Raw genomic sequence first — 121,076 nt, forward strand, 5'->3', positions numbered from 1 at the left:
AGGATTAGGTGCTTCTACATCAGAGTTATTCACCTCTTCATTTCCCTCTGATTTTAGGGATAAGTTATGGGTAAGGTTAGGGCAACATTTTTGGAAAGTAATGTATTTTTACAGTAAAATATGTTAACCCAGGAACATGTCTTGGCAAAATGTATTCAGTGGATAGTTCTACATATTCTACTATGAGGAAGGGGTGTAATGTTGCATTGCGATTCAAGGTGTCTGGTACAGTAGTTCACCTCTCTGGCGGTCACATGTTTTGTCCCTTTGACGTGGAGCAGACGCTGAATGTTATACATATTGGTCTCCACATGAGTGAATCCTGATCCCACGCCACCTTTTTTGTATCTGCAGGAAACAGGACATAATCAGACCATTATGGAATTGGCATGAGCGAGCCAAAATATTTTACTTTCACTTTCACTCACATGAGGCCACTCTTGAAGTAGCTTTTGAATTTGGCTGATTCAGATCCCTGGACCTCCCGGTACTGGACGGGACTGCCGTCGAGATACTCATCCAGTTGAGTTACATATATAGCTGCGGCTCCCTGCTCATCCTGAGAGGAAGTGTTGCCTATCCAGTAGTGGATATCAGTGGATTGTGTGGTGCTGTTGCTCACCTGGAGGAGACAGGGCAAAATGCTTGAGGACAGATACACCTATGTTTAAAAAGGTTTCATGCACCTATTTTTAGTACATCAGTAATAATAAATAAATGAATCAATTAACTCTTTCATGCATGAATTATGATAACCTCAGTCAGGTTTTTTTTTCCTATGTGTTTTTATTGCTCTTAGGGCATGAAAAACAAGAATTGATTTTTATTTAATTTTTTTTACAAATTTTTCAAAGAGATCTTCAGATGTCCACTTGAGTGGACAGCATGCGGTTATGGTTTAAACTTAAGATATACTATATTAAATATAAGACAATAATCAAACAGATAAAGTATGTGAATTTAACAAACTAATCAATACAATTATATAAAATCATGTGAAAACTATAAAATATATACAATGTCATGATTCTGCCATCTAGTCCTTGTCATTCTTTAATTCTTGAGGCAGGATCATGACAGACCCATGTTTTGTGTGCAAGCACATGGCCTTTTGTTTGGGCCATGTGCTTGTGTTGTCTCATTCCTCGCCCCGCCCCCTTGTTATCCTCGTTTAGTCATCATTGCTTTACCCTTGTCACCTGTTTCCCTCATTAGTTTCTCCCTATTTTATCCCCTTGTGTTTGCTGTCCTGTGCCGGTTCATTGTCATTCATTGTGTGAAACAATCCGTGAGTAACCTGTTGAAAGTCTTGTCTAGAAAGAAGAGTTTGATCCTGTCTTAGCTGTTTGTTTTTTGTCTGAGTCTTAGTCTAGTCTGGTCAGTCCAAATTAGTTTATCCTGTCTTGTTTTGCCCCCTCGTGGGTTTTGTTTTCCTGTTTATTCTGTCTAGTTGTATCAATAAACCGTGTATATTGCATACTGTCTGCATTTGGGTTCATCTCCTCCGCATCACCATAACATACAAAAAATATAAGTGCAAAATATCGCAAAGGCTTCATACAACGTCATACAAGTTGCACTTCGCGTATCTTTGATATCAGGACGTGATTCCATCAGAATTTTCTACAGCCTGTCAAGGTACAACTGTGGAAACCACTCAGATGCTCCCTCCAGTGCACCAGAGTATGGAGATTTACCCTTATTAGCTGATAATTCTGATTATGTTCAAGATGGACATGCACATTTCTATCATAGCCTTCCTCTGAGAAAACCTAGCGATACGTTTTTTTTCAATCTCATCTGAAATGATCAGTGTTGGGGGTAATGCATTACAAGTAACATGCATAACGCATTCAGATTACTTTTTTGATGTTACAAGTAAAGTAATGTGTTACAAGTAACATGCATTACCTAATCAGATTACTTTTTGATCTAACAAGTAATTAACTACAAGTAATGTGCATTACCTAATCAGATTACTTTTTGATGTAACGAGTAAAGAAACGCATTACAAGTAACATGCATTACGTAATCAGATTACTTTTTGATGTTATGAGTACGGTAAAGAAACGCATTACAATAACACACATTACATAATCAGATTACTTTTTGATGTTATGAGTACGGTAAAGAAACGCATTACAATAACACACATTACATAATCAGATTACTTTTTGATGTTATGAGTAAGGAAACGCATTACAATAACGCACATTACATAATCAGATTACTTTTTGATGTTATGAGTAAGGAAACGCATTACAAGTAACATGCATTACATAATCAGATTACTTTTTGATGTTATGAGTAAAAAAACGCATTACAATAACATGCATTACGAAATCAGATTACTTTTTGATCTAACAAAGTAATGCATTACAAGTGTCATACATTATGTAATCACATGACTTTTTTCGATGTCAATGAAAATTACATTCTAATCATACAAGTACATTTATTTACAGTAAAAAAAGTCACTGCAGATTAAGTTTTTAAGTTTTAAATTTCAAAAACAATATTCACATTATAATTATGAATTGTAGCTGAAATATAGCAATTGATGCATGACGTCCACTACAGTGGACATGTGATTAATCAGAGTTTTCTCTCAATCTAAAATCAAAACTTGGAAAATTTTACTGTGATATGACTCATTAGATATTGCTTGATGCTGCAATATTTTTTTTTACCTACAAGAGTCTCCTAGGATAGAAGGAATGGGTGGATATTCTGGAGCAACTTGGCATGTCTGACTGACCCTTGGCCATCTTGGTTTGGAGAGGGAAAAAAAATCGAAACACAACGGCTTGCCACTTGGTTGCAATTTATAGGATGATGCACCAGGGTCCAATGAAGAGGCTGATGTGCAACTTTGCCATAAAAACCCGTGCAAATTCAAGAAAATGCTTTTTTAATAGCTGTCCACTGTAGTGACCACTATACGTGAAAGGGTTAATTAATTCAAATTGTTACTTATAATTTTATTAGTGCTGTCAAATTGATTGATTGCGATTAATTAGGCTACGTCTAACATAAAAGTTTGTAAATACATAATATATGTGTGTACATACTGTATACACACACACACACACAACATACATACATACATACATACATAGACACACACACACACATATACACAAACTTATGTTAGATGCGATTAATCGTTTTGACAGCACTAAATGTTATATTTATATAATATTATATAACATAACTTACATAAAACTTTTTTAAATTAATTTATGAATTTTTTTAATTAACCAAGAAAAATCACCATGCATTATCATTGGAAAAAGAGTATCTTTAAAAATTCAACTGGACAAAGTTCTATGAGATTATTGTCAACTGATTTTCAAAAGTGTTCATGTGTAGTAAGCCTTTCCAAAAGCACTATTGAAATGACCTGAAGAATTAGATTGAAATGACTTACATAAAGAATTATATAGCAGTCACCCTCAAAAAAATTTCCAAACGCTTGCTCTGGGACAGGGACCATTTTCATTTTCTAAAGAAACAGAAAACAGAATAATACATAATACAGTGAATAATAAAAAATGCAATGTCAGTTTGACTTGTTTTCATGTTTAAAAAAAAAAAAAAAATTAAATCATAGAGCTCACAAAAAGGGGAGCAAACAACAGTGGTCTCTTACATTGATGGTCCAGATCTGCAGGCCAGGCTTTCGCTGGATGTTTTTAAACACATCCTGGGCTTCAGTCATTCTGCTGGATTCTGAGAAGAAATCTCAACGCTTAAACTATCTGAATTAAAACAGATATCCACCGTATATAACCACATATAACACTTATAAACACATCTTCTACATTACATAATAAGATCAAATTAGCATATTTTAACATTAGAAAGGCAGACAGACAGATGGACAGACAGATGAATCGTCAGACAGACAGACAGACAGATAAACAGATTGATCATCAGTCAGACAGACAGATAGATCCACCAAAAGATAGACAAATTGATCGACAGAGATTGATCGACTGATAGACAGACAAATAGAGATATAGATAGATAGATAGATAGATAGATAGATAGATAGATAGATAGATAGATAGATAGATAGATAGATAGATAGATAGATAGATAGATAGATAGATAGATAGATAGATAGATAGATAGATAGATAGATTTCATGTTCAAACATCAAATGTTATGACAGATCTTTGCAAATGTGAAATATCAGGGAGCAATATTTTGAACAAAAATCTGGTCCTTCATCACTCATAACACTGGGTGACTTGAGAACAGATGGTTTTTGAAAGGATGAAGATGATATGGAGATTTCGCTTCCTCCAGAGATTCTGTTCCACTAATAAACAGTGCCGCCCAGTACCATGGCAACAAATGGATTTCACATTGAAGATTCTGCTCAGTAAAAACAAAAACTATACTTGGCAATAGAAATTTGTATCAAAAGCTAATTTAGAACAGGTCGCTATTCACATTACACATTATTGAGAAATATTTTGCCACTGGAGTCATATGATGGCCAAAATCTGTTTCAGATGTTTTATCATATACTATGTGTCCTGCTAAGGGCTTTGCTTGAGAATCCATTCAAAAAGCATATTCAGACAAGCTGTGAGGGTTGCCTGCAAATAAATAATGCACCGCAAATAAACAACAACTACACATCAGCAACCAATCCTCTCATAAAACTCAACGCTAACAGTGAAAAGAAACGCTGACCTTTCATAATCATAGCAGCCGTTGCTAAGAAACTGGGGCGCGAGAATATTGACTGAAATATTGTATTGAGGGTGGAGCATGAACACAGAAGGAGCAAGGATAGAAGACACCATCCCAAATTAACATGTTTAGTCATTTACCCAAAACAAACAGAAATATTAGATTTTTCAGTAAATGGCCTTCAATGAGAAAACAGACGAACTGAAGCACAGTCGGTCAGAATCTACTAATAATCAGAAGTAATATAGCTTTTAATCTCTCATATGATCCTGTTACATTCAAATAAGACATCTGATAACTCTCTGACAAACAGCTTATTACTAAAGCTGTACTAGCACTGCGTATTTAATAGTTTTGTGTGCTTTCTGTCCTGAATGACTGGTTTTCCTGTCTATTGACAAAGCTTTTTAAACAATAGTCGACAGGTTTTTTCATTAGTCCTAATCATTTACATGGTTTAGTCTCATATTTCCCAGTGCGAGTTAGGTCATGCATGAACTTTTGATTCTTTATGACAAATTTATAAGTTTCACTTACACATAAAATAATGTGCTAAAAGCCGACTTAAGCAAATCTGCCTGTATTGCAAATAAAAGATCAGTTTTGAATCTCATACAATTGTGTATAGTTTTTCTGGTTATAATAATCATGTAAAACTTTGGCACACGCAATATACTACTTAAAATATCCTTCAAGAACTGTATAACTGTAAATGTACCATTCAATGACTGAGTTCTGATAGTTTTGTTCTTACCTGTACGTGGCACACAGAAGTATTGTTCAGGGTATTGATGTATTAATGAGTTATAATGAATGTCTATGAGCGGCTCCCTGTGTGTATTGTGAATGTGTGCTGATCAGGGAAGGGCTTGTATATGTCCAGCCCTACAGGTGAAAAACACACCTTAATACTCGCACAGGACTTTATATGGACAAGAATAGGCGTCCCTTTGACCTCTTACGTACATAACCCTATAAATAAACCTTTAGAAAGAAAAACTTTGATCAAAAACTACTTTTATGGAGTTAGCCTATTCCATGCTTTTTGAAGGTTGAAAGCATCAGTTCACAATACATTATAATTCCATGAAAGAATGGACCAGGACATTGTTTAATTTTTAGTTTTGAAAATGAAAATGAATGCCAGACGTGTTTGAAACAACGTCAGCGTTAATAACTGAATTTTTGGGTGAACTAACCCTTTACATGAATTAGGAATCCCTGTTTCAATCAGGCATTCTCTCAGTGATCTAAAACAAGCTTGAAGTTGGTGGATGTCAGAGAGACTCAAGCGTGTCTGGATTGCGCTCACATCAGCTCTGTCTCAGCTCTTTCACTCTTAGATCATAAGGAAGGCATCAGACGGGAACGCCACACAGACACTCGGGAGATCCAGAGAGAGGAGACAGTGATGAATGTCTTCCACTCCAGCAGATGGAGAGACTGAGCGAACGAATCCCCTGCGAGAGGCTCTTGGACAGATATCAGAGGCAAACTATGGCAAACGGCCCATCAGTCGCTAACAAATAAAGATAAGCGGCAAAGTGGTGCTTCATTAAGGTTTCGAGGCTCCACCTTAACTGCAGGCCAGAATGCCATTCTGAGGAAGAGTGCGATGTTTCTATGGAAAGAAAAAGCTTCATCTATCTATCTATCTATCTATCTATCTACAGAAAAAACACAATTTCCAGCATACAATTATACCTTCTTTCTTCTCAATGTCAGGATATTCAAATGCTAACAATAAAAGGCATCTGAGTCGATTTAATGTGAAGAAACTCACTGACACACTGTTTAGGGAAAGAGATCAATAGGGTTTGGAAAAAATTGCCCCAATGTAATTATTACATAAAGGTTTACCAGCCGGTTAAGTAATCCATTAAATTGTTTGTGAAGCAACACAAACTTGTCCATGGCAGTATGTTGGTGGTAACCGCTTAGTTTTACTGCATTACTCAAATAAGCATAAGGAGGAACCTTTAGGATTTAATTTTCACTACTGGCATAGAACAGCGTGTCCTTCCCTCTCGGTGCAGAATGCACACATAGACAAACATTCGTGACAATAGTAAAGCAAACAGATATGAGTCATTTCCAGAGGAGCAACCCAACATATGAGAGCTCATATTCAGCTGTTCCTTTCATCCCCCATCCCAGAGACACCTTAGGCAAACATCTCTCTGACAGCACCCAAATTCAAAATGTCATTTTATACTCTCAAACACACACGGCTCAAGTCTGTAATAAATAAAGCTCAAGGTCATGTGATTCACAGAGGTTTCTAAGTTACCATATTTGGATATTTTGAAGCTAATCATTGAGATCAGGAACTACTGACAGTGTAAATATATTGTAAAAATCTTAAATAAATGTTTCAGTCGGTGAATTAACTGGTTTTATTTAAGCCAGAAAAATTATTTAATGACTAAATCAATCTGACTACATAAGGCTACACTAACATAAAGTATTTTTTATCAGGTCAAGTCAAAATATTTTCCTTAAAGTGGTCTTTTCACTTTTAAACTGAGTTAAAAATATGAAATACTTGTGAAAATGTAAAAAAAAACACATCTTACCTCAGACTCCAAGGTCAACAGATACAAAACTCATTAATGTATAAATGCACAGATGACTGCCTCCACATATATTTTCATGGCTAAAAAAAAGAAATGCCTTTTCCAAAGTTTTACCACCAAAAATGACTCTACTGTCACAGATGGCCTTTTAGTTGCTTCTCTGTAAGTGAACTGCTTAAGGTTCATGGCAAATCATGCATCAAACTAGACGAGCGCACAGTTTGTTCATTAACTACAGAGTCCACATTTCTGAGGACACAAACTAAAATCAATCTTGCTGAGGAAAACCAAGCATATTTAAATTCACTGTTAGGCCTACAATGTACTCATTGTGTGTAATCCGCTCATGGCTTCCCAGCATCCCTTTGAAACTTATACAAGTGTAATGCACACAGATAGACACAAACATGTGAGCCATTCTTTATATTGATTGCATCTTTTATTTTGATAATGAAGATTATAAATTTCAAATCCTGACATATTGGATTGTTGATTACCGCTTTTTTCACAATATATGTTGTATTATTAGTTCAAATCACAGTTGGGTAATAGATGCAAACATTTCTTTTGAATACGATGCTGTATTTTCGAAGGCATAAAATAACCCAAGAAAATAACGGCATCATCTTTCGCTCGATAATATCATTCAGTCCAGTGAAATCTCCTGACCGTCACCGTAAAGTCTTCATGAATTTTAAAAGACTCATTGTTTGCCTTGGTCTTACAGTAAGTGTTTGTTTAAAGGTTTCGAATTGTAAATATGCAGCATACAAAAACTCATTTGTGTCCACATAAAAACAACAGTCAGAAGGCACTTTGTTTGGTACAAGAGAACGAGAAAAAATAAAATCACAGTTGCTGGAACTACCGATGATGCCACGGAAAAGACTGCCTGCATAGCCTGAACAGAAAAAACTTTTTTTTTTTCACGCCGGTCCAGAAAAATAGCACGTCTTGTTGTTTCTCTGTTCTTTTTTCCTGTTGAATATACTCAAGGATAGTAAACTCTTGTGTTTCTCTTAAAAAGATGACGCTTTGTTTTCTTCACGAGTGTATAGATTTGCTCGCCAAGGAATATTGTTGGCCGTTGGTCCACTGAGAGAGATAAAGTGGCGTCCGTTGGGTGAGTGGTGTCCCCTAGAGGCCAGAACTGAACATTGGCTCGACCCGAGACGGATGGAGGGGGGCGTTTGTGTTTGCAAGGCAGTGCTGCTGGACCCGTGTGCTACCTGGTCCTCAGGCTCTGTAACACACCGTAAACGTCCGTCTCCCTGCTCAGGCCTTCAAACAGTGGCAGTAAATCCAGCAGCTCTGTGTCTGTCATGTCATCAAACCATGACTGCACCGGCACCTGCAAACACAGAAAGATACTTTAAGCACATGTTGAAAAACGCTTTTGTCAAGCTACCAACTATGCTCAGTAAATTAGTATTCAAGCAAAATAAATGTATTCTTATCAAGAACCATTTGGTCCAAATAAAACCCCCTTAAAGGAATAATTCACCCACAAATTTAAATTCTTATGTTGTTCCAAAGCTGTGTGACTGTCTTTCTTCTGCTGAACAAAAAGAACATATTTTGAAGATGGTCATTCAGATTTGGAATGACATGAAGGTGAATAAATTATGACATATGACATTTTTGGGTCAGCTATTCATTTAAGAAAACACTTTGCCTTTAACAATAAGCAAGATTAAGTGAATTTCATGAACTAAACGATTGACACTTTATCAATCCCGAAGGAAATTCAAGGCATCCAGTAGCTTATACAACAAAATACACACAATTTAAAATATACCAAATATTTAAAATAAAATCATTGCCAACAGTCCAGTATCACATTCAAGTATAAAAATATATAAATGTATATATAAACAAGATACAAAATGTACGGGATAGGTATGTGTAATGAAGGTAGAGAGGTAGAGAGAGAGAGAGAGAGAGAGAGAGAGAGAGAGAGAGAGAGAGAGAGAGAGAGCGCAGTTACATATAGTCATACAAAAGAAAATATGAAGAATAAAAATGAATATATATATATATGCAACCAAATGCAAAATAACAATAGTGGATGAAAGTTCTGGCATGAAACTCTAGATGGCGTAGGCTGATAGGTCCTTAACTCATTTGGTTGCGATCGCATCGTCATCTACATAGCGCAACTGATTGGTTGCTGTTGCATCAGAGGCCAATGAGCTGCAGCTCAACATTCAATACCGGTAGTGTTGCTGTTAGCGGTCTGCAGCGCGCTTTCAGAAACCCTCCACCTTCCTCAGCTCCACCTGTATAGATCTGCTACGGGGGTTATTTCATGCATGTCTTACATGCTCACAGCAATGTCTGTGAATGTATTGGCAGTAGCAAGTCTCTGCACTTGCTCTGCAGCAGCGGCAGCGTAGCAGATCTATTCCACCAAGACCAAATACATTAAAGCCCCTTTCACACAGCGCTTTGAACCCGGGAAATTGCCGGCAAATTGCCAGAGCGCCTTCTGTGTGAACGCAAACTCGACCCGGGATTTATGCCGGGATCGATGCCGGGTTGGGGACCTAGTAACATTGCTGTGTTCAGTCCCAGAACGCGCGCTGTGTGAACAAAAGCCGTAATAATGCCATGTCGTAGTGATGACGCTGAAGCGCGGGATCGTTCGCCAGCGAGTGAAACGCAAAGTAATGCGTAATGCGCAAGTTTATGATCGAATCAGAGAACAAAATGCACAAGCGTGTTTTCTCGAGAGAGAAGTCGCAGCTCATAAGCAAACTTAAGACGCTGCGGAGACATTACAAGTCACATCGATGTCACGTGTCTTTACGGGATTTTTACGGCTTGTGTGTGAACGCACTCTCTGATTCCGGAAAATCACTGGCAGTGGGAATGAACCAAAATCAAACGAACCCGGGTCAAATCCGGGGTCACTTTATCCGTGTATTTTCCGGAATATCTGTGTGAAAGGGACTTGACATTGCCATATCCATTACCATGTCAATCTCTCAGAGTTGTCATGACAGAACTGTGTAAAGTAACTGAAACTTGTTCTGTTCCCTTAAAAATGTCATTAAAATTGTCTCCTAGAATACTGAAATTCTTTCTTGATTCAGTTTACTAAGCCGTATTGAGATTTTGATTTTATTCCTATTTATCGCGCAGGAGGTACTGTTGACAGCAGTGGCAGATAAAGGCATACGTGACTCAGCAAGCCAACTTATTTTGCCAACTGTGTGCAGTGTCTTGAGAAGAAGTCTCCACCATCTTAAAGATAACAGGCTTTAATAAGCACCTTTGGCTCATTAGTCTGAATACAGAATAACACCTTCAAATCTAATAAGAGGACGGATGCGAGCAAGTGTAGGAGGTGACAACACTGAGGTAGGATCCGTCTGACTGCGGTTTCCTCCACGGGTCTCTTGCTACAGTCTATAATTGATGTGAAGTTTTGACAAAAGGAGTGCAGAGAGCCAGCGGCTGGGTTCTACCTCATTAGTTCCACTGAAAAAAATGATTCTAGGATAAAAGACACATTTGCACACTTCACAAGTTCTAGGAGTCAACATGCAGCCTATATTATATTGTAAAAGTGTATTCTGATACTGTAATGTCATGTCAACTGCAGGTGCGGCCCACAGTGGTGCAGTACGTACAGCGTTCTCTGGATGGAAGATGTAGGAGGCAGGTGAGTTGTCCACTATGATGACTTTGTTGAGCTCCCGGCCCAGTCGGCTGAGGTCTTTGACGTAGTTCCCCCGGTGGAACACACAGGATTCCCTGAAGAGCCGTGCCCTGAACACACCCCACTGGTCCAACAGGTCTGCTACAGGGTCAGCATACTACCAGACCAAAAACAGGGACAGCTATGAGCGTAGCACACAAACAATACAGCAACACAATATAAGATTTATTATATTTACAATATAATTACACCATCTTTAAAGGGATAGTTCACCCAAAAATGAAAATTCTGTCATCATTTACTCACCCTCAAGTTGTTCCAAACCTGTATGAGTTTCTTTGTTCTGCTGAACACAAAGGAAGATATTTGGAAGAATGTTTGTGACCAAACAGATCTCGGTCCCCATTGACTACCATAGTATATTTTTTTCCTACTATGGAAGTCAATGGGGACCGAGATCTGTTGATTACAAACATTCTTCCAAATATCTTCCTTTGTGTTCAGCAGAACAAAGAAACTCATACAGGTTTGGAACAACTTGAGGGTGAGTAAACGATGACAGAATTTTCATTTTTGGGTGAACTATCCCTTTAATATTTAAAGGGGACCTATTGATTTTGTTTTGGGGTCTACTAGAATAGGTTTTCATGCTTGATTTTTCAAAAAACATTATTTTTAAGATTTTAATGCTCTGTTTCGTTCCTGTCTGTATGAAGCCCCTCCCTCGCCCGTACACGCGTTCATGAGAGAGTCAAGTTCCGGTGGAAGGGTGACCTCTGACCCGACGTCTGACACAGGCGTAGCGTAAGCTCAGGTGAGAATTGTTTATTCAATTTTAAATATGGATATTTTTCTTACTAAAACCCATCACTTCACTTCAGAAGGCATTTATTAACCCACTGGAGTCGAGTGGATTACTTTAAAGATGGATGGATGCACTTTTTGGAGCTTCAAAAACTCGGCATTATTCAATGCCATTACAAAGCTGGGAAGAGCCAGGATATTTTTTTCTCTATAACTCTGTGTTCGACTGAAAAAAGAAAGTCATATCCACCTAGGATGGCTTGAGGGTGAGTAAATTATGGGATAATTAAAGTTTTTGGGTGAACTATTCCTTTAAGTACTGAGTAATATTATTTAACAACATGTACTTACTATATAATTAGGGCTAAGGTTTGGTTTAGGGTTAGTTAATTTACTGTTATTACAACAGTAAGTACATGTGGCATATGTAACAAGGGCACTGTAAAATAAAGTGTTACCAAAAACAAATTCTAAAACTGAAGCTGAAATGTGTCCTAATACTGTAGATTAATGGAGGCAGAGTGTTAGTAGTACTCAAGAATGCTATATATATATATATATATATATATATATATATATATATATATATATATATATATATATATACACACACACAGACATATATTAATTAATTAATTAATTATATATATATATATATATATATATATATATAAATAATTTATTTAATGATTTATAAAGCTTTTTAAAAACTGGGATAAAGCAACATTAATATAAGATGTAATACTATTTTGACAACGAATTAGTTTTCTTTTTGCTAAAATTGAATGTTCTACAGGAAGAATTTTATATAAATACCAGAGGTGCATTATACATCATATCAATGAGATGAACGATTAACAATGCATGAACCAAACTCTCCACCGACAAACTCTATGACTCATTTTTCCACACATAGCTTTTTATATAAAAAAAAGCTTTGACATCCATTGATGTATATAAATCATATGGAAGGGTGAAATCACTCTCAATAACATTATCGTCCTCTATTCCACCTCGAGTATCTCACAGGAGACTTCACTTCATCACTTATTTGCATAAAGTTAAACTTTTCTTAACTTTGTTGAGTCACAGGGATGCGCACACATTGCAATGGTAATGTTGCTAATGCCACTGAAAAATCACCAACTTTTATTGAAAATGACTTCCGTTGCTATAAATCGAGTCTGTAAAATATTGACTAGAAATGGATCAAATGGTCTATTATGCAGTGTGAAGAAACCTTACCTTAGCCAGGCTGGCTGTAAAAAGAACACATTCAAAGAGTTCGCCCATTTTCTGCAGAAACTCATCCACATGAGGCCTCTTCAGCACGTAGACCTTCAAACAAACCAAATAAACAGCTATTACTGATGGACAAAATCAAATCACTTCTGACTCCTGGAAATAGACAGGCGAGACGCTGACACTGAACTTTCAACAAACCTCTTCGTAGCTTTTCAGTCTTGAACTTGTCGATCAGTTGCTGTAACCAAGTGCAAGTAACCAAGAACAGGCCGACCCTGATCCACAAAGCCTATCCTGGATTACTTGAACCAGGTATCAGCCACTTCGCAGATGTATTCCAGCAGCTGATGTCTTAAAATCCACAGAACAGTGATGTGGCCATCACTAAGATGTATTTTATGTTATGATTTTTACAGTAATATTCCGGGTTCAGTAAAAGTTAAGTTAAAAGGACAGCATTTGTGGCTTAATGTTGATTACCACAAAATTAATTTCTATTTCTATAAAAAAGCAAAACTCTGGGTTAAAGTGAGGCACTTACAATTGAAGGGATTGGGGCCAATCCATAAATGCGAATGACACCAGAAGCCAAACACATTCAAGTTACAAATGTGTAGATAAAAATAAGGTGGATACAGTGAAAAACAGTAACAGATCTAATGGGACTTTTAATGTAATTTTACAGTAAAATACTGTTGTTGTATAAATGTACAGTTTTTGGACATTTTATAATTTACAGTGAAGAAATGACAGCTCACATTTGATGGTTTTTCATTGAAATAATTGTTTCTTCTTAGTTGTTTCTTACCATTTGTGTACATTAGAGTTTTATGTTAGATCTTATGTTGCTGAATTAATGTTTTTTACACCATGCACTTTCTATAGATAGTCATATACACTCACCTAAAGGATTATTAGGAACACCATACTAATACTGTGTTTGACCCCCTTTCGCCTTCAGAACTGCCTTAATTCTACGTGGCATTGATTCAACAAGGTGCTGAAAGCATTCTTTAGAAATGTTGGCCCATATTGATAGGATAGCATCTTGCAGTTGATGGAGATTTGTGGGATGCACATCCAGGGCACGAAGCTCCCGTTCCACCACATCCCAAAGATGCTCTATTGGGTTGAGATCTGGTGACTGTGGGGGCCATTTTAGTACAGTGAACTCATTGTCATGTTCAAGAAACCAATCTGAAATGATTCGAGCTTAGTGACATGGTGCATTATCCTGCTGGAAGTAGCCATCAGAGGATGGGTACATGGTGGTCATAAAGGGATGGACATGGTCAGAAACAATGCTCAGGTAGGCCGTGGCATTTAAACGATGCCCAATTGGCACTAAGGGGCCTAAAGTGTGCCAAGAAAACATCCCCCACACTATTACACCACCACCACCAGCCTGCACAGTGGTAACAAGGCATGATGGATCCATGTTCTCATTCTGTTTACGCCAAATTCTGACTCTACCATCTGAATGTCTCAACAGAAATCGAGACTCATCAGACCAGGCAACATTTTTCCAGTCTTCAACTGTCCAATTTTGGTGAGCTCGTGCAAATTGTAGCCCCTTTTTCCTATTTGTAGTGGAGATGAGTGGTACCCGGTGGGGTCTTCTGCTGCTGTAGCCCATCCGCCTCAAGGTTGTGCGTGTTGTGGCTTCACAAATGCTTTGCTGCATACCTCGGTTGTAACGAGTGGTTATTTCAGTCAAAGTTGCTCTTCTATCAGCTTGAATCAGTCGGCCCATTCTCCTCTGACCTCTAGCATCAACAAGGCATTTTCGCCCACAGGACTGCCGCATACTGGATGTTTTTCCCTTTTCACACCATTCTTTGTAAACCCTAGAAATGGTTGTGCGTGAAAATCCCAGTAACTGAGCAGATTGTGAAATACTCAGACCGGCCCGTCTGGCACCAACAACCATGCCACGCTCAAAATTGCTTAAATCACCTTTCTTTCCCATTCTGACATTCAGTTTGGAGTTCAGGAGATTGTCTTGACCAGGACCACACCCCTAAATGCATTGAAGCAACTGCCATGTGATTGGTTGATTAGATAATTGCATTAATGAGAAATTGAACAGGTGTTCCTAATAATCCTTTAGGTGAGTGTATATTAGTATTTACCTCAGCATGTGTATATTTTTTATGGAACATTTTTGGCAACCACAGCTGCCGTTTACCATAATTTCACTTTTCGTACAGGCACAACATGTAATTACCATGTTACCATGATTTTAATGTAAAAAAAAAAAAAAAACATTTTCAGAGTGAAATTATATAAAATGTAACAGCATTGTTGCGATGAAAACTCAATGTGGTAAGTGGTTGTAAAAAAGATGGTTTAAACTTTACGGCTCAAATAATGCACCAGTTTTAACAGAAGAATTATTGTAAGAGCTTTTATAGAATTCTAAACTTCATATTTGTGAACCTGGACCACAAAACCAGTCACATGGGGCAATTTTATGAAACTGAGATTTATACATCATATGCATACTGAATAAATAAGCTTTCCATTGATGTATGGTTTGTTATGATAGGACAATATTTGGCCGAGATACAACTATTTGAAAATCTGGAAATCTGAGGGTGCAAAAAAATCGAAACATTGAGAAAATCGCCTTTAAAGTTGTCCATTTATGTTCACGATTGTGCTGCATCCACTCACAAAAATAAATGTTTTATATATCTACACTAGGAAATTTACAAAATATCTTCATGGAACATGATCTTAATCGGCATAAAAGAAAAATCGATAATTTTGACCCATACAATGTATTGTTGGCTATTGCCACAAATATACCCGTGCGACTTGTGACTTGTGATCCAGGGTCACATTTATGCTTTAAAATCCTCCAAAAAATTGGTTAAGATCAACTTCCATTGCAAGTGCCTCACCTTAAACCTTGATTAGGACGAGTCAAAATTTGATTTATTTTTTATTATCCCACAAATGCTGACGATTGATCTCATCTTGTATGGAACCCAGAATATTTCTTTAATTTCATTTCATGACACCGATTGTTGAGGTTAAGTGAAACTGAAGCCCAAAAAACAGACCAAATTCCGACAAAGTGTGAACATTTACCCATTTGAACCCACTTGAACTGTACCTGATGAACTGTTCCGTCAATCTCCACAGGGACTATAAAGTCTGCGTTGCTGATAGGCTGCGGGCACAAAACAGGAAAACACACATTAGGAGTCTGCTTGAAACCAGGAGACTGAAAGAATGTTACAGCTGTATCAGGTCAGTGTTCTCTGAGAGAGAGAGAGAGAGAGAGAGAGAGAGCGAGAGAGAGAGAGAGAGAGAGAGACAGAGAGAGAGACAGAGAGGGAGGCATCCATCGCTTCACAGATACCTGCAGTCAAGTCTTTCAGTTAGACTTCTTTGAGCTGTAAGAGTTTATGTGCATGAGCGTGTTTCTGACAGCTGACTGTGTGGAGCTGGGAACGGCAAGCTTCTTTGAAAAGAGACTTGATACGCTTTTAAAGAAAGCGGAGGGAGAGGGAGGAGACGTGCCGTTGAGCGAAGGGAGACGATGAAAGAAACGCAGCGGGAGGCTCTGAGCTCTCGTAATGCGAAGAGAGAAAGGGAAAGGGAGATGAGGAGAAGAGAGAAAACTTTTGCTCGCTTTGCTTTTGCTTGGACTTGTTAAAAATTGATTGGACGGCAGAGAAGGAGGCTCATACCTGTCCCCTCTCTGACCTGGCTTGCATAACATCATGACTAGGATAGATAGTTTCATTTACAACACAATTCCACAGACACAGAAAAAACACAGTTTTCTTAATATGTGTCTTCCAGAACAATGTACACATCCTGAACAACCTCAAAACAAGATACATTTATACATTTGATCATTTTATTTTATATTTAAATAATATAATGTTCTTACCCAATTGACATATTTCTTGCTTTAATAATATATTTATTTTTTGATGATTTTTGATGATTATGCTTAAAAAACAAACAAACTACTCATCAATGGGGTGTTTTACTGTAGAACGAGATCAAATAAATTAAGAAAATTTACGTTCTTAGTGGACACAGTTTCTAAATGTTTATCTAGAAATAGGGTGGACACATTTTTTAACTGTTTTAGTACTTCAATGTCTAAATATTTAATGAAGGAACTGATTTCAGATCAGTTTTCAGTCAACTGATTTACACTGATCAGTTCATTATATGGCCAGCAGGAGGAGTGTGTGATCTATAGTAGGCTACTAATGAGGATTGTGACACTGTATCAGCTAGAAAATGCAATCTTGAATCCTATTACCATATAAATCAGGTATACATTATTTCCAATGCTAATCTATATTCTCATATTTATTATAAGCTTCAACTGCCCTCTAAACAAAAGTATCAACTGTCAGAAAATGCAGGTGAGACAGAGAATGAGATTAGAAAATAGTGTACTGAAATACATATATAAAGACATTACACATAATCACTGTCCCTTGACTACTAACAAATTATTACACTGCACTCTAAAATTAGTAATTGCTGCATGCTGTGGTCAAATAGGTTTGTGCAATGACCTGTACATATTCAACCAAAATATATACCAAATAATTTATAACCAAACTCAATACAAACATGTAGTTGGAAGGAGTCTTGTATAACCTTCAATTATTTAATTTTGTGAAAATGACCATCTGACTGTACATTATCCCACTAAATGCATGGCTACTTACCACATAAGAAAATGCACTGATTTGGAATATTGATTAGAGATTAAATTATCTTATTATGTGGGAACAAACAGATATGAGATATGAAACTAGAATACTGTAGGAGATTGGTTTACAGGTCAATATACAAATATAACAATATACAATATATTCTGACCAATCAGAATCAAGTATTCCAGACATGTACTAAAAATGTTTAAACAATATTTAAACGTTTAATACTTAAATATTTCAAGTTCATTTATTTATTTAAGAAAGGCAATTAAAAGATTAGCGCAAGTACAGACTTGGTCAGTATTGTAAAATAAGCATTATGTCCAAAATTGCACCATTGCATTAGATACAAAATATGTAATATTGTTTAATGTTCAAATACTTTTTGTGGCTGCTGTATGTAAATGCGAAGGGGAAAAAGAAAACCGAAAACCTCTTCTGTCACCGAGAAAAACAAGCCATTGAGGCAAAACTAAGCAATAATCATAAGTAATAGAATACTCTCGTTCAAGTACGGTCATGGTCGAATCTTTTTTTTGTGTAACTGTGAGCATACCTTTTTAATGCGATATGTGTGTATGTGTTTTGGTGTCAGGGTGGGTGTTTTTGTGCGTGTATGTGAGGTTGTGAACGCGCACAAAGGCATGCATCCCTTTCTCTGGGCCTCTTTCTCTCAGTCGCCGCCTTCCTCTCTTCTCTGAGCGAAAACAGGAGCTGCCAGGCAGACATTTTAAAGGAGGACAGGCTTTGCTTTAACAAAACACAGTTATTAGTCTTCGAGCAAACACATTCAGTATCTGTCACTGTCTTTCTCTCTTGGGAGTGGGGATGCATCCAGCTGTGGAAGACATTAAGCTAGATGTGTGTACATATGTAAATGTGGGGTGATTGTGTGTAATCAAATGGCCACAGTCGTTTATTTGATCATATGGGTGTGTGAGAGAGCAGCATAAAACCAAGATGCATAGAAGTGGGTCACTGCACTAAGCAGGTGGCTCCCTGAAGCAGTACTTTTAGGGACCAGACAAACATTTAGTCTCTGAAGAGGATTTAATTCACCCAGGACTTCAAATCCAACCAAACAACCTCAAATACTGCCAATGCCTTCTGTTATTATTATATTATCATATAACAGGGGCTATGTTTTTTTTTATTTAATTTTTACAAATAAAAATCAATCAGTCACAATGCAGACTGCACACAGATATGAAGTAGTTAGATTTGAACACATTTAGAATGCAGAACCAAAATCTAGTACTTTAAAGGTATACAGTATAAAAGTAAAAAAAAATATCCCAAAAAATTGCATTCAAAAATGTAAAAAATATTATCAAAATAAAATTATATAAGCTTTCTGGACGACAAAAAAAAAAAAAAAAAAAAAAAAGAGCATAATTTTTTTTTTCGGGACATTTTGACCCACGAGGTACGGGAGGATAAGGTTAAAAAACAACAAAGACGTTTCAGAAAAAACCTTCCATGAATGATGTATAAATGTTTTTGTGCTAACATTTTGAGAACATTATTATAGTCTAGATAACTCTGAAAGAATGTTCAATGAAAGTTACTGGAAGAAAGTTCGCTCGTAACTTTTCGGCCGGAACATTAGCAAAAGTTCTGTTAACGTTTCCTGCTAGCTGGGATTATGCATTCTGTGATTTCCTTAACCACAAAAGATAGTTACGGCACTAAATTTAGCCAAAACAAGTTATCTTAAGATGCCTCCTTTTATTGAAAATGCCTTAAAAGGCTCCCTATGTAGGCAGCTAACTAGGAACACTGCCATAGTCATCTTAAATTTTTCAAAAGTCAGCCAATATAGAGGGCGGCAATGGTTTCCAAAGTAAAACTGATTAGCTATCAGTCATATAAATATGCCATGTATTCACTGCTATATGAAATATCATAACAACATACATTTGTGTTTATGTATGTGTGTGTGTACGCACTAGTACCTTGAAAGAGCTGTGCACAAGGGTCTCGTCCAGGTCAATGACCACACAGTTCTTGCCGTAATCATTAATGCTGACCTCAGGCAAGAGGTATTTGGCTGGAGGCTGGAGGAAATACGGCACAGATGAATACAAGCAGGAGAGGAGAGCAAACAGAGGATAAAGTTGCATGCTTATCATATCAGCCAGGCATTCGAAGTTATAATCAAAAGCTACGGTCTCTCCTCCAATGGGACACAACATGCACCGGAGATTCCTCTGTTGTGGTTCAGTAACGAATCCCAAATGATGTACTGGGATCTGGTGCTTTTGGATAACCTTGAAACAATGATTACAGCTCTGTGTTAAAGTGACTGGTTTGGCTTCACTGCCAACTCATGTTGCTTAAGCACAAGCTGCCTCTGTAGACGGTCTGCCAGTAACTGGAAAGAGATGTCCTTTACTAAGCCTGACCTGATGGAGGCAGATGGACTTGAGAGGCAAAACACACTCACACACATATCCAAAGATGCAAGCCAAGTCATATACAGCACATGCATGCATAATATATGTACAGTCACATTCAATATATCTAATATTCTTTACATGAGCATTTCAGAGGTCATGGTCCTCCACTGGCGATATTACAACCTCATCATACTTGAAAAACTATCAGCAAATCGAATCATATTAAAGTTGAATTAATTATTCATATCATTTATAATTACTCCAGTAAGTACTTTAAGTATATAATTGTGACGTGTCAATTATGGAATAAACATAGCCTATGCAGTTAATATCATGGTCCCATTGACTTCTACTGTTCTTAAAGGGGAAGCAAGCATTTTTTTCTGTCTCATATTCGACAACTATAAGTAATTCATAGATTGAATTCCCCAATAATTATTTTTATGTTATGACCGATAACCGATAAATGCCTGATATTAAAATTCTATACTATTTTGTCTAAGTTAATTAAAAACAAAACACTAAAAACTAAAATCAAGTTAATCAAACGTTAAACGCTTCATGTGTATTGAGGCATTGCAACATTACAGTTTAAAAAATTGATAATATTTAGCAGTGCTATGAATCATTCTTGTTTAAAGATTAACTTTAAGTGAGCGTTAGATGACGGCAAAGGTAAATTAACATGTAAGGGGGAAATTAAAACAATGAAATATACAAAATCGACCAATACTAATAAATACAATTTACAATATAGGTTTTTCGGGTTTTGCTATCACTGAGGGAACGTTCATATGAATACACAAACAAGACCACACACACGGTGAAATTTATGCATGTCCCATGAGTACATACAATTACATCATTACAGTAACTCTATGGTTAATGCTTTAACCATAATTGTAGCCTCATGCTGTGTCAATCAATCCTAGCATTCATTTAATGGCTTTCAAATGCTTTACAATTCATCACTTGCTTGCATTATGATAATTTGCTTGCTTTGAGTGAAAAATGACAGCCGGTTTGTGGTTCTCTAAATTCCAAACTTAGCCTTTGCCCCAATCCAGACACTTTCAAAATGCATTAATGAGAAGATGTTTGACATCATGCAGTTGAAAATATGAAACTCATTATTGTTAGCCAGTCAGAGCGACAGGATCTGGAAACAGGCAGTGAGACATTCCCAGCTCTGATCTTAGAAAACACCCATGGTTTGATTACAATTACTGTGAGAATTAAACCTCCTGCCAGCATGTTCTCAGCGTGGATGCTGGGTTTTTGCTGAGCAGGCAGAGGTAGGTGAAGTGTGTGTCAGGATTTGGGTCTCCCCTATCTCTGGCCCATCACGAAAGCCTGGCTCAGATCAGCAAACCTCTCTGCACGCTCGTCCTCTAGCAGGTGCATTGTGGGATGGATTTGACTTTCTGAGACTGCTGTTGTCCTCGAGTACAGCTAATTGCTATCAACAATATTATGACAGTATTTAAACGGGTAAAGAACAACATGAAATGGCATTTGAAATGCATTTAAAAGGACAAAAGGAAAACTCTGTCATCATTTACTCGCCCTCATGTCCTTCCCAAAAAGTATGACTCTTCTGTGGAACACAGAGGGAAAAAAAGTCCATATACAGTAATGTAAGCCAATCACATTGTTTAGTATTCGACTGACTTTCATTGTATGGACAAAAAACTGTTGAAAATTTTCAGAAGAAAGAACAGGTTTGGAATGACATAAGTAAATGATGACAGAATTTTCCCTTTTAGGTAAACTATTTATTTATTTGTTTGTTTATTTCAGGGACAATACACATTAATAATACATAAAATATGTGAAATGCACCAGGATTTAGCTAAATTGGCAAATTTTCATCTGTGGTATTCAAATTCTGTATTTTCAGTGAAATACAATTAGAAAATATAAAGGGCAGTTTGGGGGATTTGATGTGATATGTTAGGCTATGATGTTTTGATATTAATGGTTAATATTTTTCCCCACACTTGCTGCTTTGGTTTTGTCAGCAGCAAAGGCACAGTTATGTGCCGACAGATATAAGATATAAGCTGTGCGTGAATGTTTTCTGTACTGAATAAAAGTAGATGCAGGAAAGGTTTGCACTGCGGGAATGTAAAGGTCATTGCAAAATGTATTGCCGTAGACTGCAGGCCAGTGATAGGCTAATGTTAAAAATACATAAACCAAACAAAATATTGACTTGTAAAGCCACTTTTTGTAATATGTAATATCTGTTCAATGCATTAGTCACAATAGTAATGTCTTTGAATAATCTTCATGTAATTAATTAAATTAAAATGTTGAATCAATTGACAGCACAAGTTTGAAATCCCTCTGTCATTTATGCACAATATGTGGCTGTTTTCCAAGATAATGCTTTTTATTTTTTTATGTAATCAAGTAAAGGTGCGAAACGCACTCCAGAAAAACAAAGCCAGGCAGGTTTCTCTCAATAGAGAAAATATATGCATAAGCATGCACCAAAAAAAAGATAATACATACACTGGGAATTGGGATGACCTGAACCTGATCACACTGAAAAATAAAACCAGACAGAGGAAAAAAAAGAAGAAAAAAAATAGAAAGACAGAAGGAAAAAACAAACCGGGAGAAAGAGAATAATCAAAAAAAGCAACAAAAAAAGCACAACAAACACAACACTGTAAAAGCAAACAATGCAACAGAGATTATGAACAGTTGTACATTGTTATTACATGACTAAAACACACACACAGACATGCTAACAAAAATCACATCCTTGTTCACAGTGTAATCTTGACAGGATTCTCTCTGTGAGGGCTGGGAAACACATGGGTTTCATTTAAAGTATCTGTGGGTCTAAAACAGAGCAGCTTAGAGCGCATGCACATCTAAAATGGCAGGACATTTCTCAGCAGATCGCGAGTCATTTACAAGCAAACATTCGCAGTAACGCGATCTGATTCAGATCCATTTATAGCTGCCTGTACCTGCTTTGGCAGCACACACGAGTGTTTGTGGAGAGCCGAGGCTTAAAGTTTCACCATGGACAGTGAGGTCATTTCACACGGTACACTGCCCAGCGTTTGTGTGTGTGTGTGTGTGTTTGGATGTGTGCAAAAGATAGAAAGAAAAAGAACAAGAAAGAGAGTGAGGGGTAAATACACTTAACAATCGGCACTGAAATAACTCTACACCACAAGTATTTGAAAGTGTACTTTGTAGTTTTTTTGGTAATATTGCGCCAGTCTTCTTGGTGAACAAAAAGTCAAAAAGTGTCAGATAAAAGGGCGATAAAGCGAGTAGTAACCAGCTGGTCATGTGATCTCAATATGGCGGCCCCCATGAGGTGGTCTGCTCCATATAAAATAAAATAAAACAGCTTTTATTAGCCTACTGATGGACTGAGTCTTCATTAGGAGTGTGCTAGTGCAAAATAAAATAAAATAAAATGATAAAATAAATAAATTAAAATAGAATGGCCCCTTTATTGTAAAAGAACAGTCACACAGGGATCAAGTGTCAGTACATGATATATTTGCACCATCCCAGTCTTAAGTTTTATTTAAGATTTATTGGAGTTCTTGGTTGGGTTTCCTTCAAGTATCGATTATGTCTCAGATTTTTCTTCTAAAATTAAAATAGAAATTCATTTCACCAATACAAATTTAAAATCAATGTTATAATAAATTTGGCTGGTCTTTATCTTTAGCAAAAGTCAATCTCAATTTGATTCCGTTCCCAATAGGAAACAACTGAGATATTAAAGAGATCTCATTTGTGCTTTTTACTTTCCTTCGTGATGACCTGCTTTGAAAAATTGCTTTATAAAACTGAAAACAGCGCAAACAACATGTGCAAATAAACAACATTTTCTACATGCGCAATGCATTCTTAGTGTATTCCCCCTTAAGAGTACGGCTACATAGCGAATGGCAGAAGAAGAGAAAGAAAAAGAGGGGAAGGAACAAACTGGGCAGCAAGTAGACACACAAACGACACACATTTTATTGGAATTAAATAACCAGTTCAGGAATGTGTGTGTGTGTGTGTGTGTGTGAGAGAGAGAGAGTGTATGTGTGTGTGTGTGTGTGTGGAAACTGAAGAATGTGTGTGCGAGGAAGCAGGCCCATCATTTCTAGAACTGGATGGTAAACATCACAGCGAGTTCACAGAGTTCGGAACAGCTGGAAAACTTTGCGGTATGGACACGGGAACAGCGTGCACAGAGCCTGCATTCGGGCGCAGCTCACAAACAAGAAAAAAAAAAAAAAAGACTCAGCTAAACCGAGAGAAAATGAGCAAAGTTTGCTAACAAACAGACGTTATTCTGAGCTGACACAACATTAGCAATTCAAACGCATAAACTAAACTGTCCAATTTCATGCATCCAGTGCCGAAGATTTTCACGCCGTTAAAAGTGCCGTTAGAGAAATACATGAGGCCTCACCTTTGCAGGACTGCTGTTCTCCTCGGCAGGTGGAGGGAGGGAGCAGGTCTTGTTGTTGGTGGCTGGTGGTTCTGCATTATAGTCCCGGAAACAGCAGAAGAAGGGACTAAAGATACTTCTGTTCCTGTGTTTCTTTAAACTGCTGTTGGACTGGGAGACTGTGACAGAGAAAAACACACACACACACACACACACCACGCGTTGGTCACTCCAATGTACAAACTGTTCAAAACATCTGGGGCTTTACCTTCCCTGCCCTGTAACTTAAAACCCGCCGGCCTCGCATACAGCGCACATTCACGAAGGAGGTCGTAACGAGTGAAAAAACAACGGTCTGTTGGAGTTTGCTTATTGGTTACTGTGTAAAGCACACATGACCGAACAAGTGTGCAAACAGCTCCTTTTGTGTATTACGGTACACAGAACGCGTCTCCATGGACGACTCTGTCACCTTTGCCCCCTGCGCTTGCACGCCTGCTGTTCTGCGATTGCATTCCATGAATACAACTGCACGTCATCCTGAACAGCAATATATCTCAAGTACACTTACACAACCAGCATTAAAAGCTCCCACAAATCAGACATTGTAAATGCTGATTGTGTGAGGAAGACATGGTTAAGCTGATGGCAATGGGTCTAAAATCCTTTTAGAAAAAGAAATCGAGTCTGTTGCGAGTGTTACATCAGGTGAACGCTTTATAGTTGCTATGCAAACATATGATGTTAAGGGTCAAAATAAAATAAAATATCTAAAATACAAACAAAAAGCAAAAAACTAAACAAAAAGCAAAAAAAACAAACAAATAAAATAAAATAATAGAATAATCAAAAATAAATGCAGAACCTTTCAAAATAAAACAAAACAAAAAGCAATAAACAAAAAGCAAAAACAAAAACAAAAGCAAAACACAAAACCAAAAAGCAAAAAACAAAACAAAAAGCAAAAACAAAACCAAAAGCAAAAAGCAATAAACAAAACAAAAAGTAAAAACAAAACCAAAAGCAAAACACAAAACCAAAAAGCAAAACCAAAAGCAAAAAAACAAAATAAAACAAAAGCTTTCATTTTGAAGTAACTCGTTTGCCCATCTCATAATAACAATCTGGGTATGCGCACATATTTGCATGATATTTGCATGATATTTTGCCCAGCAATTGGAACTACAAAAACGGCACTAAGAAACAAAAAATACGTAATATTTCCAAAGTCACACCACTTGGTTGCACTTCAGTTGACTTGCTGGGTAATAAACAGAGAAAAAGACTGGATAACAAAAACTTGCTCTCTATAGGTTATCTAATGAGGCCTGCAGGGCAGACCTGGTATTGTTATTGGAAGAACAGGTCGCTCTTGGCGGCAGCAGAAGTATGGGAAAACAGAAGATGTGTGAAAAATAGCATTTGGAAAATGTGTATTTTATATTTTTCCTTTTAAATTGAGTAACAATAGGCTCAGTCACTGATGATTGAGATGTCGGTCTAGATTGTGACCTGCTGCGTGTTAAACTGGCACGGTACAGATTGGGTTTCACGTTATCCAGGTCAGTCGTGAGGGCCAAGTGCTCTCCAAGCGTCTGTTGTTACCGCACCTTAAAGTGGTAACAATCAACCAATTATACACTTTCATTAAATCAGGAACTAGTACAGAGCAGTACAGTTTTTTTTGCAGGAAGACTTGTAGTTCAGCCTATTATTTGTTCATTTAAGCTGGGGTAAATAGGATAACTTATTCAATTTGCATTTAAAAACTCTCAAACTTTTTGTGCCATTGCTGGTCTTGGCCAGGTACAGTATGTCTTGTCCAAATGCTTTTAAATCTCAGCGTGTCAAACCTCCTTACATAAAGGTTAAATAAAAATAAAACCTGTGAGCCAAGCGGGTCTCAATCTAATAATGGAAGAAGCATTAGGGTAATAGCTAACAGCATCTGTCTGATTACTGCTATTGGAAAACACATAAGGTCACAGAGAGCATCAGACAATGAGGAAATCCGCTTCCTGTGGCCCGATACAGCAAAGAACTCAGTCCAGTCCAAGTACATTAGTCTTTATGATGATCCCCAAACCACAAGCTTTAGCTGGAGCCATTATTAACCACCTGTATGAGAACAGCAGGTCACTTCTGCATACATTTTATATAAGGTGACTGCACAAAATATGAAGTCAGTGTGATTTAAAAGGGAGGGATTATGGAAAATAGGAATTTCCTTGTCTTGTTCCTTTTTTTTAATTTATTTTATTAATCTTTTTTTTTATATATATATATATGGTCACAAAGCAAATGTCCTTTATTGTATGAGAGCCCACGTGTACAATATTCAGCATATTTTTTTCAAAAGTTTGTTTCGGTGGAAGAAGCATTAACTAACATTATAACATACTATTAAAAAAATAAAAAATAAAAATGAAACTAAATGCCACATGAGTGCAATGTCGAAAACATGTGCAAAAGATAATACAAAGTACATAAATAAATAAATAAAAGAAATCCACAATTTCTTATTCAATTTTTATTTTTCCAATTTCCACAACTGCCTCATTTGTGTTCTCACACAGTAAGAGAATATAAACTTAAAATTAGCGTTATGAAAATGTATTCTCTCAGATTTTTCCTTGTAAAAATGTGAGATCAGATCACTGATTATAGACTATTTTGACAAGTCTCAGCAAAATATTAGATATTGTTGAGACTGAACAGGCGACACATTTGAAATTATTGCTGTCCTCTTTATATAAAGGAACAGTCACACAAGGTTTGCACCATCCCAAAAAATAATAATAATAAAAAAAATAAATTAAACAGATTTTATTCGGTATTTTTGAGAAAAATAAAAGAACAGTCGCACAAGGAGTCTCTATAAACAGTTTGTAATGTACTTGAGCAACACTAATTTGAGAGATGGTGTGGGCGTCACCAAAGACAGAGGCAGAGGCACCAGACCCTCTGATTTTCTATCTAACTATAATTACCTGTCAGTTGACGAGCTCTGAGGCATAACGAGACGCAAACGAGCCGAACAACCTTCCACACAGAAATGCTAGGGTGATTTAATACTTTATTTTAAAACATAACCACACACTTGAACAAAGTTCTCAAGCTTATTATAATGAGTAACTAAGTCTACTGAAGATACACAGTCTGTCATAGAACAAATGGTGCAGTCCAACCTCTGTGCTCACATTCCCAAAACACCGTTCTTGTGCGATCCCTCCCTCCCGGGCCTCCATTTTGAGACTATTTTCCCGCCTTGATCGTCTGCCCTGCACGGCAGTCTAATAATATGCAGGTGGGAAGGAGATATGGAGGGAGGTGGGCCAGTGCAGTGAAGCCTGTACCCTTTACCAGCCCTCTGAACAACCATCCGTCCAACACAAACAGGGTTTTCTCCACACGCACTCGTACAAACATACCCATCTAAAAACATATTCTCTGGTTGACCACAGGAATGTGGCTGGAGTCAGTTTGCATGGCGGTGCTGTCCCTGCTACAGCGTATTCTATTCAAATTCAACCTCACTTCACTAAAATGCAATCATTTGTCTAACAAAGTAGAGATTAGGTCTGCACGATTAATCGAAATACCGAAATCGCGACATGGCTTAGCGTGATTAAAATCGCAAATCGCAAAGGCTGCAATTTGATTAAATGTCTCAGAGTGTATGGCTGTGCACAATCAGCTCTTGTTCTCAGCATCTCAGAGTGGCCTGGTTGCATATGAATAAAATCAAAAAATGTTTGTTTTATTATTGAATGCATTTATTTTGTGCAGCCTATTAATTGTCTCTTTCTACCAGTGTTATTATAGATAACTAAAACTATAACCAAAACTGAAAAAAAAAAATAATAATAATAATCACTAATAAAATGAACTAACTGAATATATTTTTTAACTTATTTTACTTCAGCTAGTTGCCAAGGGTACATTTATTATTTTCATTTAGTTTAACTTGATGTTCTAAAATAACTAAAACTGAGATTAAAATGAATAAAAACTACAGACATTTAAAAAAATAACAAACTACATTTTGTATGTCAAAAACATACAACAAAATTACTAAAACTTTAACTAAAAGTAGAACGAAACTGGAAACATAAAATTAATTCAACATATTGATAAAAACTATAGTATCTCTATGATAATAAAAATATAGTGTTTTACACATATGACTATTCTTTTAAAATGAAAGGACATATTCTATTCTCAAGTGGCAATTTTGTTTTTTATTTATTATTTTAGAAGAACATTTTCCATCAACAGGCCATTTCCATGAATGACCTTTAATTATTGATTGTTATGATTTGCAGTTTGAGTTTATAACATGCTTTTGGGAACGCAACATGTGCCAACCATCTTCACAAACGTGTAATGACAAGTTTTTTATAATTCGAATGTTGTCAACAAAAAAAGAAGCATTAAGAGCTTGATGGTTAAACGTATGAATTTGAAAATTAAGAAATTAAAACAATTATTATTATTATTATTGTTAAATACTAGATGTTTATATTTGTATTAATATTATTGTTAAATACTAGATCTTTATATGTGTATTAATATTATTATTATTATTATTAATATTAAATATTAATAATGTATTATTTTGTTTAATATTTTTATTTAGTAATAATAAATCAATCAAAATAAGATAATAATAATAATTATTACTAGTCATTTGGATATTTAATCAAATTTTTTATAAAAACTTTGTTTATGCTAAAATTAAGTTCTTCTTACTCTGTGTACTTTGTTGGTTGAGTTGTCATAACTCAAAAAGATTAATGCAAGCTGTTGTGTTCATTTTGATTGGTTGAGCCAAAGCATTTTTAGAGTGTAGTAGAGCTACCGGTTGGGAATCCAGTTCTGGAATCAAATAATTAAAGGACAATTCCGGTATTTAACACTTTGAGTCTATTTTGTAGTTTGTTTTGGATGAACAAGAGTGGTGGACAAAGAAATTTTGACAATGGTTTAATCATCAACGAACACCACTAACCACTCGGTGAGTTGAACAGTTTTGAAAACGAACTGTTTTAAGGACACGTTTGTGCATGGCCATAGACTCACATTCTAAAGCGGTCATGGGCAATTCTAAAATAGTCAAAAAGTCGAGACAGGAACCATTGTCAAAATTTCTTTGTCCACCACTGTTGTTCATCCAAAACAAACTACAAAATAGACTCAAACTGTTAAATACCGGAATTGTCCTTTAAGGTCAGGAATCAGATACTTGTTATAAAATAAAAATATATCGATTCCAGTGTGTGCATTTTAATGTGGTTTTAAACCATCCAAGCCAAAGAAGACGTGAAATAACTCAATTCGGGTCTTCTTGCGCTTGAACAGAGAGAAACAAAATTATGACAAAATATCTTCGTAAACACTTGACTGAAGTACTTGTAAATTTAATAAGGATTAATCTATATATTGTTTATAAAAAGAAACTATGCAGTGTTATTTTACATTTGATTTCAAAGTTATATTTATTTGTGCTATTACTAATTTGCAGATTTGTTCTTATTGTATTACTGACTGTTTACTTGTCTTTAAAGGTCCCGTTGCATGCGATTCCATGTTTCAAAGTTTAGTTAGTGTGTAATGTTGTTGTTAGAGTATAAATAATATCTGTAAAATTATAACGCTCAAAGTTCAATGCCAAGCGAGATATTTTATTTAACAGAAGTTGACTACAAAAAACGGCTCGATTGGACTACACCCCTCTACTTCCTTCATTAGTGACATTACCAGAACCGTGTTTAGACTAACCTCCGCCCACAGGAACACAGGCGTATTGATGGCGAAATGTCAACAGACGGTTGATGTTTATCTATAATCGGATACCGCAAAAGTTTAATTCGAAGTTGTTAGTTTGCTCTGTCCATTTCACCACGGACTGTTTTTCTAACCTGGGATAATATCAAGCAGGCTTCTCTCAGCGTTTCATACTGACGAAGGGGGCAATTTCAACTATATTCCAGCAAGCGGTAAGTAGTGATTTAATATGGAAGTAGCGATCACTCTTCACATCGTTTCTCTTAGTAGGATGAAAATAATCTTACTTAAACTGTGATTAATATACAGAAAGCGATCAAAGAACAATCCCTTTCCAATCGTCCAAGCTGTCAATCAATCACACAGCGCGAGTTTATCTGGACACTTGCCAAAACTCGTTATGAAATAAATGACGCTGTTACACTGCAAAACGAAGCTCTTACTGTATTTATATGCCTCATGTTTGCATTGGTGAAATCATTAGTGAGTGCAGAAACTGCGTTGCAATGATAAGATCTTTTTTCACGCGATCAACAGGCTGTCATCTGCTCAACGCTCACTGCAATTTTTTATGTGATTGAAATAGATCTAAATACTTAAAAAACTTCTCACGATTCGTTAATCCCGATAGTTGTAATGGTAAAAACGTATAATAGCTGTAATAGTAAAAGTTTTCCAGATAGTTCCACATGTAATGCCAGATATTTCATATGCAAGCATGTCAGCCAATCACAGCAGAGGGCGTTTACACTGAAGTCTCACAGCAGACACGCCCCTTCAAACAGAGTGTTCAAACCAGGGAATGAAATCAGGCTAGGAAAAATGCCTTTTATTTCTAAATTATAACAATTTTTGTTCTAAAAAACATACTAACATTATAAGGGCACCCCTGGAAACATGATAAAATAATAAAAATAATCCATGGAATGGGACCTTTAATGTGTAAAACTTATATTAGTATAGTCTAATGTATTAGTTGGCTGTTCATGCTGCGGATTTTTGTTCATGGTATTCAGCTGCAACAGAATATTTTGCAAAAAGACAGAATAAATATGTCTGATATCTAAATGTCTTCATTTTTCTTTTTTTTTTACCATATTGGAATTAAAACTTTGTTTTAAATTGAATTTAAAAATTGTTCAAATTCAAACAATACCCAAACCTAGCTACCACAGGAGACAGGATGAGTGTAGAGATAAAAACCCTGACGGTCCTAAAATGCTGATGTTTGATTGACAGCTATCTTTCTGGTAAATCACATTGCACAAAAACAGAATTGCACAGGGAATTGCAATATGCAAATCAAGAGTCGCAAAGACAAATTCATACTGCAGTTTCCAGCTTAGCGAATGGAACTCTGGCTGAAGCTTTGTTTTCATCGTGAGCAGACCATTCCCACAGTCTGCGAGTGAGGTAATCCGATGCAGAGCGGTCACATGGGTGGGCACGGCCTCTTTGCTTTCACAGTCGAAAGAGGAAAGCAGAGGAAATTCCTGACATTCCTGACAGGAAGAGATAATAACCCTCTGACCCAAAGCGTGGAAAACTGCCCATCTGCAATGAACACAGACCCCCAGCTTCATTACAGGGTCAGAACTGGCTGTAGTCAGTGTGATTGTGAGGGGAGAGTGGCGTAAAGGAAATGGGGGAAAGGTTAAATAAGAGAGGAATACAGAAACAGAGAGAAGCAAGGGCCGGTTAAAGCATCAAACGTTCGCTCAGCTTTAATAATTAAGAAGCTCAGTCCACTGTGAGCAAACAAAGGTAACAAGGCTAATAAAAAACAAGTTCACAAATCTGTTTGCGGTCTTGTTCTAAAAGCTGATCCGAACGAGGAAAAATGAGAAAGAGATTAACTGTATATACATCCTCTACACTGTATTATCTTACTCAAACCATTCCCTCAGGCTGATTTCTTCCCTAATCAGCCAGATGAGAAGTGAAGATCCATGTCTTACATCATGGGTTTTTAAATGTTTGCATATCCGCTGTGCTGATCACATTGTCAGTCTCGAGTCAGTTAGGATGATGTAAACCAGAGGACATCACAGAGGCGAGACAGCCGACTGACGAAGACCAAAATTCCCCAAAATAAACTATTCCTGTAATGTCTACAAGGATGTTTTTCATGTCTGCATCTCCTAATCCATACTATAATTAAACTGGAACTGGAATGGAATGAAACTGGACTTTGTAAGCCTTTTGACTGAATGATTAAAAGAACTTACTACACTGGTCAGGCTGTTTGTTTTGTGTGCAATCAACAAAGAACATACACACACATTTTTATTTATTTTACCATGGTGCTTTAAGCTTAACTTCAGCATGAATAGCAGTGCATGATACACTACTGTACAGTATCTGTTAGTTGTTTTTGATAAGGAAACAATTGCCGCCTCTTACTGTGATGTCAAGTAAGCACTTGTTTGAAGCCTCTTGTGGGCATTACCAATGATCAGTATCAAAGTACTTGTTTTGCTTTGGAGATAACTAGCACTTATGTTTGATGGCTTTGTGAGGGCAAAGAGGACTGTAGCATGATGAACCGACTCAAAGACATCACCTTGAGGCAGGGAGTTCCTTATCCTGGCTGGACCAGGTGTGCCTTAAAATACAAATATATGAGGTAAGACTTGGTACAGCATAACTATGATTCAATGTTTCGTTCCACTGCCTTACACAAAGTTTTAACAAGCAAAAGGACAAAAAGAAGAATGATCTGTCAGGAAACTATTCATTTTACAGTGCATTGAGCGAGACAAGGAAAAAGAGGAATGCTAGTGTTTGAAGTCTGATAAGGCTAAGGAGTTTTTTATCCAATATGACAGCCTTAAAACATAAAAAAAAAATTGTTTTAATGGGGCCGAGAGCTGTGGGAACGGCATGATGTCTGCCATGATGGAGAGAAGCAGGAAGAGCGAGGGAACGGGGGGCTTGCTGACGGGCAACCGTAGCCGAAGGAGCCGTCGTCGTCCACCAGGGGGCGGAGGAGTAGGAAGCCGTACACATACCCCTTTCCACCAAAAAAGAACTGGTTCGGAACTGGTGCTGGTTCAAAGTTGGTTCAACTTGCGAACCCGTTTGTTTTTCCACTGACTAGAGAGCCCAGCGAACGACGTCGTTACGTCACTGTGTACGTTGCCATAGGTCTTCGCTTTCCCAGAAACGCTTGCACCAATTTCAAGCATAACAATTACAATAGCGGACTACATCGTCTTTCTGCAAATGTTTCTCCTGGCTTTGCGATCCTATACTGGGGTCAGAAGAAGACGTTTAGAACACATTTGTGCTAGTGCTGTTTTTAGCAATGGCGGTCACAACATTTCCCGTCGAGTTGTTGGTCACAATAACCCCGGCCCCAGCCCCCGACGTAAGCATGACGTGGTAAAAGAACGGTTCTAGTCCAGCAAAGAGTTGGTGCCGCTTTGAAACCAATTTTCCTGGCCGAGAACCGGTTCATTGTCTGTCCTTACCCCCAGGTGCTGCAGCCGCCATGACGGGGAGTAGAGTGCAGTCTCGTGGATGCCCCCCGACCTGCGAAGGGCGATGGTGGTATGGGGCAAGCAGTGTGGGGTCAAGAGCAGTGGGAACGGAGTGATGCCAGTGGCACCTGTGCGCCACACCGGTTTCGAGTCACACGGAGGAGTTCCGGAAGGATAAAAGGAGGAGTGACGACAGTGCAAAGGGGAGGACCAGGCCTGGGACATTTATGTTGGTGCTTTTGTCTTCTGTGAGGGACTTTCGTTTTGTTGTTTATGTTTATTTTGTCATTAAAGTTACATTTACTGTTCGCCGGTTCACGCCTCCTCCTTCCCTGAACTTGAACTTTGTTACATCTATGGAGCATCTATGGTGGGAATATGAGAATGTACTGCTTGTACCCACTACAAACAATGAAGTGAATGATCTGATCTTTTCCCCAAACTGCTTGGTAGTGACAGTGTTGGGGTGGTATGAAGAACTCATCTCTCATGTGAGTTTGAGATGTATCGCATTGTTGACGAGACCCTTCCGGACCCTGCGGCCACGATACTGCAGCTGAAGAAATCAAGGATGTGACAGACGCGGTGGAATTAGTCGCTGAAAATAATAAGAGAGATGTGACTATTCAGCCCTGTTACACAACACGTCCCACGTTGTTTTGGAAAAAGCAGAGGCAGAGCAGATGAGGTGGGAGGGAGAAAAAAGACTGAAGATAGCAGATGTAGGACTACTGCACACAATATGTTTCGTGCTCTGTCTCTGTCTTTCTGATTCTGACATTAGCATCTGATCCAGGCATCTCTCGGGACTGATGCGAAAAGGGCACGCTGGTGACAATGACAGTCTTACAAAGAGACGTGTGCTTGTAAGTTGATTTTTATGCAAATAAAAGTGCTTGGATTGACGGTTGAATTCCCCATGACTGGAATACAGAATATAGTATCTAAATTTAGTAGGGCATCCCCGTTATTCAACTCAGAGAATGTCAGTGGTCATTTGCAGGTTACTGTTGCTGAAAGCAGGTAATCATGTCGTTTCCACACACAAACATTTCCCTACAGCACCACTGTTCCACTTTACACATCTCTCAGGAGATAAGCTCACCGTTAAATGTAGTTCACCCTTCACTTTGAAGACTCAACAGAGACTCTCAGATTTCATACAGAATGGCATCGTTTTACAGACCTAGACACACACACGTGCACTAGACTTTAAATATTCTGTTATATTCTGATGTGTCCTTTCACAGAGAAAATGGAAATTTTCCATCAAAAATAAAATTGAGCATGATAATTCAGTCATTTAATTTAGGAAAATTAGTGGGAGACGTGGCCTAGTGGGTAGTGCATATGCTGGCATTTATGAGCAGGCGATCTGAATTTGAATTGGAGATTTTCTGAAGAAAAAGTTAATTGCATGAACCATATAAAACCTGATGCCACGTTGCTAGTGTGTTATGGATGGTTGCTATGCAGCTGCTAAGGCATTCTGAGTGGTTTTAAAACATTGATATGTGGTTGCTAGGATGTTTTAGGTGGTTGCTTACTGGTCCAGATCAAAATAAGAAAATGTAAGTGGGATTGAGTGACCATATAAAATCGTTCCCAAGTTGCTAATTTATTGATGATGGTTGCCAGGGTGTTGCTATGCAGTAGCTAAGATATTCTGACTGTCTTTTAGAATGTTGCTTTGTGGTTGCTAGGATGTTCTGGGTGGTTGCTTACTGGTCCAGGTCAAAATAAGAAAATGTGAGTGGGCTTGACCATACAAAACATTGCGCCACTTTGCTAGTGTGTTTTGGATTGTTGCCAAAGTGTTGCTATGCAGCTGCTAAGATATTCTGACTGCCTTTTAGCATGTTGGCAAGGCAATGCAAGTTTATTTATATAGCACATTTCATACACTATGGGCAATTAAAAGTGCTTTACATAGAAAGGAATTAAAATAACCACACTATGGCAATTCAATGTTGCTTTGTGGTTGCCAGGATTTTTTGGCAGGTTGCTTATTGGCCAAAATCAAAAGTAGTAAATGTGAGTGGGCTTGACCATTCAAAACCTTCCACCACTTTGCTAGTGTGTTTTGGATTGTTGCCACGGTGATGCTATGCAGTTGCTATGGTATTCAGAGAGTTTTAGCCTGTTTCTATGTGGTTTCTATGATGTTCTGGGTGGTTGCTTATTGGCCCAAAATCAATAGAACAAAATGTGAGTGGGCTTGACCATTCAAAACCTGCTGCCACTATTAGGGTGTTGTTGAGTGGTTGCCAGGGTGTTGCTATGCAAAAGGTATTCTGGGTGTTTTTAAGCATGTTGCTATTAGACTTTAAGTCTCTATGATATTCTGGTCTCTAGAAATCCTTCAGGTCTCTTCTAAAATGTAAGGATTTTTTTGTCCATTTCATTGCCCACCAGGAAAATAAGACAGATAGATTATAACAATAATAGCACACCTCTCTTCAACAATCAAAATGATTTGAGGTATCATTCATGTCTGTAGCACAAAGGTGTGGGAAGGCACACACACCAAAGATCAAAGCTCTAACTTTAGAAGTATGAGCTATAATAATATTGACGCTTGCCTTGGCAAGCATCTATAAAAAACAGTAGATTGGAGTGTAGGAGGCTGTGAGTACTTTAACCTTCCACCACAGATCTGCCACTTTAAAGTGATCTGATTCAAAAGGCAGCAGTGCTTGAAATGGTGTCAACATCATCAGAGCATGTTTTGGTCATGTCCCAGCCTGCCTCAATGTTGCCTCAATCTCCTGTAGCCACTATTACCCCTCAGCTAATAGAGTGAACTTGAGCCTTTTATATACGGTGGCCCAGAAGTGCACAACACAACGAAATTTAAAAAGCAAACGTAAGTTCACAACACAACGGAAATGAGCCACAACACAACGGAAAATGTACAACACAATGGAAATAAGCCACAACACAACGGAAATGTACAACACAACGAAATAAAGCCGCAACACAACGGAAATGCTTCCGACCACTAGAGGGCTCTCGGAGCGCGGTAAAGTTAGTTTTCCATGCCACTGTTCTATAGAGTCAGCAGTCTAAAAAATATATCAACACCACAATTAGTTTTAACAGTATGTAGCTAACCATTGTATATCGACATGCGTTAATTCAAAATCACCTACATGCATTATAGCTAATAAATAATACGCTTTAACTACTTGGTGAAATTGCCGGACGTTCCCTGCGCTGTGGTAGCGCGTCAAAGCATTCTCGAGTATAAATACGCAGCTATAATTCAAGTAGGTGATGCAAGTAATATTTTATGTCGATAATACTGTTAAAACGAATCGTGGTATTGATATATTAAGATTGCCGACTCTATATTGTGGTATTGTGTTGTGGATTCATTTCGTTGCTTTTTAAATTTCGTTGTGTTGTAAACTACTGGGCCACCATAATTATACCCAGTTTAAAACACATTCACAGAGAGAACCACTCTGATCCCAGGGGACCGCTGACTGCCCACAGAGCCAAGGTCGGTAGGTCTAAAATTTAGACTCTCTCCACTGGAGGAAACGGCTGTTTCTGCCACTGTGAAAACAGGGTACAATATCTGAATCATGCAGTTATGATGATTAACATTAACATATAATGGAAAGTCATACTGTTAAAATGGACTTGGATAAGTCATTATGTGGACATAAAAGAAAACTGTAAGGCCCTATGAAATCCATTTTAGTTTTCAGAATCAGAATTAGAAAGAGCTTTATTGCTAAGTATGTTTGCACAAACAAGGAATTTGTTTTGGTGACAGAAAAAGCTTCCAGTACAGAGAAAACAACAGTACACAGATAAGGTATAAGTAAGATATATAAGTATTTATATAAGATATAAATAAACAAAAAATAAATACAAAGTAACAGAAACAAATACATTTATTTGTTGTGTTTTGTCACTGTTTATTAATATATATATAATAAATAAAAAGAAAAACGGAAAAAATGAAATATATATATATATATATATATAAATATATATATATTTATATATTTCATTTTTTCCGTTTTTCTTTTTTAGGTTTAATTGTTCTGCATTTTAATGGTTACATGAAATTTTAGTCATCAAAAAGCATGTATAATTCAATGAAATCATGAAACTTCAAACTTCAAACAACTATCAAAAGTTCAAATTCAGTGTTTTTTGTATTGATTTTTCTGTATTCAGTGTTTAAATGATTAATTACATGAATAAGTAAAAAGCATGTCTTATCAGTTGAATTCATAGATCATGAACAATTTAATAACTCGTTCAAATTTTTTAAATAATAATGCTCTATAAAATGTTTTATTCTTTCAGATTTCTTTTCCGGATTTATTTTATTTTTTTCTGGATTTATGATTTAATAAAAATGTATGATCAAAACAGTGGTAATAAAATGAAGGCATAAAAACAAACCATTTAAAATTCTTTCAAAATATAATAATAAAAAAAATTGTCAAACAAAGTGCTGCACAACAGAGGTTTACATTTAATACTAAAACATAGAACAAAAATGGTGATATTCCTTAAAAATGTTAGTTTTATTGAGTTTATATTCTGAATATCTAATAAATATGTATGTATAAATAAGTGATTTGTATTTTTTTTCACTTGTCATGAAAATTACATTCTAAAAAATGTTTAATTTTTTTTGATAAATAAACTGTCAAAAATTAATCAAATAAAACATAACTTAATAAATATTAAATAAAATAAATCATTATTGAATATTTTGTTGAAAATACATATTTATGAAAATACAGTATTTCTGGTACCGAATGCCTTGTACTATTGCAGCTGGAATGATGATTAGCATTCGGTCCAAAACAAACCAGAAGCAAAGCTCAAACAAAGCTCAAGAGATCTGCTGCATAAATAACACACAACAAGCACAAACATATGCTGAAGCACAAATTTATACTGCTACTCTTAGAGTCTAACAGAGGAGCTACAGTGAGGAAAATAAGTATTTGAACACCCTGCTATTTTGCAAGTTCTCCCACTTAGAAATCATGGAGGGATCTGAAATTGTCATCGTAGGTTCATGTCCACTGTGAGAGACATAATCTAAAAAAAAAATCCAGAAATCACAATGTATGATTTTTTAACTATTTATTTGTATGATAAAGCTGCAAATAAGTATTTGAACACCTGAGAAAATCAATGTTAATATTTGGTACAGTAGCCTTTGTTTGCAATTACAGAGGTCAAACGTTTCCTGTAGTTTTTCACCAGGTTTGCACACACTGCAGGAGGGATTTTGGCCCACTCCTCCACACAGATCTTCTCTAGATCAGTCAGGTTTCTGGGCTGTCGCTGAGAAACACGGAGTTTGAGCTCCCTCCAAAGATTCTCTATTGGGTTTAGGTCTGGAGACTGGCTAGGCCACGCCAGAACCTTGATATGCTTCTTACAGAGCCACTCCTTGGTTATCCTGGCTGTGTGCTTCGGGTCATTGTCATGTTGGAAGACCCAGCCTCGACCCATCTTCAATGCTCTAACTGAGGGAAGGAGGTTGTTCCCCAAAATCTCGCAATACATGGCCCCGGTCATCCTCTCCTTAATACAGTGCAGTCGCCCTGTCCCATGTGCAGAAAAACACCCCCAAAGCATGATGCTACCACCCCCATGCTTCACAGTAGGGATGGTGTTCTTGGGATGGTACTCATCATTCTTCTTCCTCCAAACACGTTTAGTGGAATTATGACCAAAAAGTTCTATTTTGGTCTCATCTGACAACATGACTTTCTCCCATGACTCCTCTGGATCATCCAAATGGTCATTGGCAAACTTAAGACGGGCCTTGACATGTGCTGGTTTAAGCAGGGGAACCTTCCGTGCCATGCATGATTTCAAACCATGACGTCTTAGTGTATTACCAACAGAAACCTTGGAAACGGTGGTCCCAGCTCTTTTCAGGTCATTGACCAGCTCCTCCCGTGTAGTTCTGGGCTGATTTCTCACCTTTCTTAGGTGTTCAAATACTTATTTGCAGCTGTATCATACAAATAAATAGTTAAAAAATCATATATTGTGATTTCTGGATTTTTTTTTTTTAGATTATGTCTCTCACAGTGGATATGCATCTACGATGACAATTTCAGACCCCTCCATGATTTCCAAGTGGGAGAACTTGCAAAATAGCAGGGTGTTCAAATACTTATTTTCCTCACTGTAAATACAGAAAACCTAAGACTGAGAGAAACATAGTATTTCACACATTCACACTAAGATAACATATACTAACACATTAACACACACCCAGCGCCATCAAATAAAGAACTCAGGATGGTGCCAGTGAGTATCATTACACAAGCGGAAGCGAAGCCCACCCACACTATCTGACCCTCATGACTTCTGGCTACTCTGACCGCCAACAATCTCCTCAGCTTCCTTTCAACACCACCATCAGCCTTCCAAAAGCCACAAATCCACAGACGGCGACATTCAGAGATGACATTAACAATTAAAGAGAGGAAGAGTGTCTTAGGAAGAGAATAAATACCTCTGAGGCTTCTGATGATGGGTCTGATTTAGTGCGGACCGTTTCTCACAAGCGCCTCAAGCTTCCGCATCTCAACAGATGCATCTCCTTCTCCAAGCCTCCAAGATCTCCCTGTTGCCTTCATTAATATCGATTTATACAATTCAGATTGTTTCAAAAAAGCTTCACAGTAAAAAAAACAGAACCAGTGATGCAAACTTCATCAGATTTGTGGATTTAAAGTACATTGTTAAAAAATTCTGCTTGAAGATCAAGATATGTCACGCCAACTTTAGGTGGAAATGGAAGAGTTTTAGTCTGTCCAGCAGGTTTAAACATGAAGTTTAGCCAGTAGTAGATGACTGGCTTATCAATGGCCATTAGCACAATGATCATGCTTATTAAAAACTATAGAACACAACGTTTTGGTATTTCTGCAGGAACTAACTGAGAATGTTTAAACTGAGAATTAGGAGGTCAAACATCCTTTTGCTATTGAGCAAGGCGACAAATCCATATTGCATAAGGACCACAACGTTGGTGCTCTCCCATGTTGAAATATGATTCTGTAGGAGGAGCCAGGCAGCTTCTAATTGGCTGACGATGTGAGCGGTGTGGGGATAAACATCTTCGCTCAGACACTTGCTAATCTTATTAAGGTAAACGGCTCATCCAATGATTCCTGACAAAGTTAAGACTTATTAGAGCAAAGCTGGTCAGCTCAGCAGCAATGCAACACCAAAGCATGGAGCAGTACAGTGAATTTGATTAAATTCAATCCCATCCCATGTGGGAATGTATCTGTAGCCTCGGGATAGCCAGGGAAACTCTTCCTTTTGAACTCTATTAGCACGTCATGTTCCAATATGCTATTTATAGAGAGCAAAGCATGATGGGGGAAGCCAGAGGCATCTTTATAATGTCTCCTCAATAATAATGTGGGCATCTCACTGTCAAATATGTCCCCTCTAAATTAATCATAGACGTCCGTATGAATGTGTATGGCTGTGGCTTTAAAGAAGAGGAATTTAAGATATATAATTTCTGAGACAGTATGTAGAATACATTATTAAATAAAACTATAATATACCCTATAATAATTCAATCTGAAGACATACATAAACTACTGTTCAAAATTTTGTGGTCAGCAAGATTTTTTGAATTCAGAAAGGAAGTAAGTAAAGAGTAAAGACTTTTACGTTACAAATAAATACTGTTCTTTCAGCCTGATCTCACGGCAGTTCGTACGAATTCTACGAGGTGGCTAATTCGTACGAATTCATACGACCTCACTCGTACGAATTAGTACGATTTTTGCTAAATTGTACATATTTTACGAATTGCCCAATTCGTATGAATTCATACGAATTACCTACCCCTGACCCCGCCCCTAAACCTACCCATCACGTGGGTTTAGACAAATCGTACAAATTCGTACGAATTAGCCACCTTTTTATCACTCGTACGAATTCGTACGAATTGGTCGTGAGATAGCGTCGGTTCTTTTGAATGATATATTTATTTAAGAATCCTGAAAGAAAATGTATCACAGTTTCCGCAAAAATATTAATCAGCATAACTGTTTTCAACATTGATAAAAATAAGAAATCTTTCTTGAGCACCAAATCAGCATATTATAATGATTTCTGAAGGATCATGTGACACTGAAGACTGTGTAACGATGCTGAAAATTCAGCTTTGCCATCACATGATTAAATTAATTACATTTAAAAAAAATATTCAAATAGAAAACAGTTATTTTGAACTGTTATACAGTATTTCACAATATTACTGTATTTTTGATCAAATAAATGCAGCCTTAGTGAACATAAGCGAATTATATATGAAGAGGGATGCACAATGTATACATAGTATTTTGATAATTTGGCCGATATTAGAGTTTTGTTTAATTAATCGGTATTGTTTGATATTGAATATTTAATTGCTGTGCATGCTCATTTCCCCTTAATTTTTTCCCCTTTGCCATTATCGAACACTCATAGTTCATCTTTAAAAGCAATAATAATGTAATACTGTTAAATGTAATCTTTAGCAAATCACAAAATAAATATTCCTTTTTCATAGGCTATTATACATTATAATGTTCCGATGCCTAAATTCTCTTGTAGCATTTAAAATTAGTCATTTTTACAGTCTAATTTTAATATCAGTGCATCCATACATGAAAAAATCTAAATAAACTACTTTCCCTCATCACAATCCATGCCTGCATAAAGATAATATAATCCATAATTTGCATGAAGCAATCCAAACAGACTGCATGTCAACCACAGATGGATGATACAAGGGTTGTTTATACAGTTGGTTGGATAATAGTGTTTCATGCTGATTGTATGATGTCATCATGTGCTTCCTGACATTAGCTGGCCTGGCCAATTCCCTAGCGCTTATGCTACGAGTTTTTGTGGACTGACAAAACAAGGCCTCATGCCTCGCAAACAAACATAATGTGTACTCTAATCAACTGGAATTATGAGCACATATTTGTAATTTGCTGCACACTCACTCAGAGACCAAAAAAGGCCTCCAGACTGTACACCCGACCGCATTCGGTATGCAAGGCTAAGATTGCAACAAGAATGCAAAATGAGAGCATATTCGTAAATAAAGTGGAAGGAGACCTAACCTTGACTATTTCTCTTAGAGACTAAAGGGTAAAAAGCTTTTAACAAGCTCTAAAAGTCTCTACCTCATCCATCACGTGCACCTACAATTGGATTCGCTTTATCACCTGTGACGGTGTTTGTCCCGAAACCCTCAGCAATAAGATTCCAATGTCAACTTCATTAAACTCAATACATTATGCATAAAGGTGCAATCTATAAGCACAAACACCAGCGCCGCACTCAAAACACGACATGCATTTGTCAGATGCTTCTTTGCTTACAATGAAACCGATAGGTTTCTGAAAATAGCCCCATCTGGTTTGAAATATTCAGCAAGTGTGGCCGACATCCAAGGCCACTGGGTCAGGAGAGTTTTTCACCGTACGAGGGGGACCGGTGTGCAAAGCTTCGTTTTGGAAAGGGAAGGTTGTGTTTCTGCATGACAAACCTCGAAAGCTGTGCTTCATTATCCTTTTTTTAGCTGTAGATGAGAGACAGTGGCATCTTTTTAATGAGATTCTTTAAATGCAATCTCAAAGAAAGCTCTGAATATCAAAAGCAGAGATGGGAATTCCTGGCCATGCAAAATCATAAGGGGTGTTCTTGCTGCATCAAGCAAAGTAAATACATTTATTATATACATTTATTTCATTTCATCTAAAAACTTAATTTCAAGTTAAAGGAATAACAACACAACATGGAAGTAGATGCGATTGGAGGTTTTAAAAATAGAAATGTGAAGCATACAGGGCACTTACAATAATTATTCTGTTAAAACTTTTTTGAACTGTAAAGTTGTTTTAAATAATCAATTTTTATTTATTTGAATTTTACACATCATGGCTATACTATATAAACAGTGAGAATGTCATGAAAATTCACCATATCTATTTACAAAATGCATGTTATTGATCTTATTGTGAACGATGTTTAATTTTTCACTTTTTTTAGCCTTTTTTAATTAAAATGTCAACTCAATCTTCTCGTAAAACGATAGACTTATCTTTGGTGGCGAGTGGAGTTTCACTTGTACTGAACCTGGAATATTTCTTTAAAGGACATTATTTTCAATCATCAATCACATTAAATCTGTTCAAAGAATTACTGTGATGTAAAAAATGTTGCTATAGGGGTCCATTCACTCCCATAAGAGGTGGCAGGCTGGCAGCCATGGCTTGATTTGCGAGTGTGCGCTTTCCTGTTCTTGAAACATGGCCGTGCTGAAATTAATATTTATTTAGGACCACTGCTTTACCACTTCATGGCAAAAACAAAATACACCTGGCTGACAAACAGAGCGTTGAACTCATTCTCTGGAGCCGAGCATAAGAGGCCAAAATTTTTGCAGAGAGAAACATCTCTGAATCGAATAGGCAGAATTCGAGCTTAGCTGGCATCCTGTCTCATCCTAAATCAAAAAGTATGTTAAACTGATACTGATATCAAGACATGAGGGATTCCTTTGTCATGTGATCCTCTCATAGTGGAGGTATCCTCAGTCAACTGATCCAACTTCCCGGCAGGGGAGCGGCGAGAGGGCGCTTTACGTCCCAAAACCAGACCTCGTCCTTCTGCTCCTCTCTCGTCAAGTAAGCCCTCCAACATGTGGACTACCATCTGTTTGTGCTCTAAGTGACTGTAAAATATTTATGTTGTGTTGTTATCCTCAGAAAAGTAGCCGAAAGCCACATGAAAATAATTGACGTGATTTATTTACTCACATGAATTAATTTGGGGTAATCTCATAACTTCATCTCACATTAGTGCGTGTTGTGTTGACTTAAGCAGGCACAAGACTTCCATGGGTTTAAACACTCTCTTGAGAACTACTTAAATGAAGAAGCAATTATAAAAAGCCACTGATAACTGCATAAGTAGGAGTTTGTTTCCTGACGCTCCATGGAAGTGCTATGGAATTCAATAAGCATTTGATACCATATTGTTTTAATCCCAAGAAAAACAAGGGGTTTAACCGCATTAAGCTTCAGATGGTGACCAAAACAACTCAAAATGTGTCAAGAGCACTTGGGGAAAGTGCCAGGATGGAGGAGATATTGATTTGCTGATGGGCAAACTCATTGAGTAAAATAAATCTTATTTAGAAGCACTGCAAAATCCAAAGAGAATATTAACTAAGACATTTCTGCTTCATTGTTAACCCAATCCTTCCAAACTATAGACAGCAGCAATCCACCTCTTACACTGAAATTACATCATATGTTTAGTATCAGTTACACTGATTCTTTCATTCACAGTTATTGCTTTCAAGAGAGAAAACCAACATTTCTGAGCAGTACAATAATGCACGTTTATCATTTGAAATGCAGAAATTGGTACAAAAACTGGGATCTGAATGGCAAAGCAAGTTCAGTGTTTTGATTTCAGGCTCAGTGGCATTAAATAATTTGATCCGCTTATTGAGGCTCTGGCTCCAGCACAAGCATTAAGATTGATGCTTAGGGAAATAACTGTGAGCGAGCGTACAGTGCATCCATGTTAAATACATTGTTGCTTAAAACCACGAACAGAAGGCAGCTGACTGGAAACACTTGTTTTGAGATTCTCAGTCAGAAGCTGAGAACCATACATTGAAGAAAAAAAATTTAACAAAAATCTTATTCTGTATTTTAGTTTTGATTTCCAATAAAAAACGTCAATAATATAAAACTAATACAAAAAAAAAAATTATTACAATTTTAAAAAAAAATCATTAGTCTTTATAATCTTATGGATTAATAAAATCTTAAGAGCATCAACAGCAAAGCCGCAGTGATTCCGCTGTCAAAACAAAAACATCCAACATCCAGTCACATAAGCAGGCGCCTATCGCCTTACCTTTTTCTTGACAAGAAAGGATCTCTTCCTCCTTTGGATTTGCTACCTGGGTAATGATGGACGTGTTGTCCATGGAAACGGGATTTTATTCCTCCTCAGTCACTTATGTTTTGATAATTTTCAGCTAGCCTGATGCTAGCGAGCTAGCGGAGTGAGTCCAGATGGCAGACGCACCATTCACCGCACACGATCTTACACCACCGCATCCACATAAACATACAACACACACTTCATGATCATACGGCGATCGATGCAAGACGATATGCTCCTGTCAGATGACGGCAATCGGCGACATTTCAGCCCTCGTGTGAAATCAGGTCTATGGAGATCAGTGACAGAGTGTGTAATAACAAAGAGTCTAAATCTGCAGCCGCTCTTTCTCTCCCCTTCTCTCAGTGTGTGTATATGTGTGTGTGTGCGCGCGCACACACATGGTTTGACCGTGTGAAACTACCCTTTAGAAAAATGTACCATGGTAAGGTAACCCTACAGTTACTTTTACTTGATATCAGCCACACTGTCAAAAAAAGTGGGGGAAAACTAGAAAAAAAAAGTTTGTGGACACTTAAAACAAACAAACAAACAAAAGAAAAAAGACAAAGGATATTTGACACTTGGATATTTACAGTATGCGTCGTATCAAAACCATCTAACAAAGAAGTGTTAAGAAAAAAAAAAAAAAAAACTACATAGGCCTACAAAAATAACTAGTTTAGTAATCTGTATTACAGGTCAAGCTGTTAAGTTTATTGCAGTTTTTTTTTAATATCTGGTCTGATCTTTATGTAGCCTAAGCTACAGCACTTTTTGATCTAGTTTGTTTGCTCTCACTTTAGATAGCATATCTCACATTTATGTCATTTCAAACCTGTTTCAGACCTAAGAACCAGGAAACCATAAACTATATGAAACATCAAATTTAAAGAATCTGGTGATGAAGAAAATAATAAATTCTAGTCTATAGCTACCTTACGCAGAAGAATCTATGGTTTAGAGGGGAATGATTTCGATGAGATATAGCCTACTAAGAGAAATTGCAGTGATTTCAGAAATGTTTTAATGACAGGGCGAGAGGTGGGAGGGGTGCTGAATATTTTATGAAGGTGGGTGTTTGATCTTAATGTTTAATAAGGCAGTCTGTGTGATGCAACCTTCACCTCAACTAGTTTTACTGCCTATTTATCCTTTATCACATTTCTGTATCTTTTTTTATGTTTTTAATATGAATAAAATATTATAAACAATGCAACTATAAACAAATAAATAATGCCAACAGGCCATTAAAAGATATATCATGTTTAGTGCTTGTTGTTCTGTTGAGCTGCTCAATTAATTTGGATTTTTAAAAACCGAATCAGAATTTATGGTTGTTCTATTTAGCCTAACTCAAAAGAAAACATTCAAATACTAAAGAATATTATTTTAGCTAATAATGGAAGTCTATATAACTAATGGATGACGTTTATATGTAAAGTAGAGTACTTGTAGTGTTTACTTTGTGGCAAATGGCTTTAGAATAAATAGATTTACTGTTTATTGTTATTCCACAGTTGTTCCAAATGAGGCACTGTTTAAATGTGTGCTTATACTGACATCTTGTGGCCGAATAGTACATTGTTCGCTGAGTGTTTGTGATTGGAGGATTTTGCCGATGCTTTCACTAGAGCTACGTACAAATGAAGAATATCGCAAAACAAGTGTTTGTTTAAGGAGACAATTGGAGAGGAGATTATATTATATTCCCTTTAACATTTTTTTTAAATATTTGTATACAATATGTAAATTGTATTATATATCATTATATTGATATAGCCTAAGTAAATTGTCTTCTCTAATTATATTCTCCAAAGTGTCTTCCTGAGGTAGGCTACTCTGTGGATGTTGTAATGATGAATTATTGTTGTTGTTAGGGTAGGGGTAATCTAGACTAGCCAAAAATTGAGAAATTACCCTTGCCATTAAAGCAGGTAATCGGTTAATGCATAACATGTGCATGTAAAAGATCATGTGTAAACAAGCTTTAAAAAAAAACAAAAAAACAAAAAAAACAATGGTCCATTCATCTATCGATCTCAATAGTAAATATTGAAAACAAAAATCAATGACACCAACGAAATTAATGTTAGGACATCAGAAAAATAAAATTGTTACAGTATCTGGAATATTCCTGGGATTATTTTGGACTGGAATTAGATAACTGCTACCCTGCAATGAATGAATTGCAATAAGAAAAAGGTCACCGTGTCTTCTTTGAAATAAAAAGACCGTGTATTGTAGAGAATGATAGCACTAATAATAGTAACGCACAATTACATAAGTGAGTCAACTGTCAAGAGCTGACTTTATTTCTTAAGTCATGATATTGTGTGAATTATTCTAGTTTTAAAAAAGGAGGAATAATTATATTCTTGATTTGAACTTATATTGTGTAGCTTTATTGTGTGTTTTTTAATTGTTATCTTCGTTGTAATGTATGTTTTATTGATCTGTATATTGTTTTTTTTTCTTCTTTTTTCCACAAGGTGTTGCGTTCAAGAAGTCAATAAAATAGCCTACTATTTAAAATGATTTATTATTAATTATAATTTTTCATGTTTTAGTAAAAATGTATTTATTTAAAGCAGGATTTAATTTATTGTTTAGCTCGTTCTTTTATTATTACTTTTCACTTTTTTTAATTTCGATTTATTTTCGAAGACGGAGAGATTGTGGCGAATCTGCCATTTTTCAATTAAACTTGATCCAATATTACAAAAAGAAATGGCGAAAGTGTCGAACTGAATCCCTGCCGTCACTTACTCATTTTTGAGGATTTCATCATTCAGTTCCGCGGTGTAGTTGCTCCTCCTCTCGGTCCATGCTGTCTCTGCGTAGCGCAACATCAGCACTCCTCCTCAGGACCGGTACACAGATCGCCACCGTCCGCGCTGTTCCGAGGGTCCGATCCAGTCCCATACGCCTGTGTGCTTCCCCTCCGATCAGAGCACTCTCGCTGTCGGGCTGTTTGTGTGAGAAGAAGAAGAAGAGAAGCGCGTGGCTGGACATGACGGGAGGACAGAATATGGATGGCAGTATTGAAGAGGTTCTGGCTCCCTTGAGGCTGGCAGTGAAGGAGCAGGTAATGACACGCAATAACAAGCATTACACTATATCACATTGTCATGCTTTGCATTAAATACGTATTTGCGTTTTATTCGAGGTGGAAACATCATTTAGGAATGTAATGCGGCCCTTTTAAGTTATTCAAAACAGTTAAAATGGCTTATTATGGAAAACTACATAATGCTTTTTTGCAAAAGTGATATTTCAGGAAGTGTATTACAGTTTGGTGGTTTTATTTCGGGTTTGTACTGTTGGATGATTCAGTCTGTCAGTGCCACGTTTGAGATGAGCAATTCTGACATTCAGAGACCAATGGAGACTGAGGGTGGGAGGGAAAAACACAGACAGTTAAAACGAAACTCACCATATTTCTAGGAAAATGTTGATGGATACATATGTATTCTAATATGTAATCATAGTAATAAACTAAATTGTTTATTTTATCTCATAGGGTGATCTTGTGCGTAAGTTGAAGGCAGAAAATGCTCCTGACGTTGATGTCAATAAGGCCGTTGCAGAACTGAAAGCTCGCAAGAGAACCCTTGAGGCCAAGGTGAGAAATGTTATTCTGTCTTTCATGTTTCCTTTAAGTAACGTGGGGATGCCGTAAAATATGAAGTGTTTAGTTGTTAGGTTCAATACCTTTTCTTTTATCCCAGTTCAATACGCATAGACTGTAGAGTGCAACAGTTCGTGAACACTTCTTCAGCGATCTTGGTTCCAGGAGGGGTTTTTCTATAAATGTTTCTCATTAGGGATTTTTAAAATAAAAAAGTAAAAGTAAAGAGTTGTTTTTATGTTCGTTAAAGAGCGACAAACCAACCAGCTACGAGGTACAGTATGTATGTGTATGTGTGTGTGTGTGTGTGTGTGGTTGTTTGTGTGTCGATACATGAAATACATTTTTTTTTCTTTTTTTTCTTTTTTTTTTCTGAAATGTCAGTTTGGTTTTTCAGTGGCATTGCATATGTTGTAATTTTTACAACAGGTGCAAAAGTTCTGATATTATTTATCTTTGTTTTATATTTATGTACTGTATATATATATATATATATATATACACTGTATACTTACATATATGCATACATATGGGACCGGTCAAAAATTTGGAAACATTACTATTTTTTTTGTTGAAAGAAGTCTCTTATGCTCATCAAGCCTGCATTTATTTGATCAAAAAACAGTAATAAAATAACAGTCTAACAGTAATAAAAAAGTAATATTGTGAAATATTATTACAATTTAAAATAATGGTTTTCTATTTTAATATACTTTAAAATGTAATTCATTCCTGTGATGGCAAAGCTGAATTTTCAGCATCATTACTCCAGTCTTCAGTGTCACATGATCATTCAGAAATCATTGTAATATGCAGATTTATTATCAATGTTGGAAACAGTTGTGCTGCTTAATTTTTTTTTTTATAACCTGGGATACTTCATCTTTTATAAATAAAAAGTTAAAATAGAACAGGATTTAGTAAAAATAGAAATCTTTTGTAATAATACACACTACAGTCCAAAAGTTTTTTTTATATATTTTTTTTTAAAGAAATTGATACTTTTATTCACTTTTGTGTTAAATTGATAAGAAGTGATAGTAAAGATTTATATTGTTAGAAAATATTTATATTGTGACATGTGACACTGAAGACTGGAGTAATGATGCTGAAAATTCAGCTTTGCATCACAGAAATAAATTATATTTGAAAGAATATTAAAATAGAAAACCATTATTTTAAATAGTTATAATATTTCACAATATTACTGTTTTTTTTCTGTATTTTTGAAGAAAATATATATTTTTTTTAAAGTAGGGCTAATGTTTCTAAACATAAAAAAATAATGTTTTTGATTGGTACTAATATATATATATATATATATATATATATATATATATATATATATATATATATATATATATATATATATATTTGATTACTTCATTTGCAGTGCTTTATGGGAGTGGGCAGGCACTTGAGAGTTCTTTTGGTGCAGTGTGCTTGTTTTGATTCTCTGATTGGTGAAGATTTCTTAGCAGAATTGTGGGTTTTTCACCAAGACTTTTGCTGTTAAATGCGACCATTTATGTCAGGGATGGGCAACTTCGGTCCTGAAGGGCCACTGTCTTACAGAGTTTAGCTCCAACCCTGAAAAAATCACCTGCCTGTAATTTTCAAGTAATCCCGAGGACCTTGATTAGCTTGTTCAGGTGTGTTTGATTAGGGTTGAAGCTAAACTCTGTAGGACAGTGGCCCTCCAGGACCGAAGTTGCCCATCCCTGATTTATGTGAACACATGGCTTCAACAAAAGCATATATTTATCGATTAACAACCTCGTAGCTCGCAATAGTTTTCTTTAAGGGTTTATACTGTAAGTTATAGTAAAAAAAGAGACCATTATGGTATAGGAGACCATAATGGGATTTTTACCTTTGGAACCTGACTGTTGCTAGCCTGGTTCTACCAGACTCTCGTACATTTTATTTGTGCTGAAGGAAAATTAAATTGAGCGGAAGTGCGTAGGAGGGCGCACCCAGGCTAGACTGTTGCACTCATCTGTCTGAAAGCAGCTAGCTGTACTGGTTCAACCAATAGTGTGAGTTTAGGGGCGGGACTGTCTGTATGACCGACCAATGGCGGGTGGGTAAAGTGTTCTGGAAACCTGTTTGAAAACCACCATTATTTTTGCAGTTCTGTTTAATAACACATTACACACTTCATCTTTAATAATCAGAAGATTGTTAGCTTGAATAAGTTGCTTTGAGTTCATTTAGTTTTGTATGTCTTATCAAAATTATTTACATAAGTCCATTTGTCTCTTTTTTTCCATTTTACAGGAGCTTGCCTTACAGCCCAAAGATGACATTGTGGATCGAACCAAGATGGAAGACACTCTAAAAAGACGTTTCTTTTACGATCAGGCATTTGCTATCTATGGCGGTGAGTATTTTCAGTGTTTACAATATTCCTCCATATATAAGTATTTTAATAACTTTATTACTAGTAAAAAATAACTAAGATTGGCTTGTTATCGTCAACTAATAGTTTGTTTTTGTGTGTGAGACAGGTGTGAGTGGGCTGTATGACTTTGGGCCAGTCGGATGTGCTCTGAAGAACAATATTCTCCAGGTCTGGAGGCAACACTTCATCCAGGAGGAGCAGATTCTGGAGATCGACTGCACCATGCTTACACCAGAACCCGTCCTCAAGTGAGCATTCAGCTTTCTATTCACCTTTAATCTGTTCATTCAATCTATTGCCATGGCATCATCTCTGGAACTCTTATTCAGTGCTTTTGTCGTGTTTCAGGACATCCGGACATGTGGATAAATTTGCCGACTACATGGTCAAGGATGTCAAGAACGGAGAGTGTTTCCGTGCCGACCACCTCCTTAAAGGTTTGTCATTGTTTCTTATATTAACAACCGTTCGTCTGTGTTGAGCTCAATGAGACAATCAGGCTCAGGTCAGCTCTGTTGTCCACTGTTCTGACTCCTCCATGGATGCTGTAGATGTTCAGGGGTAAAAGAAAACAATAGGATCTGTAAGAATCACAAAGGCTTTATCAGGGAACCAGTCCGACTAGACCACCAACCGACTGAAATGAATTAGTGGTTTATACTCTGACAAACTGTGCCACCTAAATCTGGACTCCTTAAAGTTGCCAAAGTTAACTTTATGGATTTTTAGAAAATATTGATGACTCTTCTTGCACTTTTTTTTTTTTTTAAATAAAAAGCTCTATAATGAAAATGCCCCTACCTGTAAGTTATTAGCAAGTATAATGTTTCAGGGTGATTTAACCAATTAACTTTAAATGGTTTCAATAGGAAATTTCTATTTCAAAATGTCAAAAATGTGAAAGCTGTTTAGGTTTTTATTTTAATATTTAATTTTAATATTGGGAATATACAGTAATAGTGGCAGTAATATGTCCTGTGGTGAAATTAAACAAATAAATAAATTCTACTACTAATAATAATAATGCATGTCTTGTCTTTTGCTTTTTAGCTCATCTACAGAAATTAATGAGTGACAAAAAATGTACGGCAGATAAGAAAACTGAGATGGAGAGTGTCATCACTCAGGTATGTCTCACTTGAGCAATGTTTTAATAATCGTTCATGAATAGGGATGTCCACACAGAATCCGCAAGAATTTTTTGGGGTGTAATCATTTGTTTATTTGATTTATTGATTAGTTCTGTTTATTATTATTATTTTTTTCAGATGGATAACTACACTCAGCAGGAGTTGGCAGATTTGTTTGTGCAATACAATGTCAAGTCTCCCATTACAGGAAATGACCTCACACCTCCCATCTCATTCAACCTGATGTTCCAGACCTCCATTGGGCCTGGGGGCAACATGCAAGGGTATGTTGGGCACCACTAGACTACATGCTATAATTTTAAAATACCCAAAGTATGAAGACTGATTCATTACTCTTGGGGCTACATTATTTCCTTAGCTATTTAAGGCCAGAAACCGCTCAGGGAATCTTCCTCAACTTCAAACGTCTTTTGGAGTTCAACCAGGGGAAGCTGCCATTCGCCGCCGCCCAGATCGGAAACTCCTTCAGGAATGAGATCTCTCCTCGCTCTGGCTTGATTCGCGTCAGGTGCTGATTATGATTTCCTTTTGAACATAAGTCGCTTTGGTTGTTTTGCTGTCACGCAGAAGTGTTTCCATTGGGATTTCAAATGTACTGAAGTGATATTTCTCTCCATAGAGAGTTTACGATGGCTGAGATTGAGCACTTTGTAGACCCGACTGAGAAGGTTCATTCCAAGTTCTCAAATGTTGCTGATCTGCAGATCATGCTTTACTCCTCCAAAGCTCAGACTAGTGGGCAATCTGCCCAGATAATGAGGCTGGGTGATGCAGTGGAGCAGGTTAGTCAAGATCTCATTTATGATGCACTGATTATAATTAACAGTTCGGTTGTTCTAACAAACATTTGTACTCTGTATAGGGGATCATCAACAACTCCGTCTTGGGCTACTTCATTGGAAGGATCTACCTTTATCTGGTCAAAGTGGGTGTGGCAAAAGACAAGCTTCGTTTCCGTCAGCATATGGACAATGAGATGGCCCACTATGCCTGTGACTGCTGGGACGCTGAGACCAAAACCTCCTATGTACGTTCAGTGTTTGCTCGAGGACCTTCTGTGCAATAGAATTGGTGTTTATTTGTGTGTTTGCACGTGCTGTTTTTCAGGGGTGGATTGAGATTGTGGGGTGTGCTGATCGCTCCTGTTACGATCTTCTGTGCCACGCACGGGCCACCAAAGTCCCTCTGGTTGCTGAGAAACCCTTGAAGGAACCCATATCCTTCAACTTCCTGCATTACATTACTAATTACAATTGTCAAAGCATTTGATTGGGATTTGAATGTCTCAGCACAGAATGTTAGTTCTGTTTGTCTTCAGTCACCTTCCTTAACTGCTTCACACAAAGTTGTAAATGTTGTCCAGTTCGAGCCAAACAAAGGAGCTATCGGCAAAGCATATAAGAAGGATGCCAAGTTTGCCATGGAGTACCTGGCCATCTGTGATGAATGCTATATCACAGAGCAGGAGAAACTTCTCAACGAGAATGGGTGAGCATCATCGATATTAAAGGGGACATTTCATGAAAATCTGACTTTTTCCGTGTTTAAGTGCTGTAATCGGGGGTGCATCTACCAACCCAGAAAACGTGAAAAGTGACAACCCAGTAACTTTGTTTAGATGAGCCTTTCTCTGCAAGGAAGGGGATCTTATTATAATATTATTGCCCCTTAAAGGGTTAGTTCACCCAAAAATGAAAATTATGTCATTAATGACTCACCCTCATGTCGTTCCAAGCGTGTAAGACCTCCGTTCATCTACGGAACACAGTTTAAGATATTTTAGATTTAGTCCGAGAGCTTTCTGTCCCTCCATTGAAAATGTATGTACGGTATACTGTCCATGTCCAGAAAAGGTAATACAGACATCATCAAAGTAGTCCAGTGGCTCAATCTTAAGTTTATAAAGCGACGAGAATACCCGCCCAAGTAGCAGTGCTTCGGCTTCTGAGAATATAGGCTAGTTCCCAGTATGTATACGGTTAGAAGATGGCTGTTTCTCATGTGACCTTGTTATTTGTACACGCTGTGACTATACAAATCACAACATGTAAATAGTAAAATGTTGCCGTTATTTTTGTCACTTATTGGGAGCAGTATGCTAGCTGGAGCCGTTTACCTCCAGTCTTTGTGCTAAGCTAGGCTAGGGATGGGTGCGTCAGACAGAGTTACGGCACGCACGGAGATGAAAAGGGTATGTATGGACTTATCTAACTCTGGGGGATACGGTGAATAAGCTAAAGTCCCAAAAAGTCGGCGTGTTCCTTTAAAATAAAGTGTTACCAAAATGTTTAATGTCAATGACCCTCGAATATGAAGATTCACTATATAAAGGCAGTTTTTTTGTGTGTTTTTTTAATCAAAATGACAGTAAAAGTTGTAAAATTGTGAAATATATTTACAACTTTTTTTTCTAATTGAATATTTTTTTTAAATGTAATTTATTTCTAATAGCAAACATGTTTTTACAGCATCATTACTCCAGTCTTCAGTGTTACATGATTATTCAGAAATTGTTCAATATGCTGATTTGGTGCTAAAGAAACTTTTCTTTTTATCACAGTTGAAAACAGTTGTGCTGCTTAATATTTTTGTGGAAACCATGATAAATGTTTTAGGATTCTTTCATGAATAGAAAGTAATTAAAAAACAGCATTTATTTGAAATAAAGAAATTTACAATGTTATAAAAGATTTCTGTCACTTTTGATCAATTTAATGCATCCTTGCCGAAGAAAAGTATTAATTCCTTAAATCTAACTGTTCCCCAACTTGTTTAATGGTAATGCATAAGTTTATAATAATAAATAAATAATAAATCAATAAATAATTGGCTTTTATTTGTCTTAGTCCTAAAGTCAATGTACATACTTTTTGCAATTATTATGTTAACAGTTTTCGCCTGTCCAATATTAAAATATAAGGGATATTTTTATTTGATATTGGTACTATTTTGAATTAAATGCAGTCAAATTCTTATTGACTATTTAAAAAACGGGCATACAAGCCCTTTGATATGTCCCATCCCAGCTTCCTTTTTCAATAGGCAAAACTTTGCTCATCAAGTTTTGTCAGTTTTTTAAACCTATAGTGCCCACTAATATGATTCTGTTCATTGATTGGTTTCCTCTGTCACTGCAGCGAGTTCACCATTGAGACTGAGGGCAAGACTTTCAAACTCACCAAGGACATGGTTAATGTCAAGAGGTTCCAGAAGACCCTGCATGGTAAGAGGCAGAAACTAACCTTTTATGTCTGCATAACAAGAATATGTAAAATACATAAACTTTCATTTATCCACAGTTGAGGAGGTTGTTCCTAACGTGATCGAACCCTCCTTCGGCATCGGAAGAATCATGTACTCCATCTTTGAGCACACATTCCGTATCAGAGAGGGTGACGAACAGAGAACGGTAAACACATTATGCTGTAATATTCTGTTATTAATATGTTTGTCTTGCTTTATTAATGAATGTTGCGGCTTTCTCTGTTCAGTATTTCAGCTTTCCTGCAACTGTTGCACCATACAAATGCTCCGTCCTTCCATTGAGCCAAAATCAGGAATTTGTGCCGTTTGTTCGAGAATTATGTGAGTAATAACATCTCTTACTTTATTTATAAAAAAACATTATCGATATCGAAATAATATTTGTAATAACTTCGCTTCGCTCTACAGCTGAAGCCCTGACCAGGAATGGTGTCTCCCACAAGGTGGATGATTCCTCAGGATCTATTGGTAGGCGCTATGCCAGAACCGACGAGATCGGTGTTGCATTCGGTATCACCATCGATTTTGACACTGTTAATAAGACGCCCCACACAGCCACTTTGAGGGACCGTGACTCCATGAGGCAGATCAGGGCTGAGGTAAAGCAGTTGATCATAATTGTGTCTTCATTTCATTTGAGTGAGTGTTTGTGTTGACTATTTTGCTGACATGTACAACCTGTTTCTTTTACAGGTTACCGAGTTGCCCGAAATTATTCGTGACCTGGCCAATGGTGCCATCACATGGGCAGAGGTGGAAAGCAAGTACCCGATCTTTGAAGGCCAGGAGACCAGCAAAAAGGAAACGGTGGAGGAGTAGGCTTTCTATTTGTCCAACTCATCTGCCTTTTCACTGGAGGCAGTCACAGACATTTTTACATCTGCATTCATAGGATTAAAGTTATGGCAATTATAATGTACAACCAATCAATGTGCACCAGATGTTCCACACAATTGGAACCACTCAAGTACTCCTTTAAAAATCAAGGAAACTCTGTAAGGACCTAAGGATGACCGTAACTAGGTTACTGTATTAGTAAAAGGATTTCACCATTCCTGTTTATGGGTTGATAAATGAAGACATGAATCTTGTATATGGTCAAATAAATCAAACCAGCACTTTCTGGACCTATAAGAGTGTGTTTGGTCAATTTTTGTTTGATCAAGTGTGTATTAAGTGAAAGATGCACTGAATTCGTTGGCCACGTGGGGGCATAACAGCTCCTAGATAGTTGATTTTGTATGGCTAAAATCTTTTTGACTCAGAGTCTCCTCATTGTCCAACACAAGGCTCCCTGATACATGCTATTATAGGCTTGTATTTAAAATTATTTTTTGAAACGGAAACTGGAAGTATTGATATTTAACTAACTGCAATTCATTTTGTTACTTTATTGTAATATAAAACCATTCTTGATCTTGTTTTTTTTTTCTTTTGTAATTTAGACTATTTTAATAAACTTTAAAAAAAAGTATTAAATTAAGTACTTTTTATTCATCTTGAGGCTCCCTAGTGGGCCCTGGGTTGAAAACCACTAGTTTTTAATGTTTCTCAGGACGAAGCTTGGTGATGTGGATGTTAGATATGTTAACATATTACATTGTTCTGCTTAAACTAAACTGCCGAACTGCCAGGACTTACTAAATCAACTCATTATGGCTAAATCTGGTATTTCAGGTGTTTTTAATGTGATACACTGTAAAAAATTATATGATCAATAAGTTATGACAACATGTTTTTACATTATGTTTTACTTAAATTTTATATATTTTTATTATAAGTTAAGCAATTTTCCCTTTTTTTAAGTTATCTAAGATTCCACACTTTTTTTTAAAAAAGTTTAATGCAATTTAAGTTGAAATTATTTAAATATACAAGCTGATTGTACTTAAAAATTTAAGGCAACAACTTTTTTTTTACTTTTTCTTTTTTCAGTGCATAGATAATGGCTTAATTTAGAACTAGGTAACTAAGATTTAAGATGAGCTAAGATTATCATGTTTTATTTTTGAATGGAATGGTGTTTAGGTTTGAAGATAGATAGGTGCCCCAGCCCAAATTGTCAACCAAATATGATCATCCAAAAACAGCCTTGACCCTGACAGAAACAGGTGTGGAAGTGTGTGAATGTATGCCAGGGCTCCTGGCATTTCTTAAAGGCTGCTAAACAACTAATAGCCTAAAATACATTTCAGTTATATTAAGGGACTGTAACAATGCTCTGTATGAGCAAATAGCTCTTTAATAATGTGCTGATAGGTGGATTCTGTGGACTAATGTAGGCTCATGCACAAGTGGTAGGCAGTGTAAAAGATTTGTCCAATACCTTCCTTTATATACAGTAGCTTATATCATCTACTGTGTCTTATCAGAGTTTACTTTAGGATGGACTACCATTACCTAACATGCCTTCTCTAGTTGACCCCTGACCTATGGGAAACCAGTGATTTCAGTCTTAACAAAAGCAAAACTTGATATTCCACACCCATGCTTCTCAGGTAAAGTTTCATATATTTATTGTATATTTATATAAATGTTCCATAGCCTATAGTGTTTCCTTTTATAATTGTGCGTATATATTTATGTTACATACTTTTTCTAACCCATCTTCTATTTCTTATGTAGGGCATTCAGTATGCAAGCAATGGCGGTCCAAGCCTGTTTCTATTGATACAACATGGCACAATGGGTCCGCCCCCTATGGGCAGCTTCAGATGAATATAAATACCTCTCCTGTTCACCTTTAACTGTCCGCAACTGCCCAACAGGCAGTTTGTGCGCCCAACTGACACCTTGTAGAAACAGAGAGGATGCATTAGACTATTATTTTACTGATCTTTTCTATACATTTTTGTGATTATTTTAAGTTCAAGTGGATTTTTCAGTATTTCAAAGGCCCTTTCGGTGGCATTGCTGTGCTCAAGGTTAGTACAATAGGTGTTTCTAAAATCTGCTCGGCACCTACATGCAGTGCATGACCCACTAACATTTAACCAAGAAATAATCTGCTAATTTACTTCAGGTGAAATCTCACAATAACAAACATCACAACAAAGCAGACCTTGTTATTTGAGTTCATACCTTTAAATGATTAGAAGATAAACAGACAAAAGAATAATCTCCTGGTTAGAAAAGAAAGCATTTGGCTTGAAATGTATAAGTGATGCTTCAGTCAGTACAATGAGAGCAGAAAATAGTCTAGCTAAAAATAGCATGTGCTCACATAGTGTAGATGCTTCCTGCTCACACAATTCAAATCATTGGAAACTTCTGCCCTGCCCAGAAATATCAAATTCTTTTTGGTTTTATTCATTTATTCTTGAAAGAAAGTGTTCAGAGATTAATATATAATTCAGTAACACTTCGATAGTACACTTACGACATTGTACTAACTATAAGTAACTTTGCAACTACATGTCAACTAGCAGTCATTAGAGTATTAGTAGACTGTCTGCTTAATATCTGCAACACTTTTTGATGCTCCCACAACAGACATTCTACTGACTATAAGTGACTTTGCATGCATATGTCAACTAACCCTAACCTTAATCCTAAACCAACAGCCTACTAGTACTCTAATGAGAGTTAGTTGCTAATTAATGAGAGTTAGTTGATGTATAGTAGTTGCAAAGTTGCTTATAGTTAGTAGAATGTCTAAAGTGGACTGATGCAATTTATATTTATGCAGTTTAACAGACTTTTATCCATTTACAAACATTCACAGCATACAGTTTATCAATTCATGTGCTCCCTGGGAAGCGAACCTATGACCTTGCTATTGCTAACGTCATGTTCTAAAAGTTGAGCTACAGTAACACCGCAATATTTCTTTCATCCCATAGTAGATTACCAATTACCAAGATATATTTTTAGTAGGATCTTAAGCACTCATTGGCTGTCTTGGTTGGGAAACATTTTAATGGCCAAATCCGACACCAGATTTGATTCTTCATTCAAACTGCACCTTTCCAAACTCTCTTAGGTTGTCCTGTGTACAATGGGGGTCAAAGCAGCTCTTCCGAGGTACGAGCTTTACTTGTATAATGTGGTGCTGTGTATGGCAATGTTCTGGGCTGCCAGATGGATATTTGACGTGTCCAGCTGTAAGTATACATGAACATATGGGACCCTAAAACGATGTCACTGTAAGAATAAAGTTTCTGGAGTGGTTTCTGTGAGGCTTTTTGCCATTTTACTGTAACATCCACCTGAGCTCCTTTTCTCACTCATAAATGTACATACACACTGTAAAAAGTGATCAGATGACTTAACTTAAAAAAGTGAGGAAACCAGTTGCCTTAAAATTATTAAGTAAATCAATTTCATGCATAATTTGGGGGAAAAAAGTTATGTGGAATTGTCAAGTTCACTTAACTTAATTTTTTCAATTACTTGCACATTTAACTTAATTAAATCAAAGTTGATTTACTTAATCACTTTAAGGCAACGGGTTTACAGTAGAGCAAAGAAATAGCACTACAGTTTACTGTACGAGGAAAAAGACAGCACAGCTATTCGCATGCCTCAGAAAGCTATGCAAAGTACGCCGCAGGGATCATATGTCAGTATTAATATACCAAGAGACTGAACAGAGAGAGAGAAGAGAAAGAGAAAGATACTATTGTGGGTTTATGACAAAATTTGCATTTGTATTCAATATACAGTAATAACATCATTGAATATGCAGTTTTTTGCATTCATATAATATACACATCTATAAATCCATGTTTTTGCAGGATTACATGAAAGGTATTATTGTGGGTTTATGCCAGAAACTACAAAATTTAATATATATATATATATATATATATATATATATATACACACAAACACAAACTTTTGTTTGATGCGATTAATCACAATTAATCGATTTGACAGCGCTAGTAATAATATCAATGGATAAGCAATTTTTTGCATCCATGCATTTACATCTATTAATCAGGGCATTACATGACTTTATGATTCTTTATTCAGCAAATGCCAACAAAAAAACCTTCAAGACCAGTGTTCAGCCAGGATGGTACTACTCTGGCAGAAAAATGGTGAGATTTTGTATGTATAATTTCATACTGGATCTAAATAATATTGTGAATGTGGACTGATTTATCAGTGTCGCTCTGCAGGATACAGCTGACGTCGAGTGGATGATGTGGTTCTCCACGTTCAGAGTGCATATCATCTTTGCACTCTCAGGTCATGTGATCTTTGCCAAGATCTGCTCCTTGCTGGCTCCGCAGGTGGCTCTTGAAAGTCCAGACACATCTGTGTTACATGTGACACTATTGACTAAATTTATCACTTCATACGGCCCACCTGAGAGGCTCATTCTCTCATTTTTCCCCATCCCACAGTACAGATCTCTGGTGTTCATGGTGTACGGTATGCTGGCAGTTTTCTGCAGTATGGGCTGGGCTTACGTCATGCTCATCCTGTCCCACTGTGTGCTGCTCTATAGCATCTCTCTGGTCAAGCTCAGGTGGCTCTGCTTCGTTGCTGGACTCACTACATTGGCTACTTTCAAAATGGAGCCCTTCATTTCCTGGCAGGCATGTCACTGACAACTGTAAAAATATAAAATATAAAAATGTAAATAGTGCTATAAGCTATAATATATAATGGTCATCACCATTTGGTATTATTATAAAAAAAAAATTAAATGGAAAGAAATTAAATCTAAATGTTTATGTTATACATAATGTAATTTTAAAATAAACAAGAAATATTATTATAATAATTAATTATTATTAATATTGAATAATATTATTATTAATAAAATAAATTAAATCTAAATGTTTATACATTTAATAAATTTAATTATAAATGTTATTTTAAAAAATAAACAAAATAAAATAATAAATATAATTATCTTCACTAATTATTATTTCTATTGTTTAGTACTAATATCAAAATGAAAAGAAATTCAATCTAAATGTTTATAAATGCTATAAATATTTAATGATATATTTTATTAAGAAAAATAAGCAAATAAAATAAACAATAAATAACATTATTATCATTAATTATTATTACTTTTGTATATTATTATTATTATTAGTAGTAGTAGTAGTAAAATATTTTTTATAAATGTTATACACTTTTAAATTATGTATTTTATTTAAAAAATAAGAACATTTAATTAAATAAACAATAATTACCATATTGTCATTACTTATTACTATTGTATATTGTTATTATTATTAAAAATAAAAAAATCTAAATGTTTATAAAGTTATACATTTTATTTAAAAAATAAGAGAATATAATAAACAAGAAATACCATTATTATAATTAATTATTAGTGTACACTTATTATTACTATTATTTTTATTATTAAAATGAAAAGAAATGAAATCTAAATGTTTATAAATGATGATGATAACAATAATGATAATCATTGTTTTTTATTTTAATAAAAATAATCATTCTTATTATTCATTATTAAAATAAAAGAAACAAATAAATTACAATGAACAATACATATCATTCTTATTATTTGTGATTATGATTGTGTTCATTTGAGATGGCTCATCTTTCAGGCAGGTTTTGTGACTGGCAATTTTGATCTCCGTCCTCTTCTGTTCTACGGCGGCTGTGGTTTCACCATCATGCGCTGTATGAGTTTTGCTCTTGAGAACTGTGAGAGAAAAGATGGAAACTACAGCATCCTGGAGCTTCTCAAGTACAACTTTTACCTCCCCTTCTTTTACTTCGGACCCATCATGACATTCGACAAGTTCTACATTCAGGTCTGCAACTAAATTTACCGAATGAAATGATGGTTTGATTATTTTCCAAATGAATAGCGTTGCCCTTTGACACCCCACCAGGCCAATAACCCTGACCTGACAAGAAAGGACGGGGAGATGTGGAACATTTCCATCCAGGCCCTGCTACACCTGGGGGTTATTATGATAGTGGCAGTCCTCTTTCACTTCATGTACATTCTGACCATTCCTAGTGACATGAAGCTCCTTAAACGCATCTCTGACTGGGCCCTCGGTAAGCATGTGTGTGTTAGTATTCATTTTGCTCAAGTTTATCAATGTCCAAAAGACCACCATAGCCTTTCTTTTCTTCCACTATTCAGTTGGATTGGCCTACTTAAATCTGGTGTATGATTGGGTGAAAGCGGCAGTGATGTTTGGAGTGATAAACACAGTATCAAGACTGGATCACCTGGACCCTCCCAAACCCCCGAAATGCATTACATTGCTTTATGTTTTCTCTGAGGCGTGAGTGAGCCATTTTAATTTGTTGTCTTTTTTAATTTGTCATAAATTGATTTTGATATAGTCAGTAAAACAAAACTATATTCATTATTCTAAAAATGAAAAACATTCCATTTTTTTACAGACACTTTGATCGAGGAATAAACGAATTTCTATGCAAGTATGATTGACATTGTTACATCTATCAGACTTTTAAATGGGAAAGTTCACCCAAAAATTAAAATTCTTTCATCATTTACTTGCCCTCAAGTTGTTCCAAACCTGTATGAATTTCTTTCTTCTGTTGGACACAAAAGAAGATATCTTAAAGAATGTCAGTAACCAGACAGTTGGCTGTAGCCATTAACTTCCATAGTATTTTTTCTCCTATGGAAGTCAATGACTACGGAATACCGTCAAATGTTTGATTACCAACATTCTTTAAAAGATCTTCTTTTGTGTTCAACAGAAGAAAGAAACTTATACAGGTTTGGAACAACTTGAGGTTGAGTAAATGATGAAAGAATGTTTATTTTTGGGTGAACTATCACTTTAAGCAACACAATGCTTTCAAGCATCAGTATTTTAACAAAGAATGCTGTCATCTCCACAGGTATGTTTATAACTATCTAGGCGGAAAACATGAGAACATTTTGGATGAGCTGATAGCCTCTCTGTGCACGTTTGGCATCACAGCCCTCTGGCTGGGACCAAGCTGGGTGGTTTTCATCTGGTCTTTCTTAAACTGCTTTGGCCTTAATTTTGAATTGTGGACCGGAAAACTCTTCTCCATGGAACCTTTTATTTCAATTGAGGTAAGTTAAAGTAATATGACCAGTAATAATTTGCTGGATGTTGTAGTCAGGTACTCAATTCAAAGTGCTAATGATAGTTCTAGTGCGTCAGGGCTCCCTCTAGTGGTTAAATGTTAAAGGTTTGGTTCTAAAAAGGTCCTATAGTGCTCCATCTGGTGGTTAAATGTTAAATTACTGGTAATATAAACAAATTTACAAATGTTTCCTTCCACCAACAGATGGCGATATCAGATTCTATGTCACGCAGGATCAGGGCGGTGTTTAATACCTTCAACTTCTGGACAATTGTCCTTTACAATGTCCTGGCCCTGAACAGTCTTGAATTTGCCAAACTGGTTGCAAGTAGATTGTTACTTAAAGGTAAAGTACTGAGGTGGTACTTGAGCAATTTAAATGCATTTTTAAAAACCAAAAGATTTTATGTTTATCAAACTGTATGTTTTTTGGTCAGGTTTCCCCTTCACCACCATCACTGTGATGTTCGTTACCTACTGCTTGATTCAGCTGATCAAGGAAAAGGAAAGAAGACAGGCTTTGATTGACGATCCAGACCCAATCCCAATCCCAATCCCCCCTCCAGCCCCTGTTCCTGCACCCACTTCCACAGACCCCAGCACCACCCAGATGGACACTGTTGCCACCCAGCCTGTGGACCCAAACAAGCAAAAGGCAGAGTAGAGATCACACATGATGGTTACATTTTTTAAAAACCTGAATGGTTTTCTTAAACATATAGTGTCAACCATAGTCTAGAAATAGAGAGAAAGAATGTTTAATAACAGGACTGTAAGGTAAGATGCTGCAATCAAAACCACTATTTACATTTTTACAGAATTTCTCAACATTACAGACTCTTTAAATTAGTCACAGTTTTACATATGTAATAGGATTTTCAAATAAGTGCTTTGTAGTTAAAAACATAGAGGATGGATTTTATTACTACTAATTTTATAACCAAGTTTTAATTTAAATGAAATACAAACACCTAGTGTTCATACAAGAAGTTACTGCCTGAGGTTGAAAATATGTGCTTAAAGGATTAGTTCACCCAAAAATGAAAATTCTATCATAAATTACTCACCCTCATGTCGTTCCAAACCTGTAAGACTTTTATTCATCTTCGTAACACTTATTAATGAACTCTGAGAGCTTTCTGTCCCTCCATTGATAGCCTATGCAACTACCACTTTCAAGCCCCAGAAAGGTAGTGTGGTAAAGACATCATAAAAGTAATCCATGTGAATCCAGTGGTTTTACCTCAATTTCATAAAGCTACGTAAGTGCTTTGCGCAAAATAACATAATTTGCCACTTTATTTACAAAAAATTAATCTCCAATGCGCATTCACGAGAGCACCACGGCGCATGTGTGCTGTGTTGACGTACAAGTTACTTTGTAAAAAAGGGGTAAATTGTGTTTTTTTGGTGCAAACAAAGAATTTGCGTCACTTCATAAAAATGAGGTTAAACCACTGGAGTCACATGGATTGATGACAGAATTTTTATTTTTGGGTGAACTAACCCTTCAAATTAAAATAATGGACTGAAGATCACCAAGATTAGTTTATGAAGTTGTAATATATATTAAAATAATCTTCAATAATGACCTTGTGTATGTCTCTTTGTCAGCTTGCTAGTTCTTTTCTAAAGAGATCACAGAGGACATGGTTGCTTAAATTAAACTGTGACTCTTCACAAAAGCATGAATGCTGTTGAGAACATTCAAGATCTTTGATGTCATGAAACCCTTTTCACTCTAGGATATTTATATTAACTGGCATTAGCTCTATTTGTTCAACCGTTAAGGTAACCAAAGACCACATGAGAACTATTGATATTCTCATCAGTGACTCCTTATAAATAAAATTTGGGGAACAGTTGATATTAACCAGATATTTTGTCTTCATATTTTTGTGTTACTTTTTTAACACTTAAACGCATACCTCAGGTCTTTAGTGACCCGGGATGTCATTCACTAGCCTCCTCCTCATTAATTTTTTAAAGTTAGAAATCAACCTTTTTAGTATTTCTCAATCAATTCATTATAAACAATATTACAAGCAAAAGAAAAAAAAAGATAAAAGAATGCCTGTTTTCCCATAAAAATTGTATAGGGTCGCTAATGACCCGAGGTGTGTAACAGTGTAAGTATATTTTTTTCTGCACAACAATAATTGAATCTTTGATGACTGAATAAGTACAGTTCACCTTAATTTCACAAAGTGGCAATGTCTGATACACAATGATGAAGTGATGTTACCGCAGGCAGAAAACAAAAGAATAGGAAGAATCATCAGCAAAACTTGAAATTACTCAGATTTACTGCAGAGCAAGTACTGAACGCAATCAAATATTAGTGTCACTGTCACTTGATGGTGGATCTGGTGAAGAAGCTGTCAGCGATCAATATATTGATTTTGAAAATGATAGTTTTGAGCATATGTTTGAGATCATGAATGAGCCGAATGATGCAGAATGTACTGGGAAATGAGCTCTGACGAGGACAGTGATGATGGTATAAAACATCTGCTCAAACTGAACCCTTACAAAAAAACAAAAAAAAAGCTTTATGTTATTTATCTGTAATTGTTACTCTAATATCAGGAGAGTTTTATGTTATCGTGACAGGCAGAGATCCATCCGTGTTAGATATAGATCTGGGTCGCTAAAGACCAGAATATTTAATAATGATTGGTGAAACATTCATGCATTAAACGGTTAAATATAATATAATGATTGTACATTGATTTTAACTTTTGTTATGATAGAAAATGCAGATAACAGCTCAGTCAATTTATAAAAATATCAACTTTTACAATAACTTCTAGAGGTCAACTAGCACAAAAGGCTTTGGAATATATAAGATTATTTGGTTACACTTCATTTTAAGGTGACATTGTTTACACAAATAAGTACTAGTTATTTGCTTGTAATTATGCATAATTTACTGTAATTACTATAGTAAGTACATGTAACGTGTAACTATGCCGCCTTAAAATTAATTTTTACCGATTTATAATTTTGGGCCATTTTCCAGGGTGGGATATTTGATACCAAATGTATGGAAAGTTAAGTATTTTAAGCAATAATTATTGTAATAAAATACCCCATTATCAATAATATGTAAATCAAGAGGGTGATTCATGATCACATAAAGGTCCTATCTAGTGGCCTGTGATCTCACCCAGAAGGCCAGTGCTTCTTCTGACTGCTGTCTTTCCCATGGGGAAGTGTGTCAGCTGTTGCACAGGACAGGGGGTTGTGTTTCACATGTACAAGTATGGATTCCACATCTTTGTGAAGGATCTATAAATAGTCCCCAGTTGGAGTTTGGTTGAAGCATTGGGACAGCTGATGAAGCCTGAATTCCTGACAGCAAAGCGGAACTGTTTCAACCCTGCCTCTTCTTTCTCAACCACTAACAGGAGTGCGCAACAGAGAGCGCTGGACTAGCCATTAACTTCATTGTGACCATTAGGGATAGTACGCGATCAATATGGCTGTACCTATAGATCCCATGGAGGAACCACGCATGTACCAGCAAACCCTGCTGCAAGATGGTCTATACGATCTTCTGGAGAGCGATATGATGGTTGACTGCGTGTTGAAGATAAAAGACAAAGAGTTTCCATGCCACCGTTTGGTCCTGGCTGCTTGCAGCTCGTACTTCAGAGCTTTCTTCAAGTCAGGTATGGAGGAGAGTAAACAGAAGGAGATCGTACTGGAGGATGTGGAGCCTGGCGTCATGGGGATGATCTTAAAGTACCTCTACACCTCGAACATCCACGTGACGGAGCAAAACGTGCAGGACATCTTCGCTTTGGCCAACATGCTTCAGATCCCCTCGATATTCACTGTATGTGTCTCGTTCCTGCAAAAGCGATTGAGTTTGAGCAACTGTTTGGCGATTTTTCGACTAGGACTGATGCTGGATTGTCCTCGTCTGGCCATATCTGGGAGGAACTTCGCTTGCGAGCGCTTCCAGTTCATTGCTCGGGATGAAGAATTCCTGCAACTGACTCCAAGCGAATTGGCGGCCATAATTGCATCTGACACTTTGAACGTAGAAACGGAGCAAGATGTTTTTGAGGCTTTGATCAAGTGGGTTGGACATGACCAAGAAAAGAGGCTGGAGGACCTACCGAGTCTGCTGGACTGCATCAGATTACGTCTGGTTCCTCAGGACTACTTCACCAAAAATGTGGAGGAACATGAATGGCTGAGCTCGAACCCAGAGATCATGAAGAAACTGCAACTGGTCAAAGACGCCCATGCAGGGAAGCTTCCAGAAGTCAAGAAGATCAAAAGCAAAAAGAGTGCTGGTGAGGAAGGACAGAAGGAGGGAGATGAAGAGGAGGAAGAGGAGCAGGAGGAGCTGCTTCCAGGCATATTGAATGACAATCTGCGGTTCGGGATGTTCCTGAGAGACTTGATCTTCATGATCAATGACACTGCATCGGTGGCTTATGACCCAACGGGAAATGATTGTTATGTGGCGGCACTCTCAACCCAAATCCCTAAAAACCACTGCAGTCTGGTCACAAAGGAAAACCAGATATTTGTGGCAGGTGGACTCTTTTTTGATGAGCAAAGCAAAGACGAACAGATCTATTCATACTTTTTGCAGGTAAAAGACTAGTTTCCTTCCCATTACTGCTTTAGTGCAGTCTAGTTTTCATTCATTCTTTTCTCAGAATCATTCATTCTACAGAGAGTGAGAGTCAGCTGATGAGAGCTTGACTAACGTGACCTGCCAGAACTGACCCTACGCTTGATTTAGTAACAGACATTGAGATTAGAGGGAGTGACATTCTCATTCTAGAGAGATTTTTTGACTTGGAAAAAATCTGTATAGTGTAGGGATAAGTCATGATTATTTTTTAAATTAATTTTCCTGTAGGACAAAGACTATTTTTTTAATGTTTAATTTGTAATTTTAAGTTTATTTTGTCAACGTTTAGAATGACTTCACAGCTAACAAACATGTACTAAAAGCCACAAAACTCTAATTTTATAATTGATATATTATACAGTTTGACCCTGCAACATCAGACTGGATGGGTATGCCTCCCATGCCCTCCCCCCGCTTCCTGTTCGGGATGGGTGAGGCTGATAACTTCATCTTTGTGATTGGAGGGAAAGAAATGAAAGAAGGAGAACACATTCTGGGAACAGTTATGGTTTATGACAGACAGTAAGTACTGATGCCACGTTCATTATTTGAAGATCAGCTGTACATTTGTCTTTTGTGTTTATTGAATCATGCATCTTCCAAACAGATACTTCAAGTATCCCTGTTTTTTTAAAGGTATCTTAAATGGGCCGAGTCGGATCCTCTTCCCTACTCAGTATATGGCCATGGAGTAGTGTCCCATAATGAAATGATCTATGTAATCGGAGGAAAGGGAGAGAACAAGTAAGTTGATAAGCTATTTCTGGCTTCTGTTTTAAAATATGCATTTAACATGATACACTTACTGTCAAATTTTTTGGAATAATTACATTAAATTTTTTTTTTAAATGTGTCTCTTATATTTACCAAGGCTGTATTTGATCACATTAACATTGTCAAATATTATTACAATTTAAAACAACTTATTCATGTGATGTCAAAAGCTGAATTTTCAGCATCATTACTCTAGCCTTTAGTGTCACATGATCTTTCAGAAATCATTCTAATATGCTAATTTGCTGCTCAAGAAACATTTCTTATTATTATGTTGAAAACAGTTTTTGCTGCTTAACATTTTTGTCTCATTTTGTAGAGAGTGTTTGAATAGAGTGTGTGCGTATGACACTAAAAAGCATCAGTGGATGGATCTGGCTCCATTAAATACTGCACGCTCACTTTTTGGGGTCACCACCCACAAAAACAAGATCTACGTGGCAGCTGGTGTTACGGACACTGGCCTTACAGGCAGCGCTGAGGTCTATGACATCAAAACCAACAAGTAAGCGTGGCCCATGGCCGCATAAATATGTTAAAAACCTGCTGCATTATAATCTGAGTTTTATGATACGTATTGACTTGTGGGACAAACTCATCAATTAGCTTGCATTAAACTTAATATTTAACCACAGCCCTCTCTATCTTACAGGTGGTCCGAGTTTGTGGAGTTTCCCCAGGACCGTAGTTCTCTTAGCCTGGTCACTGTGGGTGGTGTCCTCTATGCTGTGGGTGGTTTTGCCATGTTCCCCAAAGAGGACAGCGATGATCTCATGCCGGAGGAGATGAATGACATCTGGAGGTGAGTCGCTCGTTCACTTCACCAATCAGTCTTTAAGTAAAGGGAGCTGATTTAAGTTTAAAAATCTGGGGTTAGTGAGATTTTTTGTTTTTGAAAGAAGGTTGCATTAATTTGATCAAAAATACAATAAAAACAGTAATCAAATATTTTTATAAGTGAACTTTGAAATGAGCATGCACAATTAAAAATTCAATATCAATAAATCAACATCAGCCAGTCTTTAATATGGTACTGTGCATCTCTAATATAGGCCCTACAGGTATTTTTTTATATGTTCAAATAAAAAGGTTCATGTTTGTTCAGGTATGATGAGGGCGAGAGGAAATGGAACGGCATACTGAGGGAGATTCAGTATGCATCTGGATCAACAGTTCTGGGAGTTCGTCTCAACAGTCTTCAACTCACAAAAATGAGAGACTACGCCAGTGCTGTTCATTGAGTCAGTGTACCATAAAGGAAAGACGGTATAAACTGATTTAAAATCAGCTTTTGGACAAACGGAAGACTAACCAGCACGAACCACAAGGATAGAACATCGATTCCATTAAAGTGATCATCTGATATTCAACATTCAAATACACTTTACAGATCATTTAAAATTTGGAACAAAAAGGAAAAGCCATCCAACCCCAGGCTTATTGGAAAAACTTACCTTTGGCGACATTTCTGCAAAATTATATTATGTCGCTTCTTGCACATTTCGCGAAAGTCACTTTCACTTTCAAAGTGAAATGTCCAGTGAGTGGCGATAAAAGCACGTTTAGTTTTACTAAATCTGAAACAGATGAACGTGAATCTGGCGATGTTTTTTGTGTGTAGGTTGTTCGGCGGCAGTTCCGAAATGAAATGTCCGCAAGCGTTTGAAAATGGGGAAGAAAAAAAAAAACATTTGCTGAGCAATACCATTTCAACTTGATTCTACAAGTCTATGAGCTATTTTATTGTTGACTCAAGTTTTACGACACTTAGGATTATAGCTATACCCAAACGCGCTCTGCATCACGTGAAATATTGCGTAGAAAACAGTCCTACATGTGATTCAGACTCAGAGAACCAACGTAGGCTACGCACAAAACAACAACAACAACGTGTCATTAATATATTTAGCACCTGTCAAGAGTACAAATTCTTTACTTGAGAATGGTAAGCGGTAAGAATTGCTTTCCAAATGGTAGGCTACAGTAGACTCTCTTTTCCGAGTCAAAGCCAGTTTTTATATAGGCTAAACGTAGACGTGGAAATTTGGCGTAGCCTACGCACACTCAAGTTCAATCTCTGTATATGCACGTTTTATAAACGAGGCCCCACAAGTGCAATGCTGTACCAGGTGAGCTACCAAGCAAGTTTACTACATAAGAAAAGCCATAATAAGTATTTTTTTAATGGATAATATGTACCTGTAAGTATAATTTGTTTAAAAGGGAATGATTTTTTGGTGTTTTACTGCCACTAGTGTTCATTTCAGGTGGAAACTGCAGTCAATTGTGTTTATATAGCCTATGTTTTTCGAGTTTTGCAAAAATGTGGGCACGTTTTTCCAGTAAGCCTATGTTGCAACCAGTACAAATATTTTGAAAATAAGGCTGTGGAAATGCTGTTTCTGAACACTATTATTATGGTCAGTGCTTCTTGTGTCATGTTGTTTAATTGGTAATTTTATTGTTTTCTATTGTATTACTGTTCAGGTGACATTTCTGTTGTGTTCTGTATGAGAGAAATATTTGCCTTTCAAAGTAAAGCAAAAAAACGAAACACAAAAATGCTTGGTGTGATGTATCATTTAGTTTACTATTGAAATGATAATTTTATTTTGTTACAGACAATAAATACTACCCAATACAATAAATGACAAAATACAGCTTCATTTTATTAGCACCGCTAGACTTTGTATTGTTTAGTATTCTGCTGACAGAACCAGCACAACTGCCAACTGCATGTACACAAAGTTAACTAAGACATACTAGCGTATAGAACAGTCACACTCATGATTGTTTTAATACATTGAAAGTATGGGTATGTTTAAGTATTGCATGTTGAGTGCTAGTTTAGGAAAAAAAGTTAATATATTTCTTGAATTTGGTTTTATAATGTCTTTCCAATATAACTATGGTGAGTGGTTTCTTTGAAAATTAAACAGACAAAAAGAAGAAAAACTACTCAAATTCTGAAGTGCAAATCGCCTCTTGCTATCACTTATAATTTATTACAAAGGATAGCACACAACAGAACAAACTAAAATAACAGACAAATCCTTCTTAATATAAATCTTTCTCTCTTTCCAAAATCACTTAAATACACATACTTTAAAAAGAAAGAAAGAAAAAAAAAAGGCCACAAGCATCCAAAGTTTTTCTTAATAAGCAGCAAACTAGGAATAATACACACTAGTAAATTATGCAGAACATAAAAAAATAGTAAAGACTTGACTTCCACCTTTTATTCTACATCACAACCTGTAAGAGAAATATTTTCTTTCAGATGCACAAAATCAATTCAAAATTTAGCTCTTCAATGGCCTTTTCGTACTGCAATATTTAGAGATTTACTTCTGTGCAATTTCACTGCATGTAAAATAATAAGACTTTAGTTTGAGAGAGAGAGAGAGAGAGAGAGAGAGAGAGAGAGAGAGAGAGAGAAATTAAGGGGGAAAATATGATCAGAACAGAAAGCCTTCAGCAGTTTCTTTTAAACTTTTTAACAAAACATGTTATCCAAAACCTTGTACCATAACATTAATATCCAAATAAAGTGCACACAAAAAAAGGGATTCACCTTGTTATAAGACATAAAGCAAGTGCTATGTGCATCAGAAAACTTTCTGGGGAAGTTTTTAATATTTCAATAATATCGTTAAAGGAACATGAGATGAAATATTTTATTTTAATATATTAAAAGGGACTTTAAAAATATAAACATCCTCAATGTATTGAGACCCCGAAGGTTGAGGACACTGTAATAAAGTTAGTTGGGTATAAGGTGCAGTATGACACTGAAAAACATGTAAAGAACACCAACAACATATCCGTGGCATAACCATAAAAAGGCTTAAACAATAATCACAATAATCACCTGGCACAACATTTAGATTTCTGCTAAATAAAAAAAGTCCTTTTTAAAAGACCCCCTGGTCATGGTCTCTGCTCAGATCACCATTATCTTCCCCAATGATCATGGCAACTCTATTCCATTACACACTTAAGACAAGTTTGTTATAGTGCCTCTTATAATTGATCTTATTGATCATACATATTTTTACAGTGTACACCTAGCATGTTATGCTCTGTTTATTATTATTATTATTATTAATTCCAGAATTTCTACAATTCCATTCCAAACTTAAAGGTATAGTTTAGATTGAATTAAATTGCTGTCATCATTTACTCACCCTCATGTAGCAGCTTGAGCATTCTGCTATTAATAACCCCTTTTGTAAAGGGATAAAATCATAACAATAACAGAATATACATTTTTGGGTGAACCGTTCCTTTAACTATGCAAGCTTGTTAACCACCACGGAATAAAAAAAATTAAATGTGACTTTTTTTCTCGCAATTGCAAGTTTATCACAATTCCCACTTTATAACTCGCTTTTGCGATTTTTTTTCATCTCACAATTCTGAACTGCGAGATAAAGTAGCAATTCTGAGATATAAACTGACTTTTTCCCCCTCAGAATTGAGAGATACAGTAAACTCGCAATTCAGACTTTTTTTTCTTGGAATGGTGAGATAAAAAGACGTTATTATTACCTTTTTATTTTTTTTATTCCATGGCAGAAACAAGCTTCCATATCATGTGACCATTCTGCCGGGACTTTCAGAAACTTCTTAAAGAAACACATACCATTTAAAACCACTTGCTATTACTTGCATTAAGCTGCGTTTTCTTAATCCAGAAACACGACTGATGTACTGTGAACAAGGTACGGTAATATTTAAGATGGTAAGAAGGTAAAATTCTAGAGTTTATTCCCCAATATAAAAACTTATTTCCATCTCGCAAGTTCTTTCATGAGTGCTGACCTCCACATCTCACCACATTCATTTGACTCTACAAAGAATGTAAACAAAGAAAACCGATTAAACAGAAACTGACACAGTTTATTTACAGACTATGTATGTTTATATATATCGTAAATGTGTGTGTGTGTGTATATTTATATATATTTAAATATTTATATAGGATAATACCTATTATAGCTACAACATTTTACTGCTCCTAGAGTTGTTAGAGTGTTTTCTTCAACTATATTTTGTCTATAAAAATCCTCTGACAGTGGGTAAGTAAATTGTGACAAACTTTCTATAATTTTATAATTTTGAATTCTATGTGGCCTCTCAACAGGACCATCTTACAGCGTACATGAGTCCCAGAAGACAGGTCTAATAGTTTGCTAAATGTTGAGGGCACAAAACAACAACATGATTTCCATCATTTGAAAACTGAAGCCTTCACTTTCTACAAGTTATTCAGGCCCGCTGTCATTTTTAACTAGCATAAAAATAGTGTGAAGTGAAAAAAATAAGTGAAAGCATTAATGATGACTGATAAACCACTGTAAAAAAATAGCGGATAAACCTGTTCTGTGTACCATAAAGCATTTCAGACATTCAGCAGAAATATATTTGAACCAAACATACCCTGGCGCTCATCCAGGTTTGATATTGCCTCCATGCAAATAAAACACACTCCATTTCACACTCATAAGTGGTTTAGGCGTTTCAGATTTTGCCATTACACATATGGCCAACACTGAGAGTAAAGTGCTCTGAAAATTGTAAAATATTATAGAGAGAAAAAGAATTGCGAAGCATCCTTCTTTGGGATTTTTAAAAATAATAAAGGTTTTCTCAAGTGCCTTTGCTACATATAACTTTTGATACAAACCAACCGTCCAATCTGTGCCCTGCACAGACGCTTCACGAAACAAACCTCTGCAAATATCAGAGGACCTCATGTGGCAAAACGTTAAACTTTCAGAATACGAAGAAGACAGGACAATATAAATACATCTACGATTAAAAATAAGGTGCTGGAGTGATTATACATTTCATATTCAGTTATAACATATGCTAACAGGATTTGGTTACTGCGATACATCTGGATTTGGTTATGGCAGGGGGGACATATTTATGCTACATTTTAATTGGCTAAAGAGCTGTTCCGAAACTTCGCAATGCTCACATCCCACAGCGCCCTCTGCTGTGGGTTCAATACGCATTTGTATTTTGTAATGCAGCTAATGGGAATCTCAACGGACAAAGCATGAACGACTATAGCAGAGAGCATGTGAAGAAATGCAGTGCTAACTGCTAATCCTGTAGCTCACAAAAAAATGCTTCGAACATCAACAAAAATAATGAGAACATTTGTTTTCTTTCTGTAATACGAGAAGCTTATTTGCACAGTATATAAAATATCTCTATGAGAATAAGATAAGTGAAAATTTGCACAGTTTAAAAAGAATATTCAGTGTCGCACACTGTTCAAACACCTGCCGGAAGTCTTAGACCTCGCTCAGCATGTTTGTAAACCCATATGAGAGTGATTCACATCAGATGTGAATCAAAAAGCTCACGGGGAGCTACTGCAAGCTTTGGGTTTCAGACAATAAACAATCAAAGGAACCTTAAAAAACTAGTTGTTACCGGAGTTAACCCTTTCAGTGGAAAACAGGGTCGGGGGAGAGGGAAGACCTACGATAGAGTGAACGAAGGGAAGCGAGAGCGACTTGACCTGGTGGAGACTGGATGCCTCTCCAGGAGGGGTCATGGGGTGACCGGGTAACTGATTGGCTGGTGTGTCCATATCAGTTGACGTGGGGTCCAGTCCCAGAAGGTTGGTGGTATCAGATACCATGGGGTTGCTGACCTGGAAGCACTTCTCCTTGTGGGCTTTGAGCATGTTGGAGAAACGGAAACGCTGTCCGCAGACGTCACAGGGGTACGGCTTCTCGCCAGTGTGAGTGCGGCGGTGCCTTTTCATATTGGGCCGGCTCGTGAAGCTCTTTCCACAGACCTCACAGATATATGGTTTCTCTCCTGGAAAGGATAATAAGAATAAAGAATTAGTGTGCATTTATATATACAGTATATATATATATATATAAATATATATAAAAATGTACTAATATTAAATATCAATAATAATTTCTAATCAAGATTTGTGTTGACTGTGTTTATGACAGGTGCTAAAGTGGTGGTTCCTACCAGTGTGGGTCTTCATGTGTTCATCAAAGTACTGCTTCATGTTGAAGTCTTTCCCACACCACTGGCACATGAACTGCTTGTGTCCGATATGGATGCTCATATGTGACCTCAGCTGGTATTTGTACTGGAATCTTTCACTGCAGTTCTACAACATGAGTAGCGGCATCAGATACAGTAGATTATAATTTACATCTATGTTCCTCTGCTTATAGTTATTTTTAAGACATATATCACAAACACATATTTCAACCAAAACATTACATTCAAAAACGTTTGTCACTTATTGGGGTTCCCTGGATACATTAACGTTATGGTCTGTTCTATTTGCAGCACGTTTCTGTATTATGTTGTGAGTATTTGGAGCACACATGTGTTGTAAAACTGATGAAGATGTTTTCTTAATTTGCGGGTGTTTTTTCTATTTGCATGTGTTTTCTTCAGTTGCAGCATGTTGAGCTCTCTCGGCCACCGTGCATAAGAGACTTCTTTCAAAAACATTTAAAAACAAAGTTACACTTGAGTGTAAACTTAAGGGAAAATGACTTTTTCTGTGAAAAAGACAAAAATGAAATACCTGCATCTCTCTGGCCTACAACTGATAATCCACATAAGTGAACTCACCTCACACTTGAAGGGCTTTTCTCCAGAGTGCTGGAGAGAGTGCACTTTAAGAGACATGCTGCGTTTGAAGGACTTTCCACACGTCTCACAAGTGAACGGCATGTCCTTAGTGTGAGCTGCAATGAACAACCAAAATTCAAGAAATGCTTTCTTGTTTTGCTTTCATAGTAACAGTTCAATCATGACAAATCTAGGAATAGTTTTAGCATGTTATTGAATAGGTCAATGTTAATGTATTTGCAGCCTAGATCTGCTTCACTGCTGCTGCAGAGCAAGTATGGACTACAAGTATGTTACTGCTAATAGATACACAGACACACTGCTGTGAGCATGTAAGATATGCTGCTGCTGCTGCTGCATAAATAGACATACATAAATCCCATAGCAGATCTAGGCATGTGGAGCTGGGGGAGGTGGAGGGTTTCAGAAGATATCTGATAGCGCGCTGCAGGAATAGCTTAAAGGAAAAATGAACCAGAGCGATCTCATTGGCTGCAGGATCAGCAGAAGCCAATCAGCCTGCGCCCTGTAGAGTTTCATGACTGAACTAGATATTTAACTTATAAAAAAAGGAATTAAAGCTTAATTTCATCTTAAACACATCTCAGTGTTAGTTTTTGAGGTTAGAGTGAGATTGTGGCATGGTTTTGTCTATAATAAGACTGCATTATTACTGCATTTACTCAGTTGTCAGTGTTAGATGAGCAAGTGTAACTTGTTACCCTGTGTACAATTGAGTGGATTCTGGTAGAAGGAAGTTCTTCTAGATAAGATATTTCCTCTCTGCTGTCAGGGCAGATTAAACAATACAGCCTCTGTCCTCGGCTCAGTCTGTTCTGGATGGTAAAGCAAGGTCACAGCGGCTCTTTCCCCTGCTCAAAACAGAGCTGGGTATTTCACTATTGTGTTGGACCAAGCTCTGGGAAGATCAAGCTTCAGAAGATGAAAGTACCGTACAGTATGAAGGCCAGGGTGGGCTGTATTACCTCTGCCTGAAGGTTAATTTACACCACAATATGTCTTTGTGCATTAGACAGGGCTGCTGTATTAAGCAGCATCTTGACTGCCACCTAGCTGTGGCAGGTGGTATTGTTTGATGTTAAAATGAGGATAAAGTATCAAGATGTGGCCTGGTGCCTGTCAAAGGTCTTGAATTGAGAGACAGTTTGAGGTTGAATCCTTTAGAAGAGTTTTGTGAACTAGATAACTGATTCAAAAAGAGTGACTCAACACAGTGATTCATTCACAAATCGTACATAACTACATCTTTCAGGACAGTCAAGTCACCTTCATTTATATAGCGCTTTTAACAATATGAATTGTTTCAAAGCAGCTTTGAAACAGCTACACTGAAAAAAAAACAACGTTTGTATAATTGACAAATACTGTACAACACTGAATTAAAAGTAAAATGACTAAACTTCTAAAGCATTTATTACTCTTAGGGGCTGTTTACACGACACCGTTTTCAACTAAAAACGTAAAACTTTTTATGCGTTTAGGCCATTCGTTTACACGACAACGGCGTTTTGCGGGCCTGAAAACGCAAACTTTTGAAAAGTGCACGTTTTTGAAAACGGTCTCTGTTTAAACAACAAAAACGCGAATCTTTGAAGACAGTGACATCATGCACATGCATAAGTGTTCAGTCTATAGTGTTTCATCGCCATCTAATGTCGTGGCAGCAGAATACAACGTTTTTAGTCGTTTTCGCGGATCCGTGTGAATGGGGATCGTTTTGACAATGGTGTCAAACTTGTCCGTTTTAAGCATATCGTTGTCATGTAAACGTACCCTTAATATTAATTAAAACATTTACTAACACATTATTAAAATCAAAAGTTTTATCAGTTATTATTATTTGATCAACCTGAACTAACATGAACTAAATGTAAATAGTTTATTAATTACGGTGAACAAAGATTAAATATAGCTGCAAGCAGTGATGACGGGCCCAAACCCTGGTGGCTTTAGGGCAACTGTGCACGACGGGCAATATTAATTTAAACCAGGTAAATGTAAAAGGACCATATCAAAGTCAAAGATTTAAAAATATTGTAACAAATGCGTTGTTTAGTGTTAGTTAATGCATTAATGGGACTAATAGAACCTTATTGTAAACTGTTACCCCATACTCCAATTTAAAATCTTTGTTTTATTTAAAAATTTTACAATGTAAAGGTGCATGTCAAGATTTTCAGTGAATAATTACTTAAATTTCAATCTGTTCCTTAGACAAAGTAAGCATAGCTTCAGTCCTTAATCACTTTGATGACATTGAAAAAGAGTGTCCAGGATATTCTTTAAAAAATCACTTTTTGTGATTTTAGGAGAAATAAAAATTCATATGGGTTTGGAACAACATGAAAGTGACTAAATAATGACAGATTGACCCAGTAATTGACCCAGTACTCACCAACCATGTGTTTCCGGACATGTGCCATGGTGTAGAATTTCTTTTCACAGATTTCACAAGAGAACTTTTTCTCGGCATATCCATGGACAATCTTGTTGTGTTCGTGTAAAGACCACAGCTTTTTAAAGGCTTTTCCACAAGTCACGCACTACAAAAGATCAGAAGATCCAAATGAACAGCATTAGACTAAACAGCTTTTCCTTAGGGGTCGATGGAAAACACAACAGGATTTTACTATTCTGAGAGAGAACCAAGAACTGCACAAGCTAAATAAAGATTGAATATTGCAAAGGGCACCTCTAACTTAAATTAATTTATACCAAATTAAACACAACAGCACAATTTCCTATTAATTACACTGAATTCCCCGTAAGTGCTTAATATAGCAGAGACAAATGAGTGCTGGATGTTTTAGACCCAGTTTGAGTTTGAGGCGGAAATGGCCTGGCAGACCTGCTTTAATGGCAGAAAACAGCTGTTCTCCGCACCCTAATACAGTCTGTGCCTATATATCATCCCAACCCTCTGTTTTATCATTCTGCTCTGCATTATGCACTCATAGCAGAGTACAGAAGAGAATGCACATAATCCACCTTTAAACATGATAAAATGTGTTATAAGAAGCTGACAGGTCGATACTATTTTTGGTGGATAGAAACTAGGTGTACACTGATAAACTAACAAATTGATCATTATTTTCATGTTCAACCAATAAATAAATGGTTGATTTTAAAATTCTACACTATTTTTTTCTAAATTAAATTAAATAATCAGTAATAACTCAACAATTGGCATCGCAGCATTATAATTTACAGAACAAAAGATTAATATTCATTTTGATTATTGCTAAAAATTGAATAGTGTTATTAAAAAGTGTTTTAAATTATTAACTTGAAGTGAGCATTAGATGATGGTGATCTACATCTAAAAATACATTTAGGAAATAAGCATGGATAGTATAATATAATATAATATACATGTACTACCATTGAAAAGTTTTGATCAGTAAGTTTTTTTGTCTCTTATACTCATCAAGGCTGAATTTATTTGATAAAAATATGGTAAAAACAGCAATATTGTGAAATATTATTACAATTAAAAATAACTTTTTTCTATTGTAATATATTTTCAAATGTAAAATGTGATGGCAAAGTTTAATTTTCAGCAACTCGTTACTCGAGTCTTCAAGGGATATTTCACCCAAAATGTAAATGAACACAAAAGAAGATCTTTTAAAGAATGTTGGCAACCAGATAGTTGACGGCACCCATTAACTTCCATAGTTGGAAAATAAATACTATGGAAGTCAATAACTACAGTCAACTGTCTGGTTACTGACATTCTTTAAAATATCTTCTTTTGTGTTCAACAGAAGGAAGAAACTCATATAGGTTTGGAACAACATGAGAGCGAGTAAATCATGACAGAATTTTCATTTTTGGGTAAAATATCCCTTTCAGTCTCACATGATCCTTCATTCTAATATGCTGATTTGCTGCTCAATAAACATTTCTTATTATTATCGATGTTGAAAGCAATTGCTGCTTAATATTTTTAGTATATACTTTGTTAGGATTCCTTGAATAAAAAGTTGGATCCTGTCTCAATGAAAGTCTTCATTTAAAAAACAAACTTTTGAATGGTAGTGTATATCGGCATTAAAATACATAATCAAATTGGTTAATTTAATTACGATTCATGAGTGTCCCAGTTCTGTGGGAACAGATTTCGTGTTGATCTATTAGGCAGATTTCACACAAGCATTTGGTGCAATTGCTTGTGTGAAATCGGCCTTATAGATCGACCTTGTTAACGTGTGCATGCAGACAGGTGTGTGTACCTGTATGTTTTTCTCACAGTTTGTCTGATGGTGTAGCAGCAACTCGCTCTCCAGTAAAAAGCGTTTGCCGCATTTATTGCAGATCTGCATGCGGTTGTGTGTGACGTTCATGTGCTTCTCCAAGTACCAGCGGTTGTTAAAAATACGAGGACACTTCTTGCAGGAAAAGTGCTGCTTCTCTTCGAGCTTCACCTTCTGCCCCAGACTCTCCTGCTCTTTTCTCCTCTTCCTCCCCTCCCCTAGTGTGGAGTCGATTAGTGTCTGTCTCATGGCGGCATCTGTGCCAGTTAGTATTCGTGTGGCACGGCGTCTTCCCATGCTGGTGTGTCCTGTTTCTGGAATGTTGAGGTTGTTCTCTTCCTCATCCTCATCTTCCTCATCATCACTGCAATTTTCCATCTCTTCCTTTCCTTGTTCATATTCTTCTTTGTCCTCGTCAGGATCTTCGTTATCAGACTGTTCCTTCCCCTCCTCCGCATCGGGAAGACTAGTGCGACGGTGAACGAGGAGGGATGAGGTACTTGAGGTGATGCCCTTTCCGTCTGACCCTTTAGAAACATTCAATGTCTGGTTATTGAGATTGACCTCCACAATAATCTGCTCTCTGTTAAAAGAGACAGAACCATCCTGGGCTCCCGCTTCATTGAAACAGGCCCCTCCCTCCATTTTGCACAAGCCCCGCCCTCCTCCACTAGCCACTCCCCCTCTGCTGTCATCATTTTTGTAGAAGTGTTTGGCCTGAGGGCTGGAGTGGATGCTAGATGAATGTGTCTGGGTAATTTCCCTACTGACCCCACTATCCTCTACAAGCAATGAGAAAGTACCGTTTCCTTGCTGTGTGTACATCTTCTCAATCTCCTTCATCTTGTACATCTGATTGGACGAGGCATTGTCCTGCCCGTCTGTGTCAGCCATCTCATTGGAGCCAAGTAGTTTGTGGCAGGAATCACTCATCTGCAGCACAATGGCCACTTGTAGCACTCCAAAGATGGAGATATAGATGAAGTTGAGGATCTGGATGCTCAGCACCTCAAAGGCCAGGTTTATGTGGTGCAGAGGTTGACTCTGGGGGAGGAGGGTCTGGAAGTTGGGTCTATGTTCATCCAGCACGCACTTGTGGGCGGAAAATGTACAGCGGGACACCAGTACAAGGTCCACGTCGCACTGGGGAGGCTGGTAGAGATGCCGTTCGTTCAACCTGTCCATTAAACAAGTAAAGTGCAGCCCTGCATCCTCCAGCAGAAAGAACTCAGCAGAGGGGAAGTCAGCAGTCCACTGTGAGATAAGACAGGAGAACATGTATTTTAATCTTACAGTTCCTTTAAAATTATTTACAAATAATAAGATCATAAACAGCACCATTATATCCACTTGGAAAACAGAACAAGAATAAACATTTTAAATCTAGATTTGCATTTCTAGAGCAAAGTACCAATGCAGTAAATGCAACAAGCAAATATTGCATATAGTAATAATATGACTTAGAATAATTATTTTAATGGGGTTTTATTTGGCCATTAAATTTTTTAAACACGGTATCACTTTCACTATTTCACTTTCACTATTAGATTCACAATGCTTCCTTGTCTCAAACCTTGCAAGTATTAGAGTGTTAAGATGAGATGTATTAATAGTGGCTGTGATTTAACGATTTAGTGTCTTAACACAACAGTCTGAATTATAGCATTTGATTCAATTATTAAATTGTGCCACCATTACAAAACTGTTAATGTCAGTATTATTTTATTATTATTTATATACTTTTATAGTAGGCTATTTATTTATATATTAAATAAAAAAATTTTTTTCATCTTTTCAGTTTTCATTTAAAAATTTAAGATTTAGTAGTTTTGTTATGTGCTTTTGTCAATTTAAGTAGTTTTTGTTTTTTTATATTTTTATTTCAATTCATTTTTATTTCAGTTAGTTGCCAAGGCAAAGTTTCTAATTTTCATTTAATTTTTCATCAAATATTTACATTTTATTTAAGCTTTTATTTTATTTTATTACCAAAAACATTTTTTAATAGTTTTAGTTAACAATAACAGTAAACATTATAAAACTTTAAAGGTTTACATAATTAAATGATCTATTAAAAATATAGGGAAATATTGCTGTTTATTACTATGTCTGGTTATATTGGTGCATGTAAGTGAAAATGATCAAATGCAGTTCGTTGTGTTATTTATTAAAAAACTAATTTTTTTGAAAATCATGCTTGGTTATTGTTAACTAGATTGTTTTCTGTACTTTATTATTGAATTCATTTTGTTTGTACTTGGTATCTACTTGTCAAAAAAAAAAAAGGTTTCCTCTGACTGAATTAAGACATTTAAGAGCAAGATATTGGTGTGAATATAGTCTAAAAAGTGAAAATATATATTTTAGGTATAATGTCAATAACTATTATTAAAGTAACACTGTATAAAGGTTGACCAAAAACATCAGGTCAGGACATGTAAAAATACATTTTTGCACAGAACTGATTTCATTCACAGCGGGCTTGAAAACATTATCAAACAAAGTCCATCTGAGAGTGAGAAAGGCAGGATCTACTGGAGCTTGCAGCTATGCCCTCCCCTTCTGCTCCCAAGGTTGGTTTATTTTAGATCAGGAAGGACAAGGTTTCGATCCGGACAGCATCTCTTTAAAAACTCCACAGAGGGAAAAGAAAGGGACAAAGGGAGAGGCAGCAAGCAAAAAGAGAAAAGGGCAAACCAACTGAGTGGAGAGAATTAGAAGTATGTAAAAAGCACATTGATATTCAGAGATGTGCACTAACCATTAGCTAGAGTTATCATTATGCACAAGACAAAACTCTGGCCAGTAAACAATTAAAGAGAGCAGGGAGAGTAAATATCAAACTCTCCAAACAATTATACAGATTGGTTACGCTGACTTTTATGTTACTAACAACAAGTGGAATTAAGAGTGTTACTTTTTATCTCCGTAAACAGGATTAGTTTCTTTTCAGGAGGCCATTAAGTCCAATCAATCTTGTTAAATGTCACCCACAAATACACCCAATTGACAGCATAAACTCTTATTTAAAATACAACAATATTTATCCTCATATGTGCTCACTGTGACCAAACTATTACACGTAACCTAATGTCTAAAATCATTCTGGAAACAGCTGGCTGCACCAAACTGACGTATTAGCCTGGTCTAGTGCAACAGTCGGGTTCAGGAAGTAAAAACGTTATTTTTCTTGACAGGGAAATTTATTTTTAACGATAACTTATAAACCTTTAAAGACATGCTTACTGTGAGCTACGAGGTATTTGTTTTGGTTGAAGCCATTAGTCTGCATAATTTCAGCTTAGTTTTAAAAGAATCGTGTTTAACAGCAGAATTTGTGGTGAAAAACTACATTATGGTTCTGTAGAAAATCCCACCAATCAGAGTCAAAACAAGCAAAAAAAGATATTTCACAATATATACAGTATATATGTATATCAACTTTTTTAAATTATTAGTTTTATATTTCTCCATCGTTGTTCGCAATGCTATACAGCATTGTATACAGTTTTGTACTTTTGTATTTTTGTTACATTTTTAACTTTTTTTCTTAAAATCGAAGTTTGTAATGTTGTGATTCACCTCATAGCTGGTTGGCTTAGTTCATGGCTTACAATGCTTTAACAAATACTTTTTTGAAATCCATATGGGAGAAATTAATGGAATCAACGCCGCTGAAAATGTGGGCTGGTACTGTTGCACTTTATTGTGGAAGTTGTGGAACAACACATTTTATAGAACAAGTGGAAATATGATGTGATTCGATAACGAGGAAGATATGACTGACTGACTAAAAAGTTCAAATGTAATTCCAATTGCACTATTCTTTTCTCTGGAATATTTTGTGAATCTTTGTGTATTTAAGGTGGATGATCACTGGGATGGAGTAATACACTACAAGTAGCTAAACAGAAAACACAAGTCAAGAAACCTAGTTCAGAAGCATTCATGCTGTTCATTTGGATAAATAAAATTCTTTAGCGCCACCAGGAATAATTGAAATAGATAAGGGTTTGTTATTCCAAAACAATACCAAGTCAGCTGTATCAAATTCAAAACTGGCAACATGAAACATCTCTGAAAGACATTAAATTAGTCTGAGCCATTGCACAGTGGTTAGTGAGTGTTCACATAGTGCATATCTTCCCCTCTCTCTCTCTCTCTCTCTCCTCAAGAATTTCCTGTCACTCTCTACTACATCTGGAATAAAAAGAGTCAAAAACCACAATTATAAACTGACGTGAACATATATAAATGACAAAATATTCTCTTTCAGTATAGTTTTAGAGCAATTTATGCAAAATTATACTGGAAGTTTAAAAATGTTGTATATGTCAACATTAAATCATGTTCACTGACTTAAACAAGAGTGCAAACAAATATCTTAGATGTAGGAATTATTTTTATATTTTTGTGGAAACCATGAGACATTCTTTAATTAAAAGAACGTTCAAAAGAACTTTCTAGCACTAGTTTATTAGCATTTATGCTAAAATAATGCTAGAACTTTCTAACATTATTTTATTAGCATTCAAATAAATGCTAATAAATTAGCATTTATTTGAATCATTACCCTTTTGTATAACATTATAAATGTCTTTATCATCCCTTTTGATAAATAGTATGCGTCCTTGCTGAATAAAAGTATTAAAAAAATCTTAATGACCTTAATCTTTAAACGGTAGTGTACATTAAATGCTACAAGTGAATTTAGGCGTCACAAGATTATAATGTATAGTATGAAAAATTGTCATTAATTTTGAGATTTGCTCAACATTTAACCTTGTTAATGCACTATAATTAGTGTTTTTAAAGATTATATCGATATCGACTGATACCTATACATATGGATACAGTCATATAAAGTGTGTGACCGACCTCTCATCACACACAAGTCTGAATTTTGGGTCGGCTACTATGTCACTCATCCGACACCGTAGTTTGCCAGCTCACTAATACTCCTGCAACAAGACCTTGACCAAACCTGATTAAACAGACCTGTCATTAACAGCAACATGGGTTGTGTAACGCTTTTCAATGCGGTTCATAAAGCTGAGCTCATTGCAGAGCAGAAACCTGTGCTGCCTTAACGCAGTAAGAGTCAGGGCTGCTGGCCAGGCCCGCTGGTATGCAGTTGGCTGAGGACGATCACCACAGTGCCAGCTAGCAGAGAGCAGAGCGGTGGGGGAACGAGATCAACCCTCAGTTGACTTTCACTTCTGCAGTCTTTTCCTGCACTGTTTACCACAACTCCCAAATAAAGGCTACCTTTTCTGCTGATATGTCTTTATATAGATTTTAAATGCCCCTTTACTTTCAAAAATGGTTAGATGGAGAGCAAGAAAGAAAATTATATTCTGAAAAATAAATGTATCACATGTTCTACAAAAAATATTCAACCTTCTTGAGCACCAGAATCAGCATTTTATTTTTTGAAGGATCATGTGACACTGAAGACTGGAGCAATGACGCTGAAAATTCAGCTTTGCCATCACAGGAATACTGTAAATACCCAAACTTTTGAACAGTACTGTATATATTGCTTAATTTAATAATCTATTGGATTGAATTTCTTTACAAATAAAAGGTACTCATTTAATTTGGTTAATTATTTAATAGAACCAAAAAAGTTCATTCTCGTGTTACGCAGCATGTTTGAGCTTCAGAAAGAACCAATGAGGGTTTTTTTCTCAAACGTCAAGCGGGTTCGGTAGAGCTTCTGTTTATGTTTGCTGATCAATGTTTTAATGTGAATAAAAGCCTAAATTCTGTTCATCATATAAAGCAATCGTGTCTCTTCAGAAAATTTTGACTAAACCACTCAATACATATGGATTAGTTTTACAATCTCTTTATGAACTCTTTGAAACGTCAAAGTGTCAGTTGCATAGCTGCCAATGGAGGGACAGATTTTCCCAGATTTCATCAAAAAGATCTTCATTTGTGTTCTGAAGATGAACGAAAGGCTTATGGGTTTGGAAAACCATGAGGGTGAGTAATTAATAATAGAATTTTCATTTTTGGGTGAACTAACCCTTTAAATTATATTGCGTCATTAAATTATTTTTATTTTTTCTATATGAAAACAACAAAACCAAAAGAACATTACAACAGTTGATTTTATATAAAATTTCACACTGTTTTCTCTGAACCAAATCTGTCAATTATAAATGATGCAGCAGAATCTCTAGCAGTTGACAAATTATGTCCATCATGCACCAAACCACCAATTAATTAGTAGCACAATGGCAGCATTTAAGGGAAATCTTCAAATAAAAGTCATTCCAAACCTGTATGAATTTCTTTCTTCTGCTGAACACAAAAGATATTTTGAAGAATGTTGATAAACAAACAGTTGACGGTTGCCATTGACTTCCATAGTATTTTTTTTTCTCCATACTATGAAAGTCAATGGGGCCCATCAACTGTTTGCTTATCAACATTCTTCAAAATATCTTCTTTTGTGCTCAGCAGAAGAAAGAAATTCATACATGATAGGAACAACTTGAGGCTGAGTAAATGATGACAGAATTTTCATTTTTGGGTGAACTATCCCTTTAAACGGACTGAGAGTGATGAGTAGATCATCTGTCATGGAGCACTGTAACAATGCAGCCACTGTGAAGACCACTGACCAACCTCTCAACAACTTTTCATGAATTGCTCACAGTTTCAGAAACCGTATAGGAAGTCATTCCGCAAAACAAACTCAACAAACCACAGCGACAAGCCACAGGAATTTTATAAAACTGTGAACGACATAAAAAACAACTCGTTTTATCTTTATTTTAGGAAAGCATAAAAGTGAAAACACACAGTAATATCAATATTTTAATGCAAGTTGCAAGTTGCAAGTAATGCCTACAAATAAAAAAAGTAATTTTTGACCAAAATAGCATTTCTGTGTTGGAAAAGACTGGTAACTTGACCCAGGCTAATCCAGCTACATTTTCTTTCTGCTGTTACACCACAGACCTCAGAGCACAAGGAGGGGGAGGCTCTGGCTGTCAGGCAGAAGACGGAACGATGGAAATGCAAACTCAGCAATCCTTTCTCCCCTTCAGCATTGTCCTAACAAGAGCTCAGGGTTGGGAGGTGTGAGTGACACCCTCAAGAACAAGAGTGGGCATCATGCCAGCCTGAATCTCCCTCAGACTGGCCAGAGACACAGCTAGGATGGAGCTTCAGCACGGTTGTTCAACACTGATCTAAGCAGACACTCACTAAAACCTGAGTCGGCATAAAACTACAACAGACTTTATGGAAAATAAACTGAGAGTGATTGAGAGAGGCAATTGGAAAGGGTTGTGAATATGGGATCCTATCTGAACTAGGAAGAATTTTGGTTTATTATCTGGAATGAGAGTTTACACGTACTGGAAAAAGCCATCAGTCACCAACCAGACTGACTTAACACAATAGAAAATAACTGATTGGTTTACTCAGCCTCACCCGTACGGAAAACAAAACAAAAACAGCACTATAAAAGTGCTTGATATGATTTAGATATGATCTAAGCCTCCTGAAGTCATACCACAGTTTTGTGTGAGGAGCAGACCAATATTTAAGTCGTTGTTCACTAAAAATCTTTCGCCCAGTTCTCAAGTTTCATTCATTCTTCTGCATATTCAAAATTATTCAAAAGTTATAATACACTAATGTTGATGTGCCAAATTTGAATATATGCAAACATGAATGAGATTAGTGCTACTTTTGGACACATTATTCTTATGTTTTATGGAAAAGTGCAGCGTGAACATTTTTCAAAACATCTCCTTTTGTGACACCACAATGATAAATGATTGTGACAGATATATAGCCATTTTAATTTTTAGGTATTACTGTAACCCTCTTTAGCAAGTGTAGTGCATCCACGACACAGAATAGTGACTCTTCTGACCTTCGACTAAACTTCGAGACTGCTGCCCACTCTGTATTAATGGAAAACAAGCATTATCATGGGAATCTAATCAGGCCGCTATTAAAGAGACGAGAGATTAATCGCTGTCCTCCTGCCCTCTGGATTCCTCCACTTCCTGTGCTGCCAGCCTGAAGGGAAGTTTCACAGTGCTGTAAAGTGCAGAGGCGCTTCTGTCTGGCCCTGTTTCCTTATCAATCACACACAGATGCCAAGTAACGACTCTGCATCTGGAGTCTCTCTGCCCAAGATAATATGAACAATTAGAAATGACCTGCATTTCAACAGAAGAGTATCTTTAATTTCACTAAGATGATTGCTCACTAAAAAAAAACACAGCCATCATGTTTTCAGGCCATTTCAAGTTTGATTTTGACATGACATAAAATGGTGATTTCTAAGTGGCTGAGCTGTTTACTTACTTTTTAATTATCCTTCCCATTAACATCATCATTTTGTTCATTCAGATTGATTCGCGAACTCGGAACGCACACGAAAACGAGCCGGGATTTATTGCGTGAATATATCATAGCCAATCAAATCCAATCATACCACGATGGAGGCACTGCCACCTCTCACGTGACTTTCCCCCATTCATTCTCAATTACTCCCCACTAAACACACCTCATGCTTTAGAGTCTCTGTTAAAAATCAATGGGGCTCAGGGGAGGCGGATTCCCGCTGTAACTTTACCTGCTGGTGTCGCTATAAGAGAGTGTTACTTTAGAAAAATTTGTGATTTATACGCGTTTTAATGTCCCATTGTGTAATATTTGCATTGTTTTATTTGTTGTAATATGGGTTATTTTCTCATCTAATTTTTGAGGAGGCACCGCCTCCCTTGCCCCCTTGGAGGAAACACCCCTGATATATCAGGTATATATATTATTGTAATGCTACTGTAAAGCTAATGTAAAGCTGTTGTTATAGTGCTTTTTAGATCATTGTTTTATGAGTGACAAAGTGTGATTTTTGGGTGACAACCTTTGCTAGTGTTATGGAGATGAGTTGATTTGAGACATGCATCAATTGTTTTAGTAGTTAGTAGTTTTAAACACTTAGTAGTTTTAGCGCATTTTTGAAGTGAAATTAAGTACCAAGCTGAAAGTTGGTTAGGAGAATTGTGTGAAGAGTTTTGAAAAGGTAACTTAAGAATTGAGAAATGGGTCCAAGGAACAACAACAACAACAATAAAAGACAGATGGATGGATGGATGGATGGATGGATGGATGGATGGATGGATGGATGGATGGATGGATGGATGGATGGATGGATGGATGGATGGATGGATGGATAGATAGATAGATAGATAGATAGATAGATAGATAAATAGATAGATAGATAGATAGATACACTTTGGTCTCTCACTTTTCTTTTGAATCAATCTGTTAGTGTATATTTCCCTGAGGACAAAGAAACCATACGTATTTGTGAGAAGGAAAGAGTCTCAGTGGGCCAGACGTAGAAGATTCAGCTTTCCACTCCGGAGCAGATTTTGTACTTCTGAAGCCGCAGTGTACTGATCGCCCTCTGAGACGAGCCACTTTCCAAGGTGATGGATCTGTCCTCAGACAGAGGACCGAGAAATGAGACAGGGAAATAGATGCCCAGGGTGTCTGTGTATGCGTGTGGTATTGCTCGATGCCTACACCCTCCCCGATCCAATCAGGACGCACGTTCAGTCCTGACCTTGAGCTAGACAGACAAACACTTATAGCCCTCGCAGAGACACACAAATGACTTACAGCCACTGTGTGTGTGTGTGTGCGTGCGCTGTAAATTAGCAAGACATGTTTCGGTTATGAGCAGGTAAAAGTGAGCAATAAATTCTGTGTTGAGTATAGTAACATGAGATGAGGAAACAGATGGAAGCACACTTCCATTTACTGTTCAAATGTTTAGGGTCAGTGAGATGTTATTACATGTTAATAAGAAAATGAATGACAAAAACCTAAAACCGGTGCCATCTCACCTTCATTGTCTGTATTAAGGTAAAAATTCATCATAAAATTAAAATATTGTCATAATTTACTCATTCATCTGTATTATTTGCTTTTGCCTCTGAAACACACAAGCAAGGATGTCCGAGCTGCTCTTTTCCATAAAGACAGTAATAGAGGTTTGGAATGACATGAGGTTGAGTAAATGATGACATAATGTTCATTTTAGATTGAACTAACTAAGCTCTCTTAGATACAGATACATGCATTAGAGTCTTCTCACCCAGTTGATAATTACACACTGTCAGAGAGCTGCCACAAACCACAGCATCACTTTCACTGAGCAAACCTCCTGAACTGTAACACCTGCTATTACACATGCCAGTTCACTGAACAGGGCTGTTTGCTGCTCCTCGGATCAACTGTCTGACTAGTGCTGAATAATGTGAGCTTTTGGCACAGGCAGAACACCTCCACGAGAGAAACATATAATTCACATCTGTTTGCATCTATCACGTTTGTTTTAGGGTTTCCTCCGGAGTTCACAAATTTCAGACATTTCATATTGAAGCGTGAAAATGTATTTAAAAAAAGCAAAAAAGAAGCTTAATTGTAAAATAGGCATAATTGCTATTTGTCTAGGCATGAGTTGTTACTCAATTACATATTTTTTTTAATCAAATGTATTTGTTGTTTTATCGGACAGATACAGTTCTGTTCAAAAGTTTGTGGTCAATAAGATTTTTTTATGTTTTTCAAAAAAGTTTAAAATGTCATATTTTGAAATATTATTATAATTAAAAATTTAATAATTAATTCATGAAATAATTCATTTCAGTGATAGCAAAGCTGAATTGCTCCATTCCTTCAGAAATCATTCTAATATGCTGATTTGCCACTCAAGAAAAAACAGTGATGCATTTTTTTCAGGATTCTTTGATTAATATAAAGCTCAAAAGCTCATTTACTTGACATATACATTTTTTGTAACAATGTAAAAGTAAAATTCAATGCATTCTTGCTAAATAGAAGTATTAATTTTTCAACGGTAGTGTACAGTATAGTCAGAGAAACTAATAGCCACAGAAAATGTGATTTTAAAGTACTAAACTTACAGCAAGTAACATTTAAATCAGTGAATTAATTAATTTTACTTAATACAATTAAGTAATTATTTAGGTAATTATTTAAAATAAATAAAACAGGCTATAGCGGAAAAAAAACCTGAATATATAAAGTTCACTTTAACAAAAATTATACAAAAACCTAATAATAAAAATAATGCCTAATAAAATGATGGGATAAAAACTAAAAAAAGAAGAAAAAAAGAACAAAAACTAAACTGAAAGTTGACCAAAATGCAAAACGCTAAATAAAAATAGTGAAAATTTAGTGGAAAACTAACTCTTGCACAAATTAATGATATAAAGATAAATATTTCCCTTAGGTTAGAAATTGTTGAAAGAGGTTGTCATCCATTCCATCCCTTCATCTAATTACCAAGTTCAATCAGAATATATGATTAGGATGGCGCTCCCCTGTCAGTTGTTTTCAGGTTCAGCTAATTAACAGCATAACAGATTGGAAGCCAATGAAAGCTCTTTTCTGAGGAGGAAAGAAACCCAGACACACTCACCTTTCCAATGGTTTTAGCAGAGCAAGGGAGGACAGCAGGTGTTTACCGCAGAGTTTCTGTATGTCCAGCAAATTCTGCTCAGGGAAGTCCTCGTCGGCATCGGCTGCGAGATAAAATGTAAAAAATCAATCACTTTATCTGGAAATTGATAGACTACACTGGGACTATGTTAGTTTAAACGAAAGTCATTATGGCAAAAATAAGGCATTAAGTATCTCTCATAACCTTTGGATACTTGAATCGTCGTACAACATTTGTTTGATTACAAAAGCTCATGGGAATGTCTACGACTCATTGCGCTTTTCCTGTGCCGGCTGAGACAGATATATTTAGAAGACTTCCCATTTCCATCTATATGTTAATGCAACCAAGAGCAAAAGAATCACAGTTTGAAATATTATGTGCCAAGCGGGGCATGAAATTGAGCCAGACAAACAAACAAAGGATTTTACCTCTCGTGCGTCTGCTGCGTTTAATAATAAAAGATGCACTTGACAAGGTGAGAGAAATCAGGTTCTCGTAAAAAGACACAGTATATCCACCGTAAGAACCATTTGGCGACACAAACAAAGCTGTGTCACTGTGACGGTTTCAACAGAAAATTGAAAATTTATTTTTGCAATCAACTTTGCAAAATACTATAATCTCAGAAGCCTAATCTTTATTGCAAATAGAAACACTAGAACAATAGAAGCATTTTCCCATGGCTCTGACACGAATTGATATACAGATGCTGAGGTCAGGCAACAGACTGGGCCATCTGACCAATCAGAGCAGAGTGTGAGTACTGTGAGAAAAGAGGTGATGCTGCAATGTATATAATGAGAAAGTGTTTTTACATGTAAACCTATTAAAAGAGACTTCCAAAACAAAATAAGGACCTTTTAAAAATAGCATAATGGGGCACTTTAAACGTATCGGATGCAGGAAGTAAATAATAAAAGCTGCATGTGATCTCCAGAGCAAGGACTACCAGAAGAACTGAGTCAGGATTCCTGGCCAAGAGAAGAGCCTGTGGAGCTGGCATGTCTCTGCCACAGATCTGCTAACTCTGCTCAGAGGCCAACTCTTCTCCATGTACAGACTCTGACCTAAGTGTGCAGCAATGTGAGGAAACAACACCGACACTGGTGTGGGAAGTGTCTTCTCTTTCCCATGACCAAAAAGAAGGAAATCATTAAAGCTACACTGTGTCATTTTTTAAGTTGATTCTTAGCAAAAAACACTTTGTTCTTTCAAAAATATATGTGCTCATTAATGTGTAATTACTTGTACCAACTAATCAAGTATTTTCGTAAGCGTAGAATCTGCCATTTAGAATACATACGAGCGAGTCGCTCGAATGGCGGCAGCCATGTTGCGCCTCCATCTTGAAAATACATTAGCCAAAGAGGGACATACCTGGAAATTCAAGCTTCGCCTTTCGCGTTTTTACACTCAGTGGCACCGTGACGAATGCGAGGGGGAGATTACTCGCGACTGCCGGCGGATTTGAAATAATACGGCCACCGTAGGAGTTAAAACGCCCTCGGAATGGGAGGGGCTAGAAAGTAATATTCAGTTGGTAGTCATAAACAATTTCACCGCTAAATGGGAGAAAATCCTACACAGTGTAACTTTAAGATTCAGCGAATAGATCCTTCAAATTATGCATAGATACACATGCATCTTATTTACATAGTAGTATGTCAATATTTGTTGTACTGCCTTTAATTTATGCTGATTTTATAATATTGCAAAAAATTTGGGATTAGTAAGAGTTTCTTTTTTTAAAGAAATTCATCTTTTTTCAGCGAGGTCGCATTTAATTGATCAAAAAGGACAGTAAAGGCATTTATAATGTTACAAAAGATTTGAACTTTCTATTCATCAAAGAACCCTGTAACAAAATGTATCACCATTTCCGCAAAAAATATTAAGCGGCACAACTGTTGTCAACATTGATAATAATCAGAAATGTTTCTTGAACAGAAAAATCAGCATATTAAGAATGATTTCTGAAGGTAACGATGCTGAAAATTCAGCTTTGACATCACATGAATAAATTGAGTTTTAAAATATATTCAAAGAGAAAATAGTTATTTTAAACTGTTATTACTTTACAATATTGCTGTTTTACTGTATTTCTTTTACCATATCCTTACTTTAAAAAATGTACTGTTTTCAACATCGATAATAATAAGAACAGTTCTGCTGGAGTTGAATGCTGGGAGGCATTGGAGGAGCACTTGTCACATGGATTTAAGTGTCCCCAACAACAGAGCACTGAGAGACAACGAAGCCTCAAAGTCAAGGGTGGGCAGGAATGTCCTGAATAGATGGTTACATAAAAACCCTCAGCATGATGCTTTTTTCCAGGCTGCAGCACTAAAGGACAAGACTGCAGAGTTTAGCAAGAGTTGTTCTGTTTCAGCTCTTTCTAAAGTACAAACTTTCATAGCGATTTCAAGAGGAACAGTTAACAAAGGGGCGATTCATGTAGGTTCATGTTAGGAAGTCATCAGTGCATTCGATGCATTTCTTCATTTGTCTGATGCTTTTATCCGAAACGTCTTATAAGTATGAGTGTTCCTTATTAATCAATCCCATGATGACCTTGCAGCTTTTAGCACCAATGCTTAACCAGTCACCAAGTGCAGCTCCTTTTCCGTTATTCGAGTTTTAGAAATTAAACTGTTTAATGGCATCATCAAGTGATATTCTGGTGATTGTCTAAAATTGATTGTATCCTCATAACCGAATGCATTAATGGGGGCGTAATGGAGTCCTTTGGGTTCTGACTCATTTCACATTCCAGCCATCATCAGACAATGCATATTTAAACACTGCACTGTATATGCACTGTATGAATAATAATAAAAAAGATAACTTCACTTTTTAAGGGTCATGTGAAAAAAGTCAAGAGAGCAACTGGAGGTCAAAAAGACAGGGTCATGGTAATAAAGTAGTGACCTGACCCAGATCCTGTATTAACCCAGCTTCCAGATGTGAAGGGGCCTCACTGTACTTTAATGCATGCTTTTATTTTTTAATGACGGCTCCTAAAATCAGCTCTGCTGTCATCCTGCAACCTCTCTGATTCTCTCCCTCGGTTTGCTATGAATATAAAATATTAATATACTAAAACAATAAGAGTGCCGATAATGAAAATAACTGGTTGTAAGAACTTTTCCAGTTCTCTTCCCATTTTATTCTTATGGGTATGATTAACTTCTCTGCTACTAAAAACAGACCTTTTTAATAATTTGTGATTGGTGAATAATGATTTTTTTTATTTGTTTTATAAAGGTACACACACATAAAGAGCAACTTCTAGACAATGAAATAATATTTATTATATTCCATTTTTTTAACACCCCCTCCCCCACACACACTTTTCCAGTTGTGAAAATCACAATTTAATTTGTAAATTATTTGATACTTCTAGGTTTTCTATGCCCATGTGAACCCTTTAAAATATTTTGGTTGTTGCTATTGTTTGTTTGTTTTGGTAGAAATGTAAGTATTTTAATTATATTACAATTTAGATATTTGTTTAACTTTTATAACTAATATGTAGAACTAAGTATTGTTTTGTTTCTACTTTGATAAAAAAGTAATCATTAGACTACAACATTACTAACAATAATCGTGACAATTAATACTGACTGATGTAATTTATGAAATTATAACTATTATGCTATATAAATAGTCTCAAGCTTATTTGTTTTGGGCAAATTCTAATTGTATTTCGAAGTAGTAACATTTGGAAAATGATTAATCTAATAACAAATTAATTTAAAGTATTAAAGTTCCTAAGCTCCTGTATTTCTAAACTCTATGGATAAAAGATCCACAAATTTAAGGTCATGTCTAAGTTAACAGTGTTGTGACATGCATTCTGTCTCTTCCTGCACAACAAAGTCTATCATTTCAAAAGTATATTTTGAATAAAACTGTTTCGCTTTTAATTTTTGATGCATCAATGTCCACAAAATGCACCAGTCACGACGTGATTCCTGTCCACGCTGATACGAGAGAATTTAACTATTTAAATGCAACAATGTAGCTATTGTGGCCATTGCATTCTTGTTATCCTTCCAATTTCTGTTACTGTCGGCGTTCCGTACAAGTTGCAAACTTCATTGCGCGGTCAAATGTATTGGCAACATCACGTTATTTAACACATTCAAAAAGTCAGACACATCCCAGGACAAACTATTGCAAGTTTCATCGGCCTAGCTAAGTCTTTCAAAATTACTAAAGATAAAATATGGATACAAAATGTCGTTGTCTACTGTACCATTTTGATCCGAGGTCTCTAGCATCGAAGGAGTCCGCGAAAACCTCCATTTGCCCAGGACTTCCGCTCGCCATGTAACAGTACGTTGGATTTTCACATTTCTTCAGTTATCCTTCCCTTCACTGTTTTTTTTCTTCTTCTTTTTTTTCCGCCGTGCTAGCAGCATTCAGACAGACAAAAATGCAGAGGCTGCTTTTGCAGTAGGAATTGGTGATTGGAGCTCGGGGATCATATGGGCTTTTGTCAGAAGTTTTAAAGGGCCATTGCACTAGATTTTTTTTTTCTTCCTTTTTTCCTTTTTTATCTTACAGCTAAAAAAATGACTGATCATGACGAACTGTCCTTATGGTGAGATGGAGCATTGTCACCCAGGTGCTCATGACCTTGTACATCACCTTGCCTTGTGCACAACATGCTGAATCCTGAAATCCATATTCTTTGTCCAAATATGCACACTTATCTACTAAATAGTGAATATGTCTGAATATGCAGTTGTTGTTTTTTTTATGAAACAATAGGCAAACAATATCCAGATGACATACTGCACCTTCCGACATTATGAGCAACCAGTAGACTGAGGCTACAGGAGCTAAGGAATGGTCGGGTTTTAAAAGTAAAAAAAGAAAAAAAGAAAAAGTGGAGAACTGTGATTTGAGCAGCTTCTTTTAATGTGCAAGATTTGTCTTTAAGTACCAAGATTTGTTGTTGCCCTTTATGGTTAAACAGTTCTTTAACAGTATGAGTAGTATGCCTAGAAATACAGTATATGTGCACTACACACCTAAATAACAATTTATCAACAGTCAATAAATGAATTCTTAATCAGAGAATTCAGTTCATACTCTGAAAGTACATGAATTTGGATGCAGTAATCTGGGATCTCTCACCTATTTGACACACTTGTTTTAAATTAATCAAACCCACTGTAGTGCAGGACTAAATCAAAAGGCAAATATACTTGTAGAGCCACTGTAGGTCAATATTAACAAACAAGCCTGAAACGGACTTAAAATAACATGCATTTGCAATGACTATATCCTAATGCATCATAGTTAACTTTGTGTACATTTGCAGGAGTCAATGAAACATGAAGTAAGCGTTTCTACAAAAACATGTCATCTCACAGAAAACACATTAAAGGATTTCACAAACAAATGTAGTTTTATTTACAATTGGCAAGTTTAGATTCTTATATTTAAATGGTGCATCAATAAGCAACACTAGATACATTCAGCAAAGACTTTTTGTTTTTATGTACAAATAAAAAAATGCACAGAGGGCCAACCTTTTAAACAAAACATTAATTTGGCCAAAACAAAAAAATTCCCATCCATGTCTACCATTGACTGCATGTTAAAATCCTTCCAAACATGACTTACATTTCACAAGTTCTCATCTTCAAAAGACTGAGGTAAGAGGCTGTTTATATATAACCTTAGCTTTAAAATTAAAGAGTTTCTGTGCACATTTTCTTAGGAAGAATAGAAAAATTTACCAGAATAAAGCAGTGACATTCATACATAGACTCATGTGGAAAAATACAGTAGAACATATTCAAATTACACATTACATGATGATACAGCTGACATCAAAATACATACTTCACAAAACTTAAACTGAGTCTATCGTTCAAAAAAGCCTTTGAAGGAGGATAAGGCAGCTTATTGCTACTTCTTTTAAATTCAACTCAGCTGTATCAACTGCTTCGGCTGTGACTTCGTTGCCTGGACGAACTGCGACTGTAGGAGCGATATGACCTGAACGTGAAAACAGATATCAAAGAATTAGCTTCAGTGAGGCACATTATCAAATTCACACAAGACAGTTGTGGTAATACGAGGATTTATTTATGATGTACCTGGACCTGCGATCAGAGCTCTCGCTTCTCCGACGCCCTCTTCTCCTGCTGCGACTGCGGCTGCGGCTAGAATAACTATCGTAAGACTCAGACCTGTATTTCCAGGAATAAAACGCATAATGCAAAGAATAATTAAATAACACCAAGTTACAAAGTGCATTAATAATTTTGACTCAATGCTCACCTTGATGTGTGGCGACCTCTATACCGACTTCTAGAACGGCTCCTACTGTCTGTGTGACTAAAACAAGATCACGTGCCATCTTAATTAATAAGGAACATTAGACATTACACATACACACCAATGGGTTAAAAAAAAACAAAACATATTAGACTGAAGCAGAGATACATTTCTTACCTACGATAACTTCGGTAGGTGCTACTTCGAGAACGAGAGTGCCCTCTACTGTATCTACTCCTGCTTCTACTTCTACTGTAGCTCCTGTGTGAAAAATTAAAACACATACAAAATTGACTTGACCTGAAAGATTGGACATATGTAGACAGGAAAACAATGCCTGTTGTAACCAACCTGGAAGTGTAGGTGTAGCTTCTGGACCTGCTCCTGGAGTGGCTATATGAATGGGACCTACTTCTGCGTGTGGACCTGTGACTGGACACAGACCGTGACTTGTTCTGAGAGTGATTAAGGGATCCAGCTCTTTCTCCTGTTGCTGGAAGAGAGTCTTCTTCACTTGAGCTGTCTGGATTTCTGGGTCTCTGATTTAACCGAGCCGTCTTTCGTACCTCGTCAAAGAGGGATCCTGGACGGACTCTACTCTTGCTCTTGATCTCAATTTTGAGACCCTGAGCCTTTCCATCCAGATGATCTTGCTGTTTGTTTATTTTCATAATGAAAGTCTTTGTACTGATGGCCTGCATAACATTCATGTCTTTCAAAGGTTTCCATTTATTTTCAACTGCTGTAACAGGACTGTCACCGGGTACAGTTTCCTCTGGCTGATTGCCATGAGATAAAGTAGGTCCAATAGTATTAGAGTTTCCTTTTTCTATTTGAGGTGGAACAAGCACACTATTATTCAGAATATTTTTCAGTGGGACCAGTGGGATCGCTTTGGGACCTGGTTGCTGAGCCTCTGGGATGCGCTCTGGAGAACATCTCTCAACTTTATTTGGGTCTCTTGGTTTGACTCTTGCCAAGTTAGTGTCTGAAAGATTGGTCTCTAAATCTGTGGTTGGCTTTGGAATCTCTGGATGTCTTTGAGCTGAAATTGCAGTATTGCGATTTAGCTTATTGCGATTAGTTATCTTCCCATTCTCATCAATACTTTTAGAAGACTCTACTGAAAACTTGTCTTCGATAATCTCTTTATCTTGATCCTTATTCTCTGAGACTTTGGGCTTGATCTTTCCAGATTTGACATGCCTTTTTACTGCATCACTGACAGAATCAGGATTTGCTATGTATAATTGTTTTGATTGAGTGACTGAATCATCCTCTTCACCTTCATCACCAAACTCCAGTGGAGGCTGCCAATGAAATGTCTCTTTTGGCTTCTGGTGCTTCTTGGATTTCTTTGCCTTGGTTCTGCGAGATCCTGACCTGGAAGTGTTCTTCCTTTTGTGCTTGTGCTTACGCTTGGCTTTTTTCTTGTGTTTTGAAATTTTTTTGTCTGCAGACTGTTCCTCATTACTTTTTAATAGCTTGAGCATTTCTGCCCCATGGTTTGACCATAAAGGGTCATCATCCTCTGATTCTGAACTAGCCTCTCCTTCCTCTTTTTCAGACACATGCTTGGCATCACCACCTACCATTTTGTTTGGCATTTCAGAGTCACTCTCAGACTCCCAGCAACGAGCCAAAATCTGCCTCTTTTTTGTTTCAGAAAGTCCTTCCTCCTTAACAGGGATTTGGTTGTGTTCTGCAGCAGTGTTCTTACTCGAGTTCTCTCCTTCACTTTCCCATCCTGATGCATTGTTGTTGCTTTGTTCTTTCCTTTGAATGGGGTTCTTGCTTTTCATTGCCACTGCCTGTAGATCTGACAGACAATCAAGTGTGTTTCTCTGTACCAAGGAATCATTTTGTCCGTGGAGAGGACTGTATGGACTATCAGATAAATCCTCTGAGGAGGGAGATGTATATTTGTGGCCACTACCATGATTTGCATGCTTGTCCCCATTTTGTCCATTTTTGTGAGAACTACAATGTTTTCTCTTTTTTTCAGTGGATCCTTCTTTGTTTGAACCATATGATTCTGACCTAGTGCAGGAGGAAGATCGGCTGCCGTACTGACTCAGTGATTTGCTGCTGCTTCTTGACTGACTACGTGACCTGCTTCTGGACAAACTGCTTTGCAGGAGCCTATCAGGAACATTATTGTTACTGCTGCTGAGGACTTTGTGACTAACAGCCGTGTCTGGCTTTGAAGAGGACATTTTTTCCAGAGGTACATTTGATGATGGGCTTATTAGTGCATTAGAAGCTGGGGCTGATTTTACATTAATCTCTTGGATGCGGACGTAAGAGGGTTTCCAGGGTTTCTGGCCTGGTTTCCATCGAGAGGGAGGTGGACTGTCACTCAAAGGCAAAACAGAGACACTCTCTGAAGATGCTGCTGCTGATGCTTTGGGTTCTTCACCTTGAACCAATCTAGGGACAGGCTTGTCTAATTTGGAAATACCACCCTCTGTAGACTTTGACTTTCGAGGGGATCTCAACTCCTTTCTTTTCCTGGAATGTGGTGGGGTTTCTGAACTATACCTAGACTTTGATCTTGTTCTTGACCTTGTCCTGTATCTAGATCGAGAACGTGACCTAGAACGTGTAACAGACCGCCCTGATCGACTACGACTTGACCTCATGGATGATCGACCCCGCCTCTCAGACCTTGAGCGACTTCTGGAATAGGATCTGCTCCTGGACTTCGAATAAGATCGTGAATCTTTAGAAGAGCTTGATAGGTAACGTCTCCTTTCTGACTCAGATCGATACGATCTGTGGGAGTGACGCGAGGTCGAACGAGAGTAAGAACGAGAGCGTGATCGAGAATGTCTCCTTTCAGTAGGACCTGAGAGTTTTGACCTTTTCATCTCACCCTCAGACAGAGAGGTCTCTTTAGTCTTGTTCTTTTTATGTTTCTTTGAGTGCTTACGTTTCTTATTTTTCTTCTTGCGTTTGGTTTTCTTTTTTTCTTTTCTGGATTGATACCGACTGGAGTTTACAGAGGCCTCACTTAAGGAATGCTCTTCTGATCTGGACCTAGACCTTGGGGTGTCACTTCTGTCATCCCATCTGTTTAAACAATAGTTAAAAAAATTACAGGAAGTACAAATCTTTGTTCCAACTAGGACTGGATGATATGGCCAAAAAATGATCATGATAAAAAAAAATTCAGTCGATATCTGTAATTATGTCAAATCTTTATTTCTTAAAAATGTAAAGGCAAATTTTTGGTCCTGAATGAAAGTTGTAGAAACCAGACAGTTAATTGTGGTTTTATCATCAGAACATGACAAACACTAGCCAAACAGATGAACATTTAAAAAATTAAAATTACATGTTTTGTCTCTTAGAAATGTACATGTGACATTATATTGAGATGACAGTAGCAGTAGCCTGAGTTGGGATGCAGATGTAAATTTATGTTGATAAAAAATGTAAAAAAAAATGTAATAACCTCATTTTTATAGGGTAAAATTTCATATGGTAAAACTTAGTCTTTCCTAGTATTTGGATCACGTTAACAACAGGTAAAACCATGCATTGCACCTCACTACCACCATGGTAAAAAGTAACTATATTGTTTCTATGGTATTTATGAAAAACAGTAGCAGTACAATCCGGCCTCTAGTTCATAAATGCCAGAGGAGAACTGGCCCCCGACTGAGCCTGGGTTCTCCCAAGGTTTTTTTTTTTCTCCATTAGGTCACCTGATGGAGTTTTAGGACACCATTAGGTCACTTGATGGAGTTTTTTTTTTCGGTTCCTTGCCACTGTTGCCTTTGGCTTGCTCAGTTGGGGATATTTTGGGGATATTTAATTTTATTCTATCAATCAATAAATTCCACTAGAAACAAACTTTGTTGTATTATTTTATTTTAATACTGTGAAGCTGCTTTGATACAATCTGTATTGTGAAAAGCGCTATACAAATATACTTGATTTGATTTGATTTGATTTAGCCTAAATACATTTAATATAATACAAATAACATAAACTGCTATAGTTTTATAGATCTCACAGAGCTGTTTAGTGGTTGCGTGATTGAGACGTCTCGACCAGCAAGTAAATGAGCAGCTCTGTTTTGTTTGCCGCTTAATGTATCTCATACACAGCAGAAATGGCAGCGCTTATAAGTTAGGCAAATTTGTACTGGCATCAGTGTAACGTCTGCAACACGCAAACGCAGCATTTTTTGCAAATTGCATAAACATTACATCGAAAATGTATTAAACTTTTGTTATAATTTCATCAAAAAAATATATATATTACTGTTATCGTTTTATAGCCCAGCCCTAGTTCCAACCATATTTTTCATAAAAACGCATTTCTGAAAGCATATCAAAAGAATATGAAATCGGATACACCAGAAATAAACTCCTAATATTAGCTTGCCACGTATAAATAATTCTGATGAAAAATACAGTAGATTCATACTTTCATGCATAACATTACATAACATACCTTTCTCCTTTACTCCATCTCTCCACGCTGGGGGGCTGGTAAGCCTTGGTCCTCTGCATTTCCTCTTTCCAGTGTGGGGGAGTCTCACTGCTCCCCCGTTCCCCTTCTGACTCTGATCTGGACTTTGACCGAGGGGGTGTATGGTACCTCTGCAGGGGGAATAAAAAACAACACTTAATGCATGGCCTATCAAACAGACCAAAATTCTCAACAAGCACTTTTTTTAGTCAATGTCAAATCATTAGAACTAGATAATTAGAATTAAAACAACTGATATAGTTTTTCTTTTTTTTTAACATGCTTTTTGTTCGTTGTCCTTTGTACAATATAATTCTGTGTCATAGTTTTTTCTGTATGTGGTATAAATGTAATTCACGGCTGTCATACCATAGTTCCGCGTCCTTTGATCTTGCGTCCAGATTTTGTGACAGCTGGTTTGGTGTCATTTGCTGCCACGACCATGTCCTGTACAACCCTATTGTGGGGTGGGGAGGTGGTGAGAGAAGTATCAGTTTCAAGACTCTACCTCTATTGGTTTAAAATATAGCATCAAAACTGACCCATGGATTTCAGGGATTAATCATTAAGCAAGGTTTGCTTGTAACACTTTAAAAATTGACCCAGAGAATTTCAGATATTATCTAATAACTGGGGATGGGGAGGACAGATTCTTGTGATGTTTGAATGAAAAGAGGAACATCTGCTTGTTGAATTGTAGAAAAGACACTAACGTTTTAATGGTCTCCACCTGGGAAGGCATGTCTCTGCGGAGCAGGAAACGGTTTTCTGGCACGGGTGGGATCTCTTCTGGTCGAACCACAGGCTTCTCCCTTTTCACATTTTGCTCAGCCTCACCATCATCTTCCTCTGCCATCTCTCCCTCACCTTGACTGTGAATCAGGAAAAACATATATTCATATTATACAACCTAAATAAATGTCAACCATGGTTACACTGGTTACAGTAATTTACCTTCCATGTACTGCTGTTTTAACTGCGTCTCCCTCCTTCTTTATCGCTTTTCTTTTTCTCTTTGAGTGCTTACTCTTTGAGTTTCTTTTCCTCTTTCGAGATGCACACTTCTTCTCAGACTCTCCTTCAGAGGAGGAATACTGAGATGAAGCCTCTGAGGAACTCTGTGAGTCATCCTCAGAATGGAACGTTTTTCTCCTTTTGCCTTGAAGAACTACAGAAAATACATCAAACTTAGTCAGAAAATGTCCTGAACAGCTGTAATTACACAGAATGTAATTTATTCATTCTCTTTATCTCTGTTTACATTATCAGAGCACAGAACATAGGGCTGTGCAATTAATTGAATTTCGATTTCGATTTCGATTTTTGCTCCCAACGATCACCAAAATAGTACAATCGAGTGAAAACGATTATTTTGCCATGTTCTGTTTTGAAAGAACGCTCTAATTTTGTCTTGTGTTCTGAATGACGCGCGCACATCCGCCCCTCCCGATGCCATAAACTCTCTCAGCTTGAATGTTTAAACTGATAAGACTTAAAAAGAAGTAAAAATGATAAACTTTAGTTACGATGCAATGCTGGCCCGATTGTGCAAGTGACAATTCCGTCATGTCCCGACTCCTAAACGCGAGAGTGTAGTTTCGACGCTTGCTTTGTCCAACCCATTTTGAGAGACGGAAAGAGAGAAGACGCGGCACCGCTGAACACTCACGCGGTTTGTGAAATTGCGTCTCGGAGAAAGTTTTAAAATTATTGATTTGATTTTATAATCTGTGTGGATTCATTTAGGCTACTCATACAATCTACATGTTAAAGTGAATCAATGTTTGTGGGGGAATTTCCCGCATTATAAGTGGTAGACCTGCGGGAATTATAAATCTGTTATATTATTTATTTTAATAGTTCAAAAAGTACAATCAATGTTCAAATTTCGATTTTTTAAGAATTGTTGAAAGGTGTCTTTGGTAACACTTTGCAATAAGTTTCATTAATTAGTATTAGTTAACTACCTTAGTTAACATTAACTAATAATGAACAATACTTCTACAGCATTTATTAATCTTAGTTAATATTAATTTCACCATTTACTAATACGTTATTAAAATGAAAGGTTGTATTTGTTAACATTAGTTAATGCACTGGGAACTAACATGAACAAACAATGAACAGCTGTATTTTTTATTAACTAACATTAAAAAAGCTAAATAAATACTGTAACAAATGTATTTCTCATTGTTAGTTCATGTTAGTTAATACATTAACTAATGTTAACTAATTAACCTTATTGTAAAGTGTTACCGTGTCTTTTTAATAAATTCAACACGTTCCCAAATTCATGTGAAATAATCGTGTTACATAATCGTGATTTCAATACTGACCAAAATAATCGTGATTATGATTTTTTCCATAATCGAGCAGCCCTAACAGAACATGTGATTTTATTAGTTTATTTTGAACTGGAGCTTTCTGTACATGACAATAAACAACATATAAGCGACTGGATTATAGCACATCACCTGCCATGGTTGGTTAGGGGTAAAACTCAACATGGAGAAGTGATTTGTTACTTGATGCTTTGTCATGTCATGCCTGGCTAGGACACAGTGTAAGTGTATTAAAGTCAGCAGTATTTCAAAGCACCCGTTCTATTTTTAAATACCATATTTAACCGCACAATGCAGTTTATGTGGAGATTAAAAAAATATTCTCCATCAGATACAGACAAGTTCAGACAGCATAGTGACAGGCAGCACGTCTGCAGCCAGAATTCCTAGTTGGTCTCTCACTCACAGGAACAAGCTTACCATCATTAGCAGACTTTGTAATCAGCTGTCCACAGTCAATCACTCTGACGTCAGCATAGGGTCTGCTGGCTGAGTCGGTCTTCAGCCCCTCGATTTTCTTTATGACCTCAAAGCCCGAGATGACCAGCCCAAAGACCACATGCACTCTAAATTAGACCAACAATCCTTAGTTACAAGAAATTTGGGGATTTAAGAGAAAATCTTGCATACAAATCAAGTAATAATAAATATAAGTTAGAATAAATAAATTATTTCTAAACTCTAAATGAGTATTTTAAAATTATTTTCTTGTAGTTCAAGCAATTTCCTACAGTATGGCTTGAACTACAACAGTTAAATGAAGTCCACTTATGAACGTACCCATCTAGGTGAGGTGCTGTCTTTGTAGTTCTGTTATGAGGCAAATTACATTATGGAGTCCAGGTCATCCAACAGGTACATGTGGGTGAAAAAAATAAACGGAAGAAAATTTAGTAAAAAAAACACACACACACACACACACACACACATTCAGTCTTTCATCAAGAATAAATTTGAGTGTATCTATTCAAACAAAATTCAAAATTCAGAGTAATTTAAAACCAGCAGTGCTTGCACAATAACATAGGCTGGATGAATAAATACTAATGATGAACAGGGACAGGTCCAACATCTGCCAACATTATGCTGACAAAACCAATTAAACCTGTTTAAAAATATCATAGGGACAACTTCAATTAGAAATCAGTGTGTCCATGGCAGGAAAATACATCCTGTAATGCTAAACTTGAAATACATCAATAACTGAAAGACATCAGGTTCTCTGTAATGGGAGAACAGGTATTTAATGAGATAAAAACATTATTTAAAGATAAACAAAAGCCAGTGCTAGCTAAAAGCAACCAGAAATACACAGTCAGGAGAGAGAAGCACAGCCTTGGAGAGACACTTTACCTTGGTAGAGCAGGATGCTAGAGTTTCTGCAAATTTTACACAAAAACGGCAAGAGAAAAATTGTAATACATTTGTAGGCAAAAAAGGAATTTCTTTCTGATGTAAAAATATTTCTAAATGCACATTGACAAGGGAAAAGGGAGATGAAAATGCACCTGCATCCCACATGAACATGTACACTATGTAGAATCTCCAAAATAAAAAGTGCCAGAATATGTATATATGTGTGTGTATATATATATATATATATATATATATATATTTATATATTTATGTGTGTATTTATATATGGTAAAGAGACTGAAGAGGTCTGGGAAAGTTAGACAGCGTGAGCGTGAATAGCAAAAGATACTAGTGCCCTTTAAAAATTATATTGAGACGTCTTGTCAATAAATTTGGAACAACATAAGTATGAGAGAATTACACTTGAGCCAAAATTAGAAGCCCAGATGCTCATTGTGTTTTTGGGCAAGCTCTTAAAACAGATACAGGCTTTCAAATGCACATTAATTTAAGTTGCGCCACAGTGCAAAGGCTATGACTGAGCTCTGTAGAAATGATCTTGAACGCTAGGGGAATACGTAATCTATACATATTGCATGTGTCATTTAATAGTGACCAATCAGTCATATTAAATGGTAAGCAAAAGGTCTGGTGATAAATGGTTGATTCTTTACACACATACACCCTCTGTGAGTCTTATACCAGAATAAATACTACTTACATGAAAAACTGGGACCCATTTGTGTCTTTACCACGGTTGGCCATCGACAAGAGGAAGGCTCTGTCATGTTTGAGAGTAAAGTTCTCGTCTGTTGAAGAGATACGGACAAAGAAGGACACTGAGTGCTTGTCGACTGCTTCAAAAAGTCGTGTTAAGGAGAAGGACTGCAGCAGGAAAAGAGATGTTCATGAACACCTGTCGTCAGTGATGCTTCTATCCTGCTTCTGAACTCTGAGTGTTTCTTATGCTCCTTTGTGTAAAAGCAGAGATTTTCTATTCTGAGGGCCACTAAAACAACTACAGTTTACATTAAAACTGTTTATGACAAATTATTTCTAAAATGGATAGTTCACCCAAAACTGAACATTATTATTTTTTTACACATTCTCATGACATTCCAAACCAGGTGATTTACTTCCTTCTATAGAGACCATGAAAAGAAAAAAATATTCGATGTAACTGCTGGAGCTTTTAAGCTTCAAAAAAGATGCAAAAGCTCCATAAAAGTTTTATTAAAAAAATAGTGCTGTCAAATCGATTAATCGCGATTAATCAATTCTAACATAAAAGTTTGTTTATATATAATATGTGTTTATATATAATATGTGTATATATATAATATGTGTATATATATATATATATATATATATATATATATATATATACATACATACAATATATAAAAATATAATATATAAACACAAACTCGAATCGATTAATCGATTTGACAGCTCTTAAAAAGTATTGTAAAAGTTTATTGCAATTGCATAGAAAAGATTGACCTGCACATTATTAATTTTCTTGTTCTGTTTCACTGAAGAAATAAAGTCATGTATATGGAAAGACATGAGAGATGAATAAATGACAATTTTTAGGTGAACTAATACTTTTCAAGAGTATTGTATTGCATGACAAGCCACCCTGGAACAATTAAGAAAGAAACAAAATAAAGCAACAAAAAAAGACAAGTCAGTCAACCAAATCAATTTCAAGGTCCACTTATCCATGAGCACACTGTGCAGTGTGGACGTTTTTGTCATGGTTCACATATGGGATTGGGAATAGGGAATGTTTAGTCTGCATTGTGTTACTGCACTGTGTACATCTCTTACCTTCTCATTTTGCAAAAGACCACAATCTCTATAAATAAAAGAATATGTTGAAAATTTTAGGCAAGAAGACTGGACCTTTAAATTAATAAATAGCCCTTAATCTCCATGCTGACTCAAAAAAGAAGATCATTTTAAGATCACAGAGACAAGATTCTCAGCAACAGCGAGATAAAAAAAATAAAACAATGGCTGGTAATTCATGCACAGAACTGAGATGCCCATTCAAAAGTCATGCAAAAGATGTTAAAACAATCAAATTAAGGGACCTTGCTAAGGTTACTGAGCGCTTGATAAAGAGCAGAACGTATCTGAAGATGGCTTACCTTCAAAGAAACCACCATATATAGATTCTCCTCCTCTTCCATTGCCTAAGCAAAGAAAAGCACATTCATTTATAAGCACACAGACAATTGAGTATAACCAACCATCTCCATATATCTGAGTCAGTTATGAGTATGGCTGCACATACCCTCCGTGAAATCACCCCCCTGGATCATGAAGTTCTTTACAACTCGATGGAAAGTTGAGCCTTTATAGCATAATTTTTTTCCTGTAGTTTTGCCACTGCCTTTCTCGCCTGCAAGCAAACCAAAGAATTACATCATTTCTGATTACTTTTATATAACAAACCTGGTATGTGCAGCTCAGAAATGAGCTTGTGTACAGAAATGCACATAAATCAAAGCAAAGGCCACAGACTAAGCTTTTAAAAACGTGGACATACTTAAATTAATACTAATACTGTAAAGTACTGCACTCTGAATTGAAAAACTGGAATCTGTTCTAAAGTATAAAATTACATAGACAGCAAAAGGTTAATCCAATCTGATCAGCATGGAAGAGATTCCGATAAAACCGAAATGAATACGGGTGGGTGAGGGTGTGGGTGACATGGGGATTGGTTTATGCAACAAAACAGTCAGCTGAAGGCATAGGTCTCTCATTTCAATCTCAGCTGGTGAGAAAAAAGATCCCTGCATTGACCCAAAGCACTACCAACTTTAATTTATGACCAAACCATCTCAACGCAGACTAATGCAGCTTCAATCTTCTAGGAACAGGCTGTAAATACAGCTTTGGTTGATATACAGCCAGGATTTAGCCATCTTATATAGGTTTATTTTTGTGTTATATCCCTATAAGATTATGCTTGTGTACATGGACACGAATTGGTATTGGAGCTCTTTACGTGTTTAAAGACCCAGTCTTGCTGTAGCATGTTAAGCAATTTCTGTCAAGTATACGTACCAGTGCACAGCCAAAGAAAATTTTTGCTTGTCTTGGGACAAACATCTGAGAACAGCTGAAAGACAATTCGTCCAACTAGAAGAAAGCAGAAGGAAACGTTATACTCGTGGATCAGAAATGTATACGTTTTAAGCTTGCTGATAAAAAAAAAGAAAGGATTAGTTAGATTAATGTGACTATAACTGCAATTCAATTTATTAGCTATCATTTTTAGGTTGATTTCAGTGTAGCAAACGGCAACACCTCCTTCATATTCAAATACAAGTGTGTTTTTGCAAAATACATAAAGACAGGCCTATCCAATTCATTTATATGTGATCAAATGAATATAAACAGGGTGTTAAAACATTTGCTTTGTAAAATAATGGGTGTAAATGATGGCTTTATGAAGCAGATGTCTCTCTTATAACACATAATTAGTTGTAGACTGAGGTGAAATCCAGACGTTTTTTAGTACACACTAAGTCTGTGGTTCATTAAAACAGCCCTGCAGGTCAGGGTGTGGACTGCCACAACAACTTCTCATTCACTGGCACATGAATATTAACTGCCATTAGCCAAGTACTTATAAAACATGCACATATAATGCTTTGCTTTCGTTTTAGGCATTTATTATTAGCTGGTTTAACTCTTTATCCTTTGTACAAGCTCCATAACTTCAAAATTTCAGGTCAAAAATGCTTGAAGTTAAAGATAACTACTCTAAGCCCCTTTTAAATGTTACTATTTACAACATTTGATCAATAGCCTAACACTAATGTTGACTGCTAAAGATAGTTTCTGTAGTTGATTTTGAAATACAATGCCTAACAGATGTAAATAATAACCTAAAAGCAAACATTTTAAGCATTTATCTATCAAAACTTGTACTTTTAACTATTTGACCTTCACACAACACCATTCAGAACAGCCAAACAGCAATGATTGTAACATCTTACCTGGTTCTCTGTTGATTTCCACATCAAAATAGCACTGAGGGCGATCTTTTACCCCCATTTTGAAAAGAGTGGGCTTCCTGTAGTGTAAAATCACAGCAAAACACAGTTAAATGCTGTACACCTACACCAGAAATAAATACATTTGTCAGATATCTTCCAGGATATTGTTTCTCTCCAGTTTCAGGTGGATCCTGATTTGTAAGTGAACAGAAAGTCAGACACTGAGATTGGGGAAGTGTTTCCATTATCCAATGAGATGCAAATCTCCATGCATGCTCCTCCAACCTCAACTTCCACCCCCTTTTTTGAGAACTGCTCTATCTGTCACCGGGTGATGAATGAGACATTGTTGCTGTGATGTGTGCTGTCATCCTGAATTAGGAACCCTGGTTAAACCAGATGTGTGCTATCTTTGAGCTAGAAACTTCTCTATAGGGGGAGCTCCAAATATAGTTTAGTAATGGGCCAAACAGACTAAAACAAGAACGAAGCATGTAGGTAAACATTTATGGGAAATATTAACATCTTTATCCTGTCACACAGCACTGACTTACTTTCCCTCGAATCGCAGACAATAAAGTCTTTTAGCTGAACAGAGGAATGACTTGCCAACAAGATTAACACAACATCTCAAATTACAAGAAGGGAATGAAGTTATTGAACTTCCTTAGGGCACATATTATATTACAGCTACAGAAAATGTCATGCCAGCTGCTTTCCCATATCAAAACCACTCAGTTTATCAGTCCTCTAACTGCTGCCTGGTGAAATGGCAAATGTCAGAGTGAATGTCACAGGGGGAAAAGGAGGACAGTTTCACGTGTTAGACCTGGAAAACACTTTAAAATACAAGAAATACACCCCAGTTCCAGTAAAGTCTTTACAATAAACACACGCTCGATCACTTCTTTTAAATTAAGCTAGATTAAAACAAAGGTGTATTTTTTTTTAATACGCATATACTTGTTCAATAGACTTCCGCGGTGTTAGAGCACTTATTACAACACCTACAAACAATAAATGCAGGCTTAATCCATTCTCGGACATCTTACATAATGTAGATCAGGCACACTTCCAATCTTTTATTGTACTTCATAATATTATAACACGTGTATTTACTATAGTATGGCAGTAGCAGTCATGTAGGGGTTCAAATAAATGTGCTGAGCCTTGACTAAGGAAAACGCCCGTTCAAAAATATGCACGTATGAAAGATTACAATAAGTATGATTATGATATCAATTAATTAACTCAAAATGAACCACAGTGTTTCGGAGAAACTAAAATGAGGTGCTCGTTCGTTGAGAATATTAGCCAGTTGCTAAAGACATTAGCACGGGTAGCTAAAACAACACCTCATGACTGAGGTCAAACTAAAACAATTTCTACTTAAAATTATTATTTTTAAAAAGCATAACTGTAAATAATAAATGTTTAAGTTTTGGCCAAAAGTCGTCTGATTGCTAACGTTAGCTGGCTAGCATTGTTTACCATTTAAAGCTAACGACGAAGAACCTATAAACGGCATCTTCAGTGTTAAATTATTACATAAAAACAAGTATGACTCAGATATAGTACTATTCATGTACTGACACAAACATACATTTTTGCACTTACCTGTATAGATAGTTAAAGGGCAAAAAGCTTTTAACTAACTAAACCCGCTCGGTCGGCTGATCGCTGTAGCTCCTACTGTGTTGCCAGATATATCAGGAGAATCGGGCGTTTTTGTTAGAGAGGTGTGGTTAAGGGGTGGCTCGTGGCTGGCTACTTGTTGTGTATGAATTATGAAGAATTTATTCATTTCCATATCCACCACCACATATCCTCCCTCCTCTACGGAACTGTATTCTGTAAATAATCCCCCTAAAACTGCATATTTATATAGGTCGCTGTATGAAAAATCCCAAAGGCGCTTATAAAAAGTTGACATGGCAACATGCACCGCTTTTCTACTTTCTATTTTGCTTTTAACACTGAGATTCTGCACAGCCGCCGACTATCGACGGAAACCCACCACAGCAATTGCAAATTGTTCTTCTTTATTGAAAATATTGAAAATGATTTATATCCGTTTATATTATTTGTTATATTTGTTGAAAAATGTAAAGAATGTTTTATATTACATATTATTTTAATATTAAATATATTAAATATATTTACTATTTTCATATTTATTTATTTTGTATCTATGCTCTCTGTAAATAGAACACATTCGCATAAACCAGCATTTGACATTTTGAAATTGATCTTCAGTAACTTCAGGACTTTTATTTTGAAATAACGGTTTCCGGTGGCTTCCCTGTTTCCCATAATTCAGAGAGACAAACAAAAAGCCCCTGGTCGCGTCTTTATATCATTAAGTCATAAATAACTATGTAATCATTATTTTGAGACATTTTTAAAACACAGTTGTTATACACCTGAGCTTTTTTAATTCACTGTTTGATATAATCAGTGTAAATGTATTGAGCTGTCGTAAGGTAAGGGATGGTAAAACGCATCTGCACCTGCTAGCAGTGCTTTGTAGAATGACTGTGTATTTGAACTACTGTATTTTAATTAAAAATCCAGTCCACGTTTAATAATTCACCATGGGAATTTATATCCAAACTTTGCAAATGTGGTCCAGTTAAGTTGGAACCAATGGTTACGCTATCGTACAGTCACAAACCAGTGGTGGATTCCTTTTCACTATTAAAACTCTGTGTACAATTAATGTACCTTTCGTTCAAATTCATTTCATATTAACCATGTTAAACTGTAATGTAACATTTTGTTATAATATGCATATCATGTAAAATAAGGTAGTAATAATGTAGGTCTTTAGAGTGCAGACATACACTACCAGTAAAACGTTTGGATATACTTCACTAAATATATATTTCTCATTATCTTATAAATGTTTTGATCAAAAGACTCAAAATGCTAAAATGCTTGAACTTAGTTTTATAGACATATACATTGTGCCTATGTATGAATTTAATCTGATTTTGATCAATGCACTAACTAGTAACAATAGCCAGTATTTATGTTACAGTATTTATTAATCTACATACTTACCATTACTTCCTGAAATACAACGGTTCATGTTAGCCCATGTCCTTTAAATAAAATTTACAGAGACAACTTTTGATTTTAATAATGAATTTGTATGTTGAAATTAACATACAATGCTTAAAACATATTTTTTTCAGTGTTAGTTCACTCTAATGTTGTTAACAAATTTGTAAAGTGTTACAAAATAAGCAATAATAAAGTGAAAATATGAATATTAAATCATGAGTAGATGTGTCTAGCCTACATTTTTTACCACTAGTTTAGTTTACATCCACAGTTGCGGCTATACGTCTGAAAGATTCTTCTCATCAGACATGCTACAGACATGTGCTGTAGTTGTTACTTTGTAGTAATTATCTGTATCTTCCCTCTGCTTTGTGTTCAGGATGTGTTCTCATAGAAGCCTCCGAGGAGCATGTCACTGATCCTGTTTGCCTTTGTGGTCCGGGTCAGGGATGGACTCCCTCTCTCCGCTTCCACTGATTTCCTGCATAACAGGGAACTTCAGGAGAGAAAGCAACAGCTGAAAGTGATCTCAAAATCCCTATGTTTATTACCAGAGAGAGGGACAGTCAGGGGCCATGAACTCAACATTCAGTAAGTGCACTCTTGTTTGTGGACAACTCTGTGTCTTTTAGTGGTTATGGAAACCAAAAGGCTCCAGCTTCAAACCCACAATGTGTGATCCAGGAAGTGTTGTGCTCTTGAGCAGTGAATAGTGAATAAGTAAAGCGGCAATAGTGTTGTGCACAGTTCACCCAAAATAAAAGTTTACACAGATTTAATTTAGAATCAAATAGGGTAAATCCAGAAAGTTTCACATTTGACCATCCATAAATTTGTCTTGTTAGTTTCTCACTTAAAGGTACTGTGGATGAAATTTAGCCTCTGGCTAAATCCGGTACATTGCACATTTAACATTTATGTTAAAAATTGTGCATGGTCTCTTTTTAAAAAATAAAATAAAAAATAAAATGTATTATTATGAATAAATGAAAAATTGGTTACACTTTATGATAAGGTATTATTGTATTAACTAACAAGAACTAACCATAAACAATACATTCGTTACTGTTTTTGTTAATCTTTGTTGAAGTTGGTTTTTAATAAAAATCCAGCTGTTCATTGTTTGTTCATGTTAGTTCACAGTGCACTAACTAATGTTAAAAAAATTCAGCTTTAGATTTTAATAATGCATTAGTAAATGTTGAAATTAACATTAACTAAGATTAATAAATGCTGTAGAAGTATTGTTCATTCTTAGTTTATGTTAACTAATGTAGTTAAATAATGTTATCTTATAAAAACCTTATTGTAAAGTGTAACCAAAAAATTAAATGCATAATTTAAATACAATATTTAAAAAATGTTTTAAATGTATGTAATCAGGGACCCAGTACAAGCATATCTGTCATAATCTTGTATTTTTAGCTAAGCTGAATCATGAATAATTCTATTCTGCTGTCACCATTGCCCTGTTAATGGGGGAGAAGGACAACGTACAAGCCTATTCAAGTCCATTCCTGATGTAATGCCAAATTTAGCATTTTAATGAACAGTTTATCATATGTCTTTCATCAGCATCGTGTATCAAACCAAATTTTGTGACATGAGTGTATTGTTACACCTCTAAGTGTTGCCATATCAGATACAGGAACCATAAGAATATACCTGGCCTTGTGTACCTGCATTCCAGAGTCCAGAGCCAAGGAAATTGGTGGCCGTCCTGTGAATTCATTTGTTAACTAAGTGGTCTCTCTGTGTTGTAGCTTCCTCTCATCCGAGGGTGTGTCGTACATGACCGTATGTGCATGCAGTCTCCCCGCTGCCACGGCCTTCTGCTTCTTGGAAGACTTGCGCTGGGAATTCACAGCATGCTTCGACAACTCTGCAGTGACCCTGGCAAGCAGGCCGTACCCATTTCTGGAGTTTGGTAAGGTGACAGAAAAATGCATAGGATTGGATTTGATTCATTAAGTGTATTTAAACCATGAACATGATACAGAGCTTGAGTGTAAGATATTACATTAACAATTGCACTAATAAGCTGCTTATTAGTTTGTCTGATGGTTTAATTTTAGATAGTGCCATTCAAAAACTCCAGCAGCATTATAACCAGAAAGGGGGTCCATCTCTGGAGGTGACCCTGGCCGAGGTGCAGGAAGACCTCAGGACCAGCCCCCCTCAGGTTCTCACCATGGAGGACGTGGCACACACCAATGGAGCAGCCAATGGGCATGTAGAACAAGCAGCTGCGTCAGGTTTGCTATAGTGCCGATTGCAGTTATTTCATAAGGGCTGCAGCAGCTTAAGTTGGGCATATATGTTTGGACTGATTATTGATCTCTGTTGATTTTAAAGGTCAAAGTCAGAGATTGGAACCAATCTCAGCACCAGGGATCCTCTCACTGGTTCTTAACATCATGTGTGCTGCCCTCAACCTTATACGTGGTGTTCACCTTATTGAATACACCTTTCAGGTAACACTGTGGTCCAAGTGTTGTTGGATGCAGGTGTTCATTTAAGAGATGTTATGGCTGATAACCAATACATAGCCAATATCAAAATTTTATACTCTTCTGTCTAAATAAAGTAAATATATTCACTATTTTGTCTAAATTAAAAATGAAACACTAAAAACTAAAATCAGATTATTTAAATGCTTCAAGTGAATTTAGGCATTATAATGTATATTATGTAAAATGGATATTCATTTATATTCATTTTGCTTAAGTTTACATTTAACAGTTATGAAATTATTAGTGTTTTTAAAGATTATCTTTAAGCAATTGTTAGATGGCTCAAAGGTAATCTAAAAATAAAATTAGTGCATGCATGAGCATGCAGTTAAATATCCAGTATTGGCCAGTACTGATTAAAAAAAATCTATTATATATCCTTGGTTTATTAAAAGCTGTATATGCGGGCACACCATAAAGTCATTATTTATATTTGTACACTTTTTTTTTGCCTAGCAGACATATGTATGTAGGAATGCCACAAAAGGGTGGCATCTTGGGTAATAATGCTTTTTTTGGGATGGAGGAGATTCATATCTTGATTCATATCCCTTTTGTTTTGTTATTGTTAAACTAAAACTTTTAAAAGTTGTTTTCATTATTGGAAATAAAGCTGAAAAAAAAAAATGTTAATAATATAAATAATTTAAAATAAGTTAAAGTAAAAATAGATTTTTTTTTTTTAAAAGTAATAAAAAAGACAATAGCAAAGTACTAAAACGTAAACTAAAATTAAAATGAAAACAACATGAAAATGTAAAAATAAAAGCTAATTCAAGATAATAATTATTTAAGTCTATAAATAATAATAAAATAACACTGGTACAAAATCCCTATATAACTCCTGATATGTAATTAATTAATTCATTATAATTAATTAAGTGATTAAGTTTTTATTTATGATATGACACCATTTTTTACAGGATGATTATGATGGTTTGTGGAATGTGGTGGCTTTTCTTTTGGCATTTCTCTGCTGTGTTTGCCAGGTAAATTGCATTACTACTCTTCATGTGGCATTTTATAACACCTGTAAATGCACACGAAGCTGCCTAACTCAAATTTGTGTCTCCTTCCCTACACAGTGTCATCTGTACTTGTTCCATACCTGCCAGAAGAAATTGAAAGCCTTCACTCTCCTGACTCTCATCATCTTATGCAATGCTTTTCTCTTTGGCCCGAGGAACATCTGGCAGCTGGTCTTCCACATGTCCGTGGCCTGCCTCTCCACGCTGCTAACCCTCCACCGCAAACTGCTGGACAGGAACATTGACTGTGGAGTATGAGGACTTCAGCAATAGGGTGAGATACTAGCAGAATGGAGGAGACTTTTTACTCATGGACTGGTGGCTCACGTAAACTGACATTGATTTTCGCTTTAGCTCTTCCTTTGATCTAATGGTATGATGTTTATTTTGTATTACATGGATGGTGAGTGCAATGACGTTTTTTTACAGGGGTCTTCAAATACTTTGATGAAAAATCAAGTTGTTAATGACATATTGTGAGTGTAATATGGGAGAATTGATGAACAGACATGAAGTAAGCAGTTTATTGTTTCTGTTAAGTTAATTTTATTTTATTTATTTGCTGCAAAATAAGAATACTTACCATTGTTTAAGCTAATTTAAACTTAATCTTTTTGTAGGAAGGGTTCATTTTGTCGCCAGGTTAATTGTTATAAAACTATAAAATCACAAAATTTTTGTGTAATTGACCTAAAGTGGGCATGGTAGTGAATCAGTATCAGGTAATTTAGAAGGAAAAAATTAAGGAAATTTAGCCATTAGCTATTTCAATCTTTTTAAGCTTAAACATGATCTTTTGTTGTTGTTTTTTTGGACAGTGTCGTTTAGTTATGGCTATACTCCACAATACCTTCATTTTGTATTATATTTGTACTATAATTTGTATACAAAGCACATTCATGTTGGTCTTATGCCATTTTCTACACAAGACAATTTTGTGTAGCCTTTCTATAATACTCAGTCCAAAGACTATAAATCTGGAATCATTTCAACAAATTATCATAATACTGCATTCATTCATTAAGTTGGCAAGATGTAGAGAAGAAGAACAGGTGCTTAAAAAGTTGCAGGAGCTTGCAAGTCTTAACAAAAACAGATTTAGTATACATTTTAGTGTTTATTTAAAGAGCCTAGTTTACATATGTAATTATTTATTTGCACTATTATTCTTCATTAAATACAAATCACTATGGACAAAAACCACTAGAGCGTTTGTTTGTTTATTTTGCAGCAGGCAGTATTATAATTTGATCACATTAATTTGATGATAACTTAATATTGAGTTTATATTTTATCACTTAATAAGGATGTCATATCATTTTACACTGACGCAGAATATGAAGTTTGTGTCAAATCAATTAATCGCGATTAATCACATCTAACATTATAGTTTTTGTTTACATAATATGTGTGTGTATATATTTATATATATTAATATATATATATATATATATATATATATATATATACAGGTATGTGAGTGTGTGTGTATATATATACTGTATACACACACACACACATACATCTACGTCTATATACTTTATTTATACATATATAAATACACAGACAAGAGATAAGCACACACACACACATATATTATGTAAACCAAAACTTTTATGGTAGATGTGATTTATCATGATTAATTGATTTGACAGCACTAGTTTGTACACTGCATTTCTGTTTATTGCTAATGTCATGCACTTGCTATTATTCCTCAAGCAATCCACATGAAAAATTTAAGTTCATCGGAAGTAGTTTGCAGCCAAGTAATAAGTGTAGATATAATTATCTGAACGATAGACAAATTCCAAAATTTTTACAAGCAAGCTGTGCTTCTAACGGTTGGTGCAAAGATGTCATTTTGCTGTGTAGTAGCAGCAGCTTGCATGTAAAGTTTTTGTCGAGGATAACATTTAGTGCTGTGGTATGCTACAGTATTTTCATCTGTCAATGCCTTATTACATTATATAATTACAGCTATCAAAATGGAATGTGGAATGAGAATGTATGTATGATCATTTTAAAGTGTCAATCTAAACAATTTAATGCTAATTGTAATAATAGTGCTGTAAGGGCTCTGTTTCTATTGACTGATTTCTAGGTTTTCTTTTCAGGATAGCATGAAAAAGTAAAGTGACGTTCCATTTGCAATCATGGGTTCTTGATACATTTTTACATTTAAAATGAGATTTTGATTGAAGGTTACTGAGATCACAGATTTACTCACTCCTCATATAATACACAAAGTACTGTGTTTGTTGAATCTATGAGATATGTATTTTTATAATAATAGTTTTTCATGTTGTAGATGAATTGTTTAGTTGCACAAAAGAGAAAACCGGTATTTAGATTAATTGTATGTCATGCATATGTGACCCATGTTTTTATAAATCCTCTTTGTCAGTGAACTGTAATTGGTGCTGGAGGTTATTACTTAAACACTTACAATAGTATCTTAAGACCAATATTGTCTTACATCCTACATTTGATTCAGATGATGCATACATTTAAAACTTTTTCTTTTATCAAGGACTATGGCAATTTTGTCGTCTTATATTCTGCTTAATGGACAAACACTTTTAGATAGACATTTGAATTGGTTTTGTTTCACTGGAAAACTGCTCTTTTAACTTTTTCCAACATGAACCTCCAGCAACCAACTAAGGGGCCGTTTACACGACACTGTATTCAACTAAAAACTGAATTTTTGTATGTGTTTTGGCCATTCATTTACATGACAACGGTGTTTTGGTGGCCTGAAAACGCAAACTTTTGAAAACGGTTTCAAAGTGCACGTTTTTGAAAATGATACTGTTATCATGTACATTTAAACTTCAAAAAATGTGAACCTGTGAA

The 121,076-nt window shown here is 36.3% G+C and overlaps 8 protein-coding genes across 18 annotated transcripts in view; 4 read left to right on the forward strand and 4 right to left on the reverse strand.

Annotated features, from left to right (window-relative positions):
- Positions 1–7,467, reverse strand: part of vill (villin-like) — a 19,553-nt gene extending 12,086 nt beyond the window's left edge. For 2 of the 6 annotated variants that reach the window (XM_084102462.1, XM_084102459.1), the window contains exons 1-5: positions 7,284–7,465; positions 3,653–3,732; positions 3,431–3,505; positions 429–622; positions 240–348 (exon numbers count right to left, since the gene is read on the reverse strand). In XM_084102462.1, the coding sequence (XP_083958588.1) occupies positions 240–348; positions 429–622; positions 3,431–3,505; positions 3,653–3,721 (447 nt within the window). In that variant the 5' untranslated portion in view covers positions 3,722–3,732; positions 7,284–7,465. Of the gene's footprint in view, positions 1–239; positions 349–428; positions 623–3,430; positions 3,506–3,652; positions 3,762–5,461; positions 5,586–7,283 lie in introns of those variants that run through there. The other 4 variants (XM_084102460.1, XM_084102463.1, XM_084102458.1 and 1 more) reach the window with 4 other exon arrangements.
- A 229-nt stretch (positions 7,468–7,696) lies between these two features.
- Positions 7,697–46,175, reverse strand: ctdspla (CTD (carboxy-terminal domain, RNA polymerase II, polypeptide A) small phosphatase-like a). 3 transcript variants are annotated; one of them, XM_084102607.1, is made up of 8 exons: positions 45,743–46,175; positions 24,540–24,697; positions 22,613–22,645; positions 19,652–19,753; positions 16,118–16,174; positions 12,997–13,089; positions 10,919–11,104; positions 7,697–8,634 (listed from the first exon to the last, which is right to left on the reverse strand). In XM_084102607.1, exons 1-8 carry the CDS (start codon positions 45,813–45,815, stop codon positions 8,509–8,511), a joined length of 828 nt encoding a protein of 275 aa, XP_083958733.1. In that variant the 5' UTR covers positions 45,816–46,175; the 3' UTR covers positions 7,697–8,508. The 3 variants fall into 3 exon arrangements, with proteins under 3 accessions (XP_083958733.1, XP_083958734.1, XP_083958735.1); XM_084102608.1 differs by lacking the exon at positions 22,613–22,645; XM_084102609.1 differs by lacking the exons at positions 19,652–19,753; positions 22,613–22,645 and having other exon boundaries at positions 7,699–8,634.
- A 2,392-nt stretch (positions 46,176–48,567) lies between these two features.
- Positions 48,568–57,356, forward strand: gars1 (glycyl-tRNA synthetase 1). Its single transcript, XM_084102878.1, has 17 exons — positions 48,568–48,860; positions 49,296–49,397; positions 51,684–51,786; positions 51,914–52,055; positions 52,156–52,244; positions 52,858–52,934; positions 53,076–53,221; positions 53,317–53,466; positions 53,578–53,740; positions 53,821–53,985; positions 54,066–54,173; positions 54,301–54,446; positions 56,096–56,181; positions 56,258–56,367; positions 56,450–56,543; positions 56,631–56,821; positions 56,916–57,356. The coding sequence occupies exons 1-17, from the start codon at positions 48,600–48,602 to the stop codon at positions 57,039–57,041; spliced, it is 2,259 nt and encodes a 752-aa protein (XP_083959004.1). The 5' UTR covers positions 48,568–48,599; the 3' UTR covers positions 57,042–57,356.
- Positions 57,357–58,934: 1,578 nt separating this feature from the next.
- Positions 58,935–65,850, forward strand: hhatlb (hedgehog acyltransferase like, b). Of its 2 annotated transcripts, none has more exons than XM_084103022.1 (12): positions 58,935–59,146; positions 60,205–60,325; positions 61,197–61,264; positions 61,346–61,459; positions 61,574–61,768; positions 62,759–62,968; positions 63,050–63,221; positions 63,310–63,454; positions 63,576–63,611; positions 64,044–64,245; positions 64,464–64,605; positions 64,697–65,850. In XM_084103022.1, the coding sequence occupies exons 2-12, from the start codon at positions 60,220–60,222 to the stop codon at positions 64,921–64,923; spliced, it is 1,617 nt and encodes a 538-aa protein (XP_083959148.1). In that variant the 5' UTR covers positions 58,935–59,146; positions 60,205–60,219; the 3' UTR covers positions 64,924–65,850. The 2 variants fall into 2 exon arrangements, with proteins under 2 accessions (XP_083959148.1, XP_083959147.1); XM_084103021.1 differs by having other exon boundaries at positions 59,017–59,146; positions 61,574–61,772; positions 62,763–62,968.
- A 1,749-nt stretch (positions 65,851–67,599) lies between these two features.
- Positions 67,600–72,342, forward strand: klhl40b (kelch-like family member 40b). Its single transcript, XM_084102376.1, has 6 exons — positions 67,600–68,871; positions 69,278–69,438; positions 69,553–69,660; positions 70,010–70,195; positions 70,343–70,492; positions 70,796–72,342. Exons 1-6 carry the CDS (start codon positions 67,741–67,743, stop codon positions 70,929–70,931), a joined length of 1,872 nt encoding a protein of 623 aa, XP_083958502.1. The 5' UTR covers positions 67,600–67,740; the 3' UTR covers positions 70,932–72,342.
- Positions 72,343–75,981: 3,639 nt separating this feature from the next.
- On the reverse strand, positions 75,982–97,592 carry zbtb47b (zinc finger and BTB domain containing 47b). The gene is made up of 7 exons (XM_084102372.1): positions 97,376–97,592; positions 93,094–93,196; positions 81,579–82,853; positions 79,739–79,886; positions 77,323–77,438; positions 76,702–76,846; positions 75,982–76,533 (listed from the first exon to the last, which is right to left on the reverse strand). Exons 3-7 carry the CDS (start codon positions 82,782–82,784, stop codon positions 76,130–76,132), a joined length of 2,019 nt encoding a protein of 672 aa, XP_083958498.1. The 5' UTR covers positions 82,785–82,853; positions 93,094–93,196; positions 97,376–97,592; the 3' UTR covers positions 75,982–76,129.
- Positions 97,593–98,517: 925 nt separating this feature from the next.
- nktr (natural killer cell triggering receptor) lies at positions 98,518–113,355 on the reverse strand. 3 transcript variants are annotated; one of them, XM_084102369.1, is made up of 17 exons: positions 113,231–113,355; positions 111,614–111,690; positions 110,676–110,750; positions 109,897–110,004; positions 109,751–109,795; positions 108,316–108,403; positions 107,019–107,048; positions 106,659–106,804; positions 104,851–105,064; positions 104,610–104,768; positions 104,266–104,353; positions 103,879–104,027; positions 99,766–102,486; positions 99,592–99,675; positions 99,418–99,474; positions 99,234–99,326; positions 98,518–99,132 (listed from the first exon to the last, which is right to left on the reverse strand). In XM_084102369.1, exons 2-17 carry the CDS (start codon positions 111,669–111,671, stop codon positions 99,072–99,074), a joined length of 4,176 nt encoding a protein of 1,391 aa, XP_083958495.1. In that variant the 5' UTR covers positions 111,672–111,690; positions 113,231–113,355; the 3' UTR covers positions 98,518–99,071. The 3 variants fall into 3 exon arrangements, with proteins under 3 accessions (XP_083958495.1, XP_083958496.1, XP_083958497.1); XM_084102370.1 differs by lacking the exons at positions 110,676–110,750; positions 111,614–111,690; positions 113,231–113,355 and adding an exon at positions 109,428–109,455 and having other exon boundaries at positions 109,897–109,965; XM_084102371.1 differs by lacking the exons at positions 108,316–108,403; positions 109,751–109,795; positions 109,897–110,004; ... (1 more) ...; positions 111,614–111,690; positions 113,231–113,355 and adding an exon at positions 107,592–107,610.
- A 553-nt stretch (positions 113,356–113,908) lies between these two features.
- On the forward strand, positions 113,909–119,423 carry sec22c (SEC22 homolog C, vesicle trafficking protein). The gene is made up of 7 exons (XM_084102468.1): positions 113,909–114,096; positions 115,059–115,270; positions 116,443–116,606; positions 116,755–116,934; positions 117,035–117,153; positions 118,116–118,181; positions 118,278–119,423. Exons 2-7 carry the CDS (start codon positions 115,089–115,091, stop codon positions 118,476–118,478), a joined length of 912 nt encoding a protein of 303 aa, XP_083958594.1. The 5' UTR covers positions 113,909–114,096; positions 115,059–115,088; the 3' UTR covers positions 118,479–119,423.
- The last annotated feature ends 1,653 nt before the right edge of the window (positions 119,424–121,076 follow it).

The sequence above is a fragment of the Abramis brama genome (assembly GCF_963993115.1).
Source record: "Abramis brama genome assembly, chromosome: 24".
NCBI lineage: Eukaryota > Metazoa > Chordata > Actinopteri > Cypriniformes > Leuciscidae > Abramis > Abramis brama.

Bases quoted from the DNA above. Each gene is read 5' to 3' on its own strand.
- nktr (XM_084102369.1), bottom strand. From the start codon at position 111,671: ATGGGGGTAAAAGATCGCCCTCAGTGCTATTTTGATGTGGAAATCAAC. The intron at 106,805-107,018 runs GTACGTTCATAA...GGTCTAATTTAG, and splicing joins ACAGCACCTCACCTAGATGG to AGTGCATGTGGTCTTTGGGC. The intron at 99,475-99,591 runs GTAAGAAATGTA...ATCTTGTTTTAG, and splicing joins ACCTACCGAAGTTATCGTAG to TCACACAGACAGTAGGAGCC.
- sec22c (XM_084102468.1), top strand. From the start codon at position 115,089: ATGTCACTGATCCTGTTTGCCTTTGTGGTCCGGGTCAGGGATGGACTC. The intron at 116,607-116,754 runs GTAAGGTGACAG...GTTTAATTTTAG, and splicing joins GTACCCATTTCTGGAGTTTG to ATAGTGCCATTCAAAAACTC. The intron at 116,935-117,034 runs GTTTGCTATAGT...TTGATTTTAAAG, and splicing joins AGAACAAGCAGCTGCGTCAG to GTCAAAGTCAGAGATTGGAA.
- ctdspla (XM_084102607.1), bottom strand. From the start codon at position 45,815: ATGGACAACACGTCCATCATTACCCAGGTAGCAAATCCAAAGGAGGAA. The intron at 19,754-22,612 runs GTATGTATTATC...TATTTCCTCCAG, and splicing joins AGGTCATCCCAATTCCCAGT to CCTCCAGCCAAATACCTCTT. The intron at 8,635-10,918 runs GTACGTACTGCA...CTGTGTTTGCAG, and splicing joins TCTTCCATCCAGAGAACGCT to GTGCCGGTGCAGTCATGGTT.
- hhatlb (XM_084103022.1), top strand. From the start codon at position 60,220: ATGGGGGTCAAAGCAGCTCTTCCGAGGTACGAGCTTTACTTGTATAAT. The intron at 61,460-61,573 runs GTGGCTCTTGAA...CCCATCCCACAG, and splicing joins GCTCCTTGCTGGCTCCGCAG to TACAGATCTCTGGTGTTCAT. The intron at 63,612-64,043 runs GTATGATTGACA...TCATCTCCACAG, and splicing joins ATAAACGAATTTCTATGCAA to GTATGTTTATAACTATCTAG.
- zbtb47b (XM_084102372.1), bottom strand. From the start codon at position 82,784: ATGGACAGGTTGAACGAACGGCATCTCTACCAGCCTCCCCAGTGCGAC. The intron at 76,847-77,322 runs GTGAGTTCACTT...CTCATGTTGTAG, and splicing joins AAAAGCCCTTCAAGTGTGAG to AACTGCAGTGAAAGATTCCA. The intron at 76,534-76,701 runs GTAGGAACCACC...TATCCTTTCCAG, and splicing joins ACACATGAAGACCCACACTG to GAGAGAAACCATATATCTGT.
- klhl40b (XM_084102376.1), top strand. From the start codon at position 67,741: ATGGCTGTACCTATAGATCCCATGGAGGAACCACGCATGTACCAGCAA. The intron at 70,196-70,342 runs GTAAGCGTGGCC...TCTATCTTACAG, and splicing joins TATGACATCAAAACCAACAA to GTGGTCCGAGTTTGTGGAGT. The intron at 70,493-70,795 runs GTGAGTCGCTCG...ATGTTTGTTCAG, and splicing joins GAGATGAATGACATCTGGAG to GTATGATGAGGGCGAGAGGA.
- gars1 (XM_084102878.1), top strand. From the start codon at position 48,600: ATGCTGTCTCTGCGTAGCGCAACATCAGCACTCCTCCTCAGGACCGGT. The intron at 54,447-56,095 runs GTGAGCATCATC...CTGTCACTGCAG, and splicing joins AAACTTCTCAACGAGAATGG to CGAGTTCACCATTGAGACTG. The intron at 56,822-56,915 runs GTAAAGCAGTTG...TTTCTTTTACAG, and splicing joins TGAGGCAGATCAGGGCTGAG to GTTACCGAGTTGCCCGAAAT.